General features: G+C 34.5%; 1 protein-coding gene and 1 pseudogene across 1 annotated transcript; both read right to left on the minus strand.

Moving 5' to 3' along the window:
* Positions 1–23,041: 23,041 nt before the first annotated feature.
* LOC145259636 (ribosome biogenesis protein BRX1 homolog) lies at positions 23,042–90,165 on the minus strand. The gene is made up of 10 exons (XM_080117293.1): positions 90,002–90,165; positions 85,448–85,559; positions 73,174–73,217; positions 67,978–68,048; positions 59,063–59,112; positions 55,223–55,296; positions 47,451–47,501; positions 41,761–41,896; positions 40,659–40,753; positions 23,042–23,257 (listed from the first exon to the last, which is right to left on the minus strand). The coding sequence occupies exons 1-10, from the start codon at positions 90,113–90,115 to the stop codon at positions 23,099–23,101; spliced, it is 906 nt and encodes a 301-aa protein (XP_079973419.1). The 5' UTR covers positions 90,116–90,165; the 3' UTR covers positions 23,042–23,098.
* On the minus strand, positions 54,891–55,118 carry LOC145264367 (U2 spliceosomal RNA; annotated as a pseudogene).
* Positions 90,166–144,179: the final 54,014 nt, after the last annotated feature.

Below are 144,179 nucleotides of genomic sequence, written 5' to 3' on the forward strand. Positions count from 1 at the left end.
ATACGTATATAACTCCACAGTTAAACGATTTGTACCCAATCCGGATGCAATTAATAGTATAACTCGATATTCTTTTGCTTTCTTTTCCATATAAATACAATGATCCTATTGTTGGCATTGGTTTCCCCGATATCTTTCGAATTGCAATTCTTTCTAGAAAGACATCGGGTACTTACTGGATGAATCCCGTGTGCCAACATCAAAACTGAAAGTGTTTCTGTGGAACGAACCGGATTCGAATCTGGCACACCCAGCTTGTCAGTCCGTGTCGTTAACCACTTAGCCACCGTCACTTCAGTATTCATTTATTGCAAAAAGTTTATATATATATATATATATATATATATATATATATATATATATATATATATATATATAGAGAGAGAGAGAGAGAGAGAGAGAGATAGATAGATAGATAGATAGAGAGACAGACAGACAGACAGACAGACAGACAGAGAGAATAAATGACAAAAAGTTATATTCCAAAATTCATCATGTTGACATCTTATAATTTATTCCTTTAATTCATTTAATTCTTGACAGTATCTGTTTCGTAGCGCAAAATCAATCACTTAATTATTATATCAATCAGTGAATCTATTAGTCCCTTAACTCATCAGAAGAAATAGCAACAAAAGGAATAAATTATAAGATGGTCAACATCACGAATTTTGGAATATAACTTTTTGTCATTTATTCTCTATATTGCTCTGTAATTATATTGAGCTTCTTAAATAAGGACTGCTACATATTATAAGAAAATATATTTCTACATATATATATATATATATATATATATATATATATATATATATATATATATATTTGTTTAGCTAATCTCATGCATTCCATGAATATTATTATTTATTAATTTACAACCACGTGAGGAATCTGAGAAAATAAAATAAGGCGACAGTTATCGATCGCAGACACCAAATATCTCAATGCTAATAACCCTGAATATCCAGAATCAGTGTGTTCTATAAAAAAAAAACTAGCATGATCAAGTAGTTGACTACTATTTATTTGTCTGTCAAAAAAAAAACGTACACTTTATTCAATTAAGTGTGCTAATATATCACCATTATCTCCCCTTAGATAACTCTCCAAAAAAGAGAGTTCCCCAACTTTTGGAACTATAGTAAAAATAATAAAGAGAGGTAGCCATCTGTTGTTTTCGAAGAATAGGGTGTCAGTATCATTAAATAATATAGAATAAGTACCAATCAGACAGCTCATCGTATTTTTAAACAAAATTTATCCACGGTAAAAGCCTTAAATTATTTACCGAACGGCATTCAATGTCAAGCGAAGCCGCCATCTGGTCTTCGATTCCTCTCCAGAACACTTTAGTCTTTTCAAAGATCTGTAAGGAGCGATAACTCTTACTTTCTTTTTTTTAGAGTTATTCCCCCTTTTATCGCTATAACACTTCCCTTTTGAAATATGATGCTTGCAGGATGTTTGATGTGAGCTTATTTGTACAGTTGAAGTTGATTTGCACCTTCTTTGTGTCCTTCGGATTCGACCTTTTTCTCAGGTTTGCTTTGTTTACTGCATGTTGCTTGAACACTTTGAGGCAATTCAAATATGTTCGGTAAAATATTTAATGAAATGATTGTGTTGTTTAATTGTCTCTTTTGAAGCTATGAGTGACGAAGTTGATTTGCATGTCTGACCCAAAGAGATGATTTTACATCGACATCATAGATTTACTATGCGACGTTGTGTCCATTTTTTTCTCTACCATTGGGGTAGTTTTTGCCAATACAGGTTGTGCTGGTAGAAATATACGTGATGTTGCTCCATGATGGCGATTGAATTGGCTTTCCATCGTCCTGTTTCTCATGGGAAGATTATTTGGTGATGAACTAATAGCATGTATTGGTAAACCTATTTTTTCTGTTCATCAGTGTTTCAGCAGGAGACTTTCCATTTGGGCAATTTCGATTCGGGGTAGCTCTGTAGCTACGTAAAAAGATTTCTATGATCTCTCGAGTAGCTCCTTCCTCTTTTAGCTTCAAGAGTGCTCTCTTAAATGTGTAGACAAAGCGTTCTACTTTCCCATTGGATTGTGGATTGAAAGGTGGAGATCTGAGATGCTGAATACTGTTTTGTTTACAGAAGTCAGAAAATTCTGTTGAGGTAAATGCTGCACCATTATCAGAAACTAAGATTTCAAGAACGCCCAACCTGCTGAAAATTTCTTGTATTTTTTATAGTTTTATTTGAGTTAGTATAGTTTATCTGGGGGACTTCTGGCCACTTACTGTAAGCATCAACTAATATTAAGTAATGTTTCCATTAATTGGTCCTAAAAAGTCCATGTGCATTCGTGTTCAAGGCATTTCTGGGGTATGCCATGCATGCAATGCTGTTTTCCGAAAAGACTTCGCAACCAGTTGACATTTGGCACAACTTTTTACAAGTTCCTCTAACTGAAAGCCATATTTGGCCAATACACATAGCCACGTGCCAAGGCTTTCATCCGAATAATTTCCTGATGCCCATAGTGGAATTGTTGGGAACTCTGTTCTGGAGTTTGAATGGGGCAACAACACGTTCTCCAAAGAGAATTGTTCCATTGATCTCGGATAAAGAAGATCTTGTCTGAAAAAATGGTTAAAAAAAATGGTTGAAGTTGCTGGTGCAGAGACAACTTCAGGTTCCACAGGTATAACAGCAATGACTTTGTCTTCAACTTTTGATGAGAGGAGATGAGTATGGATAACGCACCTGTCTGGTCAATTTTGCTGCCTGATTGGTACTTTATAGAAAAGTCATAATCTAAAAGCATAGTTGCCTATATTTATGTAAGCGGTTTGCTGTATGAACTGGAGTTCCTTTCCTGAAACCAAAAATACTTATTAAGAGCTTGGGTTCTATGATCAGAGTAAAATGATGGCCATATAGCATAGAGTTCGTTTTCCCAACAACTCTTATGCTGGACGTGAAATTAAAATGATATCAAAACCGGCATTGAACTGAAAGTCCATTAATTTGTTGTTTATCTCAACAAGTATATATTTTCTCTGAGCTTCAAAATTTGCGTTGAAATTGGCAAAATTTGAATTCGATGTGGCTTTCTCGAAACGTCCTATCGTTTTTCTGTGGTTTTTACCTCTTGGCTGTGCAGTAATCATTCTGGAATTCTTGTAGTTTTATTTTACCACAGAATACGTCCTTGTACCCACGACTTGAACAATGTTGACATGTGTGTCTTTTAAATGGGCAATAAAACGAGCATAGTGCATCTCCCATGATCAACAAGGTGTTGGAGGCTTCTTTATATTTCCAGTCGGGGATTTCTCTACCGATTTGATGTTGTTTGAAACCGATGAGTTTTGTTGTTGGATCATTGTTGTGTCTCGTTTTAGATTTATTAGTCGTTGACATTCCGTGGTCAGAATTTGTACCGTCATTTTTTTGTCTTTATCAACCATAGACAACAGACATGTCCTGAAGATTGGAACCCTGCGATTAAAATGAGGCATTTGAATTCATCCTCTGTTATCGATTTCAGCCAACAATTTTCGCATTGTAGATTAACAATTCCAGCATATTTGACAAAATCGTTTGTAACATTTTCGTGCCCAGCTTGCGAAGTAGTAAATGTACTCTTCATGGATGCGAACTCATGTTGAAACGTATCCTTCCATCCTCCACACCAAGCAGTACAACTTTGTTTTAAATCCAGATTGAACGAAAAATCCGTTATTGTCTTTGCTACGGTGTCCAGAAAAATTGATTTTGGTGTTTCCATTAATTGTTTGTTAAATTGTGCGGCAAAGCTTAAATTAAATTGTTTTGAGCTTTTGAAAATTCAGCTTGTTTGTTTCGCAATATTTTATCCAATAAATGACGTAACCAATTCTGCTTTTTTCTTTTCTGTTTATACACAAAATTTCTTTTTTTCTGTTTGTTCGCAATTTTTTTTCGTGGAAAACGTTGTTTTTTCATGTGTTCACAAAAAGTGGTGGTGGAAAAAGTATCTTTATCTTTCGTGTGTTCACAAAGAAATTGTGCAAAAATATTTCTCCAAAGTTTTTTTTTTTTTTTTTTTTTAACCATGTACGATTTTTTTTTTTGTTTTTTTGTTTTTTTTTGTTTTGTTTTTTTCAACCATGTACGTTTTTTTTTTGTTTGTTTGTTTTGGAGATTCATTTTTTGTGTTCGGAGAATGAGATGTCAGGATCATTGAATAACATAGAACAAGTGAACCAGCTAATTGTATTATTAAACACAATTTATTCGCCGCAGAAAACTTAAATTATTTACAGAATGATATTCAATGTCGAACGAAGCCGCCATCTTGTCCTCGGTTCCTCTCCAGAACTCTTTAGTCTTTTTCAGAGATTTATAAGGGGCAATAACTCTTACTTTTTTATTTAGAGTTATTCCCTTTTTTATCGCTATCATTGACGTTTTCACTGTAACATGCATTCTGTTCTTCCTTCCAAAACAGTAATATTTCATATTGGCATATTTCAGCGGTGGGATAAAAACAAGTCAAAGAAAATGACACACACAAATAATATATATATATATATATATATAAATATAAACATATATATATATATATATATATATATATATATATTACAAAGGAGTCACCACTTATCAAGGTCTGGAGGCTACTCGAGGATAAGGGTTAATAAGTGTACAATGGTTAATGGGACAATATCGTAATAATTGCTAGTAGTGGAAATTTATAAATTGGATTACTTAAGGGGAACGGCTCATCAAGAACTTGTTTACATTGGACTTGAATACGACCATATTGTAGTCAGCTGGAAAGCAGGCAAAAGGAAGAGAGTTCCATAGGTGTACAGTTCTAAGAAAGAAACTTCGTTCATGGAATCTACGATTAGGTTTAGGCACAGATAAAGAGCGGGGGAAATTATTGATAGTGTTTTCAGCTAGAAGAGTGTTTCTCGTGAAACTTTGGCGAGGAGAGATCATAGATTGGAGCTCAGTTACACACAAAAGAAAAAATAAAAGAAACATTATGTATGCACCACGTAGAGCTACAGAAAACAAGTAAGTTTTTCTTTCGTGTTTTGTAAAAAAAACAAAATTGAGAAAACCATATGAATTTATTATCGTCTGCTAATTAAATATTATAAAAGAGACAACTATGTGTTGGATATCCACAAACCTAATGGAAGCATTCGGTTTTGTTTAGTAGCGTTGTAACTGTGGTTAAATAATTAAGTGTTAACTATTTCTATAATTGCCCTGATTGATTGCTAACTATGCTGCATTTCCATCTAACAATTTCTGAAGTTAAATTCGACACAGTACTGTCAAAACTCACTACTCCAAATTCGACACACTGATGTCAAATGCTAGATACTGAAAACCTCTACACACCGATGTCAAAACTCGCTACTCCAAAACTCCAAATACAGGCAAAACTTGCTGCTCCAACGTCGAAATCCAAATCAAGTGAGTTTGAAAAATCAGGCTTTTTATTTAAACCGGAAGTATTTCATATAAGTTGACAAGATCGTAGCATATAATTTTGTTTCTTCTTTACCTCGTTCTTTTTGTCTATACTAGACACTACAGACAACACAAAATAGGTTCGTACCAATTTTTAAGACATTTAATCATAGTAACCTTTATTTTTCGGTCAAAAATATCCCAGCAGAAAAACAGATTGATCACATTCGATTATTGTCAGAAAAAGGAGGTATGGCATTCGAAAAATGAAGTCGACAAAAATAACCCAGAAGTTATTTGGCAAGATGACAACCACAAGTAAATTTCCGCATTTATCGTTTTTATCTGCATCAATACAACAAAAGAGAATCGGAGAATTGTATGACTTTTTAGCCAGATGCAAATTATAAGCAATAAAATACAAATTCCGAGATGCCCAGAGGAAACGACTTGTAGAGCATGTCATATCTGGAATGTTGAATCCAGAACTTCAAAAACAACTTCTAACAAAGGTGAAGATTTGACACGGCGTGAAACTATGAACTGTTGCAAGACACATGAAGCGTCCACAAACTACATAAGACAACTTGCTGAAAACAAAGACAAAAAATAGATACAGTTAAATACAAGCATTCTAAATGGTGCAGAAGTTCCCATCAGAATGGAAAATGCCCAGAATAGGGTAATGTATGTTTAGCTTGTGGAAGAAAAAATTATTGGATCAAAGTCTGCACCAAAAGAAATAAGAAAGCAGCAAGACACCTGCAAAAGCTCACAACATGGAAGTCAACAGTAAACAATGATGTCAAGAAGTAGAAAGGAATCAGCACCAAAAACGCATCTCGTGCTTTCTGTAAATATCAGAGGGACAATGAATGGATATTTGAAAAGTTCGAGTAAATGTCTTTCGACACCATCCAGAAACAAATTGACTGTCAAACAGAAATCTTCGCAATCTCCTAGGCAACCACTTTCTGACAGCTAAAGTTTACACAGGCATAGCACAGAAAAGACCCGGTCAAAGGTCATTCCTGGTCACGGAAGCGTCAGTATGACACGAAGAAGACCATAGTGTTCACCCGTACATAAGTATAGTTCTAGGTGGTTCTGATTTGAGCACCCACGTTGGTCCAATAGCGTGGTTTCGATTAATTCTACGATAATGTTGTGGCGTGAGATTCCTGTGGTTCTTGCCTCGACGGCGACTCGCAGGTAAAGAACAAAAATAAAGAGAAATATAAAAAAATCTCAAAAAGCCCAAACAATTCAACTCAAAATCTCCAGAGAAAAATCGCGCTGCGAGTCGGATGCATCGCAACCCTCTCTTGCTTGCTGCTTGCTGAAAGAGATTAGTTCAATTTGGTATTACTCATTTGCAAGCTTATCATAAGTTCTGTAAGCGACGAATAACTAACTCCAAACGCAAGTTCGGGATTTTGTTTTGAATGAATTAATTATTAAATAATTTTGATTGCAGGAAAATGTTATTTTTACAATTATAAACAAAAGAAAAGGGAAAAAAATTACGCAATGTCTTTCTTTTTCACCAGCAGTCTGATTGAACAGTGGATCAAACGTGACCTTTTTTCGATAACCGATTTTCTGTTCTCTATTTATCGGACAGTCAATGAATGAGGGTGTATGACGCGGGTGGTGACAGACTCGACTTTCGACTCAAACCAGGGTTTTCTGCTCTCGATTCACGACCAACGAAAATTGTTTCTGCGTCTCCTTTTATAGCAGGTGAGGTTTAGTGAATCCCTTTGTATTACACCATACTCGCCCTAATTGGCTAATTCGCCACAAAGGGACCCTGCACTCATCCCCGGTGGGCTTTCCTGAGGCCACAGTCCTAGTTGATGGTGGGTCAGCTGATGGTCTACTTGTGATGCATGTGTGATATTCTGCATAACCTCCTGTTCGGCTTCCCCTAACCCAACTGAAACTCGTTAAAAAACATGATGACAGTACAATCTAAAAATAAGCTTAAACCAGGCTTAGGGTCAAACAAATTCAACTTGCCTCCTCCCTTGAGGCTTGCATTCACAAATATCCGTGGGCTTAGAACTAATTTAGCTGATGTTGAAGCATTTCTCCTAACAAATACCCTGGATATCTTAGCACTAAGTGAGACTAACCTACACTCCTCCATCCCCTCTAACTACTTTAACATGCCTGGATATCTCCCATTCTGCCGTAAGGACTCTGACAGACATATGCACGGACTTATTAAATTATCGCCCTATTAGCCTCCTCCCACTTTTTGCCAAAATATTTGAGACCTTAATTAACCATGCTCTAGTCCAGCACCTTACAGATGCTAAACTTCTGACCGACCATCAATATGGATTTAGACAAGCCCGTTCCACGGCAGACATCCTCACTGTAATCTCTGAACGCATATACCATTCACTGGACAAAGCGGGAGAGGGCAGAGCGGTAGCTCTAGATATATCTAAGGCTTTTGACAGGGTATGGCATGAGGGTCTCCTCAGGAAGATTAGATCTTACGGTATCACTGGTAGAATACTTAACATAATTAAATCCTTCTTAGATAAGAGAAAAATCCAGGTTGTCCTCGACGGTCGTACGTCTAAACAATATAATATAAATGCCGGAGTGCCCCAGGGATCTATCCTTGGTCCTCTGCTGTTCCTGATATTCATAAATGACCTCCCCGATAAAATTGCCTCTGAGATGGGTATATATGCTGATGACACCACACTCTATAGCAGGCACGACAGGAAAACAAATGAACATATATCTAAAGTAATGGCAGAAACACTAGAGGATGACCTCAAATCAGTAGTGGAATGGGGACAAAAATGGATGGTAACGTTCAATGCCACCAAGACAAAACTGTTTTCATTCAATAATTACAGGAAACCTTCTCTACCACCTATAGCAATGGCCAACAACTCTTTAGCTGAGAGTACGTCTTTCAAGCTCCTTGGCCTAACGTTCACAGGAAACATGAGCTGGAACAATTACATCGAGGGCATTGCCAGGGCCGCTGCGAGGAAGGTGGGCTCTCTCTACCGTGCTAGAAAACTTCTAACACCCGAAAGTATCCTGTACCTCTATAAGGCCACTATTCGCCCATGTATGGAGTATTGCTGTCATATTTGGGCCGGTGCATCGGCTACTAGTGTCTCGCTCCTTGACAGAGTTCAAAAGAGAGTCGCAAATCTGATAGGCCCTGAACTGGCATCTAAGCTTCAGCCTCTGTCCCATCGTCGAAACGTTGCATCCCTCTGCCTGTTCTACAAGTATTATAATGGTGAATACTCTGAAGAACTGCAAGCACTTGTGCCCCCACGACGTGAACACCCTCGACAGACCCGACAAGCTGCAAAATCCCACCCCCACACTGTAGAGATCCCTAGATGTAAAAGATCGTTCTACTCCAGTAGTTTCTTCCCCAGAACTGCTAGACTTTGGAATTCCATTCCAGGTCACTGCTTCCCCAACTGTACTGACATGCATAAGTTCAAGTGCAACGTGAACCAACATCTCGCTGCCCTAATCCCTACATAGTGCCCCAGTAGATGTTTCCCCTGATAGTAGCCCCCTACACCAAAGTGGCAATGTGCCTTGTTTGGGGTGAAAATGTAATAAAAAAAAAAAAAAAAACCTGGGCATATTAATTAGGTGATTCCTCAACAAATTTTCCATTATCTGTTTTCTCACGCGGCCAAAATTAAGGCGTTCACATCAAATCGAAGGCAAAACATTACCCGACATCATGTAACGATTCTCTTCGCAAAACAACATTATTATTAATGTTCCTGAAATTATTTTTTTCTTCCTGTATTTTGCATCAACCAGCAAGGCCACCACTAATACCTGGGATCGCTCACATAAATAAAAGCTCTATTCTGCTCGAATTCGCCTCCTTCTAAGGCAATTTTCGACCATCATAAGTGGCTCGGTCACGCAGGAGCAGATACAATACGCTTCCTTTACGTACCTTCTGAAAGATTATGTTTCTGAATTTTTGAGATGAGGATTGATTATTGATATTATTTGGATTCAATTCACAATTGTATTTTCGGCAAGAATCCGTGACACAGTGGTTAGAGTACTTGGAAAATTAATTGTAAAAGTGATATTCTCCTGAAGGTTAAAAGCTCAATTGTGTGGGTGACTGAAAAATTCAATTGCGAATTACTTAGAACCTCTATCCAGTCATGGTTGACGGAACAAGAGCATGCTACCCCCATGAAGTAAATTAAGGGTTCCGCTCGAAATTCTGTCTAAATTCGGATTTATCAAAATACGGTATTCACTCAAGGGAGAATGGAAGACGCTTAGCAACTGTTAATTTATAAACTTAGCTTATCATAGTCGTTATCTTAACGACGTATTGATGACATATTTATGTCACAATAACAATCCTTCTGGATAAACATTTACAGAATCATGGGTGTCTTGAGCCGCAGGAAAATTTGGAAGCAAGTAATTAGACAAGACTGCACATGTTGGAATTTCAAGATAGTTGACCCATTTAAGTGTGAGAACTGGAGAGTGAGCATGAGAAATATTAGAAAACATTTGACTCTTAAACAAGAAGAAGAAGAAGAAGAAGAAGAAGAAGAAGAAGAAGAACTGAATATTTTTCTTATCATTTTGTTTTTGTTGGGAATGGGGCATCCTAGCAGATGCCAAGTATTTACCCACTATTTCAAACACTCCAACCAAGAGATCTTTTTTAAAGATTCTAACTGTTCCTTTAAGTGCAATTGTTTTCATTTTTCTTCCACTTGGTTCACTGAATATATTCACCAGATATATTTCTGAATTCTTTTTCATGAGTTATTTACCAAAGTTTTTTTTGGAAAAAAATGCAGCTTTTAATGTTTGCTAATATAACAGAAATATTTGATTTGATGGATGTGAAAGGTGGAGTGTTGCTACCACATATGGGGAGTTGCTGCTCATAGTGCTATTTCTTATCTTGAATGAATATAGCAATCTTCTGAGAGATGATCTATTCTCGTCCTTTCACACAGAAGTGACGTTGTTAATTTTTATTTTCTTTTTTTCCATGGTAGATACTCGATTTAGCTTCAAGCTATAGTTACACACTGTAAAACATTCCTTTATTCCTCGTCTTTTCTGTATAGATATTTTCCTCCCGACGCGACCCATTCTGATTTTTTTTTCCTGGCCGTGCGTTACTTATTTGGGTACTGCGACCCACAACATAGCCAGTTTATCATTAGGTTCAGATTCTTGACCAGGCCTTGGAGTAACCGCTTCTAACCTCAGTGTGTTTGTTCCTTGCATGTTTTGGCTTAGATTCCTTTCTGCGGTCGCTCCCACATCATGTCTAGCGAGTGGTGCTTTCTTCGACCCAACGGGGAATCCACCATGATAGTCCTTCCAACGGTCGATGTGATGCAACTGGGTTTTTCGCTACTCGTTCGGACTATTTGGTCTTGACTTGACTTCTTCACTATTTTCGACCACATAGATTTCTCTATCCTGTTTATCAGGCCTTTGTGACATGTACACGTGCCCTGTTTCAATGGCTGTTTTCCTGTGGACGTGGTATCTCCATTTTTGTGTTGTTTCCCAGCAACAGAGATACCCCTTTCATTGGCAATTTTTCGACCACTCCAACTTCAATTGTTTTGGCCGCTAAATCCACTGCTAGCTGGATTGGGCATACTGGTACCATTAGAGTGCCTCCTTTAACTGCTTTGATGACCACCTGTTTTCATGATCTCCTCAGTTTTTCTTTAACATCAGGGACTGAGATGACCTCGTATCTCTCAACACAGTAAGGGGTATTTTTTGTGCTTCCTGAACTGAATGGGGCCTTTTCTGGTGAACGGTCCAAGTGTGTTGCTTCTCCGACCCGTTACCACAGCTTCTTGCAGCTTAACCTCCATTGTTTCGGGTCCATGACCTGTCCGGTACCTGGATGCTCTATGTCCCAATTTTCCGCATCTATAACATGTCCTCTGGTCGCTTCGCTCCTGTGGTGTTTGATTCTCTGCGCTTATCTAGTTTTCTTCTCCACCTCTATGGTGGATCTTGATGGGTAATCCCCTTGACTTGTGGTGTTGGATTTGGCCTTCTCGCACTTGTGTGTGATCATGTACTCATCCGCTAGCGCTGCCAACTTGTAGCCCGTTTTCACCTTTTTGTTACTCATACCCATAACTCCTCCGGCATTCCATTCAGGATTTCTTCCATTAGGATGAATTGCTTGATCTTTTCTGGATTGTTTTCGGTTTCTTTCACAACGAGTCATTTTCCAAGTAGACACTCCTTATCCTTTGTGAATTCCACATAGAATTTGGTTTCCATTCTCCACTGGTTTCTGAATCCTTGTCGATAAGCTTCAGTTCTGCAGGCTAGCCCTTTTAACTTCTTCATAGTCCGAGCAGTCCTCCACCATCAGTGTCACATACACTTTCTGTGCCCTTCCAGTTAACACTGTCTGCAGCAACATAGCCCAATATTTTTTTGGCCACTACAAGTGAGGTAAATATTCGTCGATATTTTCCTCTATGAACTTCGGTACTAATCTGATCTGCTTTGTTAGGTCTAATTGCTTGCAGTTCACTTCCCATTCGGACCTGTTAAGTTTTAGTTCTTGAAGCCTTGTCTCCTGCTGTGTTTGTGCTGATTCGACTTTTGCCTGGATTCGAATTTTCTCGAGCTTTAACTGTTTGGCTGTTAGGCTCACTGCTTCAACTGGAAGCTCATCAAGTATTTCCTCCTCAAACACTTGCTCGTCCACCATGCGTTCCGCTATTGTTCTCATTATTGCTTCCTTTCTAATTGATTTTCAAACATTCAGCTCCAACCGTTCACCGACTTTCAATAGTTCGCCTTTCCTCATCACTTGCATCTTCATCAAGGAAGATTCATTAAGAAAATCTTCTAGTCCCTCCATTTTTTTCCTACTTTTGCTTCGCCTCATAAAGTCCAGTGGAGTATGACTCAACGGGGAAAATCGATAGCATTATTATTATTTCATTCACAAGCACCCATATTATGTAGTATCCCGGACGATTGCCCCATATTACATCCTTGGTCTGGGTTTAAATGCAACGTAATAACGTTAACTCCAGCACACAGACTTAGGGGTAATGCATGCATCCGACTTAGGGAAGGGTAAGGGGATGGCTACTCGGCTTGTTCCCTGAATCCAGTTGACTGTAAGCAATTTTAACCGTCTATCGAATTTTCACGAGTCTCTAATCAAAACAGTGAGGAGGGAAGCATGCAAAGAGGAGGCAAAAAAAAAAATTCAATGTGAAATAGTAAGGAGGTCGGAGGCAGAAATATAGTTTATATATTCTTTTTTATATATGGGTTTTGTTTATCTTTTTTTATGTATAAAAATAAATAAACAAACAAACAAACAAATAAAATAAATAAACAAACAAACAAAAATAACCCAGGATTGAAAGTGGCAAGTCATTAATTCCAGAGGAAAAGGTGGGGATTAGTTTCGAGATGGGGTCAAGAGTTCGTTTAATGGTCCATCCGCACGATAAACTCCGGTTGCCTACCTGCTGGAATGCAATAACACAAAAGTCTTTTTGATGGGGGATAGACGAGGAGAAATTCACAAACCTGTTTCTCATGCGAATCCAAATCGATGATCCTTATTTCCATTTCAGGGTAATATGTTACTGCATATAAAATTTCCTTTTTTTCCTTTTTTTAAAGTTTCATTTTCTTCTCCGTTCTTTTTCTTTTCAGAGCTAAAAATAAAAAGAGAAACATTCGTCGCTGTTGATGTCTAACTCAGATTCAACCGTATAATGTTTTTTCCTCTTTAAGGTATCACTCGCTTCATTGTCTCTGATTCTATGAGCCAAGAAAAAAAAATCACCTTCTCTTGCTGACTCGCGAACCCTGATTGCCTCTCTTTCTTTCTTTTTATCCCTCTCCCCGCTACTCGGCTGCTGCTTGTGTTCCCTACAACCTCGGCATGGCCTTACATTGATTCTAAAAATAACTTGACCCCAGCAGCGTCGTGGTCATTTGGTTTCCTTCTGCCATGGGCTTACGTCCACTGCTTGACTTACTGTCATTCTGGCATCTCAGTTTTTTTCCCCCCGGCCTTCTTCAGGCCTCAGACCGTGACAGTAAGAACTCGTCTTACTATCAACACAGCAAAGAAACTCTACTTTCTTTCTCTATGTATCTAAAGTCAAACGGAATTTCCATGAACAAAATTTCTATCTGAGAACTTCTCACCTATGAAACATGTCACCATCGGAATTTTTCTGTACAGACTGCAATCTGGTTGGTTTCAAGTTCAATGTCAACAATTATCTACCGTGTCGTCCAATGAATTGTTCATAGTTTTCAATACTTTCATAGTACTGTTCAATCACCAAATTGAAAATCTCACTAATCGTTATCCTCAAGTGGCTTTTGGCCTTGATAAGTGGTATCTCATTAGTACAATTAAATGTTACTCCTTCTTGTTTCCTTTAAAATGCTTTACAATTAATGCATTATCAGCAAAAAGGAGAACCAAAAATCATTCAGACAAAATATTGCAGTTTAGAATGTAAAAAATGCATTACTAATAAAAATGACAATCTATGCAATAAATTTAATCAGTTTTTTTTAATTAATTTCATAAATTTGAAATGTTTCATGCTGCAATTGTATTTAATCTTAATTTTTATTTTTATTTTACAGATTTTTTTTTTGTTAATTATGCATTTGAAAGTTGTTAGTACCAGTTTTATTTTGAATAATTACAATAAGGAAAATAAGTATTACATCCGCTGCTGATTTTCTGAGGATATGAATAATAAGTAAACAAGTGAAGCTGAAGGCTGCTTTCAACATTGCTTGAAGACAACATTGTATTTAGGTGTTATACTTAAAATTAGTTAACCTATATTTATAATACTCAAGTAAGTTTTAAAAACGGTGAACTAAATGTGGGAGCCTTTCCTAGTCTCACACAAAAACACGCGTTCACATATCAAGCCATATTTCTTGTCATATACATACGCGTACACAAACATACGCGCACATGTCCACACAAGTAGATATATTCACGTTCGCGTACATACACTCACATTCACGTATATATACACACATGCCAAAGTAAGCACATGCACGCACAGATGGACAACGTCACTTCCCTTTCAAAGGAAATCCATACACGCGCAAAAGACCAGCGGAAACAATTATAAAAGCAAGAGCAATAAGCAGCATCTTTCCTTTTCAGACCAGTTTCCGAGCTGGGCGGTCTATGGACCGACAGCATGCCTTTTCGGCAGGCGCAAGCAGGAGCGTGCCTCACCCCACTTGCTACCATGTGGGGCAAAAAACTAATAAACAGTACGTACACTTTATACGCTTTCTCTCTCCATGAACTGGATTGACATTCTCACTCTTTCTCTCTATATATATACAACTTGTCCCTGAGAATACCTTCCAATTTCTACTACATTACTCACTCTTCCCACGCGCGAACAAACGATAGTGATCGTACATACACCTTACACATTTTCTATCTCCATGGCCTGGATTGACTTTTTCTCATTCTCCCTCTACAATAGACTTTCCTTCTCACCAGTAAACAGCAAGAGACGAACGCAGACATGAACACGTGTTGTAACCTTTTCTTTCACTTGTTTCTTTACAAAATAAATCCTAGTTCGTTTAATTCAAGTAAACGCGTTGTTCATTCCTTCCTCAAAGCAATTCATTTTTCCTTTCCCAATTCAAATCATTTTTCATATTTTGTACGACTGGTGGATGTATAATATATCAGTATATATCCATAAGTCATCAATCTCTTGCTGATTTCCTGAGAATAGAAATGATAAGAACACAAGCAAATTAGAGGACCACTTGCAACATACTAATTTATTTAATGCTGAATCTGATGATTTTGGTAAAGATTTTTATGTTTCTTTATATCTTCAATATTTATTTGTATGTGTTTGGTTTGATTGTTTTGTGGGAGAATATTTTATTTTCGCTTTTTTTTTTGTGTGTTACAGAACATTATTGAGTTTTACAAAAGGAAAGGAAAAACAAAAACATCAATGTCTAGCGTGTTTTTGGTCAGGAAGCTGATATCTTAAGCATGATCTGGTAGTACGTACAAATGAGAAGTAGGGGAGATCCTAAATGAAAATGTTGGAAGCTCGGGCAAATGCTTCAGAGATTAACTCTTTCAGTTGACAAGGGAGAACATCGCCCAACCAATGTAGAAAGATGCATGTGTAACACACTTTGTTTAAAGAAAGTAAAGTGTTTACCATAGTTGAGGGCGACCTAAAAGTCCCCTGTTCATTCGCTACTATACCTAGATGCGGAAGAGTGTCACTCTTTTTCCAAAATTATTCCATTAAATTTTTTTTTTTTAATTCTTTTTCACCCCCAAACAAGGCCTATTGCGATTTGGAACGTCAACGGGCACTATTTGGGACTATATCTAACTGGGATCTGTGGGGAGTTGAGCAGCGAGAAATTTGTTCACATTATATTTAAACTTCTTCAGGTTAGTCAGGGAAACAAGAAACAGGAAGGAAATTCCAAATTCTAGTAGTCTAAGGAGGGGAAAAACTATTAGATTAGAAGACTTTTCAGCATCTAGGGACCTCAACAATGAAGAGGTGGGACTTTGCTGCATGTCAGATTCGTCAGAAGAGGACAGGGGCTAGCTCAGTGGAGTATTTCTTAATTAGTATGGCAGTGATAAGATCAGGCGTAATCTTAGAGTTGTCTATTTTTTTTTAACATCATATCATGGACATGAGAAAGGGTGATTTTCAGATCTACAAGTGTGGCTTCTGTTCACAAAGGGAAATTTGAGAAGGAGTGGTTTGAGGTGTCTAAGGTGGAGTTGGAGGTAAACCACTGAGTAAGCAGGTCAGCTTTCTCAATTGCTGTGCTAGAAACCTCATGGTTGTTGAATAGTGAAGGTATTGTTGATTGTCTATTATTGATTGCACTATTATAAATTTTCCAGACATCATGAGATCCAATTTTATGAAACTCAATGTTTCCTGATCACTTCAGTATGTCTTCTCTTGGCTGCAGTTATTTCACTCATACAATTATTTCTAGTTTCTTTAAATATTTGTACTTGACTTGTTGTAGACGAATCAGCAAAACGTATGCTGCCTTTGTGCAAGTTGAAGTGAACCATTGGGAAGAGTGGAGCTTGATATGGTACTTCCATGTGGGAACATATGCTTCAATGCCTACTTTGCGCCATTCAATTGTCTCATTGGCACACAGTTCAGCAGTTCAGCAGGAAGAGAAAAAATATTAGTCGATAGGGCATCTCTGATGTGTTCTCTGAAGGCTTCCTAATCAGCATTTTCGGAGCATCTTGTCATTTTTAACAATGGCTGCTCAGCTTGAGAAGTGTGAAGAAGCTATGTATGTATAAGAAGCTGCTACCAGTGGCGTCTGTGTAACTCAAAAAACCACAACAACTATTGTAGTGGACATTAAATCCCCAAATACATGTACTTGGGCGTTAGTATGTCGGGAGAGTGTAGCATCTTGACTGTCAAAGACATGGCTGATTAGGGTACAGTCCTGATTCAAGTGATAACAGTAGAGAAAATATAAGTAACTAACACAGTGTTGTAAGGTTTAGTCATCTGCTTCAAGACTGTGCTGTCTAGTAATAGAGAGAGTTAAAAATATAGATTCCAAGTCCTTAAATATATCTGTTTGAGTCCTTACAACAGAGAGAAAGGTTAGAGAGAATTGAGGAGTGTAAATTACATAATGTATGTAAAACATGTTTAGACAGAGTAGTTTCCCTTGAAATAAGGGAAACCAACTCACATCCGGGTCTTTCTTAACATGCAGTGTAAGGATGCCATTATTATAGTAGCAATAGTAAGTAGTTAATGAGTGAAATAAAGCAAATTTATAAATTACCTTCCTCTTGTTTGTTCATTACAAATTGGCTACAAGGATTCAAACAAAGAACGAAATATGGCTACCTTTGGTTGGTTAGAATCGTTTTATAGTTCAAGTGAACATTTTTTTGAAGCAAACGATATTCCGGGTGATACAGTTCATGTGAAGAATAGGCAAGTTATTCTTTTATCAGTTTGTGGGAGAAAGGTGTAAAAACAAATGTCAAGTTTATTAGCTCCTGGGAAACCGAATAAATTTGAGGAACTTGTCAGACCAATGAAAAACTACTTCAGCCCGAAGCTGTCTGTATACATTTAGAGAACAAAATTTTATACAAGAAACCGTCAACCAAGTGAGTCGATCACAGATTATGTGGCAGAGTTAAGAAGCATGTGTGAAGATTGTCGTTTTTGGAACATTTTTAGATGAAATGCTATGGAATAAACTCATAGTAAGAGTAAACGATGACAACATTCAGAGGAGACTACACAGTGGACAACATGGAATCTGCTTCCAAACATTTACAAGACATTCAAACAAACAAAATAAAACGGAAGTAAACAAAATTTTTGCACCACTATGTGAACAGACTGAAAAAATAAAACAGAAACCCAAATCGGAGGAATGGTTGGAAGAACAGTGTGCCCATTGTACAGTAATACACAGAACAAGTAAGTGCTCTTTTAGATATGTCACATGTCACTACTGCAAGAGACGAGGACACATAACACATAAATGTTTTAAATTAAACGTGAAAAAGAAACCTGCCGATATCGTACAAAAAGAAAACAAATTCGGAGAAGGCAAATAGAAGTGGGAGGTATGGACTCGGATAATTCTGAGGAAGTTTATATCATAAATAGAATCAGAGTGCCACCGGAAAAAATGGACCCCTATTATGTAGATATCAATATTTGTTTGGGTTGGTGTCTGGTTTGAACATGTCTTTTGCTTTGGATGTCATTTCACTTGATTATTTTAGTTTGAGGGTACAGTGGGTCGGGTGAAGTGGATCAATTTGATATCAAATATGCATACACAAGTAAATTATTAGCCAAGTTTTGTCTAGATGGTTGTGGCTTCCGGAAGGTCCACTGAAGATAACTGCAGGGTTCCTCTTCATGTACGACATGACACTACAACCATCCTGATATTATACAACTGATGATAGTGCAGCCGCTTTTAGGGTTTCGGTATTGTTAGTAAAAAAGAGCAGCCAGACAAACTGTCAAACTTGTACCGTCAATATGTCAGACAAGAGCAGTCCAGACTAGGTGCATGGACATGATTGGCAAGCAAGCGTCACCAAGTAACCTAGTTTAAGAGAGATGGGAGAAAGAAAGCTATACGAGGTAGAAAGGTATTAAGGACAATGTTCGGTGTCCTAGTCAGGAAACATGACCAAGCACCGGATGTTTCTGATGAGTTCCTGATTATATCTCTGCGCCTGGCTAATAGGCAAAGAAGAGGTGTGAAAGTTAGACAATAGGCAGAACGTACACACTCCTTAAATAATTTAGGTTTGCAAACCAGATAATTTGTTTGAGTCACCACTTACCCTTGATCCTCAACTTATAACGCTGTTTATCAAGAGCGCTGTTCTAATGGCAAACTTTGTAGGCATAAAACCCCAGGTTGGCTTATATCATTATCAACAGTTTCTTTTGTTGTTTGTCATGTCACTTTTTCCAACTCCATAGCGTTTGATTTGGTTGTTTTGCTTTTTGGCATATCAATATTTTTGCTTTTTGGCATATCAATATTTTTGTACGTATTTGATACAAAATTCGATCGTTTTTGTAAAAGTTTTATGCCTTAAGTTCTTTTCGAGTTATTTAATGTCAAAGCCAATTATTTTGGTAAAAGATTTTTATGCTTAAAGTTCTTTATATCTTCAAATATTTATTTATAGTGTTTGGTTTGATTGTTTTATCAAATATCAACCCTTTGTAAATTATTTAATGTCGAATCTGTTCATTTCGGTAAAAGTATTTATGCTTCACATACTTTATAGAGTTTGGTTTGGTTGTTTTGTAGAGAAAAATTATTCTTTCTTTTTTTAGCTTTGCTGAACATGAAACTGAGAGAGGACCTTCTAGTACTACACAGAATAATATGTTAGCCTGCAGCTCTTACTGTAGCAGCCCATTATTTCGGCACTTATCTTTGATTAGTATGAAGGGCCAAAATTATTTTTTGCACGGTGTTTCATAATAGATGACTTGTCAGATAACAATTAGATTACAGTGTTAATCTTGACAAGAATCGAACTAAGTGCAGGTCGAAGTGACATGAAGTTTGGAAAAATGAGCCAGTCCTCACAAACGATGATGAGAAGAGATGACCTGAAGTTAGGTATGAGGTTAAAAAGGTCAAGTAAAACAAAGAGACATCAGTTGACATGACATCACGGATATCAGGATTAACAGGGAAACAAAGATTGCAAATCAGTTTATCCATGGAACAGATCATCAATAATGCTGTAATAACTGAAAAGAAAAAAAACTGTCTGGAGTGATTTCCATACAACAAAAAAAAAAAAAAAAAAAAATGCTAAACATGTAATCCCCCCCCCCACTATCTCTGTTCACTTAATAAGATAGTAAACTAATTAATCAAGGTATACTTTGATAAAGTGGATTTGTGTTTAGTTTCAGCAGCCACATAATTCTTCTTCCCTTATTTTGCCCTCACATTCTACGAGCAATGTTTTTGTCAAGCGGGAAGAACTGTTTTCTGGGTCAGACTATCCATCTCACACTTACCATTGACCGGTTTTTGACCTTTTTTTTTCCTTTCTAGCTCCTTACATCAAGTGGCTTCATGTGTTGTCTGGAAAAAAAAATTGCTAATAGTGAAATGACTCCCAAGATCTCTGTTCACTTAATAAGATAGTAAACTAATTAAGAGAATACTAGCCTTGCTCTCATGCATGAGCTAAGTCTCTCTCAAATAAACCTAAAACTCCCAACAAACACCTTAGTCGCCTTTTCTAAAAACGTATGAAAATACATTACAACTATACCTATCACTGTTGCAGTTTTAACTGAAAAAAATTTTAAAAAATGAAACATTCGTTGATTTTTTATTATATTTCTATAGTTATATTGTAAAATTGTATATTTTGTTGTTCTGGCATATTTCTTGCATGCACTGTTCTACCCAGATTTATGTAGCAACAAGTGTTTGGGATACAATGCACCTGTTTGATTTTTCTCATTTCTGCACAGCCAACTTAATTGATGCCTTATATAACTACTTCTAGTCAAGACATCGCTGTAAATAGACGTTTATTTTCTCATCAGTTGCAACTAGAAGAAAAGTGAAATGAGTCTGGCACTATGCCGGTCGAACCAACTTTTATTATCTTTTTATGTTGACAATTAAAGTTGATTTAATTGTAGGGAAAATGTTGGTACTTTGTTTACTGGAACGTGGTGACCTTTTTTTTTTTGTTCTTCTTTGTTTCAAGCAAGTACAGTCAGATTAATAAAGACTAGCAGAATCCATGGAAATTCCACAGTAGTTGCTTACTTATCTGACATCATCTGAAAGTCTTTACTTTATTCTTATTTATCCCACCCTCATCTTTTAAAATAACATTTTTAAAGTTGAATTTATTTATTATCAATTAATCAACAACTTGTTATAAAAACTAAAATTACTGTTAAGGTAATGTTTTAATCTATTTATAAAATTATTTGATGCAAATAGTTTCCAAAATGTTCAATCTTTTTTATAAGGATTGAATAACAATTTTAAGGCTAGAAATAACTATCTAGTCAACAGTTTTATTATTATTTTAAAATTTCAAAGGGTCAAAAATACTTTTATTAAACTATTAACAAAAAAAAACTTTAATTGCTGGCTGAAAAAAAAAAAGGGGGATTAAACTGAAATGCATTGTTGTATTCCATTTTGTGAAAATTTTTAAAAAATAAAATTAAAGAAAAATTCATTTTATATTCTATTTTTGAATTCCATAAATGTTTTATGAATCGTAAATAAAAATAATGTGCAAGTCATACAAAGGGGCATAACACAATATAACTTGAGTGTTTTTTATTCTTATTAGTCACTTATAGGCTCCAAAACTACTACCAAATTAAAATTGGCAAGTCAGATGTATCATGCAATAACAGCAATAGTAATGTAAGAATTACATGTTTCATGCGATAAAAAATCCCGTATCTGCTATGACGGAAGTGCTTCATGCCATAAACAATGATACATCTGCTTTGAGCGAGAAGCTTCATTCCATAAAAAATGATACATCTACTACGACGGAGGTGCTTCATCCCATAAACAATGCTACATCTGCTGGACGAAGGTGCTTTATGTTATAAACAATGATACATCTGCTACGACAGATGCTCCATGCCATAAAAAATGATACATCTGCTATGATAGAGGTGCTTCATGCTATAAAAAGTAATACATCTATGACATAGGTGCTTCATGCCATAATCAATGGTACATCTGCTACGACTGAAATGCTTCATCTCATAAACAAGGAGACATCTGCTACAACATAGGTGTTTCATGCCATAAATAATGATACATCCGCTCCAACGGAGGTGCTCCATGCTATAAATAACGATACATCCGCTATGAAAGAGGTGCTTCCTGCCATAAAAAAAATAATACATCTCTTACAATGGAGTGCTTAATGCCAAAAACGATACAGAAGCACTTCATGCCATAAAAAATGCTACACCTGATACAACTGAGATGCTTCATGCCCTAAACAAGATACATCCGCTATGACAGAAGTGGTTCATGTCATAAACTCACCATTTACTACAGTAGTTCTGGAACTTATTAGACGAACGATATGTTCAATAACAGATGAACATTCATACCATAAAATCTCTATTAGTACTACTTTATTTGCCTTACCATGAGGGCAATGTTAGACACTTTTGACACAAAGGGTTGCTACTCTGAATTGGAAGAAAAATAAAAATTGCTCCAGTGTAAAAGAATGCTTTTCAATTTTCACAAGAACAGAAAAGATGAAACTTAGTATCAAAGCAGGTACTACACTTTTGAAAACTTGATAATACCACTTATTGTGGTATTCACTTAGTGTCGGGCATCCCACCTTCCACTGATGGGGAATATCAATTTATATGCACTCTCCGTTCAACATGTATATCTCAGTTGAGGGTGATGACATACAGCACTTAGTATTTCCACCCATCTTGTATAGGCCACGCTCAATGTTGCTTAACATTGTTAATCTAATGGGAACTGTTGGGCATTTGTGATTATAGCTTATACTACACTTTGATCTTGGTCAAATGGCCAAGAACTTTGTTTTATACTTTCAAAATGTTAGCGTATTTCTCTCTTCATCTTTTTCAAATTAACCGAAATATACTTGGGTTACATAAATGCTTTAAAGCGAGTCAGGTCACATGGATTAGACAGTTTTTTTTGTTTTTTTTTTTTATAAAAATAAAAATAAAAAATGAGTTAACTAGTTACCCTTTTGCAGTAAATGTTAAAAGTACATACACCTTCCTCCCACCACCTCCACTTTTTAAAGACAAGTTTGATATTTCGCAACAGCCAATTTTGCTAACAAAAACAGCTGGCTTCATAGAAATTTTTTTTTTTTTTAATATGCATCTATAAAAAAAATCTCTTTAAATCTTAGATAATATTTACAACCAAACAAAAAGAAAAAAACACACACACACACCACTTCTGAAGAGAAGATTAAAAATCAAAAGGTTTTTATTCCAAAATGATTGCGTATAATTCATGATTCTTCAACGTCTTCTGCTCCAATGGTGACAAAGACGTCGTTGGTTTGGTCAAGTTTATAGGATTCTTTCAGCTTACGATCTTCACGGCCAATCTTTGCACTGACACGCCCCATGTATTTAGTTGCATATTTCTTACGAAGGAAACTCCGATACTAAAGAAGAGAGAAAAAAGAAAGCATTTCTTTAATGTTATAAAAAAATAAACAAAAGAAAATGAATGAGAAGAAAAAAAACAAAACAAAAAAAACCTAATATTTAGAAATAATGATAAATTATATAAAGGTCTTTTTTTCTTTTTCTTTTTTTTTTTTTTGTATTTTACTTCAGTAAGTTTTAAGATATCAAGGGGCTCCCTCCTGGAGCTGATACTTGATTCTGTTATGATTCAAGTTTATATCCGAGGGCTCTTTAAAGAATAGATGCTGTTCCCTTTATGGCTGCTATTTGTATCTCGTTACAGCTTGGTCTTCCAGTGATTGCTTCTAAGTATTTATGAAGATTCTTTTTTATTAAGCCAGTTGCTCCTATCACAACCGGTCTGTGTGTATGTTATGTTTTCGTAATGTTACTTATTTCATCAGGGACAAATTTACTTATCACCATGTCCCGTGTTTATATGTAACTTCTCGTTTTGCTGCGATGTTATTTTATTTATTCTTTATTTTTCCTTTCCTCTTCTCCTTTGTGCCTAAATCTCCAATATACAACCCTTAGCATTCTTCTAGTTATTTTTAATTCACAATACATTTTTTATCCTTTCTCGTTGACATTCTTATGATGAGACTTGGTCATAGTAGTGAGTTTTTCAAGCAAGCTCTTTCTATTCTAGCAATTTTCCTGATCATTTTTCAAACTATGGAGGTTTTGGTGGAAAAGGTAATTGTGTTTACATAGTTTTACCAATTCTTTTTTTTTTTTTTTGACAATTTGATTATTTTCTGGATCTTGCTCTGAGTTTAGGTTGTGGTAGTTCTTTATTGAATTTTTTTGGAGAGCAGCATTTTGTAATTTGATTGCTATTTTGCATTCTTTATTAAACCACGAGAAGTTGTTTGTTTGATGGAGAGGTTTTTGGTATTGTTTCATTTGCTATTGGGATTGAAGTTTCTATGAAGTGTTTCATTAGTCTGACCTTTTTGGGTTATGAACCAATCTTATATTACATAATGATTTAAATTATTGCCAGTCAGCCTTGTTTATTTTCCAGTAGCATCTTTTGTTATTATCACTGATGGATTGAGTGATTTTTATTGATATGAAAGAAGTCACTGCCACAAATACCATTATGGATCTTCCATGTAGCTTGCGGGAGGGGTCAGTTATAATAATATCAATAGCAAAATATGAGCCAGCATATAAATTGAAATCTGTTTGAGATTTATCGTTTAAGATATAAAGTTTATTGTTGATAATTTTTTGTAGGTCCTTACCTTTTTATTCATTTTCAAACATCCCCATATGTTATGATTGTTAAAGTCATCTTGTAATGAGTACGGTTTAGGGATTTGTTTATCAATTTGTTAATTTTAATATAGTTAATGACTTAGTGTGGTGGAATATATATTAAGCAAATGTTTGCTTTATGTAATGTTGCTGTGATAGCAATTGTTTAAAGGTCACTGTTTACGGTTATTTGGTATATGTCTTTCCAAACTAAAATTGATAGCTTTGTGCCCATTATTGTGTATGTCGTAAGATGCATATTTTCTTCTATTTAATTAGTTGATGTCTTTGAGAAATGTTTCTTGTAGGCATATAATTTTGGGTTTATATCTGTCAATTAGTATCAGCAGTTCTTTGTAATTGGCTCTAATTCCTCTGTAGTTTCATTGTAGGATTGTCTTATTTAAAAATTTTATTGAGTTCAGATTTGTTTTCCCTTGTGTTTATATTGTTTGACTCTTCAGTTTGTTCATTTTTGTTAACCGTTAATATCTGATCTTTGTTCTGTATCCATTTCTTCAAATCTGTTTTGAGTTGTGGTTCTTAGTCTGGAAGTTGGCTGCGTGTTTTCATTGGGTTTTGATTTTTCCATTTCTTCTACTTTTGGTTTGTCTTTTATTTGATCTTTTGTTTTAACTGTTGTTTGAGGTTCTGGTGTTAGATTGAGACTTTTTATCTTTTTTTTTTTTGACAATGATCTATGAGTGTTCTCTGGTTTTGATGTATCTGTTTATTGATTTGGATTTTTTATAGTTCAATTTGATTTTTAGTATGTACCCCCCTCCTTTATTTTTATGGTTTTGTTTTTTTGGAGAAAGTGTTGAATACTTTGCTAATTTGTTGTTTTCTTTTGGTAAGATTTGATCTTCAGAAGGTTTGTTTTGGAGTTTAGATAGAGATTGATATTTTTTGTATCTTTTTTTGATTTCTGTCAGGTGGGAAACCCAATCGGATTGACAGGTCGGGGCTACACAAAGCAGTATACTCCAACTAAGAGACCCTGAGCATCCGTTACTAAATTTATTCACCACCCAAAACTGAAGTGAATCAGAGTTTGTGTTCTTTACTTAATGATTAATCAGTGCCTTCTATTTTCTACTTGTAGTTGGAGTGTTTTGTAATTTCTCTGCATTATATTTTGCAGGAGAATTACTCTTTTGTATCTTTTCCAATTTGTTGTGTTTTCAGTCGTTTAGTCATTGGGGCTTAACCTGATAACTGATTGATTGGATTGGGTCTCTCTGACTCCTGTCTAGCCAAAGTGTTGTTAGGTGGAAGTGTTTAACTCTGATCACCAAGATTCCATCCCAAGGCATCGAGGGTTGCTACCCATGACCAACAGGTGCCCCCCCCCATTAAGGGACTTTTACTTTCTGTAGAGAGAGGGAGGGAAGTCAGCATATTCTGATGTCCTACCAGCAGGCAAGGAATGAGGTAAGTTAGGTATATTGTGTGACAATGCTCAGAATTAATGAAAGGACTGTGGTGCTCAGACATTGTACTTGCTTATCAGAAAGTCAGCTCAATCTAATCAGAGTGATAACTAAGGCCATGACAACGGCATATTCTTTTCATTGTTTTGACTCTCAAGTATATATCCGACACAGACACAATCAACCGAGAACCACATCACTATACATAAAAACATATAAGATATCAATGGATATATACCTGAGAATCAAAACAAGGAAAAGAATATGCTGTTGTCATGGCCCTAGTGATAATCAAGCAGTCCAAAAAGAAATAACAAACAGATCAAAAATTGAGGTGAATTTTCCAAATCTTGGGGAAGAGAAGAGCAGGGATTATGAACTCCATTAATTTCCTAATCTAGTGAGCCAATGTGTTCATTCAAACACACTAAAAATATAAAAACAGAATCATACAACTTTTCTACTTTCTACTACACATGAATTGTTTTATGTATGCCAAAATATTAACATTTTCAGAGAGAGAGGGAAGACAAAAAAAGACAGGAAGAAAAAGGTAGAAAAAAAAACAGGAAAACAAAAATAAAATAAAATGTGGAAAAAAAATTCAGAGATAAAATTCTCACAATTTGGCATTTTCTGGTTAAAAAAAAGAAAAAAGAAAGTGGAATTCTGCCTTTTCTGATTACAGAAAAGTGGAGAATTAACATCGTTGTTGACTGTCTTGTAAGAAAATCTTTTTTTCAACTATATTTATCAGAGAAGTAACATTTAATTTTAAATGAAATTAAACAAAACAGCAAAATGTCATATTCAACAAAATCTTTATAAATGCTTATAAAAATATTTAACAAGTAAAGAAAATCCATTTTTTACTAATGGATCCCCTCTTATTAAAGCCAAAAGCCACTCGAGGATAAAAATGAGACTTTTCACTTGGATGATGGAACATTACTAAAAATGATTGAGAGCTATGTTTAATTCACTAGACACTTTTTTTGGCATATGATTTAGTGATAACGCAACATGCGTCGATTTGGTAACACATCTTGATTTGGCCCCAATACAACAGTAAGAAAAGACTAAAGATCATTTCCCACTAGATTATGAAATCAATTTTACAGTCTGTCGAAGCAAGAAATGGTGTTTTGAACTGCATCAACCCAGATGTGATGGCAGTATTTTATCTCAAAGCATATCTAACTCTCATACAGGTAGAAAATCAGAAGTCAAGTATTTTCTAGAATGATCCAACCATTTTCCCAACGGTGTTAATCATGGATTTGATGGAAGTCTTCCATTTTAGCCCTGGGATTAAAGTCAGTTCTCAGAGCTGGTTTAACCAAGGGTTATAAAAAAGATGTAAATCAATTCAAAAATTTTTTAACTAAAAAAATGACCAAGTCTCACCCAAGATAATGTTTTTGAATTTTAAAAATGCAGATTGATAATTTGTATTATCTGGACTACTATTTGCAAGGACATGTGGCAGATGAAAATGCCAAGTAAAAATCACCAAGTTTTCTGGAGGTTGAAAGTTCAATATTCAGTGATGATAGCAAGAATAGAATTAAGAATCAGAGCAAACTACTTCCATGGATTAATTAAAAGGTTCTGTTCAAAATTCCCAAGTCTTACAATATGCACCTGATGAAAATCGAATATTACATTGGTGAAAATATTGCAAGAGTAACATCCTACACAACAGTTGTCCAATGATAGTATCAAATTTTCTAATACAAAAGGCACTGACAGTTTTTGCCGACTAGGAATTAACACTTACCATTAAAATGACTCCACCACCTTCCTGTTCTTATTTAAGATACTAGTGTACATCAAACTATATAAGACTCATATCTCTGCCATCTTGTATGACAGTGAGACATAGATCTGAAACACTTCTGATCTGCAACATCTTGCCATAATCAGGTGGATGCACTATTGGAAACTGCAACAGTATTGAATTAAAATCTTGGCAGGATTATAGATGCCTTATACACAGTATCTCAAGCGATTTGGTCATGTATAGCACCTCTTACATCAAATTTAGGACACACCTTGGTATATCAAGCCATATAAACTATGAACGACCTGACTTGAATGTGTACAGAGTAATTTCACTGCATTTAACATAACGGATATAAACCCTTTGCATTGAGAGCAAGCTGATGTCTGGTATTATCCACTTTAGATCCAGACCCGCTTGCAGCACCTTAAATACCAAAATTGTATGATGATCTGAACAGATGATTATGCAAATATACCATTCCATTAAACATGCTGAAATGAAGTTATTAATGGAAGACTCGCCAACATTCCTTGTTGAATGACACTTTTAGAGGTTTCCTTCCAATAAATGTAAAATAATGAATATTTATCAACATTTTAAAGATTTCATTGAATCTGTTTAACAATAATCTTCTAATGAAAGATGATAGCACTAAAAATAAAATTCACTTCTCACTATTTAAAATCCCAACAATAAAAAATAATCACACCTATCAACATTTAAATAATAATTACGCATTTAGAGAAATAAAAAAAAATACAAAATTAAATCAAAAAGTTTTCATTATCAAACATAAAATTGTGATTAACAAAAGATATGAACTTAATTGGATTATTGTAAGAAAATTTGTTTTATCAACTAATTTATGCATGTAAGATGTTTTTAGAGGTATCAAACTTTAAATTGACAAATATTTACTTTAATTGCAGATTTGGCAACTATTGGTTATTTTGAGTTCAGCTTGGTTTGACAATTCATCATGCAGAGACTGACACTCGAGAAGTGTTTGTAAATTGTAAATGATACAATCAATTTACTGAGAGAAACATTTGATGAATATAAAAAAAAAAAAAAAATTGACCTGTCAACTGGCTACCTTGTTTGTGCAATTTAACTCCATTAGATTTTCTTTATGTATATGTAAAGTCTCATTTCTATGCTGATAAACCAGACAATTTAGAAGACAACATTTGATGCGTTATTGCTGAAATACAACTTAATTTAATGCATAGAAGTTTGTGAAAATTGGACTTCTAGATTATGCCATATATGTGCTAGCCATGGGACCATATGCTCGAAAAATGCTAAAAATTAATCTTTGGAAAAATCCACTTTTTGTATAATAAAAATATTCTACAATTTATCTCAATTTAAAGTTCACTGCTTCTAAACACAAACAAAAAAATGAAACAATATACATACACATATGTATAAAAGATGAAAATATAATAGAAAAATATATATTGATGCATATAGATTTATTGATCAATTTGAAACAAAGGAAAACAATACCATGTGTAAGAGTTACAAATGCTCTTTATGCAAGGCATTAATGCTTCTCATCAGAAGAGGAGGGATGTGCTAGGTAACAAGATATGGGTGTGATGCCTAGCAATAGGCATATTTGAAGGTCTTGTATAAAGGGTAAATATTAGTGAGGGGACAGAGTTATCCAGGGGATGGATAAATATATATATATTATAAAATTGCATAGGTTTTGCTCTTAATGCTCAGATTTGTAAGAAATTAAATTAATATTTTCTGTCAAGTATTTATTTATGGTAACCAGGATTTTTTTAAGTTTTAAAAAGTTCTGTAGGTGAGAGTTAAGTTTGAAAACACTTTTCTTGGTCGACCAGTCTTGCCTAAGTTTGAAACATCAGTCTGTCACCCTTATGTTTTTAATAGCAGATTGTTAGCAGGGGGGAGAGGAAAACTATGTTCCTAACTTAAAGAAAAAGAATTTTTTTTTTATTGTTAATTCACACCAAACAAGACACCGTGCTACTAAATCAGAAAAGACAAAGTGCTACTATTGGTGGGACCAAATTTGCAGGGATACTATTTAGGGAGTTGAGCAGAGAGAATTTTTATTGTTTTCATTTTCACCTCGAACAAGGCACAGTGCCACTTTGATGTAGGGACTACTATCGAGGGACATAAGTTGCAGGGATACTATGTAGGGAGTTGAGCAGCGAGATATCTGTTCACATTACACTTGAACTTCTGAATGTTAGTACAGTTGGGGAAGCAGGAATTCAGAAGGGAGTTTCAAAGTCTAGCAGTTCTGGAGAAGAAACTATTAGAGTAGAAGGTTTTCTTACATCTAGGGATTTCCGCTGTGTAGGGGGTGAGATTTTGCTGCTTGTCGGGTGTATTTACGTTGAGGGGGTACAAGGGCTTGTAGCTCATTAGAGCATTCACCATTAAAATACTTGTAGAAAAGGCAGAGGGATGCAACACTACGTCGATGGGACAGAGGTTGAAACTTAGATGACAGTTCAGGACCTATCAGGTTGGCAACTCTCTTCTGAACCCTGTCCAAGAGCAATATACTAGTAGCAGATGCGATGCACCAACCCAAATGTGATGATAATACCCCATACATGAGCGAATGGTGGCCTTGTAGAGATACAGAATACGTTCAGGTGTAGCAGACATTTTTTTTTTTTTTTTTTTTTACACAGTGATCACCACTTATCAAGGCCCGGAAGCCACTCAGGGATAAGGGTTATTGCAAGTACATTACGTCAGTGTGGAGATTTGATGAAGTGTTTATTTAAGGGGGTGGTTCATTAGGAATTTGTTAACATTGGACTTGAAGACATCCAAGTTGTAGTCCGGTGGGAAGCAGGCAGACGGAACAGAGTTCCACAGGTGTGCAGTTCTAAGAAAGAAGCTTTGTTCATGGAATCCACGTTTTTATTTAGGCACAGATAAAGAGTGGGGGAAATTTTTCACAGTGGATTCAGCTAGACGGGTGTTTTTCGTGAAAGATTGGCGAGGGGGAACCAGAGATTGGAGTTCAGACGAGCACCTGCCATGGAAATAACGATAAAACAAGGATAGGCTCGCAACGTCTCTTCTGTGGGAAAGAGGTTGCAGGGTAGAGAAAAGGGCATCCCCCACTAAGCCACGAAGTCTATTTTGTACTCTGTCAAGGCAGGATAGGCTGTTTTTTGCAGCTCCTGCCCAGATATGGTAACAGTATTCCATCCTTGGACGTACATGGCTTTTATATAGATAGAGAATTGCATCAGTAGTGAGATATCTTCTGGAGCGGTAGAAGGATCCCACCATTTTCCAGCGACCTTGGCAACAGACTTGATGTACGTTTTCCATTTCAGATCAGGAGTAAAGATCAAACCCAGAAGCTTGTCAAAACACGGGGCCTCACCCAGACGAAAGCCATCCATCACAATTGATGCCAGATGGGGATCAGAGCGTTGATGATGTAAGGATAGGAGTTTGGTTTTGGATGCATTAAAAGGTAACCAGCCACATCTTCCCCCACTGAACCACGCGCTCAAGATCAGAGGAGAGAGAATCAGAGAGAACTTTGTCATTTACAGCCTTTGATGTGTTGCCGTAGATGGTCATGTCATCAGCATAGATGTCAATGAATGATTTAAGTATGTGTTTAGGGAGGTCATTGATGTAGATCAGGAAGAGAGTTGGGCCTAGGATTGACCCCTGAGGGACTCCAGCATTTATATTGCAGGCCTCCGATTTTTGTCCATCTACCACTACTCTTATGAGCCTATCGGAGAGAAATGATTTAATGATTGAGAAAACATTTCCAGTTATACCGTAGCTGGAAATCTTGTGAAGTAGACCCTTATGCCATACCTTGTCGAAGGCCTTTGATATGTCAAGAGCAATTGCCCTCGAAAGGAAGCCTTCGTCAAGAGATTCACTAATCCTGTGGGATATAACCGTCAGCACATCTGCGGTAGATCTTGCAGAGCGGAAACCATATTGTGTGTCACTAAGAAAGTTATTCCTGCTGAGGTGGTTGACGATTTCTCTAATATGGATTCCAGCAACTTACTCATAACACCCAGGAGACTTATTGGTCTGTACTGAGAGGGAGATGACTTATCACCTGAATTCTTAAATACAGGGCAAACTGATGAGGTCTTCCAGGGAGTTGGAAAGCACTTCTCCTTAAGGCAGCGCTTAAATAGTTTCGTAAGTATGGGAGCAAGTTCTGGTTGAAGCTTTTTTAACACTATAATTGGGATGCCATCAGGGCCAGTTGCTTTACTGGAATCTAGGTTCTTGATAGCTTGGCGACCTCATGCACGGATATTTGTATGTTACCTAGCTTGTTCTGTGTTATAGGAGGAAATATGGGGAGTTGATGGTCTTCGTTGCATAGGGTAGAATTAGCTGTAAAGTTCTTTGCAAATAGTTTGGCCTTGTCTGACGCTGACGAGATGACCTCTGGTCCATTGATAATGGTTGGGATAGAACGCACACTTCTGTTCAGGATCCTATTTGTTATTTGCCAAAACTGGTGGGAACCAAGCTGCTGATCAGCTACCTTGGATTTAACAGACTGGGCATATAGTTCTCTTGCATTTTTTATTACTCTTTTACAGTGGTTGCTGGCAGTCCTGAAAGCAGCTTTAGTCTCAGTGCATCTATTACGTTGGTAGCTATGGAAAAAGTGATTTCTGTGCGCGATAGCAGCAGCACATTCTGGGGAGATCCATGGCTGGCTGTTAGGTTTTTGTTGGAATTTTTTAGATGGTATGAATTGGTCTATGCCTACAATTAACCATTCGGTCAGATCTGATACTATAGAGGACACTTCCTTTTTAAACATGGAGTGCAGAGGTAAATCAGATATGAATGTACGGAAGCTATCCCAGTCAACCATAGAGTATTGGTATACAGTATGGTGGAGGGGTACGTTTGGGGGCTTCTTACATTTCGTTTTTATCTTAACTGATACGACGGAGTGGTCGGAGGATCCTAGAGGAGAATGAACGGAACATGAACATAGCTCAGGGAAAGTTAAGAGAAAAAGGTCTAGGAGGCTTGCATATTGACCGGGTGTATCGGGCACACGGGTGGGTTCACGAACAATCTGAGTGAGGTCATAAGCAATGGCAAAATCATGACAAAACCTCCCCTCATCATCTGTCTTATTTGAATGGGTCAGCCATTCCACGTTATGGACGTTGAAGTCACCACAGATGTGGATGTTAGCCGAGGGATGTGAAGACAGTATGTGGTCTATTTTCTCAGATATGCTCTTAAAGATAGTAATTCCGCTGTTGTGGGGCCTATAGAGGGCAAATATAAATGCAGTGGTGTTAGCAAGTGCAACCCTGAAGCACATATAGAGTAAATTAGGATCTTCTCTAGAGATATCCCTGCCACACGGGAAGCCATCCTTAATGTAGGCACATATTCCATGCCCATGGCGATCTTGGGTGTCAGATTTAGCTGTTAAATCTGGGTGTCAGATTTAGCTGTTTACATTACACTTGAATTTCTGCGTGTTAGCCTAGTTAGGGAAACAGGGGCCCAGGAGGGAATTCCAAAACCTAGCAGTTCAAGGGAAGAACCTATTTGAGTAGGTTTTACGGCATCTAGGGATCTCTACAGGATAAGGCTGCTTGTCGAATTTGTCAGGGGGGTTTCTTTTAAAAGGGTACTAGTGCTTTGAGGTTATCTGTGCAGTTTCCATTAAAATACTCGTAAAACAGACATGAGAATGCCACATTTCAGTGATGGGACAGAAGTTGTAGTTTGGTCGACAATGCGAGACCTATTTTGTTGGTGTCTCTTTTTTTTTATTTTTACCCAATCAGGAGCGAGAGACTAGTGGTAAATATACCAGCCCAGATGTGACAACGATACTCCATGCATGGGCAAATAGGATACTCTCAGGTGTGAGTAACCTAGTACGTTAGAAAGAACCCACCTTTCTCGCAGCAGCCTTGGCAATTACCTCAATGTATTTGTTCCAATTCATGTTGTCTGTGAATATAAAGTCTAGGAGCTTGAGAGAAATACTTTCAGGTAGTGTATCATTAGCCATGGCAATCAATGGTTGAGAAGGTTTCTTCTAATTATTAGAAATAAGCTTAGTCTTCGCAGCATTGAACATTACCATCCAATTTCGTTCCCATTCCACTAGAGCCTGGAGATTTTTCACTAGAGTCTTAGCCATTTTCTTAGATATATGTTCATTTGTTTTCCTCTTGAGTTTGTTATAGAGTGTAGTGTCATCAGCAAATATACCATCTCAGAGATAATTTTATCAGGGAGATTGTTTATGAATATCAGGAATAAAAAAGGTCCGAGGATTGACCATTGTGTGGCACACCCACATTTATGTTATTTAGATGTACGACCATCAAGAACAATCTGGACTTTCCTCTAATTTATTATTTGGTTATGTTAAGTATACGCCAAGTAATATAATAAGATTTTATTTTCATGGGAAGACCATCATGCTAAAACCTGTCAAAGCCTTAGATATGTCTAGAGCTACTGATCTAGCCTCTCCTATCTTATTCAGTGCGTAGTATATACGTTCAGAGACTACATTCAGGATATCTGCAATAGAACTAAATTCATACTTTCAGTCAGAAAGAAGTTTATTATCTATGAGGTGGCAAACTAGTGCTTGATTGTTTAAGAATTCAAAGATTTTGGTGAAGAGAGGGAAGAGGCTTATGGGGTGATAATTTAGTGGATCAGTTCTTTTGCTAGAATTCTTGAAAACTAGTACAACGGAAGCAATTTAATAAGGCATTTGTTGAAGAGTTTAGAGAGAACTATAGCAACCTTAGAGGAGTATTTTTTTAAATAGTATAACAGGGATAAGATTGGGCTCACATGCCTTTGAGGAGTCTATGTTTTTTATGGCATCATGAACACGGAAAGGGGTGATTTTCAGATCATCGTGTGTTTGCAAAGGGAAATTTGGGAAGGGGTTTGTTGGGTCTTAAGTGGAGTTGGAGGCAAACTGTTGGGCAAGCAGATTTGCCTTTTCGGTTGCTGTGCAGACAATCTCAAGGTTGTTGGATAGCGGGGGAATTGTTGATTGCCCATTATTTACTACACCATTATAAATTTTCCGGAAATCGTTAGATCATAATTTTGGTGACTCGATGCATTTTCTGGTGACTTCAGAGTGTCTTACTTCTTTACTGTGTTTGAAAGTTAAAGACAAATTTTGATGCAATATTTGAATATATCTCATATAGAGATACTGTATCTATCTCATAGAAATCCAGTTAGCCAGAGATAAGCTAGTTTGAAAGTCAATTTCTAAAATTTGACAAAGACATGCCAGCATATAAAATACACATTAAACGGAATTTCTTTTCTTTTTTTATGGAAACTGCTCCATATAAAGGCGTGAAGCCACTTGAAAAAGGAGCAAATATAAACGAAAGATTATTATCACAAAAACAGTAGATGCCTATTAATCATCATCTTGAGAAGACCAGTAGGGGGAAAACATTTAGAAGAAAGTTACAAAAACCTGCAGTTCTTGGAAAAATGTTACAAGAATGGGAAGCTGTATTGTAATGAGGTAAAAACAGTGATTAAAAATAATTATAGCAATAATTATATATATATATATATATATGAGACTGGACTCGGTTTTAGAGAAAAATGTTGTTTGTGTAATTAATAATTATAAACATCTGATTTTTCATAAATAAATGCTCGTGTTGAATTTTTATAAAACTGCAATATGCATTTTAGGATGTGAATATCAAATTCACTAATTCATGCCACACCCAAACATTTTAATTTCAAATGCATACCATCTGCGATTTAAATCCTGTAACATAAAACCATTTCAACTGCAATTTTTTTCAAATTAAAAACAAACAAAACACAGAACACAATAGGCACCCGACAAAGTCATTTTTTTTTTTTTTGCTTTGAAAGCAGGATTTTGATTTCTGATTACATGGGGTGGGAGGCATGTTTTGAATGAAGATCTGACACTCGCAATACAGCTGACTCATTCTCACTTCAGAAAGTTTGTTACTTGAAACAAACATTTTATTCATAACTTTGCTCTAAGAGGAAATGATTTTGTCTTTTCACTTACAATTCAGAAATAGAACGCAACTGATTGATAAATCAAGTTGTAAAATACAAATGCAAAATATTTAAGGAAATACAACAATATGGTGAAACAGAAGGATATCTTAAAAGCAAAACAATCACTAAATGTTAAAAAAAAAAAACCCAATAAATAAGAGTCAATACAATGGCTTTTCTCAAAACCAATATGCAAATTAGTTAACCTTGTGATTGATATCATATATACAAGCACAATATATAAAAGATGGTGTGTCAAATGTTTAATGTTGAATTAAACTAAAATTATAGCATTTTAACTTTTTGCATTATTAATTGAAGTTACATTATATATCTTTTTAATAAAAATATGATGAAGATTCACTCCCCCTCCTCCCCCTACAATATTCATAATAGCAATACACATGAAAAAATTGAAATAGCTTGAAATATTTCAATATTGGTATGCATAGAAAGAGCTTGATGAGCTAAGAAAGAATCTTTTTAAATTTTTAAAATCTGATTAAAATTAAGGAAGTTATGGCTATTTTTGTGCCTCACACGTTTGGATATTTTTCCCTCTTTAAGACCATATACGTTTCGTCACATTTTTTACACTACTTTTTCAGTAAAAATGTCATATCTTTGTTAAAACACAAGACTAAGAAATGAAATTTACCATATAAGTGTATTTTTGTACAAGGAATCAGAATATGCAACTGAAAATCTCCCAAAGTTTATGGTTTCCAAATAATCTGCAGTAAATGTGCATAAATATGCAGCAATTCCTTAAAAATGCTATGTATCCATAAACAGAAAAGAACTTGGAGAACTCAAATTGTAATGTGCTTTGTGTACAAAAAACTTAAATCTAAACATAAGACCATTTAAAAATGAATATATTGCAATATTTCTTTGGTATTATTGTAGATTAACACCTTCTGTTTAACCCCACTCAACTCCTTCTGACCACCCCTCCAAAATGTGATTCTACCTTTTTAGGAAATTATGTATAAAATGCCATGAAAAACTTTAATGAAAGATAAACAAATTATTTTAGAATTGAATGTAAAATAATTTCCTAATATAGGTCATTCTAGCATTTTAGGGCAGTTAACTGTTTTTTTTTTCTATGGGAAAATATGCATCTTTTTTTTTTTTTTTTTTTTTAAGATGATTATGTGTAGTTTTAAGAGGGTTTCTATGCAATGAGAATATGGGGAGGGTTGCCATTCAGACTTTGAATTAATTGTAGGGGCTAAGGAAAATTATGTGTGAACATACTGAAAACTTGACAGAGACATAGCGAACAAAAACAATATTAGAAGGGGGAGCGGTTAGTTTCACAAAATTTTAATGTAAAATAATTTACCATTTCCTGGCCATTCTAGCATTTTAGGACAGTTAACCAATTTATTTTTATGTGTATTTTTCTTTAAGGAAGGATCTATTTTTTTATTTGTTTGTTTTAGATGCTTGTATGTGGCTTACAGAGGTATTTTATTAGGGGGGGGGGCTTGCCACTCGAACTTAGTGTTATTGTTAGGGTTAAAGAGTGTTTTAGGAATATGAACCGTTACTTCATTTTTGTTTTGTTGTCCTAACTGCAAAATGCCGTTTCCATTTCAAATAAATATTTTACAGAAAGTTATACATATATATATATATATATATATTTATGTGTGTGTGTGTGTATTCGACAGGTTAATAAATCAGCAAATGTTATATTTAGTTTTAATTTAATAAGAAACTGCGTTGCGAAATTTCAAAGAAAATTCCATAAATTTGTTGATTTCTATTTTCGAGGTTGAAGGTGTTAATTCCATAGGCCGTTTATACTACGCTGGATCAGGTTGTAAAAATATCTTTCGCTTAATAAGTAGAAAAAAAAAAAATAACGAAATAAAAAGCTTCCTAATTGTAGTTTGATGTGTTTTCTTTTAAAATTTCAAGAATATTGATATAGATTTTGAGGGTTTGTATTACTATACACATAGATTCGAAAAAGTTGTCAAAAAAAAAAATATATAACAAATAAATGTTATCAAAAGCAAGTTACTTTTCTACCTAACTGGATAATTTTTTAGTGTTTTTATTTAATGTAACATGTTTATTCAGCTTGAAAACAGTGTTTACCGATGTTTTGGAAAATTTAAAATGGCGCCCGACTCTTGAAACGGTAAGTTTGTGGAAAAGAGTCAAAAATAAAAAAGTAGACAAAATACTGCTAGAAACTCGCTCAATATATGTTACCGTGACATAGGCTGACATATATTCGGTGAGTTTTTAGCAGTATTTTGTATATTTTTTTTTATTTTTAACTCCTTTTCTCAAACTTACTGTGTCAAAGAGAGTCGGGCCGGGCGCCATTTTTAATTTTCCAATACATCGGTAAACACTGTATGTTTTTCGAGCTGAATAAACATGTTACATTAAATAAAAACACTAGAAAATTATCCAGTTAGGTAGAAAAGTAACTTATCTTGCCTTTGATAACATTTATTTGTTATATATTTTTTTTTTGACAACTTTTTCGAATCTATGTATAAACGAGATTTTGATACTTATTTTGATTTTGAAAAAAAAACATTTGTGGCTGTTCGCAGTAAAACATTGTTTTAATTCGCTGTTCAAAACTAATTTAAAGAATAAAAGTGCATGCAAGCTATATATCTACAAAAGTTTATTTTGTTTTTTTAACCATGTTTTTAAATTTGACGAGAAATGTGAGAAATTGCAACAGATTCATAATGCCGAATTGGTTGGGATTGTTGTTATTATACATTCTGAAAACCGAAGAGTTCTAAACTAATGTTATTCTGATAACAAAATAGTTCTAATTAAACATAAGATTTATAACATTTATATTCATATTTTCATGTTTTTTCTTAATTCGTTCTTGAATAAAAATTAAAGAACGCGTGCTTGTTTACAACTGTGCTATCGCTGATTCTACAGGCTGGAGCTGCTGCTGTTGCTTCTAGTAATACTAACTTCATTTGACCAAATTTGAGAAATAGAAACAATTTTTTTTTCGGGTAGGTCCTTTTAAATTATCAATTACCGCGGTCCTACTCAACATAAAATAATACTTTTAATTGATAAAGATAGTAAAAAGATTGATTTACTTACTACTGGGTGTCCGAAGAATTTTTTTTTCAAAATGTTCGATACTCGTCATATTAGTCTTATTTTTAACACGACAAAAAAAGAAATGGTCAAAAATATTTCGGACACTTGACAGATTAACATCTCTACTGATTGGTTCCCAAATTTCATGACGAAATTCTTCATACAATCACGGTACGGACCTTTAGAAAACAGGGGGGGGGGGGTCATTACAAAACCTTACCGAAAACGCCATTTTATGACGTTCACATTTTTATCACTTTATTTGCTTAAAACTCTTAAAATATATAATGTACATTCATATTTATTAATTCATTTGAAAGTATTCATTTCCGAACAAAACAGTAGTAATTTGAAGACTTGAAGTGCTTTGGTTTAAAAAATATGGCTATTTTAGTAGAACTACCTTGAAATCTGTGATTATCCAAAGCGTTTTTTCGTCCGTGTGTATTACTATTCATAATAGATAGTTATTTAATATTTCTTTCAGTTTCATATTTGTGCTGGTCTGAGACGATGGTAACATGAGTAACAAACATTTAGTATACTGCATTCCAAAGGAGGAGGTAATGCCTGGAGGATGGTATCAGGATAATACATCAAATACCACACTACTCCCTACCCCCAAATTTAGTGGTAATGTTTGGGAGGATGATCTCAAAAGAGAACAGATACTATACTATCCCATTCCCCCTAACTGAGCATTGACTAATAATACATTTCTTTGAAATAAGCTGAGCATGCAGGGTCCCCCTCCACGAGTGAAAAATTTACTTTCACCATGTCTAATGTTTGTGCAAATTTTTTTTTTTAAATCCAAGGCATGGTTGAGAAAAGTACAAACAGACAAACAGGAGTGAATTACTAGGTCCAATCCCTCTTTTGTTGGGGGACTAATAAGAAAGTAAACCGAATAAAGCATCGTACAATTTAATAGAAGTATTAGTATAGTGTCGGTTTCACAGATACGAAATCTTCATTAGTAGTAGACATTGAATAAAAATGAAAGAAAAGCTTACATATTTATTGCTTTAATAGAAAAAGTTTTTATATTTACAATAATTTTGGATGTAATCAATAGTTTGAGATAAAAATGATTTAAATAAATGGATTCTGTGCAACATCAGATATGGTTTAACATATTTTACAAACTGGCATGTGTTGGACAGCTTTTAGAAACTCATTTTCAAACTAATTTATCTCTGGCCAAGTCTTTATTTATCTCCCTTTTTCTCAAGTCTATCCTTATCACTTCCTCCCACGTTTCCTAGCTGCACACATCTCCATAAACTGATTAAATATTAAAAACTATGTATATCTACTTAAAAAATTAAATAAAACAATTTTATATAAATATCATGTATGTAGAATTTATATTCAAAGAATAAATTTGGTATTTTTTATTAAAAAAAAAAAAAAAAAAAAAAGACCATTTTTGTATTTTAGTTTAGAATACCTATTAGAATACTGGAGATTAAATTTTTTTAAGAAGAACCCCCTCCCCCTAAAAAAAAACACAAGGAGCAAACCTAAAAAATTTGTAAAAATTAATGAATTTTAACAATTTTGCTTACTAATTGCAATAAATTAAAATAATTGTAAAAAATAAAAATCCATTGTATTTGAGAAGCAGCCAAGTTTTTGGGTATACCAAAAAACCCAACCAAATAAGTTATAATTTATTTTTGTTATACTTACTTGATTAGGCGATCGATAATGTGGGTTCACGTAGAGAGTAGGGCCACCTAAACTTCCTTCAAATATACGGACAGGATTTAGCACAAATCTTGGGCCTGTTAATAAAAAATAAGCTTTGATAAATTCTTATTTCTTACGACTACTTTTTCAAACTAGGAAAACTAAAGTTCTTTCATTAGCAATGTTTCCAGCATCAATTATCAAAAAAAAAAAAAAAAAAAAAAAAAAAAGATCTAGAGCAGCAATTCAACTAGGGTTCAACAGAATGCTAACATTTTGCAAGAATAAATGAGACTTTAACTTCATATGTGTAATATTAATTATCACACAATATATTTTTTGGCTACTGCAATATAGAGGTGATTTGTTTTTATTTGTATAACATAGCTGAACTAATTTGTTCAGTCGTAAATAAATGAATATAACAGCATAAATAAAGTGCACGGCTTTGTACGTATTAGTTCAATTTCTGAGTCGATGCCAGATACCTCCAGAGTGCAGCTGTCCATTGTTTACATTCAGTATGCCGCCATTTAAAATTAACAATAAATATTTTTTTAATCATCTACATCAGAGTTCAGGTTATATTAGGTCCAATATAATAATCGATAGCCACAGCCAAAGTTGCCTTCAAGAGACTTAGCAATCATGACCAACAAAATATTAAAATAGACATGAAATTCAGAATACTCTGAACGTATATATAGTCTATTTTTATATATATATACAGTTGTGAGTGCTCCATAATCACCAACAGCATGAGGAAGAGACTAGAGGCAACTGAAACTTGGTTCCTGAGGAGAATTTTGAAGATATTACAGAGAGAAAAGAAAACAAATCAAAAGGTATTAGAAATGGCAAACACAGCACAGTCTCTAATAAAAGAAAACAGCACGAAAAAAAAAAAAAAAAAAACAAGGTTTGTGGGTTATGTCTACAGATATTAAGCGTTAATATAGGAGGAATTCTGGACAAAAACCGTAAAATGTTTTTTCCACTTTATTTTATCTTCTTTTTAATCATCTGTTCCAATAATTGCAAGAACATCCACGAAACTAAAAACTGTTCAAAATCTTCAAACACGTTTTTGAAATATACAAACCAATTTCAACAAGAGATGCCAATTCATCTGTTATTGAATAATTTCTAAACCAAATACGATTATCCAAGATGGAGAATGAGAAGACATGATCGATGAAAGGTTGACTTTTTGGATGTTGATTCGGAGTTCCAAAAATCTGTATATTCGAAAACAAAATCAATAATTAATGCATAAGAAAATGAAAGTCATATTATAATTCATAGTAGTGCGATACGTGGAAAATCTATAACTGGAAAAAAATAAATAAAAAGCAAGATTTTTAATTTAAGTTAGGTGTGTGTATCAATTTTTAAAATATTTCTATATACAGAATTCACTCCTAAACTAACAAGCCGAGCATGTGGGGTCCCCCTCCAGTAGTGAAAAATTTACTTTCAACATGATTAATATTTGTGCAAAATTTCAAAATAATTCAAAGAGAAAAGTAAAAAAAAAAAAAAAAAAAAAAAAAAAAATTTGCTTTCATAACTAATGTGTGTACAAAATTTTTTTAAAATCCAAGCGGTGGCTACTGAGAGAAGTGCGAACAAACGATTTGGGACAATTTTATCGTTATAATGCCTCCTAGGTCCAATACCTTTTTTGTCAGGAGACCAATTAACTAATCACTATGAATTTGGGAACATAGCTGCTAGACATAAGGGTGAGTAATGTTGGCTATATTTATGTAAAAGGAGTTAAAATGAGGGTAAAAAACACTTGTGAAAACTCGTATAGCTCTGATTTTTTGTGAAATTTAATAATAGGGATTAGATATCTATCAATAAAATTTGCCCAATTTTGAGTTTCTTTGAAATATTTCAAATGGATTTAGGAGTCATAAGATTGGCACAATGTTCCGTCTAAATTCAAATATTTTAGAGTTATACATAGACAATATTTAGAGGACATAATGTTGATGTAAAACTATTCTGTTTGGGAGAATGCATTTTACCGTTCCCAGGACATGTTATGTTTTAATTTTTGTGTTTTAATGTTCTAATCTTTTTGTTTTTATGGGGATGGAGCATCTTACCAGATGCCAGACATCTGGCATCAATTGAAATGGATGGCTATTGTCTTGGGGAGGCTCCATGTTTTGACAAGCTTCTGGGTTTGACCTTTACTCCTGATCTGAAATGGAACATGTACATCAAGTCTGTTGCTAAGGTCGCTGGGAAGATGCTCGAAGATATCTCACTTCTACCACTCCAGAAGATATCTCACTACTGATACAATTCTCTATCTGTATAAAAGCCAAGTACGTCCAAGGATGGAGTACTGCTGCCACATCTGGGCACAAGCTGCTAAAAAAATAGCCTATCCTGCTTTGACAGAGTACAAAATAGACTTTGCGGCTTAGTGGGGGATGCCCTTTTCTCTTCCCTGCAACCTCTCTCCCACAAAAGAGACGTTGCGAGCCTGTCTTTGTTTTATCGTTATTTCCATGGCAAGTGCTCATCTGAGCTCCAATCTCCCCCCTCCTCGCCAATCTTTCACAATAAATACCCGTCTAGCTAAAACCACGGTCATTAATTTTCCCCACTCTTTATCTGTGCCTAAATCAAAGCGTAGATTCCATGAGCAAAGCTTCTTAGAAATGCACGACTGAGGAACTCTGTTCCGGTTGCCTGTTTCCCACCTGACTACAACTTGGATATCCAACATAAACAAATTCCTGATGAATAGGCCCCTTAAGTAAGACACTTTACCAAATCTCCAATACTAACGATTATTATGATACTATCCCATTACTGTACACGTAATAACCCTTATCCCCGAGTTGCTTCTGGGCCTTGATAAGTGGTGACCTCCATGTAAAAAAAAAAAAAAAAAATCACCCATTATTTCAGTCACTCCAACCAAGAGATCTTTTTAAAATTCTAATCGTTCCTTTAAGTGCAATTGCTTACATTTTTTTTTGCACTTGGTTCATTGGGTATATTCGACAGGTTGTTTTTGAAATTCTTTTTCAAAAGTCTGATTGCTCCTATAATTACTGAAATATGAACATGCATAGGCGGTGATTGTCACTCTTGTGCCAGTGAAGGATTGCTATTCGATTCCACAGCAAAGAATTCTCAAGTTAAAGCCACAAATCCAGTTTATAAACAAATTACAGATGTCTATTTCATTTTGAAGATTACAAGTGCTACTCGTTTTCTTGGGTTAAATAACAGTCTTGCAAAATGACATATTTTCTTCTAGTCAGTTAAAACACCAGTCCAACCTGACACAACCCGTTGCTTCAGAAAACCACCGAAAACCAACTACCTCATTGAATGTCCAACTCCAATCGATTGCCTCACTCCCAACTTCTCTTTCCAAAAATCTTAGATGCTAGCCTTTGTCAGTAGTCATCATTCGACTAACCAGAAATTATCTACTGGAGATAATGGTAAGACAATGTCTACGCAAGGGGGTTTATCTGGAGCCCATTTACTTTTTTTTCAAATAAGTCGATCTCAGTATAATTCCTTGTTTAATGAGGTATTTATCAGAGAGGCGGTAGCACTCTCTATATAGGGATGGCCCGTACACGCCTATATACGCCTACAAAACAAAACTATCCAAATCTCAACTAAAATCAACTTATAAGTTTCAAAAAGCACATTCTTACAGAGAAGTGTCTTACGAATCCAGCGAGTGTCAGAACGTCGGTTAAAATGTCAAAAGAGAGCAAAAAAAAAAAGGGTACAAAAATGGCCAATTGTTCTTCTTTCTTCTTTCTTTTGAGACGATGTATCTCGGTGTACGAACGGTCTCTGACAACAGTTCAAGGATCAATCGACTGCTCTTTACACGGAGAAGTGCAGTGACCCATCGCTTTTTAGCTAACTCCATAATTAAATAAGATTACGTGTAATAACAAGTTTTAAACACTATATACCCAATGTAGACAGACCACTTCGAACACGGAACTTCTCTCAAAAGGGACAGCTCCAAATAATACACCGGATGCTCACAGACGTTCCAGTTTGCCAGTGGCCTATATTTCTTGGACGCTGAATATTTGAGGTGAACGTTAAGGTTTTTTCTTTAAACAGTAACCCACCAGCGTTAATGAAACCACGAAATCTTTATCTCAGTTGATCAAAATTGTTATAAGAGTAACCTATCAGCAAGTACGACGTCAAAAAACAATGTTATAAAAACAAATAATTCTTCAGATTTTGGACTGTAAAATATGTACAAAATGTCAATGCTGTGACCAGGATTCGAACCTAAGTTAGCACTGCCACAACGTGGGGTCCTAACCTCTAGACGATCACGGCTAACACTGACGTCTGTCGCTCTTGGCAGAAAGACACATGACTACTGTCAAACTATTGAAAAATAAGGAGGAAACTTGAAATTCTCACGCATGCGCAAAAATACACTATAGCAACCATTGTTAAATACAGCTGAATCTCTTCGCTCACTAAGAAAAGTAGATCAGACCAGTTCTTCTAAGAACTCACCAAACGCCAAAGGAAATAAGTTAAATTAACCGCAAAAGAAACTGCAAGAAAGTCAAGAAAAATTTAATAGTGAAGGTATGAACATTTTAGAACTTTATAATACTCTAACTGTTTTATCAGAGAGGCGGTAGCACTCTCTATGTAATATAGAACCGATGGAGGACCAAGAGGCAACTCCTAAGGCCCGAAACCCAAAGACCTAAAACCCAGCAGGAAGCGACCTGCTACTAATGGAGGCGGCAATGAGCCGCCTCCTAAAAAAGACAATACTATCATGAATGTAAGTTTAAAAATAAGACTAAGTAAAAATACTAATTAACAAGAATAAAAAAGCATTGGAAATGCAAAAGGATATAGGGATGGTATGCCAAAAAGTATACAAACAAGATAGCTATGAATGGCTAGACACATGGAAATAGAATTGCATCCAAAGTATACAACTGTAATGATGGCATGGAATGAAGATTGGAGAAAAGCTATAGGGCTATACTTTGGATACAATTCTATTTCCATGTGCCTAGCCATTCATAGCTATCTTGTTTGTATACTTTTTGGCATACCATCCCTATATCCTTTTGCATTTCCAATGCTTTTTTATTCTTGTTAATTAGTATTTTTACTTACAGTCTTATTTTTAAATTTACATTCATGATAGTATTGTCTTTTTTAGGAGGCGGCTCATTGCCGCCTCCATTAGTAGCAGGTCGCTTCCTGCTGGGTTTTAGGCCTTATTTTATTTCAAATAAAGAAACCATCTCTTGGGTAACTGGATTCCAACTAGATATATTTTCAATTCACTCTCCCCGACTTCCTTTAATCAAATCTCACCTGTACCCATTCGAATGCACTACTAAAACATGCATCCCAGCACCTGTCTATAAAAATGAGTAATGAAAAATTCTTTTCCTTTCATTTCCATTACAAAACCATAAGTATTTCATAATTTTCTCTTAACATGACATGGCTGTAATGATTACTGCTGAGAAGATGGTTTTCTTTAAAGAAAGAAAAAAAAAATAATGAACACATATAGAGAGAGAGACAGAAGTAAACGGGCAGTCAAGGTACACATAAATCATGCATTAACTAAAATTTAAAAAAAGATTTTATTTGAACGAAGAAACTTTTGACTGCTCAGTTACTTTCAACCCTGTTTAAAAGACTTTTGCAAGAATCAGTGTAACCATTCCAGAAAACTGAATTGGAATCTAAACTATGTGGTTTATAGATTTAGAGAGAAGTGTAGGGAATGAGGAGTACTCTTGACTCATGGTATTGTGTTAGACTGAGAGAAGTACTCTGATCTGCTGATCTTTTCTAGACTATCAAGGAGGCTTGTATATTTGTTCCAGTTTTGGTTAGGATCAATTAAAAAAAACAACAAAAAAAAAAACACTTGAGTGACCTGAAAATATGGATGACCAAAAGTTTGGGAAGGGAGAGCCTGATAGCAACTATAACAAAAGAAAAAAGTGACTATGCAAAAAGACAATAACCTTTTTTCTTCAAAAAGATAAAATGCAGACTTGCCGCTTCTCAAAAACGTACCTGTTCCAAATGGCATCAGATTAATAAGTATAACATCAAAAATTAAAAACGTTTTTTTGAATGTTGAGCTTATATTTCAGCTATGTTGATTAAAAAAAAAAAATCAGTATTTTACAGACAGATTGGATTAAATCTTACAGAAAATGTTAATGTTTTGGTTTTCCCTTTTTTCGAAAAGGAGATTTGCAACCAACATGTTTATGGCAAGACCATATTCTAAAATTTTTTCTTCATCTGCATTCCTATCAAGATATACATTTCCTCCACACACATTTTCAAAATCACCAAGAGTCTTTTCAATAGGATCACTAAAATTAGAAAGCATTTTCTTTCATCAACCTTATGAGTTACTTGAATCAACATGCCATAAAACTTATCTTTTGCATCTTCACTAAAGCCTGATTATTAAAACAGATATGGAAAATTTTATCACCAACAAATAATTAGGATCCACTCACAAGATCAACTTCAATCACTTTCTCTGCAATAAAAACATCAATCTCACCTGTTCCCATTTCATTTCCAGTCTAATACAGCTTACATCTTGCATTCTTCATAATCATTAGAGCAGATTTACCTCTCCAATGAATTTCTTGAACACAACACAGGTCAAGAAACTAACAATTTCAATAGACCATCCAACATTTTAAAGAAACGTTTCAAAATAAACTTATTATCCACAAATATGAAGCTGTTACTTACTTGTATGAAAAGTTCTTTTATAATTTGCCAATGAGGTTCTTTATCAAATGTCTTTACATTGAAAGGAAAAAAAGAAAAAAGAAAATTATTATTTTTACAACAAATTATGAAAAATAAAATGTTTGAAAGAGAGTGAGGATACCTACACTAATAAGCAATCTATATTTAAGTATCATATATTGCATATGTATGTATTGTTTTTTCTATTTATTTTTCATTGTGCAGAAGAGGCGAGACAGTTTCTGATATTAGGCAAACTCACTCTCCAATTCACACGGTTGAGCAATTTTTAAATTCCACTCTGTGCAGTTTTATCCAATCACATTGACGTAAGTTTTTGGCTGACCAACCTTCCTGTGATTAAGTGCATTGATGCTTCTGCAATGGTTTATCAAGGAGGATGAACCTTCCACATAACCATACCAGCATGTGTTTGAGTGAAAGTATTTCAGAAATCAAATATCAAATTCTTACTTGAAAAATTGCTAGAACAATTTTGTTAAAAAGTTATTTTAGTGATCATTCTTATTTCACTTAGTAATACGAGTGTACACTCTTTTTCAAAAATTATAAGGGGAAAAAATTTATCCTTTGCTAGTCTTTGCACTAAAATTCATATCAAATAACATCTAAATCAGAGAAGTTAAAAGACAAAAACATGTTTCGAACTTTAAAGAAAATATTTCATAGAAATAGATGAGTGCAGGTGTCTATAATCATTTCCCTTAATACCTTAAATAAGTCTGGTAGTTTGTTCATTCACATACCTCCCTCTCAGCATTTCCTGGTCGTAAAATAGGCTTAAATATGATATTTTGATGCAGATTTAATATTTATTATTACATTATATTGGACCCAATATATAGTATGATTGAAAAGGTTAAAAAAAAAATGTTTTAAATGACTTGTGTGTCACTATCGATAATCAAAATCAAAATGTTTAGCATACGATTTACTTTTTCTTTGACGTTAATGCCTGAGCTATGAAGACATTTTTGCTGCATAACTAAAAATGAAAACATGAACCAATAGCTATTACGTTATGCATGCATAGTTATAATGCCATTGTTCAACCTTCACCCAACAAATTCTATTTCTTTAATTTTCACACTTTTGCACAGATTTTCCCTGGCTAAAACCCAATTATGAAGTTTTGCATAGGTTTGAATACCCTATGTATTAAGTTTCATGTCTGTAGACCAAAAACTGACAGGAGTTTGGTAGGCAAAAGTTTTTAAACAAATATATGTACACATACATAAATATATATAAAAAGATGCAGCGGGCAGCGCAACTCATAGCTTCTCTATATCTCACTCCCTATCGCAAATTGTTACTTTTCCAACCCGTTTCCCTGATCAGGAAGAACAACACACATCACTCTTAGATCTGTTTTTGACCACAGTTCCTGATGATTGTATAACGAAAGCCGACAGCCCACTTGGGAACGCTGATCATGCAGTGATAATGGTTGAAATCGCCCTAAACTCTAGACCCAAAACTGAAGAGCCAGTGCTCAAAACAATGAGATATTATAAAAAGGCTGACTGGGAAGCCATCAGAGATCTTATCAGAGACGCCCCATCGGGAAATATTTTTTCTCTTCCTGCTGAACAGTGTGCAAACGAGACCACTGAATAGTTCAAAACTGCAATCGAAGCGCATGTTCCCATGCGGAAATTCTTTAGCAAGCCCCACTCTCCCCAATGGTTTACTTCGACTTGCGCAACTGCCATTGCTCAAAGGCAGCATGCATTCTGCAGGTGTAACCGACATAAGTCCAGTTCAAACAGACAGAAATACATAGAAGCTAGAAGTAACGTTAAGAAAGAAATAGCGACAGCTAAGAGGGAATTTACAGAAACCACTAAAAAACGTATCGAAGTACAAAAACTAGGAACTTGTGACTTCTGGAAAATCTACAACAGTGTAGTAAACAATGGGCAATCAACAATTCCCCCACTAACCAATAATCACGAGGTTGTTTGCTCAGCAACCGACAAGGCTAACATGCTTGCCAGTCGGTTTGCCTCAGACTCCACACTGGACCCTTCTAACCACCCCCTACCTCAATTTCCTATGCGGACAGACGCCACGCTAGACAATCTGAAAATCACCCCTGCTCAGGTGCATGCTATCATAAAAAAACCTTGACACTTCAAAAGCATGTGGACCCGATCTCATCCCAGCTGTGCTATTAAAAAAGTGCTCAGCCGAAGTAGCTCCAGTTCTCTCCAAACTCTTCAACAAATGCCTTAATGAATCTTGCTTTGCGGGCTGTTGGAAAACTGCTTCTGTGGTACCAGTATTCAAGAATTTTGGCGAAAGAACTGACCCATTAAATTATCGCCCTATTAGCCTCTTCCCACTTTTTGTCAAAATATTTGAGACCTTAATTAACCGTGCTCTAGTCCAGCACCTTACAGATGCTAAACTTCTGACCGACCAACAATATGGATTTAGACAAGCCCGTTCCACAGCAGACATCTTAACTGTAATCTCTGAACGCATATACCATTCACTGGACAAAGCGGGAGAGCGCAGAGCGGTAGCTCTTGATATATCTAAGGCTTTTGACAGGGTATGGCATGAGGGTCTCCTCAGGAAGATTAGATCATACGGTATCACTGGTATAATACTTAACATAATTAAATCCTTCTTAGATAAGAGAAAAATCCAGGTTGTCATCGACGGTCGTACATCTAAACAATATGATATAAATGCGGGAGTGCCCCAGGGATCTATCCTTGGACCTCTACTGTTCCTGATATTCATAAATGACATCCCCGACAAAATTGCCTCTGAGATGGGTATATATGCTGATGACACCACACTCTATAGTAGGCACGACAGGAAAACAAATGAACATATATCTAAAGTAATGGCAGAAACACTAGAGGATGACCTCCAATCAGTAGTGGAATGGGGACAAAAATGGATGGTCACGTTCAATGCCGCCAAGACTAAACTGGTTTCATTCAATAATTACAAGAAACCTTCTCTACCACGTATAGCAATGGCCAACGACTCTTTATCTGAGAGTACGTCTTTCTAGCTCCTTGGCCTAACGTTCACAGGAAACATGAGTTGGAACAATTACATCGAGGGCACTGCCAGGGCCGCTGCAAGGAAGGTGGGCTCTCTCTACCATGCTAGAAAACTACTAACACCCGAAAGTATCCTGTACCTCTATAAGGCAACCATTCGCCCATGTATGGAGTATTGCTGTCATATTTGGGCTGGTGCATCGGCTACTAGTCTCTCGCTCCTTGACAGGGCTCAAAAGAGAGTCGCAAATCTGATAGGCCCTAAACTGGCATCTAAGCTTCAGCCTCTGTCCCATCGACGAAATGTTGCACCCCTCTGCCTGTTCTACAAGTATTTTAATGGTGAATGCTCTGATGAACTGCAAGCACTTGTGCCCCCACGACGTGAACACCCTCGACAGACCCGACAAGCTGCAAAATCCCACCCCCACACTGTAGAGATCCCTAGATGTAAAAGATCTTTCTACTCCGATAGTTTCTTCCCCAGAACCGCTAGACTTTGGAATTATATTCCAGGTCACCGCTTCCCCAACTGTACTGACATGCAGAAGTTCAAGTGCAACGTGAACCAACATCTTGCTGCCCAAATCCCTACATAGTACCCCAGTAGTTGTTTCCCCTGATAGTAGCCCCCTACATCAAAGTGGCAATGTGCCTTGTTTGGGGTGAAAATGTAATAAAAAAAAAAAAAAAAAAAAAAAAAGAAAAAAAAAAAAAGAGGTTTGTGTTTACTATAACCTTTTTATTCAAATATTATGCAAGTATGAATCATGTAGAACATCTGCATGAATTACACGTAATAGTTAACTCTAGATGATCATCCCATAAGATAACTGAAAAAACTAATAGGAAATTAATTAAAATGAATGTTTAAAAGAATATGAAAATTAGCTAGATCTTTTACAGATGAATGCAATTCCACAGCCCATATATATATATATATATATATATATATATATATATATAAAACAAAGTTGTATTTTCTTTTTAAATAAAAAAAAAAGAAAGAAAAAGGTTTTTAATACGAATATCAATACAAAAAACAAATACTTTTTGTTTTACATAAGCATTAATATGTCGCTACACATTCATTGAGCACTTTTCTATTAACCTTGTTAAAACTTCATTGGTTGCTTTAACTCTGGAAAATATTAACCTGGATATAGATGTATTTTATATTGAAATAAATAAACAAACAAATAAATAAATAAGAGAAAACGAGGAATAAATGAATTAATAAAAAATGAGAAATAAAATAAATATATAAGGAATATGCTACACGAATAGAAAAACCAGCCATGAAGTCTTAAAATAGAGAAGCAGCGCTGACGAAGGTATAATATTACTTCAGATCAAAGCAAACACAGACAACCGTCTGGTTAAAATTAAACCAGTACCTCACCCGCTGTGATTGCCTGACCAGGCCGAATCGTACTTCCCTCCTCTTCCCCTATTTACCATACCTCCCTCCAAAGACATCTACTGTCCACATTCATAAACTATACACACCCCTCTTTTCTTTCAAAGTATAATCCACCCCAGAATATTTCTTTATATACAAAACAAATTAAACTGTGATTCTCAGTTTCCTTCTTTAGTCTGATAAGGTGGGTCTCTTTAAATAGGGACTCTACTGAAACATGTATACACATTTGTAACCAATAATGTTTGTATAACAAACAGACTATATATATATATATATATATATATATATTAGAATTTTCAGAATGTCAGAGATGATATAAATATTTTCAAAGTCCAGCAACATTGCAGCTCACAAGCTATCCAGTTTGTTGGCTATCATGGAGTGTGTGAGCTGCAACGTTTGACTGTGGATATAATTTATAGTGTACCATATATAAATATATCTCATTCACACATAAATACATAGTGGTTAACGGATTTTTAACTTTAATAAATTCTTTATTTTTTATGGTACTTTAATGGAATTTAAACATAATATGAAGACAAGGTTTGCAAAAATGTACAAAAATAAAAGTATTTATAAAAAAAACATCCTTTAAATGGTTTCCATTTTCAAAACATCCATAACAAACTGGAGATCAATTTATTTCTTTGACTTCATTTCTGTAGAGTTTCAGGTTTGTTGATGCAACTTTTTTGAGATACTCCTACAGGAAAAAGTTGCTCACAGACTAAAAGTTGAAACTATTATATACATTTAAAATGTGGAAACTAATGGAATTATTCATTATCTCTGTGAGTGTTCTAATTTAGTTGACTTATTTACAAAAAAACAAAACAAAAAAAAACAAAACAAAAGCGTCCATTGAGTTTTGGAGATAGTCACTTATCTTCGGATACCTTCATGCAGAAAGATAGTTAAAAAAAAAACAAAAAAACTTTACTCTACCACTAACTCTAAGTGGAAAACCACCTCTTCGACTTAGAGTTAGTGGTAAGTATTTAAAAAAAAAAAAAATACTTTCAGCACAAAGTTACCAAAAGATAAGCGACCATCTTCATAAATCAACTGCCACTTTGTTTTTCATGTGTCAATAAGTCAACAGAAATAAATTCAGTGATAATACATCTTCATACTTTAAAAGTGTATGGGTCTGTAAATAACTAAATTTTAATGTCTTTAGTAGAAGTTATTTGTTTTTGTTTAAGATTTCTCAATTGTTAACTATTCTATACTTTTATTAAATAAAAGTAGAAGAATGATTGGAGAAATAAAATTCTTAACTGCATTTCATACTTTCACCAGTATCAGATTGGAATGTTGCTGCAAATATTAAATATGAAAATCTGAACAGCTTTTAAGGTTTAGTAAAACTGAAAGTAAAGATTTTGTTAGCAGATGGAAAAAATGTTATTTGAAATATTCTTAAGACAGGAATGTTTGCTAGTTATGCATGGCCACATTTAACACGGTTGGGTGAATGTACTTTTCTATTCACAATTTAATTTAGTTTCTTTTTATGGAATGTGTTATTTTATTAACATATAGAGGATGGAGAGGAAAAGAGGAAGGGAAGGAAAGGGGAAAATGTGATGTAGGGGGAAAGAGCAGGGGATATAGGGCAAAGAGTGAGGGAAGGGGGGACAGAGGGGAAGGACAGGAAGGGGGGACAAAACAGAGGGGAAGGACAGGAAGGGGGGACAAAACAGAGGGGAAGGACAGGAAGGGGGGACAAAACAGAGGGGAAGGAAAGGAAGGGGGGACAAAACAGAGGGGAAGGAAAGGAAGGGGGAACAAAACAGAGGGGAAGGAAAGGAAGGGGGGACAAAACAGAGGGGAAGGAAAGGAAGGGGGGACAAAACAGAGGGGAAGGAAAGGAAGGGGGGACAAAACAGAGGGGAAGGAAAGGAAGGGGGGACAAAACAGAGGGGAAGGAAAGGAAGGGGGGACAAAACAGAGGGGAAGGAAAGGAAGGGGACAAAACAGAGGGGAAGGAAAAGAAGGGGACAAAACAGAGGGGAAGGAAAAGAAGGGGACAAAACAGAGGGGAAGGAAAGGAGGGGGACAAAACAGAGGGGAAGGAAAGGAAGGGGGACAAAACAGAGGGGAAGGAAAAGATGGGGACAAAACAGAGGGGAACGAAAAGATGGGGACAAAACAGAGGGGAACGAAAAGATGGGGACAAAACAGAGGGGAAGGAAAAGATGGGGACAAAACAGAGGGGAACGAAAAGATGGGGACAAAACAGAGGGGAACGAAAAGATGGGGACAAAACAGAGGGGAAAGGAAGGAGGTGGGGGGGTCAAAACAGATGAAAGGAAGGAGGGGGGGGGGAGAAGGGGGACAAAACAAATAAAAAAGATTAAAAAAATAAGTGAGAAAAAAAAATTTGTGATATTTGAATACTAGGCCATCGGGTCCCGAAAAAAAAAAAAAAAAAAAAAAAAAAAAGTTAGGTCCCTTTATCCTGAGTTTTGTTTTATAATAATGGAACGTAACTCTTGCATCTACAATACTATGCAATTTCAAAACAATGTATTTCGATTTTATTTTCAATATTTAAAAAAAATATTTTAATGGTTTTTTATTAATACTTTAATAATTTAACAGTATTTATTTCAATCTTACTTTTTAATATTTTGACACAAATTTTTACTGGAAATAGAAAATAAAATTTTCAAGGATTTTTCAAAATAATAATAGAAATAAAGCCTTTCATAGCAAAAGTTAAAATTCAAGGACTTTTCAAGTTTGTGTGAGCCCTGAGCTCCCCAGAAAGGGACACTCTGAATTAAGAAAAACATAAAACATGCCACAGTCTAAAAAAATTATTTAGTGAATGAATGTATTTCTTGCAGGATATTTGTGTCAACAGCTGGCTATTATTCTTGTCGTTAAGGCCACCTCAAAGATGTACGTTCAACAAAAAAAGTATAAAATATTTTGAGACACCAAGTATACACATTAGTTGGGCATAATACTTCATGGTTGTAATTGTACCTATTTACTATGCCTCCCCACGGGACAGAGTTAGACACCAGGGTCGTTTTTTAACGTGGAGAAAAGGTACAAAAATAAAAATTGTCTCAGTCGTGAAGGATTTCTCCTCCACCGAAAGAGAACAAGAAAATGAAGTGCAGCATCTGAAGAACAGATACTACACTTTGATCTTGACCAAAAGGCCAAGAAAATCATGGTTGTAATTGTAACCTAAAAATTAGACACTAATATAATTCTAGTAAATATGCATAGGGTTCGATATAGATTTTCCATATAATATACAAAGGAACAATTCTTACCTCATCAAAAGAAAGCAATGGACGAGATCCTTTTAAACAGTTTCCAGTTAACTTTAATTCACACATTGTATGTACTGCAAAAAAAAAAAAAAAAAAAAAAAAAAAAAAAAATGTTAAAAATGCAAGAAAACAAAAAATTATATATATATTGCTATGTTGTAATATTTTTATAGTTATTTTTTTGTAGTGATAATTTTATTGGTATCGATTAGCTCCCCTGGAGCCTAGCAGAGTTTTATCCAACTACATATGTGCCTTTAATAAGCTTGCAGACATTTTTTTCATATTGGCACTATTATTGAAGGTTCACGCATGAAACCCTAGTTGCCTCCGACTACAATGCACTTGCGCCATTCTAACAATTTTTGGAAAGCCCCATGAAAGTCCTCTTGTGTGAGCGTGTCAATGATCCTCGTCACAGCCTCTTTCATCTTAATTGTCTCATGACGACAATCTCTTTAGAAGTAGATCCACTTTCATTACAGATCACTGGCACATCAAGAACTGCGGAATCTGAACTGATCAGCTCGACCATCTCCTTACTGGCATGACAACGTCTTTCTCTTTGATTTCCTCTGAGCTCAGTTGAAACAAACTTTGCACAAATCTTCTGCATCTTAAGTTCCTTGCAAATAATTGTGTGCACAGTTCCCACACTAGCATCAAACTGTGCACTTATTGTCTCTATAGACACACAACGATCTTTATACATGAAATTTTTATTTGGCCAAAGTGACTTCCTTACTCCTCCCACACCTTTCATCATCCCCTACAGATTCTCTGCCTTCCTTGAATCTCTTATGCCACTCAAAAATTGATGCTTAATTCATGCAGATGGTCCAAAAGTAGTCTGAAGTATTTCTGACGTTTCTGAGGCATTTTTTTACAAGTTTAAAACAGAATTTTATTGCATATCATTCTTCTAAATTGTCTTCATGTCCAGATTGCATTTTGAAATTCACCAGCTGTGATAATCAAGCTTTAGTAGGGTGTATTCCAATTTCTGCAGTAGCTGTTCATTTGAATCTGAAATCATAGAAATTGGTTAGTCATCTCATAAGATGTATAGCAATAACACTGAATTTTGAAGCCCACAACAAATTTAAATGTCTGTACAAAAAAGTCTGGAAATTTATTTAAGGCACCTTGTACACACACACACAGAAATATATACATATTTTTTATTTGTTTATTTCATAGATAAAATAGTTTTCCACATGTCTCACTATATTCCAACTCATAAGCTTGCTTACTATGGCAAGATTTGAACCCACAATCACAGAGCCCCCAGCTGAGGGTGTTAACTGCCACGCCATGAAGTGCTTGATGGAAATTATGTGCTAGTTTATTTGCTAATCATGTTGTAATGTTTTTGTTTATACATTTTTAGTAATGATTTTATCATGACATAACTTGATAAACAATAAACTATTATAATTTCAGTCATTTCATGGCATAGCAGTTAATGCATCCAACTGCAGGCTTTGTGATTATGGGTTCAAATTCTGGCATAGTTAACCATGCTAATAAGCCATAGTAACGTGAAACACGTGCCAGTGGATAATTATTGTATCTATAATATATAGGCTTAAGCCTGAAGAATCCTAGAGTGGATGAAACACGGACTATTCAGTGTAGCTTAATGGCCATACATATTTTATAACTTACTATAATATGTATATATATATATGTATGTGTAATTCCTATTCCAACAGTAGTAGCAAAAAAACAATCTCCCTAAAATATTCAATGTTTGAGTTGAAATAATACTGATTTATCAATTCTATCAAAAATCCAATCTCAATTGATTACCAATCAGAAAAGATGACTACAGAAACCGAGCACCTGCTGGTGTTAGCTACTTGAGAGAGAATCTAAGCACAACTGTCATTGCGAGGCTCAAATTGTCAAACGAATCTTTCTCAGTCCATAAAACTACATTTACAGAGACATTGCAGATAAGTAAACCTAGCTGTAGCTTAGCTACAGGCATCACAGCAAACACAATTAGTCATCGACTACTAAATATAATGATAGCTTATACAATCTCACAAACTCTTGTCTATACCCATACAGACAAAAGCAACACTTTCTTTGACCCCTTTAACTTAATTTTTTAACCGTTCTATTATATCGAGTTGATAAAATTATGTATAAGTAGATTTTCTCATTACTTTTGACTATGTCCTATCCTTTATGAAAGATATAAATAACAGAATATGTGTTACATGGAAAAGGGCTGTTCCCTTTCCATGTAAATAAGAATATTAGATAAGTGAAAATGAGATTAAGATAAGCCTAGAATCGAACCCTGTAGGCAAAGTTAAGAAATGGAATGTTAGAAATTTAGTCTGTTGTTAAATTCTATTAGAATAGTTAAATATTGTTTATATCGGAAAAAAGAGTGGATTATCCATTCTTTTAGAAATCGGAATATTAAAAATGTCAGCTAAAAGAATGAGCAATGCAAATTAAAAATATCTTATTAAAAAATAGGTTAGAGTTATATGTTAAGGATTCTTTTGTTTGCCAAAAGTGTGTTTGGACAAACATATGTAAAGCCACGTGAAAATTAGTCACGTTTGTAAACACACTTGACGTCATAAGCGAAGGAGATTTCTCAATATAGGGATCTAAGGGTTCGAAGTTACAGGTCAGTGAGTCAGTTGGTTAGCCAAGAGTTGAGAGAATCAGTTAGAGAGGAGAGTCCCTTAGAGGCGAAGGGTAGAAGATTAGACTATGTAGATCCAAGCTGAATTCCTGACGTCATCGACCGGCCGATCAGATGAATAAAGAAGTCATCATTATGTTTGTAACTGTTGTCTTGTGTTATTCTTCATCACGAACGAAAGATAATTGCGTTTATCATCTTATAATGAACATTGTGTAATCCTTCGAAGATTATGTATCTCCCCTCCTCTGTGTTAAGAACTTGTTTCATATATCACCAAGTCTGTATTAATACGAAACTTGAAAGAATTGTTACAGTAGTCGTCATGATATAATATATATAAATGTTATTATCATTCTGTGTTATAAGAACTGTTAATACGAAGTCTCCAAAAGAAATATAAGAACTGTATGTCTTCCATAAGAATTGTCATCACCATTAGTATACCCCGTTATATATGTCCACGTCATCCTTAAAAATGAGTCCCCTGCCACACAACATATGAATTAAGCCAGATTTTAAAAAAAACATCAAATCATAAAAAGATTTTATTTTCTTCTGCCTATATACAATGTTATAAGTGGAGACATTTATCTTTTTCTTATAACTCATCCACAAAAAGTTTTTAAGTTATTCTCTGTTGAATTATGTCTCTTGAACATTGGCCAGAAATGGTCACCACTGATAAGGTTTGTTTTAAAAAAATATGGGATGAATGTGCATAACTTTTGTACTATATTTTTTTTAACCTAACAAGCAAGTCCATAAACTATTTCATGCCATTTTGTTTATTTTCTTTTTAAAAACAGTTTGAAGTATTGAAGTTAAACTATCAGGCGTGGAGGCCACTCGAGGATAAGAGTTAATAAGTGTATGGTAGTCAATGGGACAATATCGTAATAATCATTAGTAGTGGAAATTTGGTAAATTGAATTATTTAATTGTATTCCAAGTAAAAACCTTTTCATATACTTATGGATCATGCAAAAAATAAGTATCCTTAGGAAAAATTATTTAATAGAATTTTAATAAAAAAAATAAATAAAAATCAGTTCTTGTAGTTTTGACTCAAATCTGATCTATTAAAATTCCAGGAATGGAAAAAAAAAAAAAAAAAAATGAACTGCCAGTTCCAATCATATAGAAAGATTATAAACTTAATAACTTACCATTCTCAACAAGGAATTTTGCAGATGGCCCTTCACTGACATTTGATATCCTGGAAGAAAATTAAAGAAAAATATTAGTGATGTCATAATAAGTAATGAATATGACAAACTTGTATCTGTAAACCACTTCTGAGTTATTGGACACGTGAACACAAAATTTTATAAGCGTGTACCTATAAATAGCAATACACATGGCCATTAAAACGCTTTGGATAATCACAGATTTCAAGGGGTTTCTGCTACAATAGTCATATTTTAAAAACCAAAGCACTTTAAATCTTCAAAATACCACTGTTTTGTTCGGAAATGAATATACTTTCAAATGAATTAGTAACATACATTATATATTTTTAGAGTTTTAAGCAAATAAATTGATAAAAATGTGAATATCATAAAACAGCATTTTTGGTAAGATTTTGTAATGACCCTCCCTGATTTGTAAACACTCGTACCGTGTTTCTGCTAAGAATTTTTTAATGAAATTTGGAAATTATCCAAAAGAGATGTCATTTTTAACAATTTTGAGTGTCCGAAATTCATTTGACACCTCTTTTTTTGTTGTGTTAAAAAAAAGATTTCAAAATGATGAGTATTGAAAACTTTGAAAAAAAAAATTTCTTCGGACACTCACTATTAAATAAACAATCTTTTTACTATGTTTATTTGTTAAAAAGATGATTGGACAGTGTTTTCTCTAGTGATACGTAGCAATTTAAAAACATAATATCCGAAAAAATCGTTATGAATTTGAATTAAGACTTCTGTAGTATTAGTGATAGTAGTGGCGGCAGCAGCAGCAGCAGCGATAACATGGTGTAAACAGCCGTTTTGTTTTTGTTATTTTTTATTCCAAATAGATTTTTTTTTTTTTAATTGAAAATCTGGTTATAAAAGAAATTCTTACATGTTTAGTTAGAGCTATTTTGTTATCATCCATACAAATATTTTTAAAAATTGGGTAGTAGTAAATTTTAAAATATTTTAACAAACGAAAATGTGAACTATCATTGTTTTGGTTCACGTGTACGAACGGTAACACACTTCTAATTTTCGTCCCTTAAAAAATGTTTTCAGTGAATTATTATCGAATGGAAACTAATCTACCCGATTATTAAAAAAAAAAAAAAAAATAATCGATATTTAAATATTTGTAGGAGGTGCTCAGTTAAAAAATAAAAACGGTAGGAAAAGACATGAAATGTAATTAAAAATCAAAATAACATTAATTCAAAATTTTTTACAATTTGTCAGCTTTAGCAAAAACTGGTTTCTTTTTTATATTTAAATAAAATTAAACTATTTGATATTTTTCCAAGCATCATGTTTTCTGTTAGAGGGACGTCACTTTTTTTAAATAACATTTATTTTTGTCTGTTTGTCATAATTCTTGTAAAGTTTCACAACAGGTATCAAACACCCTCTTAAAAAAAAAAAAAAAACTCGCTTAATTCTATGTCTAATCCTAGGTATGAGTGGCAAGCCTCCTCCTAAAACCTTTAGCCTTAACAATAATGCTAAGTACAAGTGGCAGAGCTCCCCACTAAACTAACTTCCTCTGTGAGCTCATATAAGTAGCAATACACATGAAAAAATTGAAATAGCTTAAAATATTTCAATATTGGGATACATAGAAAGAGCTGGATGAGATAAGAACAAATCTTTTTAAATTTTAAAAATCTGATTAAAATTAAGGAAGTTATGACTATTTTTGTGCCTTGTACGTTTGAATATTTTCCCTCTTTAAGACCATATGCGTTTCGTCACATTTTTTACACTACTTTTTCAGTAAAACTGTGATATCTTTGTTAAAACAAGATTAAGCAACGAAATTTACCATATAAGTGTACTTTTTGTAACAGGAATCAGAATATATGACTGAAAATCTCCCAAAGTTCATGGTTTCCAAATAATCTGCAGAAATGTGCATAAATATGCTGCAATTCCTTAAAAATGTCATGTATCCATAAACAGAAAAGAAGTTGGAGAACTCAAAGTTGAATTGTAATGTGCTTTATGTACAAAAAACTTTAATCTAAACATAGGACCATTTAAAAATGAATATATTGCAATATTCCTTTGGTATTATTGTAGATTAACACCTGTTTAACCCCACCCAACCCCTTCTGACCACCTCTCCAAAATGTGATTCTACCTTTTTAGGCAATTATGTATGAAATGCCATGAAAAACTTTAATGAAAGATAAACAAATTTTAGAATTTAATGTAAAATAATTCCCCATTACAGGTCATTCTAGTGTTTTAAGGCAGTTAACTGTTTTTTTTTTTATGGGAGATAAATCCTGTATGCTTTTTGTTTTATTTTTTTTTAAGAGGATTATGTGTGGTTTTAAGAGGGTTTCTATGCAATGAGAATATGGGGAGGGTTGCCATTCGGACTTTGAATTAATTGTAGGGCTAATGAAAATTATGTGAACATACTGAAGACTTGACAGAAACAAAAACAACAAAACAATATTAGAGGGGGAGGGGCGGTTAGTTTCACAAAAATTCAATGTAAAATAATTCACCATTTCCAGGCCATTCTACCATTTTAGGACAGTTGACCAATTTATTTTTCATGTGCATTTTTTTATAATGAAGGATCTATTGTTTGCTTATTTATTTTAGATGCTTGTATGTGGCTTACAGAGGTATTTTGTTGGTGGGGGCTTGCCACTCGAACTTAGTGTTATTGTTAGAGTTAAAGAGTGTTTTAGAAAGTTATATATATAATATATATATATTGTGTGTGTGTACTTAACAGGTAAATAAGTCAGCAAATGTTATATTTAATTTTAATTTAATAAAAATCTGCGTTACGAAATTTCGAAGAAAATTCCATAAATTTGTTGATTTCTATTTTCGAGGTTGAAGGTGTTTATTCCATAGGCTGTTTATACTACATTGGAGCAAGTGGTAAAAATACCTTTCGTTTAATAAGTAGAAAATAAATAACGGGGTTTGTATTACTGTACACATAGATTCGAAAAAGTTATCAAAAAGCAAATACATAACAAATGTTATCAAAGGCAAGATAAGTTACTTTTCTACCTAACTGGATATGTTTTTAGTGTTTTTATTTAATGTAACATGTTTATTCAGCTCGAAAAACATGCAGTGCTTACCAATGTATTGGAAAGTTAAAAATGGCGGCCGACTATCTCTTTCACACGCTAAGTTTGGGAAAATGAGTTAAAAATAAAAAACTAGACAAAATACTGTTAAAATCTTGCCGAATATATATCCGCCTATGTCACGGTAACATATATTGTGCGAGTTTCTAACAGTATTTTGCCTGTTTTTTTATTTATAACTCATTTTCCCAAACTTACCGCCTCAAACAGAGTCAGTCGACATTTTAAATTTTCGAATACATCGGTAAACACTTTTTCGAGCTGAATAAACATGTTACATTAAATATAAACACTAAAAACATATCTAGTTAGGTAGAAAAGTAACTTATCTTGCCTTTGATAACATTTATTTGTTATATATTTGTTTTTTGATAACTTTTTCGAATCTATGTGTATAGTAATACAAACAAGATTTTCATACGTCTTTTGATTTTGAAAAAACATTTGTGGCTGTTCGCAGTAAAACATTGTTTTAATTCGCTGTTCAAAACTAATGCAATGAATAAAAGTGCATGCAAGCTATATATCTACAAAAGTTTATTTTGTTTTTTTTAACCATGTTTTTAAATTTGACCAGAAATGTGAGAAATTATAATGGATTCATAATGCCAAATTGGTTGTTATTATATATTCTGAAAACCGAATAGTTCTAAACTAATGTTATTCTGATAACAAAATAGCCCTAATGAAACATATCAGAACATTTATATTCATATTTTCATGTTTTTCATAATTCGTTCGTGAATAAAAATGAAAGAATGCGTGTTGTTTATACTGTGCTATGACTACAGCTGCTGCTACTAATACTAAGTTTATTTGACAAAACTCGAGAAATAGAAACATTGTTTTTCGGGTAGGTCTTTTTAAATTATTATCAATTACCGCGGTCCTACTCAACATAGAATAATACTTTTAATTGATAAAGATAGTAAAAAGAATGATTTACTTACTAGTGGGTGTCCGATGAAATTTTTTTTCAAAATGTTCGATACTCGTCTTATTTTTAATACGACAAAAAAAGAAATGGTCAAAAATATCGGACACTTGACAGTATTAAGATTAACACCTCTTCTGTTTTTTTCCTAAATTTCATGATGAAATTCTTCATACAATCATGGTACGGGCCTTTAGAAAACAGGGAGGGTCATTACAAATTCTTACCGAAAACGCCATTTTATGACGTTCACATTTTTATCACTTTATTTGCTTAAAACTCTTAAAATATATAATGTTCGTTCATATTTATTAATTCATTTGAAAGTATATTCATTTCCGAACAAAACAGTAATAATTTGAAGACTTGAAGTGCTTTGGTTTGAAAAATATGGCTATTTTAGTAGAACTACCTTGAAATCTGTGATTACCCAAAGCGTTTTTTCGTCCGTGTGTATTACTAATATAAGCGTTAAAAAAAAAAAAAAAAAAAAGCATAAAAAACGTTTAAAGAAAGTGCACATGATTAATCTCCCATAAAAAAATAAATTGGTCAACTGTCCTAAAACACTAGGATCGTCTTGAAATGGTGAATTATTTTACATTTATGTGAAACCAACCCCCACTCTAAATTCTAAAATTGTTTTCTATTGTTTCTATCAACTCTTCAGGATGTTCATACATAATTTTCCTTAGCCCTATCATTAACCCAAAGTCAGAGTGGCAACCTCTCCACCTTCTCATAATTGCACAAAGACCCTATTAAAACCATGCATAATCGCCTTTTAGAAAAAAACAAAACAAAAAAAAACAAAAAAAAAAAACAAAAAAAAAACACCCAGGATTTATCTATCATAGGAAAAAGGGGTGGAGGGTAACTGCCCTAAAACGCTTGAATGATTCAAAATGGGAAATCATTTTACATTAAATTCTAAAATAATTTTTTTTTTATCTTTTATTAAAGTTTTTCAAGTTGTTCACATGCAATTGTCTATAAAGGTAAAATCACATATTTTGGAGAGGTGGTCAGATGGGGAGGGATAACAGAAGGTATTAATCTACAATAATACCAAAGAAATATTGCAATATATTCATTTTTAACCAATCCTAAATTTCGATTTCAGTTTTTGGCACATAAAATGCATTACAATTCGACTTTGAGTTCTCTAACTTCTTTTCTTTTAATGAATACATGGCATTTTTAAGCAATCGCAGCATATTTATGTGAATTTACTGCAGATTATTTGGAAACCATTCATTTCTGGAGATTTTCAGTAGCATATTCAGATTCCTTGCACAAAAAGTACACTTATATGGTAAATTTCATTGCTTAGTCTTGTGTTTTAACAAAGATATAGCATTTTTACTGAAAAAGTAGTGCAAAAAAATGTGACAAAATGCATATGGTCTTAAAGAGGGGAAAATATCCAAACGTGCAAGGCATAAAAATAGTCATAACTTCCTTCATTTTAATTGGATTTAAAAATTTAAAAAGATTCTTTCTTAGCTTATAAAGCTCTTTCTATATATACCAATATTGAAATATTTTAAGCCATTTAAATTTTTTCATGTGTATTGCTACTATAAATGGTTTATATCACTTGTTTGAATTTTGTTTTTATGAAAAATATCCAACATGTCAGATCAAAGGATTTGTTGAAAGTGCTACATTGTCCCAGCATGTAAGTTATCTTAAGGATAAATCAATTATGCTAATATGATCATGTGGGATGTTCATATTTCTGGATAAACCATTACAGAAGCACAAAGAACAACCAAGGAAAACTTTCAAGTGTTTGAACAAAACAATACTAATAAATAAATTATTATTTTTATGAAGAAATTTGTCATCTGCAGACAATTGACTGGCCGTCTTCCAGCTGCATCCGTAACCATGCTGGAAGATGCCCACATGATGTGAGAACTTGGGTCAAAATTTGAATAAATACTGACAAAACTGCATAGAGTAGAATTTAAAGACTGCTGACTTGCTGAACCATAATAAGTGGAGATTAAGCTTGCTTAATATCAGACAATGTTTAACTCCTGAACAAAGGAAAAGTGACATTAACTGAATAGAATAAAGATATCAGTTTCGTATATATATTTGAAATTTTCAAAACAACTATTCTCATTATAAAAGTATGTCTTTGCCTGCTTTATTATATTATCATTTGAATCTTACTTATTAAAGGGTTCAAGTGTGTGTATATGTCTTGAACCCATCCTGGACCAAGTACTCCTACTAGTAGACATGTTTAGATATTATATCGATAGTTTTACTTGTATGAAAAGAAAAGCCAAATGAATCTGAACAAATTTACCATTTGCCAAGAATCATTCGTTTATATAGAAAATAGCCTTTTCTGTTAATGATTGATTTATCTCCCCTTGACTAATTGCAGTTTGGAGAAGAGAACGATTACGAATTGGATTGGTATTAACCAATTAGCTTAATGCTGAAAAGACATCAGAATAGAACAACCAGACAGGAATGTATGATGGGAAATCAACAATTACTCCCCCCCCAACTTGCATTTAGCAGACATGATTGTATAATTACGTGAGATTTTCTAAAGCACATTTTTACCAGCCAGTGCCCACAATTTCATACATTTGTTAATTATGAATGAGGTTTCTTCACCTTTCTGTTGAATAATCTGAACATAAGTTTTAGTTAAAGACTGACCAGATGTAAGTTTTGAGGTAATACGACCAGAGCTTTTTGGGTTCTATTTTGTAAGTTTTATTTATAGATTCTGTTCATAGATTTTGCAGAATCTGATCAGAAATAAACGTAAAATTATTCCATGAAGGATATGTTCAGCAAACAAAATTATTTTGATGCCATTTATCTTGTTCCTTCCTTAGTATATGTTTTAAAAAAAAAAACAAGTATAATTTTTGAACATCAAATTCGCAAAATTTGGCTTAAAAAAAAAAGTCAATTTGGCAACCCTGGAGAAGAATAGGAGAATGATTTTGCTTTTGTAGTCTTGTTTTTAAGCATCATTATAATATGATTGTTTTAATTGTGTGAAAAAGGAATATGTAGTAATTTCAATGTGCAGCAGTTCTTCAGCGAAGAAAGAAGTCAGCAAAGGGTTATATAAAAAAGGGAACATTCAAAAGAAACGGGGAAAAAAGAACATTGTATGAAGGAGTAAATTAAAGATTGTCTCCTTCAATGTAATTTTATTATTTGTATTAAACTGTGCAGCACGATGTTACTTTCTGAGTATTTATTAGTACTTATTAATTTATCTCATTTAGATTAGTTACAATGGACACTATTTTCATAGAAATGTTAATAAACTCATATTTGCTGCATGTTTTCTGTACAAAATTAATTTTTTATGCTATTTAGAACTATTTATCTCCATATATAATATTTTGAATGCAGAACTTCCCCTCTGGATCAAAGTACCGTAGGTTCGCAACAACAGATGCTACATAAAAATTCAATACATCTACCTTGACAACCACTATCTTCTGTAGCTTCCAGTCACCATTTCTGCCATATTCACTCATGATAATAAAATGCTACATTACATCCAATGAGCAACACCATCATAATCACCACAATTATTATTTTTCTTCCTCAATATTAAATGCGCCCACCGCTACTAGTTGAGACAGGGCCAAATTTTATATTTTCCTCCGATATTGTGCTTGCATCGCCATTAACTGGTTATTACATGCATACACATAATATAATCTTTCCATTTCCCCCCGATTCAAAAATAATAAATTCTCCCTTCTCAAATTCTGCTCATTTTGATTGGCTGATACCTGATATATTCCGGAATCCACTTCTATATTAAATAAAAAAAAAATGCTCCAGAAATTATACAATATGGCGTTGCTCTCTATAGAAGAAAATTTTGCTAAAAAAAAAAAAAAACAAACTAAATTAGATATTAACTGCTTGTCGTTGCTTTTTACATATTACAATCATGCTGAAAAAAAAATAAACATTAACCGATTCACGTCGCTAAAAAAAAAAAAAAATTAAATTAAACATTAACCGATTGTCGTTGCTATCTACAGATTACAATCATGCTAAAAAAGAAAAAAAAAAGAAAAATTTAACATATTAACCAATTAGCGTTGCTCTATACCTTGTTTTTTTTTTTTGTGGGCAAATTTTTACATTAGCTCCACCTGCACAATTTTTTTTAATATATCTTTTCTAGGTTTTCGAATATGCTGATTACAAAAATCCCAATTAAATTTGGCAGAGACAAGTACTTTTTGATGGTTGGGAGTGTCTATTCCGAAAGCCGTTCTAAAAATGCGAAGGTTGAGGGTGTCTATTCCAAAAACCGTTCTTAACATGACGTTGGGAATTGGCTACCAATAACAATCGTACTGTAATTTTTTAGGGGGGTTAATGGGTCCTGCTTGTTAAAACATATTTGTTGATTAAATATATTTCATTTCGTGGAATTTCCACGTGCCCTGCTAGTTTGTCAATATTTTAGCATGATGTGGCATTGTGTTTTTCAGCCTGGATAAGAAAAGATCCTGCTTAATATTTTGAACTGCACATTCTGATACAGAGGTCACCAAACTTGCACCATTTGAAGAATTTGTCACTAGTAAAAAAGATTGGCATTATTAGATAAAATCCTAATCCGTGATAGAGATGGGGTGCACCATGTAATCCCTGGGCTCATCTATAATTCTCTGAATCCTCTTACCATCTGTTAGACCAACATAGCCATTACGGAACTGTGAACATTTCTAGAATATTCACAGAAGTTAATACAAGCAAAGTTTGACACGAACAAAAGAAAATATAATAAAGAAATAAAAATGTTGCAAATCTGCTTTAACATTACTTACCACATATATAAATCTTTCTTTTTACGAGCCTCAAAAAATATACATTTATCACAATTTCTCATCTCACAAATCTGCAAGAGACAAATATGAAAGAAAACTTAATTCAAATTGAAAGTAAATAAAAAAAAAAACATTAAATGAAACAGATTTTCAACAGGCATCGATTTTTTTTTTTTTAATTCAAGAAAGTATAAGTCAGGTACGTTTATGTTTGTATTTACAGGATTCACTTGTAAACTAATGAAAAAAATCATTATGAATTGCAGGACACAGCTGCTAAGCATAAAAGGTCGAAATGCAGGCTGTATTTATCTTTATGAAAGAGCATGAAAATTTAAATACTTCATTTTTTAGACACCAATTGATAAATATTCTTTGAATTTCAATTTCTTTGGAGTAGAGGGTTTTTAAGGGTCATGAAATAGACACAACCTCCCATTTAGAGATGACTATGAATGTGAAAGAAGTTTTGTAAGAATATATTTGAGGGAAATGTTATCAGTTCTACCCTGTTGTGACATTCCGGTATGCAGCAGATTACCCAACAGATGCAGGGAGGATGGAAGGACTGAAAATTAAACACCAGTTCCTAATGCAGATACTGGTCCTTGTCTAGAATCCCCCTATATTAAAAATAACTAAAAAAAAAAAAAACTCTGTATGATGTATGTACTTGTGATAAAACAAAAATATATTCCAAAAACCAAGTAAATTGATCAAGTCATATTTTTAAATGAAATAAAATTTTATTTCACCTGCTATTTTGTTGAAAAATGTTTCAATAAACAAAGGAGATAACCCAACAATAATTCATACTTATTAGATTTATGTTGTAATGTCCATGAATTCAGATTAGTTGCTTAAAAATGATTTTCTTTATAATACTAGTAAACCGACCAGCGTTTCCCAGTCGTAAAATATGCTTAAATAAGATTTTAATTCATGTAGATTTCGTATTTATTGTTTAGATCCAATACTCTATTGATTATTATATTGTACCCAATATATAGAACTTCAAAAGTTAAGTTTTTTTTAAATAAATGACTTAGATGCCATCAGCTAGAACTGAAACCAAAACATAGCTCTCTGTACCATTTTTATGCATATAAAAACAATGCTGCAAAATGTATATTTACACATGCATAGAAGAGCACTGCAAGTCAACTTATGCCTGTCAAGTGCCAATTTAAAAAATTTTGGACCCCTTAGCTGTTCTTTTTACCAGCTAAAGAACAAATTAAATTTGTTCCACATGTCGAAATACTCTATATAGTAGAACCCCGTGATACGGCATTAAAAATTAGTAACAAAATACAGTACAGTATATAATCAAATAACATTATAAATAACACCATAAGGAGAAGTTTGATAAAGACCATTCCTCAGACAGACATACAAGGCCATATATATATATAGGCTAATCATTTACTTTAAACATACCCAGTTTGTATATACCAATCATAATGGATTAAAAATAAAACTTTCTCAAAGTATTTTATAATGAAAAAAATCTTTTATATAAATTTAGAAAAAAGTCTAAGCTCAATGAATGCCTTTTTATTGGTTCGAGAGTATATATAGTGTAGATTATAATCTTTGTAACTGAGAAAACTTGGCATTTGGAACTTGGAGAATTATTATACTGCTATATATATATATATATAAACTATTTGATCACTTTAGGTGAGTTTTGGAATATATTTTATTTCATAATGGTTTAAAATGTATATCTCACAGATTTTTTTTTTTAATATTGGGAAGATTTTAGACAAAGGCCAGTGTCTGCATTACAAGCCGGTTGCTTTTGGTCATTCCACCTGTGCATCTGTTGAATAATCTGTAAAAGACAGAAATGTCACAACTGATGATACTTCCCTCAAATAAATTCTCATGACACCGTTTTCCCTTCCATAGTCAATATCACCCAATCAAGATTTACTGAATTTCAATGGAAATTACTCGAGACCACTTGCTACCACTTGAAACCAGCAGCAGCAGCAGCAGCTAACAAAAACAAAAGATGATTATTCCTATTTACTTGCCTCCTCACGTGGACAGAGTTAGACACAAGGTCGATTTTTAATGTAGGGAAAATCCAGCTTCTCAAAAAGAGGCATTCTGGATAAGAATAAAAATTGTCTCAATCTAGAAGGATTTCTCGTCCATTGACTGAGGACAGAAAAAGTGAAGTGCTGCATCAGAACAGACACTACACCTTGTTCCTAGCCAAAATGAAACCTATTGCAAAGACAAGAGATATTTACTGACCTTAGTCTTGAAAAGACCAAAGCTATGGGTAGGAGGAAAACAGTCAGTAGGGAGAAACTTTCTTAAGACTGAAATTCTTTAAAAGAAGCTACTGTAATAGGAAGCAGTATTACGATGAAGTATCAAAACATGGAATTGATGAAGACCACAAGACCACCAAAACAAGCTGAAATAAAAGAAGCAGGGAATATATAAATCTGAACATATGCCCTAATAGTATCTAGAAAAAAAAAAAGAATTTAGACTAGCAACATCACGTCAGTGAGAGAGTGAGAGAGAGAGGTGGCAGAGAAGGGTGAAGGTCAATCAAATTACAAATATGTTCTTGCACCTTATCAAGAACACTCAGATAGGACAAAGATTTACCAGCCCAAATATGATGACAACATTCCATATTTGCAAATCAACTATCAGACCATGTATGTTGTCAAATTTTTCTTGAAAATATTTTAAACTTAAGCCTTAAATTTTAGTCATTTTTTAGAATGAAAAATAATGTAATGGATTTTGATCAAAAGTGGAAGAAAGGGTTTATTGTTTCTATTCTTTAGAAGAGGGCATAAAAGTGGTGCAAAATGTGTTGGGGGGGATGGTATGGTTATTCTTCTGATATATACATATATCATACTAGTAGGCCGACCCAGTATAGTCTGGTCATAAAATATGTACAAATATATTTTAATTCATGCAAATTTCATATTTATTAGAGTCAATTTTCAATTGATTATTATAGTGATCCAATATATAGTAATGATTTCAAAAGTTATAAAAACAAAAAAATATGACTTGGGTGCCACTGCCATTAGCTAGAATTAAAACCAAAATGTTTAGCGCCCAAACTTTAATCGTTAGTTAGTACTCCAGTTTAATTACCATTGGAGCTATTAACAGATGGATGAGAAATGTTAAAAATTAAGCGACTTTAATATTTTTTTTTCCACATGTGCTTTATTTGATTTACTCCTGCTAAACGTAACTTTTTTTTTTTCAATTTTGACCCCTTTATGTATAAATCTGTATATATATATATATATATATATATATATATATATATATATAGTCATCCACATACAGTACTGTTTCGCTGTTTCACAGCTCATCAGTGCGGCTAGACAGGCAACCACCTCAAGCCAGGATTGAAACCCGACTGTCTGTATGGCAGTCAAGGCTCCTAACCATTACGCTATTGGCGGCCGCTGAACGAGTAGTGAATTTAACGATGTTTTGACATCGTCCGAAATACTGTCGCTCGATTTGTTTACACAAAGAGCGTCGCTTATACGCTAATGGTAATTCGTGTATCACTTCTCAATATGCTCAACTCAAGGTGAAGAGCATTATAGTCATCCACATACAGTACTGTTTCGCTGTTTCACAGCTCATCAGTGCGGCTAGACAGGCAACCACCTCAAGCCAGGATTGAAACCCGACTGTCTGTATGGCAGTCAAGGCTCCTAACCATTACGCTATTGGCGGCCGCTGAACGAGTAGTGAATTTAACGATGTTTTGACATCGTCCGAAATACTGTCGCTCGATTTGTTTACACAAAGAGCGTCGCTTATACACTAATGGTAATTCGTGTATCACTTCTCAATATGCTCAACTCAAGGTGAGGAGCATTATAGATATATATATATATATCATAAAAGTGAACTTGTATGTGTAACGGTCTATATCAAACCACTATCTATTTTTGGTCTACACACATGAAACTCGATATATAAGGAATTCGAACCTGTCGAAACAAATTCGATTTGGTTTTTAACCAGTAAAAATAGTTGCTAAGGGATCAAAAGTTTAAAAATTGGAACTTGTTAAGTCTAAGTCAACTTACATAAATCCTCTATACATGCATATTCACTAGGTTAATACTTAATGTTTTGATATGCAGGTTTCCTTAGTCCACATGGTAGTCAATATCGCTGGAGCATTGTGTTTTGATTTTGATTCTAGCTGATGGCACACAAGTCATATTTTTTGTTTAACTTTTGAAACAACTATATATTAGGTACAATATAATAATCAATAGAGAATTGGCTGTACAATAATAAATACGAAATCTGCATGAATTCAAATATCATTTAAGTGTATTTTATGACCGGACAATGCCAGGCAGCCTGCTAGTATGTGTGTGTGTGTGTGTGTGTGTGTACTAGCTGTATTGACCTCGGTACTGATCAAGTGGTAATTTATATAAGTAAAAATAATTGAAAATGTAGTCCTATGTACATTTAGGTGATTACATGTAAACCTTTTTAGTAAAATTTGTTATGGTGTAAAAGTAAGATTAGAGGAAGAGAGGGGGGCTTACAAATTCATGTCTCTTTTTATACTATGAATGCATAAATAAACTCTAGTTGAATCAGAAGTTGCCATAGACAGTTTTATAGTCTATGATCATATACAAAGGTCTAACTTCTCCCCCAAATGATCATTCAATACTTGTTAAAAGAGAATTTTTTAATCCAATTTTAAATTTAATTTCTATAGATAAATATTTAAATGCAACTAATTATCCTGAGTATATATTTTTTTTTTGATGTAGACTATCAATATCAACATAAAATAAATTTGGATAAAAATGCTGACTGAAAGCAATACAAGTTCCATGTTTTGTTTTCATCAAATTCATTCCCCTCCCTTCTACTTCCTCTTCATATTGCAACGTATGCCAAACATAGGCTCACTATCATATAGATCAAAGAGCACTTAAAATCTTGCAACAATGTTTGATCATTGTTATATTAATATTTATAAAAATAATTGAAGTTTCTTGCAACAAAATATGAACTTCTTTTCAAAAGAATTGATAGTTTAAAACAAAAATTTGCCAGTTAAAAATGGCCTCCATTCATTAAGAAAATTGTGTAACTTTTTTTTATGTTCATTTTTTCTCAGTTAGAAATCTAAAATATGTTAATAATTACCTCATTTACAACTCTGAAGTCATCTTTATGGTCCATTTTGGGTTCTGAAAATAAGAAATTTGTGATAATTAGGAAAATATTAATATTATAACCATAAAGCAAAATTATATTTGGATGGCATTTCAGTTTATTTTTTGCAAAGGTGTCAAGGGAGACAATTCTATTTCACATAGATAACTACACAAATTTACTGTTTTATTAATTACTAGCGGGGGTACCCGGCGTTGCCCGGGTGTTTGGAGGTGTGTGTGTGTGTGTGTGTGTGTTGGGGGGGGGGGTTTAGATCAAAACAACAGTTAAAAAAAAAAAAAAAAAAAAAAAAAAGGTTGGCCGGATGTTTGGAGGTGTAAAAGAAAAAAAAAGTTTTAGTAGGAAGGTAGGATTGAACCCCGAAACCTTGACGCGAAGGTGGAAAAAAAAACGCCGAGACCTAAGCATCTCGGCTACGAGAGGAGAGAAAGTGATGAGTGTCTTAAGTTAACATTTATTAAGTAAAATTGACAGGTGTGAAAAAGTTGCGTGATGTTTGACCTAGTTTTACACTGCAAGCCAGTTTGTTTCCCCACCCCATCATTCGCTTTTTTTTTATACTGAAAAGCGTAACGAAGATGCAGCAATTGAAAAATATCTCAAAAATAGTGCGTAAAAGTCGGGCAAATTAAAGATAGCCGCGACCCCCATTCTTAAGTCGTAGACATTATGATTTAGACAGGATATAAAAAGTTTTAAAGAGTTAACCGACCGAGAAGCTCAGCGAAAAAAGCCTTTGGCGGGCATACACAGACACACACTAACACATATTTTTGCTTTTATATATATATATATATATATATATTAGTTTCATCTTATTTTTAGTGATACATATTTATTGGCCTTGTTTAAAAGCATAATTTGAAGTACAAGTTAAATATTGGATTTTAAACAAAATACATGATATCCAACAGATTTTTATATTTTCTATCGAAATTAAAACAGCTATATTGTAAAGTGAACAATATCATATTTAAAACTGAGGCTTTTATTAAAATGTGCATGTGTGTGTAAGCATAAATATATTAGGTTGGTGCAAAAATAATGTCGTTTTTATATACATAATTAAACATCAAAAAATAACACTTTTTGCACCAACCTAGTATACAAAATCAATAAGAAAAGTGTATATGTTTATATCTTTTCTTTCCTATTTGGTGACATGTAGGAATACAAAAGTATGTCTTTTGAAAAAAAGTGTTTTTAAAAGAACATAATTTTTGTATACTTTTGGTCTTTGTTGGTGTAATAAAGAGAATGTGTGCACAGGGTGAGGGGAGGTAGCAGGAAAATAAGGTATAGCCAACGAGAGGTGGTTGGTAATTTGGCTACAATAGTGGGCACATATAAACACACACACACACACACATATATATATATATACACGCACACACATACATGATGATTGCAACGTCATCAGATGAGTGCCACGCCCTCAGTCCTGCCAGCGACTTGCACACAAGCAGACATGATACTGAAGACGATCATAGACATATATACACACACACACACAAATACATATATATATATATATATATATATATATATATACATACACACACAAATACATATATACATACCTCTCTCTCTCTATATATATATATATATATATACACACATATATATATACACACACACACAGATATACATATGTACACATATAAACATACATACACACATACATACATACATATGTACACACATCCATATAATGATGGCAGATCAGTTATTACATGCACGCGTCACAACTTTTCCATCGCCACAGGATTTTTTTTTTCTTTTTTTTTTTTTCGACAAATGTCAGAGAGTATCTATACAAAGATGTTATTACAGAGTTTTAGCTTTGTACAACAGTTAAGTCTCTCTCTCGGTTCAAAATGTTGAGAACAAGCAAGAGCAAGATAGCCAGCAACAAGTCAAACTGCAGACCAGCTTAATGCGAGTACTGGTGTTCAGCTTTATGGTTTTTTAATCAGAGATTTGCTTCTCCTAGAGGGGTTGGCTCCACCACGGCTTACAGGAGACCTCTCCACCCCACATACAAATAAACACATGCACACACACATACATGCATACATTCATATACATGCACACAAACATACATGTAGAATATACATGAAGGAGCGTTCCAAACGTCATAAATCCTCAGTGATCAGGATGACGACGACGATGGGTACGATTAAATGAATTTAACATGAATAAAAAAGAAAAACAATCCAATACACACAATTTGTAGAAGAGAAGTCACTCAAAGTGTTTGTGCAATTTTACCAATGAATAGACATAGAAATCAGACGAAAACAAAATCCAACTGGTCAGCGTTTAAAACGGCTGGACTTTTTTTAAGTAAAATGTTTTTTATAAGACTCACACTCTTGCTGTAGACAATGATGATGATAAAATTTCATACATTATTTTACAAATGAATAGAATTAGAAATCAGACAAAAAACAAAATCCAACAGGTCGGCTGGACTTTTTTTTTTATACATGCTGATGATGATTGCAACGTCTTGTCAGACGAGTGACATTTCTTCAGACACTTAAAAGTCCATGAGCCCAAAAATTACTTTTTTTTTTTTTTTTTTTTTTTAAGTCCTACCGGCGAATTCACATGCTCAAGCCGACATGACATGAAGATGGTCATTGGTATACATACATATATACATACACACATATCTATAAACATATAAACAATACGTAATATACATACATACAATATACACACACAAATATGCACATATACATTTAACTACATATACATCATACATATGCATCCATACACATATATACAAATACATACACACACAAACATATATATACATATAAACACAAACATATATATACATATAAACACAAACATATACACACATACATATATACATACATATGTATGTAAACATATATACATACACAAACAGATACATATAATGATGACAGATCAATTGTTATATGCTTCCAGCATTTCAAGCCTACACGCGTCACAACTTTTCCATCGCCACAGGACTATTTTTATAAACAAATGCCTGAGGGAGTATCTATACAAAGATGATGTTACAGAGTTTTAGCTTTGTACGACAGTTAAGTCTCTCTCTCTCAGTTCAAAATGTTGAGATCCAGCAACAAGCAAGAGCAAGATAGCCAGCAACAAGTCAAACTGCAGACCAGCTTAATGCAGGTACTGGTCTCCCGCTTTGTTTTTTTTTTTAAATCAGAGAGGGATTGCCTTCACCACGGCTTACAGGAGCCCTCTTCACCCCCACATACACATGGAAATAAACACATACATACATGCATACACACAGAATGCATGCAAACATACATATGCATGTACACACACATGCAACCATACACACATACGGGTTATTCCAGCCCAATTCATCCAGCCCCGACACACCCCCTCTTGGATTTTTTTCATATTTACACCATACAAACTTTGGGTTAAAACTAAGAGAAATCTGCAATTTCAGCCCAGTTGGATTTGAGGAACATATTTTTTTTCACAGTCGGTTTCGCCCTGGAAATCAAAAATTGCTATCTCATGACGTAGAATTTTCGACCCCCAGCGTTTTACAAAATTTGCATTTTTGTTGCAAAAAATAAAGCTCTGGAGCTAAATATTCACACAGATAAGGTTTTGAGGGCAAGGAATCCAGAAATCATGGTTAGAAAGATGGCAAATGAGAGGAAGTACCTTATTTTTACCATTTTAGGTGGTACCGCAGCACTTTTTTAGAGCTTGTTTGGGGCGATATTTTGTTGAGAAAAAAACATAACTGTGGTGCTTTGCCAGACTTCTCCTTTGGATTTTTAAAGTGACTTTGGGTTGGAAATTACAAAAATCAAATAAAACCTTTCGGCATATTTGACATTTCAAGACACTAAAGCCTCAAAATTGGCATTTTTATAAAAAGTTAAGGACTTTTTGGTGAATTTGGCAACAATCTAATCTTAAGCTATCATCAATATCTAGAGCTGAAAAAGGACTTGGATCGACCCATTAGAGCCCATTTTCATGATAGAATGTCAAATTACATCATATAAAAGGATATGCACCCCTACTTCAGTCAAAATGGACAAAAAATAGTCGAAAATAAAAGATTTTTGACACACATATGGACATTTGGACAGCAATTTTAATTATGTACAAGTTTTGGACATTTGAGTTTTTCAAAAAAACAACTTTTGGCCATTATCTTTTGATTTGCAGATAGCAACAGCTTAAAATTTAGAGGAAAGATGTAAGGTAACATTCAGATATGAATGAAGTCACATTTTCATTTGAAGCATAACATTCTGCTCATTATCATGCTGACCCTCTCTTTTCTTTTCTCTTTTATGATCTAATTGAAAATGTGCAGTAGAATAGCACTGATCATGATAACAGTATTCTTTAATTTGTATGTGTTGATGAATTGTGACTAGGGGTAGTGTAGAGTCGACTCAGTTTACCAAAAAGTCAGTGGGAATAAGATATTGTGCTTTTTATTTATACCTTCAGGCACACATCATACAATCGTGCCGTGCAGTTCATAATTTTTGGACAGTTGGATCATGGTTTCTAAACCATTAAATCAGCAAATCCTTTCAATCAATGCATTTAAGCTGTTCAGAATCATGTCCACCTGAGTAATCAAGTTTGAGTGTCAGAGCAAATTCCTCTATGATATGATACCCGAATAATGTCCTATGCTTCTTTTTTCAAATGTTGATTTAAATGTTCTTTTTCTTGTTCAGTTTCACTCAAAAGACACTACATTGACTTCTGATTGTTTCATGTTGATTCAAATCGGTATACTTTTTCTTGATCAGTTTCACTCAAAATGGCATTACTTTAGTTGTGAAGTAGAGAATTCATGCTATGATTTTTTGCTGTTATGTTTTTGATTGATCAATTTTGTTCTGTTTCTGGTGATACATTTTCAACACAGTTTGTTCAGAGTTATTACCTGAGCGTGATGTTAAATACTGTCAAAGACAAACAGGGAAGTCAACATTTGTGGCTCTCAAAAACATGATATATATTTGTAAAGGGTAATCTTCAGCATAGAAACACTTTTACATGAAACCCTTTTTGATAAATGGGTGTGTCTCTTTAGCTAGTTATGATAGTCTCATAGTTATATTTCATCGCTGCTATGATTAATTTTCTTCTCTTTCAGGCTATTTACTTGTTGCATTGATCTAATAATGCATTCTTTGGTGTGAACTTCTAAGTTTGTCAATAATCCAAGTTTGTTTCCTGTCACTTTTTTATGGTTTCTTACTAAATTATTACCTCAAGGCATAATAATGGTTAAAATAGAATTTCTTATACCCCAGAATTGCAGTTCTGTAGCACCTTGAAATACATACAGTTGAATTTCACACTTTAGAAATTCTTTTTTCATTATCAAATTTGAATGGTCAGAAACTAAGAAGATAGATATTACTTTTTGCAAATTTCATTTCTTTGATTACAGTGCCTTTGTTTCTGATCAAGAATGTGCTACTGTTACATTATTTGTGTATTATACTGTCTGTAAATCTCTTAATGTTGCAGTTGAGTATTGCATATTCTGCTCATTGTGAATTATTATAATTTTTATTATCAGATTGTAATAATTATTCCAGAGCAATAAATTAAGAATGTCTTCTGAATCAAGGAAACGAGAGGGAGGATATACATCATCCATGACAAGTGCTCCTCAATGTTCGTTTGGATTACTAATGAAGAGTGCATGTCACCACAATCTGAAGCCATTTTCAACACCAATAACTGCATTAGAGCATGATGTAGGAACTGTGCTCAAATTAAGAGCTGGTGTCACACTCACTGATGAAACTGTTGCTAACATTTGCAGGTATCACGAACCTCATTTGGGGCATTACTTTGAGAAAAAATATACAAAGTGCTGCAACATCTTTTTGAAGCACAAAAAGAAGATAGAGGGTGATCGTGCTATCAAGTTAGACATGGCTGAGATGCTAAAGCAGAAGGGCTACCATGTTGTTCCTGGCTGGAAGCTTTGCCGTCACTGTGAAGCAGCTGCCAAGAAGTTAGAAGATCCAAGTGAAACAGAAGAAAGTGACAATCAAGACCTTGAAAATGAGTCACAAATTGAGCAAAAGAGAGAGAAACTGAATGACATTCTAATGATGTTTGATATATCCCCTATAAAAACCGGTAGAATGCAGAAGCACACAAAAATCAATATTGTCAGAGAGAAATTAGAAAGAAGCTATGAAATGCAAGTAGAGGCAGCTGCCAAAGTCCTTAACATCTCTAGCCCTGAATTAGGAAGCCCTATTAGCAGCCAAACGAGTCAAATGGATTTAGTGGCAAAGGCAAAGGATGATGATCGTTGGATGCAATGAAGGCCAAACTTGAGAATAAAGAAATGAAAACCAGTGAGAGGATCCAGTTGATGACTTTAGCTCCGGAAAGTTGGTCTCGAAAAAAGGTGTCTGAATATTTCAATGTCTCTGAATATATAGTACGTGAAAGCACGGCAACTGAAAAAGGATCGAGGTATTCTTTCATTGCCACAGAAGAAGGGGAGAGGTCTCTCAAAAGAGGTTATTAATTGTGTCTTGGCTTTCTATGAGGACGATGAATTTTCATGGTTAATGCCTCGAGCGAAAGATTTTGTGAGCATCGGTAACAAAGTTCATGTCCAGAAATGGCTGCTATTATGCAATCTTAAGGAGCTTTATGTAGTTTACAAAGAAAGCTATCCTGAACACAAAATAGGTCTTTCAAAGTTCTGTGAGCTCCGTCCAAAATGGTGTGTCACCATCTTGACATCAGGTTCTCATTCAGTTTGTGTTTGTACCCACCATCAAAACGGCAAATTGCTTGTTGACTGCTTTGTTTTAACTGTCAAGACTCAGCTCAGAAGGAAAGCTGAAGAATCCAGAGATGAGAGTGCTGCTAATCTACCAACTGAAAGTCCCAATTTTAATATCACTTACAAAGATTTGATGGCCTTGGTAGTTTGCGACACCGATAGTCTTGAATGTATGGTCCACCGTTGTCCTAAATGCCCAGGTTTCCCTGCTCTAGAGAAGTATATCAGAGATAAATTTACTGAATTGGAAATTGACAGTGAGATGTCATATAATCGGTGGGAGAGTGTGGATAGGACAATGCTATGGACACAGATGGCTGATGTAGATGACTTCATAGAGATATTGGTATACAATGTTGATAATCTAACGACCCATTCCTTCACAGCAAAGCGCCAAGCTCAGTATCTAAAAAAGAGAAGAAATAACTGAGACCGAATGTATCCTTCTCCTGGACTTTGCGGAAAATTATCACTACGTGGTGCAAGATGAGATCCAGGGATATCACTAGAACAAAGACCAGTGTACCATGCATCCAGTGGTAATTTATTACAAAGATAACAATGGAAAACTTCAACAGATCTCATTATGCATCATTTCAGATGACCTTGAGCATGACACCTGTTTTGTGCATGAACTACAAAGAATGGTGATGTTGTACATCAAAGAGAAATTTCCCTGGATCAAGAGTGTAGAGTACTTCAGCGATGGCTGCGCTGGCCAATATAAAAACTTCAAAGCATTTCTTAACCTTTGCCATCACTCATCAGATTTTGGAATTGATGCAACTTGGGCATTTTTTGCAACTAGCCATGGCAAATCACCCTGTGATGGAATTGGTGGGGCTGTCAAACGCAAAGTTCTCCGTGCCAGCTTGCAAAGGCCAATAAAAGACCAAATACTCACCTTTCATGCTGTTGCAGATTTTTGCAGATCATCGATCACTGGTATCATGTTTCTAAAGATCGGCAAAGAAGACATGGTTTCAGTTTGAGAGAAACTTCAAATGAGATATAAACTGGGAGATACTATGCCTGGTACAAGGAGCTGTCACTATTTCAAACCAGCTTCTCAGTTTAATATTCAGGGCAAGCAATTGAGTGCTGACACAACGATCTTTATCGATCATTCTTTCCTGGACATGCCTGTGCCATTAGATGAAACTCTGGAGTTGCTCAAATGCAATGACTACATTACTTGCATTTTTGATGGATATTGGTGGTTAGCATTGATTGAGAGTGACAACAGGGAAGAGAAAGATCTTACTTGCAACTTCCTGCATCCACATGGACCATCACATAAATTCCACTAGCCAACTAATAGGGATCGAGGCTATATTCCACTGAGCAAGGTCGTTATGAGAGTGCAGACCCCAAGTATTTCAGTGAATGGTAGAACATATTTCATCACCGAGGAGGAGAAAAATAAGACTCAGGACTATTTTGACAGATTAAGTCGATAGTTGGAGTTATAACAAATGTCTGTTTTATATTTGTTTGACAGTTTTTCTTACGATAAACTAGATTATGCATAAGTCTTTTATTTTCGACTATTTTTTGTCCATATCCTTTTATATGATATAATTTGACATTCTATCATGAAAATGGGCTCTAATGGGTCGATCCAAGTCCTTTTTCAGCTCTAGATATTGATCATAGCTTAAGATTAGATTGTTGCCAAATTCACCAAAAAGTCCTTAACTTTTTATAAAAATGCCAATTTTGAGGCTTTAGTGTCTGGAAATGTCAAATATGCCGAAAGGTTTTATTTGATTTTTGTAATTTCCAACCCAAAGTCACTTTAAAAATCCAAAGGAGAAGTCTGGCAAAGCACCACAGTTATGTTTTTTTCTCAACAAAATATCGCCCCAAACAAGCTCTAAAAAAGTGCTGCGGTACCACCTAAAATGGTAAAAATAAGGTACTTCCTCTCATTTGCCATCTTTCTAACCATGATTTCTGGATTCCTTGCCCTCAAAACCTTATCTGTGTGAATATTTAGCTCCAGAGCTTTATTCTTTGCAACAAAAATGCAAATTTTGTAAAACGCTGGGGGTCGAAAATTCTACGTCATGAGATAGCAATTTTTGATTTCCAGGGCGAAACCGACTGTGAAAAAAAATATGTTCCTCAAATCCAACTGGGCTGAAATTGCAGATTTCTCTTAGTTTTAACCCAAAGTTTGTATGGTGTAAATATGAAAAAAATCCAAGAGGGGGTGTGTCGGGGCTGGATGAATTGGGCTGGAATAACCCATACGCATGTATACACACATAGAGGCAAACATATAAGCATGTACTTACATATGCATACACACACATACACATACATGTAAAATGCATACAATACAAAAAAATCCAAGTTAGTGACCAGACCAGAAAAAATTTTGTTTTATAGGGATCATAAAATGTAGCTAACCTGGACTTGTGGAGTGAGAGGTGGGTGGGGGTGGTGCTCTATGAAAGAAATTATGATATGGAGGAAGATAAACCTGAGAGAAAATGGAAATGAAATGTAAGATTGCTAATGAGAAAAAAAACAATTTTTGTTTAAAAATTTTTTTTCTTGATTTAATGATCTTCATGCAAACTTGGCTTCTAACAGATGCTAACGTAACTTGCCGAAAAACGAAAACACAAAGTTTCAGGAGATTGAGTTGTAAACTGAATAAGTACCCCAAAAATAAATCAACTGGGACATAGGTAAATTATATAAGTTTGTATGTTTTTAAAAAAACATCCAATTGCAATGTTTCCATTTACTTGCCTCAATATACGAAGGCAAAATTAGTTGGTTTTTAATATGGAGTAAAATCCAACTCAAAGAAGAAACACTGGATTGGGATAAAAATAAAAATTGTTTCAAACTAAATGAATTTCTCCTTCACCAACCAAGGACAGAAAAGGTGAAATGTAGTATCATTTCCCTTATTTTGTCTTTTAATCTGCACATTCACATGAGTGAAGTTTTAAACAACAGGAGAGGGGTGGGGGGATTGCCGTTTTCTGAATCTGCGTCCATCCATCTAAACTTACTGTCGCCTTTTTTTTTTTTTTTTTACTCTGAAGCGGTATTTTTTTTTTTTAGCTCCTTATATCAAACGGCTTATCTGGAGTGATTTCCATAAAAACAGATACTTTGCCCCTAAGTTGAAACTGGTTTATTGCTTAAAGCCATTTTATTTATTTAATCAGTAATATAGTAGTAAAACTTTTTTTCTGCAGTTGCTAAACTCATTTGATTTATTGCACCTCATGGTTTTTTGTAAATCGGGCAAGGAAAAGTTAATGTTGTTCCATATTTAATGAATACAAAGAACAACATTTAATTTTTTTGTCAAAGTTCCACTTAAAAAATAAACAGTTCCAGTGCCATTCACCAAAGACACATTAATTTACAGAAACAAAATGCCACCAAATCAATAAAGTTTATTTGCCATATATTAAACTAGCAAGGCTATCCAGCATTGCCTCAGATCGTGGATAAGAAAATAACACTTAAAAATGTAAGAAATCAATATCTCAAAGATTTCAGTATGTACCCATTCAGTTTCGGAAATGACTAATCTGGTTTACAATTTTAAAGTCAAACAGTGAAAAAAATGTAAAACCAAAAATACTAAGCATACAAAAGGTTAAAGCTAATAAATTTCTTAGCAAAAAATAAATAAACATAAAAAATTAAAAAAGTGGTGGAAGGCAGATAATCTCCTGTAAAACTTTAGAGTTATCTCCCTTTGTCCACCAATTTTTTTTTTTTCACACATACAAAATTACAGTGAAAAAAAAAAACCCCAAAAGATTCCAAGATTATGAAACCATCTATGAACCCAGTAACTTTTCTCCTTTTTCCAAGATTGCCACCAACATGCTTGACAAAGGTCGAAGGCTACATTGACTGAAACGTTGCACAAATAACTCAAAATGAGAACAATAGTCCAATCAAAGCAAGTAATACAAACAATCAGCCCCCATCTTAAAACTTCAGAACTCAATTAGTCATAATTCAAAAACCAAAACACTAATTCCTCGAAATCCCACCATTTTGTTCAGAATTGAATATCCTTTCACATGTTTTAATAAATAATAATCTACACAATATATTTTCAGAGTTTTTAGGAAAAACTTGATAAAAATGTTAATGCTATGAAATGGCCATTTTGTGATCCCATGATGCTTAGAAACTTAGTACAAGTCCCCTATGAGAAATTTCATCATGAAATCTGGAAAAAAAATTTACAAAAATAAAATAAAATGATAAACCAATTTACAATAAAAAAAAATTCAAAATTTATTTTTCAAAATGAGATTTTTGTAACGAGATTTTATGTATGTAAAGTTTGTTAAAAAATTCAAATAAAGTTTATAATGTAATTGAAAAAAAAACAAAACAAAACAAAAAAAGTCTTTTTTTAAATAAAACTAACTTTTATTATAAAAGTTAGGTAAACATTAATGGGGAAAAACAGTTCATAAATATTTAAAAAAATGAAAAAAAAAAGTCCATTAAGTTCAAATAAAGACTGAATTAAAAAAAAAAAAAAAAAAAAAAAGGGTTCATTCTATACAGTTTTGGTTTGGTCATCTGTAGCTAAAAATATGTTGGACGTCACTTCCGCCAAATGGTTTTGTAAACAAAGGAAGACGAAAGGTGAATTTTACCAAAAATTGATTAACAACTTTAAAATCTAAGATTATTTTATATTAAATTTATTTATATTTTTTCTATTTCTGCCAAATTTTTCAATGTGTTCATATGTAATTGCCTAAAAATGTGAGAATCACATATTTTAGGGAAGCAGGTAGGGATTATTAAGCATGTGTTAATTCACATTAATACCAAAGAAATCTTGCAATGTATTCACTTTTAAACAGTCCTAGTGTTAGAATTCTTGCGCATAAAATGCATTACAATTCAACTTTGAGTTAATGGATATATGAAATTTTTATGGTATTGCTGCATATTTATGTGCATTTACTGCAGATTACTTGGAAACCATTAATTTCTAGAAATTTTCAGTGCCATATTCAGATTCCTTGCACAAAAGTACCCTTATATGACAAATTTCATTGCTTAATGTTTTGTTTTAACAAAGATATAGCATTTTTACTGAAAAAATAGTGTTAAAAATGTGATGAAACACCTAAGGTCTTAAAGAGGGAAAAATGTCCAAATGTGCAAGGAATAAAAATAGTTATAATTTCCTTATTTTTAGTTAAGATTTTTAAAATTTAAAAAGATTCTTAGATCATCAAGCTCTTATATCACTAAGACATCTTAAGCAATTTCAATTTTTTTTTTATGTATATTAATAGAAAAAAAAAACTTTTTTAAGTGTTATTTAACATTGTGACCAGAATGCAATTTTACAAAACTTGGAACGTGTCAAAATGAAAAAAATAAACAATATTCTTTTACCTCGCTTTGTATGTGGCATCAATCTTGTCATATCGTTCATTAAATGTCGAGCTTGAGCTAAAATTCCTCTTGTGGAAAACACCAGCACCCTCCGTTTGTTGATCCATTTTTTCTAAAAATAAATAAAAATTTTATGAGTAAATTTGAATCTAAAAGTTTTTATTTGATTTGCTTTATGGCATATCAACCTCAATAATGTCATTCTGTTTGGTAAAAAAAAATTTGATTTTGCTAGCATTCTTTGTTCAGGCAGAGTTTGAGTACTGTCAATCAGAGGTACTAAAATGAGGTTGTTTCTCCTGCATCATACATTTAAAAAAATTATCATGTTATACACACCATAGGAACTACTATCATAATGTGTGTGTGTGTGTGGGGGGGGGCTGGTGTTGCCCAGGCATAAAAAAAAAAAAAAGAAAATGAGACTTAGGTGCCATCCTATGATGTTATTAAATAAAATGCTGTGGTGTTGACGCAAATTTGCAAAAAGTTTGTAAGCGAACACACAGATCAGACCACGACGGCACAGACATTATGACGTTGCACATGTATGATTAACAAACTAACATGCTCATTAAAAATTAGAAGGCGATTTAAAGTCTTTAAAGGCAGATAAAAAATAATTTCAATAATATTTTCAAGTTAAATTCAAGCTTTAGGTTTTATTTTGGTGGACGTACACAAGTTGAGACAGAGGCACCCCATTGCAAAATCATGGCCACCGAGATATAGTGGTGGCAAAATATGCATCAGCTCCGATGTTGCACGCAGTATGTTCGGGAGAGCATTTATTAATCAGAAAAGAAAGGAAAGAAGTTTGGCATACTTTTTTTTTTTATTATTATTATTTTCGCTTGTACAGTTTAATTAAGACATTAAAAAATGAAAATATCGAGAAAAAAAAAAAAAAAAGGTTGTAGTGTATGTATCCGTTTTGGACTGAAGATCTCAAAAAAAAAAATTTCATTTAATTTGATCGTGTAGTTTTTTTGGTTTTTTTTACAGCAGAAAAACACGTTTTTATGAGTGCATTGAAGTCAACCATTATGGAAATTTTTAACACGCCATGGAGAGATAATTCCAGTTAAAGCGCCGAGACTCCCTCCCCATCTTTATTACTAGTTTTTCTTCCTAAAAATCGAACCTTTTGCTTGGTATCATAAATTGTGGTTAACCATTACGGATAGGGTCCTCACGTCCCGCCTTGTTCTGAGTTTGGGGAAAAATTGTCTAACGTGAGCAGTGTCGAGGCGAAAAATTACTCCTTCAATAAAGTGCAGAGTTGTTAACTTAAGAAAAAAAAAAAAAAAAAAAACAGTTCAAATAATTAGACTTTTTTACCCCCTAATAAATTCCACAAATAATTAGAATTTTTGGTATACCAAAGTTTTTTTTAATTCAACAGTTCAAATAATTAGAAAACAAAAAAAACTTCTGTCATATCATGCACCCTCAGTTGTATTTTCTTTTCTTACGACACTGACTTTCATCTATCTCCACAATTATTCCAGGGCCCCTTAATTTTGTTGGGGTTGCTAATAATTTCTTCATGTGAAGGGTACCTCCAATAATAATTTTCGTTCCTTTTTACTTCTGTCATTTGTCTTTGACAAATGATGCACATAGGTCCTCCTTTTCGTAAGATGTTATTTTCTCGTAAGAAAATTTTCGCCTCATTGTAACAACATTTGCTCATGCTTTTCAAATCCATGCTGAAGGGGTTTTAGGGTTAGGGTAATTTTCTGCCTTGACACCACTTACGTCAGACGACTTTCCCCCAAACTCAGAACAAGGCGAGATATCGAGACCCTATCCATACAGGTTAACCTAAATTGTTTTCTCGCTGTAAAAGAAAAATTATTTGATGAAATTGAGTGAAATTTTTTTTCGGAGAACTTCATTCTTTTTATGTCTTGATTAAACTGTACAAGTACCTTGGCTTGAACTTCACTTTTTGGATTATTTTATTCAGCATAGTATGAACACCCCCAACCACACCATCTTAAGAACGGCTTTCGAGGTTGGGCGGGGATTATTCCGAAAGCCGTTCTTTACATGGAGAGGTTGGGGTGTTTATAATACGCTGGAGCATGGGGTTTGTATTACTGTACACAGATTCGAAAAAGTTTCAAAAAACAAATAAATGTTATCAAAGGTAAGATAAGTTACTTTTCTACCTAACTAGATAATTTTTTTAGTGTTTTTATGTCACATTTTATTCAGCTCGAAAAATATACAGTGTTTACCGATGTATTGGAAAATTCAAAATGGCGCCCGCCCGACTCTCTTTAATATGGTAAGTTTGGGAAAAGGTGTTATAAATAAAAAACTAGACAAAATACTGTTAGAAATCACTCAATATATGTTACCGTGACATAGGTTGACATGTATTCGGTGGGTTTTTAACAGTATTTTGTCTAGTTTTTTATATCTATGCTATCGGGATCAGTAGAGAAATGAAATGGTCTCATGTCGATGAGGCCATGGGTACTCCTTGGGCGTTGAATTCCATGGCGACCAGCATAAAAAAAAACAAGCGTTGCTCCCTTCCTGCCGCATGCGCAAGTAACATTTTTTTTTATTTACTGACATAGTAACTAAACGATTATTTGTCACATTATTTATTTATTTGGAAAAAAAGTTTTACTCTAATTTATTAATAATGTCCTACTTTTACAGACACTTGTTTTTTAAATTTTTTTCTAAATGACGACTTTTATCGACTTTTTTTTAATAGCATTTGCAGATGGGTAAAAACAAAAAAATAACTAAACCATTTACTGATAATTTCTCACTTTTACAAATATTTTTAACGAATAAATGTTATCAAAGTAAAGATACTGAGAAACTGTCAGTTTAGTTATTTTTTCGTTTTTTACCCATCCGCAAATGCTATTAAAAAAAAAAAAAGTCGATAAAAAGTCGCCATTTAAAAGAAATTAAAAAAACAAATGTCAGCATATCCATCCGCAAATGCTATTAAAAAAAAGATAAAAGTCGTCATTTAAAAATGTTACGTGCGCATGCGCCAGGAAGGGAGCAAAACGCTTGTTTTTTTTTATGCTGGTCGCCATGGAACTCAACGCTCAAGGAGTACCAGGCCATGTATAGAGAGGCTTATTTATATATATATATATATATATATATATATATATATATATATATATATATATATATATATATTATATATATAAGGGGGTTTGTATTACTGTACACAGATTCGAAAAAGTTGTCAAAAAACATATATAACAAATAAATGTTATCAAAGGCAAGATAAGTTACTTTTCTACCTAACTGGATATATTTTTTGTGTTTTTATTCAATGTAACATGTTTATTCAGCTCGAAAAACATGCAGTTGCAGTGTTTACCGATGTATTGGAAAATTCAAAATAGCGGCCGACTCTCTCTCGGAGAGGGTAAGTTTGGGAAAAGGTATTAGAAATAATAAACTAGACAAAATACTGTTTGAAATTCGCTCAATATATGTTACCGTGATATAAGTTGACATATATTCGGTTGTTTTTTAATAGTATTTTGTCTAGTTTATTATTTATAACATCTTTTCCCAAACTTACCGTGTTAAAGAGACAGTCGGGCGCCATTTTGAATTTTCCAATACATCGGTAAACACTGCATGTTTTTCGAGCTGAATAAATATGTTACATTGAATAAAAACACAAAAAATATATCCAGTTAGGTAGAAAAGTAACTTATCTTGCCTTTGATAACATTTATTATATATTTGTTTTTTTGACAACTTTTTCGAATCTATGTGTACACCCCCACCCCCAAAAAAGCACGGTCCGTAAACTGCGCAAGCAACCAAAACAAAAGACAATAATTCAATTGGGTTTGTTACTACACAGATTCGAAAAATTTGTCAAAAAACAAATAAATGTTACCAAAGGCAAGATAAGTTACTTTTCTATCTAACTGGATAATTTTCTAGTGATTTTATTTAATGTAACATGTTTATTCAGCTCGAAAAAAAATGTGTTTACCGATGTATTGGAAAATTTAAAATGGCGCCCGACTCTCTTTGATACGGTAAGCTTGGGAAAACTAGACAAAATACTGTTAGAAACTCGCTCAATATATGTTACCGTAACATAGGCGGACATATATTCGGTGGGTTTCTAACAGTATTTTGCATATTTTTTATTTTATTTTTAACTCCTTTTCCCAAACTTGCGGTGCCAAAGAGAGAGTCGGTCACCATTTAAAATTTTCCAATACATCGGTAAACACTATGTTTTTCGAGCTGAATAAACATGTTACAGTGAATAAAAACACGGAAATTATATCCAGTTTGGTAGAAAAGTAACTTATCTTGGCTTTGATAACATTTACTTATTATATATTTGTTTTTTGACAACTTTTTCGAATCTATGTGTACAGTAATACAAACCCAATTTTTAAAAAGAGTCTGTTTTTTTTTTTTTCTTAGCATATTTGAATTTGATTTGCCATTATTTACGAACACGTGGTCCAAGTATAAACGAGTCACGAAAAGCAATAAAAGAGCATATCACAGATTTTCAAAACATTTTACCCTTTTTGCAGGAGGTTCATCCGACTTTATAACAGGTGGTAAAACAACGACATTTTCTGTTTCTTCCTCATTTGGAGTTGCCATTTTAGCACGTGCAAGTTTTCTTTTCGCCATGTTGGATTAACAAAACTGATAGCTCTGAATGATTGAAGATTTCAGTTAGTTGCGTACACAATTATGAGCAAATCTTTCTAAACAAAATTCACTTTATATAAGATATACAGCATGATTTTAAAATATTTTTATAAATAAAGTTGATTTCATTTAAATAATCAGTATGACCTCAAAACGTTAATTGTATATTATGTTTTTTGTTTTTTTTTTACGAAAATAAGAGTTGTACTTATGGTTTTTGTTTATTTTTAGTGTGTATGATTTGGAGGTTCCCTCGAAAAATTAATTTTCATCAGCTAATTTTGCAACAAGTATTTGGGGGTTTTGTTCGCGCTGGACATCCATAAAAACAACATTTACTTTAATTTAATTGAAATTTATAGAAATTAAGCGGTTTGCTCCGCCAGACGCTGCTATATCTGGCATACGTTGAGATAAACGTCGGGGATGTAGAAATGAAAAAAAGGATTAAAAAAAAAAAAACGGGTTTGTATTACTGTACACATAGATTCGAAAAAGTTGTCAAAAAAAACAAATATATAACAAATAAATGTTATCAAAGGCAAGATAAGTTACTTTTCTACCAAACTGGATATATTTTTCGTGTTTTTATTCAATGTAACGTTTATTCAGCTCGAAAAACATGCAGTGTTTACCGATGTATTGGAAAATTCAAAATGGCGCCTCCCGCCTCGCCTCACTCCCTCTCTAACACGGTAAGTTTGGGAAAAGATGCTATGAATAAAAAACTAGAAAAATACTATTAAAAACCCGCCGAATATATGTCAAGCTATGTCACGGTAACATATTGAGCGAGTTTTTAACAGTATTTTATCCAGTTTTTTATTTATAACACCTTTTCCCAAACTTACCGTGTTTAAAGAGGGAGTCAGACGCCATCTTGAATTTTCCAATATAGTGGTAAACGCTGTATGTTTTTCGAGCTGAATAAACATGTTACATTGAATAAAAACACGAAAAATATATCCAGTTTGGTAGAAAAGTAACTTATATTGCCTTTGATAACATTTATTTGTTATATATTTGTTTTTTGACAACTTTTTCGAATCTATGTGTACAGTAATACAAACCAAAAAAAAACATACAACAAATAAATGTTATCGAAGACAAAATAAGTTACTCTTCTACCTACCATAATAAGTTTATGTGTTTAACATATTTTAAAGTGTTTTATTTATTTAGTTAGTTCAAAAGAAACCGCATGCATGGCCACTCTGTTAAGTTACAGCGGAAAAAAATATGCCATGAGCATTGCACGAGAACCTTTGGTAATCGCGCAAAAATCGAAAATTAAACAAAATACTAGTAAAAACACACCCATATCACCAGTATTTATTTATTATTGCATTTTCACCCCAAACAACGCCCACTTTGGTGTAGGGGGCTGCTATCTGCTACATAATTTGCACGGGTTCTATGTGAAAAGTTAAGCGGCAAGATGTCTGTTTACATTACACTTGAACTTCTGCGTGTCAGTACAGTCAAGGAAGCAAGAACCTGGAAGGGAATTCCAAAGTCTAGCTGTTCTAGGAAAGAAACGAGTAGAAAGCTTTCTGACATCTAGGCATTTCTATTGTGTAAGAGTGGGATTTGCTGCTTGTCGGGTTTGTCGGGAGTATTTATGTCAAGGGGGTACAAGGGCTTGTAGTTCTTCAGAGCGCCTACCATTAAAATACTTGTAAAACAGACAAAGGGATGCAACATTTCATCGATGGGGCAGAGGCTGAAGCCTAGCTGACGGTGGGGGATTTATTAGGTTGACGATTCTTTTGAACTCTGTCTAAGAGGAAGAGACTAGTAGCAAATGCACCTGCCCAAATGTGGTAATAATATTCCATACATGAGCGAATGATAGTCTTGTAGAGGTACAGGATACTCTCAGGCATAAGTAAATTTCTAGCATGGTAGAGAGAGCCCACCTTCTTTGCAACATCCTTGGCAATGCCCTCAGTGTATCTGTTCCAACTCATGTTCCCTGTGAACGTTAAGCCAAAGAGTTGGAATGAAGTACTTTCAGGTAATGTATCATTAGCTATAGCTATTGGTGGTTGAGAAGGTTTCGTGTAGTTATTAAAGGAAAGAAGCTTAGTCTTGGCAGCATTGAATGTAACACTCCATTTTTATCCCGATTCTACTACAGACTAGTGTTTCCCCTCTCCTGCTTGTTAATGAGCGTAGTGTCATCAGCAAATATACCCATCTCAAACAATCTTATCTGGGAGGTCATTTAAGCTTAGTCTTGGCAGCATTGAATGTTACCAGCTATTTTTTCCCCATTCTACTACAGACTGAAGGGCTTCCTCTAGGGTTTCCACTATTACCTTGGATATGTTTTCATTTTTTTCCCCTCTTGTGTCTGTTATAGAGTGTGGTGTCATCAGTAAATATACCTATCTCAGAGATAATTTTATCAGGGAAGTCATTTATGAATATCAGGAATAATAAAGGTTCAAGGATTAATCCCTAACGTACACCCGCATTTATATCATATAGTTTTGATGTATGACCATTGAGGACAACCTAAATTCTCTTATTTAAGAAGGATTTAATTATGTTAAGTATTCTTCCAGTAATACCATATGATCTGATTTTCCTGAGAAGACCATCATGCCATACCTTGTCAAAGGCCTTATATATATCCAGGGCTGCTCAAGCCTCTCCTGCCTTATCCAGTGCATGGTATATATGGTCATAGATTACAGTTAGGATATCTGTAGTAGAACGGGCTTGCCTAAACCTATACTGTTGGTCAGAAGTTTAGCAGCTGTGAGATAGTATACTAAAGCTTGACTAATTATGGGCTCATTATATTTTAAGTTTCGAATTTTGAGTGATTATCGAAGATTTTCATGCAATACACATGGCAATTATGATTGTTTTTTGTGTTAACTGAAACAAAAAATGATTTAAAATATGTTAACACACACACACACATCCATCCATCCATAGCCTTGAGCCCCTAAGGGGCATAGGCCATCTACAACTTTGTAGATGCTTTTGTAGCAATTGAGTTCTTTTTTTTTTTTTTGTTCTTTTGAGGGTGCTGGCCCCACGCCCAACTTTCCCAGAAGGTACATACAGTGCCTAGCCTTCCCAAATGGTCACCCATCTAGTACTGGCCAGGTTCAATGTTGCTTAACTTCGGTGATCTGCCGAGAACTGGTGTGTCAACATGATTGTGCCATACTACACACACACACAAAACATATCCGGTTAGGTAAAAGAATAACTTATCTTGCCTTTGGTAACATTTTTTTGCTTTCTGAGCCCTTTTTTGTTCTGTTAACTATGATACAATATATCCCAAAATTATGTATACGTGATAAAAATAGTTACGGTAAAGATTGTGTATGAATTTCAGTTCCGGTTGCTGCTTTGAAGACAGTGTCAAGGCAGAAAAGCTTCCCCATTAAAATTTCCCATTAGGAAACGCTTTTCATACGGAATATTGCATTTTTTGATTACAAATATTTTTCTTATAATTGAAAATATAAGAAGTTTTATTTTTAGCAAATACTCAAACGAATTGGTCTGTTTTTTAGAAGTTTGTATTTTTGATAAAACATGTTATAATAAAAATAAGTTTTTCTTTGCACAAGTGCAATATGGCATAATAAAGCAAATTATTTGTTTTCAGTTCAATTTATTTGTCAAAAAATGAAACAATTGTGCTTCAATTTCCATGTAGGGTGTTATATTCCTAAATACTTAGGAAATAAAGACAAACGTGAGTTACACCGAGTGGTATGTGTAATGGGGTTTATTTATAATACAGAAACGTAAGGCTGCTCGCCTAAGGTAAATAGAAGTACATAGTAACAAGTATGGGGAAGAAAGTCTGATAATCAACACGTAAGACTATCCGTCTTACTGCGACTGCTTGTCTGCCGCTGTCTGCCAAACAGTCCAATATATATATACAGTTTGTAACCGGTGTATAGCCAGTTATGTTCCTTCACAACACCTCCCCCTGAAGCTGAAATCTTCCTGATTTTAGCTTAAATACCTCTTCCTTTTAGGGTCAGGGCTTAATCTCCTGGTAACTTTTCTCTTTCTTGCGCTTTTCCTTCTGGTCAGCGTTACCCGGGGTAAAGGTTTCTGTCCAGCCCGTATGGTCGGTTCAGGCGAAATATTCATTGTTTGCGGTACACACGCTGGTTTTGGTATATCAAAAATATCGCACAATGTTTCCATTGGTGTCTCTTCCACATTTGGAGACAGTCTGGGACGTATTTGATTTCTGTGTCTTTTGCAGACAAAACTTAATCCTTGGATGGTATAGACCATGCTCCCAATCCTTTTTTTGATAATACCTTCAACCCACTGATTTCGTCCATTTTGAAAATTTTTGAAATATACATTTTCACCTGGGGAGAAGCACTTGGTATTAAGGTTTTCTTTTTTGAAAACTTTCTTTTTCTCTGGTAGCAGCCTATCGAAGACAGATCTTATCTTTCTTGCAAACATTAGCTCAGCCGGGGAAGAATTGACATTATTATTAGGATTTGGTGTCACCCTGTAAATTGCTAAAAATGTTTGAATACATTGTTCGTCTGTGTCCGTAGTAAGATTTTTCTTAAGTGCCCTTTTAAACGTATCTACAAATTTTTCGGCCAACCCATTCGATCGTGGATGGTACACAGGTGTTGTCATATGTAGAATATTTAGTGAGTCACAGAATTCTTTGAATTCATGAGCAGTAAATGCTGTTCCATTATCGCTCACTAAGGTTTTTGGCACTCCAAAACGGCTAAAAATTTCATTAAGCGCACTCACAGTGTTTTTTGCTGTTGGATGTCTAAACTTAAATATTTCTGGCCATTTTGAAAAAGAATCTACAATAATCAAGTAAAAATAACCATTTATAGGTCCCGCATAATCAATATGCAGACGTGACCAGGGTAGGTCCGTCTTTGGCCATGGCGTCGTTTTTACTGGAGGATCTCGAGCTGCTAATTGACATCCTCTGCATGTCTTGACACATTTTTCAACTTCCTTGTCCATACCAGGCCAGTACACATATCCTCTCATAAGGGATTTCATTCTCGAAATGCCCGGATGACCTGTATGAAATTCCTTCAGAATTTTCCTCTGTAACGTTAGTGGAATTACGATCCTCTCACCATACATGAGCACATCTTCACAGATGGAAAAAGGCGTTGTTTGATCTACCTTTTTATTTTTTTTTATCCATCCCAATTGATTTTTCATTTTCTTAATGAAAATGTCATTTACTGCCTCTTTTTTTATTTTTTCGAAAGTTACCGGAAGTTCACGTATCATATTACACATTGAACTTGTACATTCACTTTCGTCTTTAAGCGCAGCAATTACCGTTTCTTCGAAACTTTCGCTTCTTTTAGGGATCAACCGTGATAATGCATCTGCGTGTCCTAACTTTTTTGAGGATACATGTTCCATCTTAAACTGATAGTTTAAGAGGGTTACAGCCCATCGCTGTAATCGATTCGCAGTATGTGTGGGAATGCCTTTCTTTGATCCAAATATGGTAAGTAGGGGTTTATGGTCGGTTTGTAAAATAAAAGATCGTCCATGGAGAAATCGATTGTACTTTGTAATTCCAAATATTATCGACAGCGCCTCTTTTTCAATTTGGCTGTAATTTTTCTCCGCTGCAACCAACGTTCTTGAAGCATGGGCGATAGCTTTTGTCCTACCATCCTCATACTTGTGAAGTAATACAGCGCCAACACCGTAATCACTGGCGTCCGTTGCTAGTATTAGTTCCTTTTCTGGATTGAAATGTGCCAATGCTAAGTCTGACAGTAGACATCTTTTGATATTTTGGAAAGCAGATTCACATTCCTTATTCCAGTTCCATTTAACACCCTTTTTCAGTAACTCGTTAAGAGGAGCTCTTAAATTATGTATGTTAGGGATGTAAATTGCATAGTATTGAACTAATCCCAAAAACGATTTTAATTTTGTCACTGAATCTGGAGCAGGCATCTTTTCAATTGCTTCAGTCCTTTGTGGATCCGGTCTTCGACCCTCTTTGTCGATTATTTGACCTAGATATTTAATTTTTTTCATAAAAAAATCGCATTTTTCTGGGCTCAATTTAAAACCAAATTCCTGTATTCTTTTGAATACTTCTTTTACATGCTTCTTATGATCTTGCAAATTTTCACTTTTAATTAGGATATCGTCAAGGTAGGCCATTGAAAATTCCAACCCTGCCAGCATCGTGTCCATAATTTGCTGGAAAATAGCAGGAGCAACCTTTAATCCAAAAGGAAGCCTCTTTAGCTTAAAAATGCCCTTATGAGTATTTATGCCTAAGTATTTGGAGCATTCATCGCTGATCTTAATTTGCAAGTAAGCATCTGAGAGGTCTATCTTAGAAAAAATTTTTCCTCCGTTAAGCTTAGAGAACAGATCTTCTGCGGACGGAAGGGGATAATTATGGTCCAATAGACAGTCATTTAAACCCGTTGAAAAATCTCCACAGACCCTTATTCTGTTATTTTTTTTCTTTACATACACGGTTGGACTTGCCCAATCTGTGTGGTTAACTTTTTCAATGACTTCCAGTTGTTGAAGTCTATCCAACTCTTTTTCGATTGCGTCCATCGCTGAAAAAGGCACATTCCTTTTAGGTTTGAATACTGGAGTGGCATTTTTCTTTAATTCAAATTTTGCCTCTGTCTTAATACAGAGTCCTAGTCCTTCGGCAAAAACATTGGGAAATTCAGTTTTCAAATCCTTCAGGAAGTCTTCCCTTTGGTTTGCTTTTTCTGCAGTTAAAACGTTACAAAACGAATTTATGGGTTTCTCCCATAAATTAAACAGGACAATCCAATCTACCCCAAACAGGCATGTATTCTTTCCTGGTACGACGTACACTTTGGATTTATGAGTCTGGTTAGCGAATGTCACTTTGCATTTTAATTCTCCCTTGAACTCTAATCTTTTGCCGCACACACTTCTCGCCGTCTTTCTGGTTTTCGTTAATTCAGGTCGACCTATCCTTTTCCATATATCTTCATTTATAATACTAATATCTGCACCGCTATCCAGAAGCAATGTAACCAGATGTCCATTTATCCGAACATCAACATATTTCCGTCTTTCGCAGCTTTTTTCTTTATTCATGCGAAGCGTATTTACATTATCGGTCCCTTGTCTTTTCTTCTGGGCACAGTATGTTCCCTTGTGACCTCTGAGACCACATTCATAACATATTTTGTTCCTAAACCAGCAGGTCTTATTGTTGTGTCTTAAACTACCACAACATTTACACTTTAGCTTTGGGTCTTTGTATCCTTTAAGGATCCTGTGTTCTTGGAACCTGGACTTTCTTGTGGTCCCTTGCCTTTTTACTTGCTGCACCTTAAAAATATTTTTCTCTTCAATGCGAGTGTTGTCTTTCTTTATGTTAATCAGACGTTGACACTCTTCAGTGACTTTTTGCAATGTTATGTTAGGATCCGCCTCCATAATTGTTAGGATCCGTGAACGTATATCTTTGTCCCTTGGTGCTGTGAGACCTTGTACAAAGATTAAACATTTAAATTGGTCTGCGGAAATTTCATTCAATTTAAATGATTCGCATAAACAGTTCACAGTGCAAGCATATTCTAGATAGTCTTCAGCTTCTGCCTTCTGAATGTTCAAACATTTGTATCTAGAGTGAAATAGGCTATCCCTTTTATCAAATATTTTCGACAAGGTACTAATTGTTTCCTCGAACGAAACCTCCTCCGGTTTTTTTGGTAGAATTAGATTTGCATACTTGGTGTTTTCATCAGTACCCAGTTTTTGTAGTAGCAGGGTAACTTTTTCCTCATCGGTCCAGTCTAAACATCTTTTCGTAAAAATTGTTTCGTATCTTCTGTAGTATGCAGGGAAAGTAACACCAGTATCCGGGGAGTAACGAAATTCCGTTAGTGAATTTGAAATACCCTCGGCAGAAAAATTAGTCTTCTTCCCGGTCGACGTTAGAATTAGCTTTTCTAAATTCTTTTGCTGTGTCGACATTTGTCGTTGTAGTATGTTTGTTTGTTCTTGTTGTGCCTCTAAAGTGTTTTGTGTTCTTTCTTGTTGTTGTTGCAGCTGTTGCTGTAGCTGTTGTTGTTGAATTTGTTGTTGTTGTTGTTGTTGCGCTAAAAATTGTTGAGTCATTTTTGTCTGTTCCTGGATGCTAAGGGCTAGAGCCTTAGTTAACTCTGCTAATTGTTCCATGTTAGCTTCTAGTACAAAAATGTCTTTTCGAATTCTACACAATAATTCCAAAGAAAAATCGTAAATTTACGTATATCGTAAATTAGTAGCAATATGCAGACACAACACGTTTCAACAAAGTTCATCCATAGTAATTCAACAGGCTTTGTAAAATAATTCTTTTTTTTTTTTTTTTTTTTTTTTCTTTTTTTTTTTTCAACAACGTAAGTTCATACACAAAATATTTCTTACTTCCCACGACAAATAGTTCCAATTATTTATATAAAGGCAATAACAAACAATTAATTTTCCAAAAAAAAAAAAAAATATATGGCTGCCGTTCCCACGTGGCATAAAATGGTACAATAGTCGTTGTATTTATATTTTTTCTTTCGAAACTCGTAATCCTTTAGTGTAGTTTCGAATTCAACTTGCGACCATTTTTTTTTTTTTTTTTTTTTACTTGTCAAAATAAATATAAATTCCACTTTACCTTGAACATGTTTCTATAATTTCTTGTGAGTTCTTTACGAAGAAAAATCCGTACTTTTCGCTACTTTAGGTAGGAAAAATTTTTAAATTCATTGACGCACGTGGTCAAAAATCCTTGTGTAGTTTGTTTTTTTCGTAAAACAAAAAATCCTTGCATTGTACACAGTCCTTGGTACGGTAATTTATCTCTGTTAAGAGAAAGAACATCCTTTCGTCGCCATTGTTATATTCCTAAATACTTAGGAAATAAAGACAAACGTGAGTTACACCGAGTGGTATGTGTAATGGGGTTTATTTATAATACAGAAACGTAAGGCTGCTCGCCTAAGGTAAATAGAAGTACATAGTAACAAGTATGGGGAAGAAAGTCTGATAATCAACACGTAAGACTATCCGTCTTACTGCGACTGCTTGTCTGCCGCTGTCTGCCGCTGTCTGCCAAACAGTCCAATATATATATACAGTTTGTAACCGGTGTATAGCCAGTTATGTTCCTTCACAACATAGGGAAAAGGTAGTAGAAATTTACACAGAAGAGAATACAGTAGCGAAGCACCTGTTCAATTTTACCTTCAATTGTTTACTAGTCTGGGTGCCCGGCGTTGCCCGGGTGTTTGTAGGTGTAGCAAAAACAAAAAAAAGTTTTAGTAGACAGACAAGCTCGAACCTGTGACGTGAAGGTGGAAAAGAAAGTGGAGGTGTGTGTAAGAAGGAAAATTGCAAATGCAAAAAAGAAAGAAAAAAGTGGTAGTAGACAGGCAGGCTTGAACTCATACCACGAAGGAGGAAAAGAAAGCGAAAAAAAAAGTGACGTATTAGCTGTTGCACCAATCGCCAAACCGGAAGTGATGTAGGTTTAAATTAAGGTTAGATGATTGAAAAGAAGGGATGACTTTCGAAAATAACGTCGAAAAAAGCGACCCCTCCCTGTAGAAAAGTGCCAAGTTGAGAGTGAAGGAATTAATGTTTTTAGCCAATTTTTCGATATTTGTCATCTGAAGGGTCAAGCTTCAAAATGATACTAATCTTATGAAAATCCGTCGCTTCTGTTGAAAGTTTTAGGCAGACATACAAACATAAATACATTCATACATACATACATTTAAACAGACAGATGAGATTTATATTATAGACTAGCAGGGGGGGGGTACCCGGCCTTGTCCGGGTGTTTGGAGGTGTGTGGGTTTTAGGCAAATCAAAACACTCGGGTGTTTGTGCCGGGGGTGAGGGTTTAAAATAAAAACAATGTTTTGGTAGGTAAGTATGAAGGATCGAACCTGAACCCTTGAGTCGAAGTTGGAAATTAAAGTGTGAAAAAAAAAAAGTGCGACGTTAACCACTGGCCCACCACGAAATAGTAACAGAAGCATGTTGAATTTATTTAAGTCTTACGAATAGGCAGGTGTCCATACTTAATGAGTTCAACTTTGACTGCGGGGCAGTATTTTATTTACTACGGGGCAGGATTTTTTTTTTTTTTGTTTCCCCTAGATGTTGTGGGGAAAATCAGCTCTCCATAAAAAGGGGATTGTCCAAATTGAAAGCAATTGTCTGATATAAAGAGAAACTCCACATTGATCAAAGCTGATTGCTTTCGGACGTTTCCGGCAATCGCAACCAGAAAAATGCCGCCATAATTAGTTTCGCTTTTATTATACAAAAAAAGCTTAATGCACATGCGGCGATCGAAAAATGTTGAATATTTATCTTTTCAAAGTCAAGCAAATTGAATAGACAGGCGACCCCCGTTGCTAACTCATAGATATTATCATTTAGATGTGATATAAAAAGTTTTAAGAAGGAATGAGCCGACCGAAATGTCCAGCGAAAAAAGCCTTTTACAGACATACACAAAAAGTGAACATACATGCATACATTTTCGCTTTTATATATATAGATTACTGTAGTTGGGAAGAATTCCACAGTTCAGGGATTCTGATTGAGAAAACAACTTTCTTTCGTTTCAATCGAAATTGACAGTGTAATAATTTCTTGTAGTGTCTGCATAGACCTTTTCCCGCAGAAGTTAATAATAGGTTCAGAGGTATTGGAAGTTCTATTTGGGAAAAGATATTCACTGAATTTATATAAGTTTTCATCAGGTTTGTAAAACGTATATTTTCAAATAATGACGTTTTAAATTAATTTTGAAAGTTTAATTTCTTAAAGAAAATATTCGTTTTCAAAAAAGGAAAAAAAAAAACCCCTCATATTTTCAAAGAATGATTGTTTCCATTAATTTCATGATTTTAATTTAATTCAATAAATGGTTTATTAATTTACTAGCGGGGGTACACGGCGTTACCCGGTTGTTTGGAGGTGTGTATTCAGCCTCCCCCCCCCCCCCAAAAATGTGTTAGTAGGCAGGCAGGCTCAAACCCGTGATGTGTGTTGCCCAGGTGTTTGAACAAAAAAAGGTATTAGTAGGGAGGGAGGCTTGAACCCTTGACGAACCCGAAGGCGGAAAAGAAAGTGAAAGAAAACAAGGCATTTTACCGCTACACTACACGGCCATAGGAAGTGAAAAGCATTAAAATTTAGCGATGACAATCAAACAGTTGACTTGCAGAAACGAATGCTGGCTGGAGGTCAGTTCAGCTTTCAACCATTTCATTTATTTGTTTGTTTCCCCACGATGTTGGGGAAAACCAACTTCCCACAAAAAGGAAGTGTCACAATGAATAGCAATTGTCTGATAGGAGGGGTTTCCCCCAGATTGATCAAAGCTGATTGCTTTATGGATGTCCTGGCATGAAAGGCCGGAAGATGCTTTCGCATTCGATTCAGTTTCGCTTTTATATGAAAAATACAAACAAACATGTGAGAGGGCAGAATAGCCGGGATTTTATAAAATAAATCTACAGACGATGTCCGTTCACAAATCGTAGATATTATAATCTAGGGAATATATAAAAAGTTCTAAAATATAGTAATCCTCCTCCCCCAAGGCCCCTGGCGAAAAAAGACTTTGCTGGACATACAAAAACTTTTGTCTTTAATATATATAGATGTTTTATTTTGTGTTACTTTAATGGATTTTTTTTTTCGTGCTTGATTCACCCAAAATGTTTCATTTAACGTGTATTTTAAGGAGCTTCAAAATCTGAGAAATTACTTCCTGTAGCGGTTATTACTCTATATCTTAAAGGCGTCAAAATTAGTAAAAAAATGATCATCGATCCAAAGAATGAAAGTGTTTTTGTGCAATGAACTGGATTCGAACTCAGCACACCAAGGTTGTCAGTTTGTGTCGTTAACCTTTACCGACCATCACTTCTCTGATGATGATGATGATGATGATGATGGTTGTTTGAGTCTGCATTATTTCATTTTCATAGTTTAGCATTATTGATTATAACAAACTAATTTGTAAAGGTATTAATAAATTACACACTCTTCAATAAGAATATATATACATGGATGCTGTGGCTTTGCAATACATAAGAACAAGCTGCCACACATAATAAACAGAATCGATTAAAAATGATGCAGACAAAACATGATATGATGTATTGTTTTTAACAATGCACACCTTGATATTAATAGCCTGAACTTGCACCACCTGTTTGTGCATCACATTAGAGTTGAATAACATGCAAAATTAGGAAAAGAAGATGAGAGAGAGAGAAAGGTACACACAGACAGACAGAGAGAGAAGGATATATTGAAAAGAAAAGAAGGAATAACACGGTATGATATAATTCTGTAATTTCTTCTTTTTTTAAAAATATTTCTACTATGTGGTGTTTTTGGATAAATTACACTGAAACGTTCGTATCAGCTTCCATGAGCAAAGTTTCTTTCCTAGAACTGTCCGCCTGTGGAACACAATACTGTGGTGCCATTATCCAGCTGACTACAGCGTGGTCGTTTTCAAGTCTAATGTTAACAAATTCTTGTTGAGTCGCTCTCTTAAATAATCAATTTCTGTCTGATTACCATTATCATTACCAATCATTACCGCATTATCTCACTATCCACCTGACTCCTTTAAACCTTATCCTCGAGTGACCTTTAACTCTTGATAAGTGCTGACACCTTAGTAAAAGAAAAAAGTTCAAAGTTAAGCAATGTTGAGCCTTGGTGCAAAAGATTTTTCCAATTTAGAATTTCATTTTGAAAGTGAAAACATTTTTAAAAGCTCTTCATCTATGACAATAATAACCTTTGTTTCTTTAACTTGGTTCCATTGATAAAGTTGATAAATGCCTCGTTTGTAAAATTCTTTCAGTTTTCGTGTGAAATGCAATTCTAACTAATGTAGTAGTTTGTTATTTGTGTTATTCCGTCGGTTATTGACATAGTTGAGCTGGAACTCCACTGCGCTCAAGCTGCAAACTTCCCACAGAGGTTCAGTCCACTAGACGATTGAGGTTAGGACTAGGGTAGTCTGATGTTGGTGGCTGATCAGGTATTTTTTCCAGCGAAATGTCCAGTTGTTTTTTGAAAGTGTCGAGGGACACTCTCCTAATATTTCTTATTGCGACTGGAATACAGTTGAATGATCTTATACCACCGTAGGTGAAGCTGTGATGGATGAGGGACTTGATTCTCTGTGTAGTCCCAGGTGTGGTTTTTATATAGCAGAGCTTCCTCGTGTGAAACGTCTCTCATGCTGAAGTCAAGTGACTGACCTCCGATCGTCTTAAAGAACTGTGGGTCGTGATGTCTAGTTCTCCGATAGATCTCCACATTAAATTCTGAATCCCTCTCTGTCGAATTCTCCTGAAAGCAAAAAGTGAAGCTCGCATATGCCAGAAAGAAGGAAGACAAATAAAAATTCTATTCTACTAAAAATTAATTTCATAAAATTTACAGTCTTTTTATAGATATATTGGTTCAGTTCTTAGCACATTTTTTAATTCACAATCTCTCCCTTCATAGATGGCACTTAGGCGGAATGGACAGGGGGGTGTGATCAAGCATTTGGGAGTGGTGTTATTATCTCGAGATTCCACGCAATCTCTCTCCAATCTGTCTAAAAAAAACTGCGCGCTTGTTTTTATATTCTGGGCCGGGTTGGGGTGCGGTGGTCCTATTCAACCAATTAGAGCCAGCTACGTATCTGGGGAAACCCCAGATACATTTGCATGTGTGCACTTCACGAATATTACCAGTTTTGTAATCTGGGACCAAAAATGACATCCGTTCACATGACCTCCGGGGTTAATCCCTGTCATTCAGAAAGCCATAGTCTGAAGGTGTTCTCCAGGCCAACAAGTACAATATCGTTTTTACTTTATTCTGATGTTTTCTGTTATTGGATTTTTAAACAACAAAATATATCTCTGGCTTTTCAAACAATAAAATATATATATTGATATATTTCAATTCAAGTATTTTCAATATCCGCTGTTGTCCAGGATTAATTTAAACAATTTTAGCATATTTACCGGCTCTTTCTCAAGTCTCGGAGGGGGGCGAGTCTCAACCTCCCCAATGGGGAGCAAATCGCTCCCTCAAGTCAGTCACGTTACACTCGTCGCTGGTGGGTTCTTTCTACTTGTGTTATGTTTGGGACCTTTCCTTCCAAGATTTTCCATACGTAGATGATAATATATCATTCACTTTGGCATCGTAGTGAATACAGCTGCAGCTCCTTCAGCCTCTCCCAGTAATTCATTTAGTCATATTTTGTTGATGAATGTTCTCTGGGCTGCTTCTGTGTTCGTTCTCTTTTCATGATGTTAATCTAAGGCCATCTAAATGGTTCTGTAATCCTCAAAATAAGTAATAATCTGAGGGAGCTAGGTCAAGAGAATATGCAGGATGGGGCAAGATTTTTAATCAAATTTTCGTAGGAAATCTTTGGTGCTCTGTGACGGTAACAAGCATTGATGGAAGATGATTCTTTTTCTGTTGACTAAAGAAGGTCGTCTTGGGTCAACATGGTTGAGGATATTGCAGAAAAATATGAACGATGATTTAATTATCTGAAAGAAAAAGTTATGAATTAATCATGGCTAAATGTTTATTTTATAACAATATGCATAAAATAAATTACAATGGTTGAAAATGACCCTTTCTACAAAACCGGCAAAAATTTTTGCACCTATGTGATATATGTTCAGAAATAGGTAATGATTAATTGTGAGACTTTAAAAATCATTTAGTACAATAGAGTAGCACTAGCACAAATTTTGTTCTTTTATGCTGAAGCCTTTCTTTTTTAACTTATAAATCGAATTATTTTTAAGTGGTTCAGTTCTTTATCCATTACTTCTCAAGCTTCTAAAGTGCTTGTCTTTTTGGTCTAAACATGAGAGGCACATTTTTTTTTATTCAAACGTAGCTTTTGACTCTTATGTACATTCCCAAACCTTAAGAAAAATGTTATGCTTCAATTATATTCTAAACAAAAACATTCATTTCAGACGCGCCTCTGTCATGTCAAAGAACCTACTGTTGGTTTTATATGCCTGGCCTTACTATTTGTGTGGTGATAATGGCTTGAATTTAAGTTTAAAATGAAAAGGTCAAGTATCATGGTGCAATTGTGCTTTAAGCAAAAACATTCATTTTGAACGCATCCCTCTCATATCAAAGAACCTACTGTTGATTTCGTGTTTTGGACCTTTCGGCTTCTGTGGTAATAAAACTTGTCAAATGCACTTGTGATGTTAGGCTGTGTAAAGTGTTAACTTTAGTCAAAATCACCTGTTTCTTATTTCATTGGATTATTTTAATTATTGATACTTATTGAACACATTCCGATACAAAACCTATCTAAGAACACTGCCAAGCAGATAAGAACCTTCGTGTGAAATTTGATAAAACTCAGCATAGGCGTTTTGGAGTCCATAAGGAACAAAGTCTCACACACACACACACACACAAAGTTCTTTTTATATGACAGTAAAGATTTTGTATTATTATTCATCGGACTACTGTTCTCATCTTGTGTGTGATTTTCACAACGTTTCGGTCGATGTAACCTCCGATCTTCTTCAGGTGTATGTTGTCAAACTCAGGAATGTTTCTGTCGAACTTGGGAATTTCAAGCAGAACCCTTTATTTACTTCACGGGGGTAGCATGCTCTTATTCCGTCAACCAGGACTGGATAGAGGTCCTAAGTAATTCGCAAATGTATTTTTTTTGGTTGTAAAGATTTTGTTCATAAATTATACATTAACATAGAATTTACCTAAAAATTTGACTAGTTGGCAATTCTTTTAATTATTTAGCATTGATTTACTGTGTTTTTTTTTCTATGTTAGTTTATTTACTATCTTCAAGTCAGACACTATGCAATTTAACATTTGTGTCTTCCATTTTTACAATTACTAATTTCCATTTGATTTCAGTAAATGCTTTTTCTGTTTTATCTACATCTCTATAGGAATAATCTCTTCACTTAGGTGACTCAACGACGCCCGGGAGTGCTAAAATACAACAACTATATTTTTCATTATTTTGGATTAATTTTCTTTCTAGATTTTTTTTTTTTTTTTTACAATGTGACAACTTTTAAAATAAGCAATTTTATAGAAATATATTGTCCATAACCGAAAAGAAATCTTATTTTGATTTTTGTAAAGTGGACTTAAAAGTCTACCGAGTCTGAGACTAGTGCTGAATTTATAACACTGCATAACGACCGGTGTTCCACTTTTTCTCAACCCGTCTCATCAGTCATTCCCATTCTCTACATGCCCCCCCCCGCCACCTTATGCCCCCCCCCACCGTATTGTGTTCACATGTTGAAACAGTTCTGTGTAGTTGTGAGTTGGTCCTACCTCGCATTTAGTTTTGGTGGTCGTGTTATACTCATGCTGCGTCGTGGGATCGGACTTGTTGGTTTGTGTTTTGGTTATCCACCTCCATATCTGTGTCATGTGTCGTCTGCCATCACTACATCATTATCCGTGTATCCATGTCCATCCTGTTCATAGCACCATGTAAAGTGGTCTTAAAAGTCTACTGAGTCCAAGACGAGCGCTGAATTTATAACACCAGATAACGACCGCTGTTTCACTTTTTCCTGACCGTTTGATTGGTCGTTCCCACTCTGTACACTTTTTGATTTCTTTGGACTGAGTGTATGTAGGAAATATCTTGTTCTAGGATTTTACAGTTTTGTGTTGCAGATTTATTATTCGTTAACAATATTCTGCTATATATTTAATGTTTATTCAAAATCTTGTAATTTCTATAGTAGACATTTTATTTTAGTGTCTATGAGATATAATGTGACTTATTAAATGTAAAGCATCTTATTTTAAAAATAAATATACCTAATAAATTAACAGTTATTTGAAATAGAAACATGTGATTGGTTGGCACAAAGAAATGGAAAGAGTGCAAGTGCCAAGGCAGTAATTTTTATGATATCGATACTTGTACAAATCTCATATAAGTCTAAAACATCTTTCTTTTTACTTGGATAAACATAATATAAAAACATCTATCTGATATATATAAAAGTGAACATGACTGTGTGTGTGTATGTGTGTCTGTGTGTCTGTGTACATTTTCCAACGCAATAACTCTGTCAATTTTCAGTCTACAGACTCGAAATTTGATATACAGGATACTGAGACTTGGGAAAATCTTCATAATCTGTTTTCGCCCAACGAAAAGTTCAACAATTTGACCTTTCAGAACTTTACCAAACTCCTCCGCCAATTTTAGGTCTAAACACTTGAAATTTTAGATATAGATTCGTTGGACATGGATCTAACTTAATAATTTAATTTGAGCCCAAAACAATAAATGTTAAGGGGTCATAATAGGGGTCAAAGTTTTAAAAAATTGACTGCTTTTTTCTTTTTTTTGCTCAACGTACACCTCATAACACCCGGGCAACGCCGGGCTGAAATGCTAGTATATCTATAAAAGTGAAAATGTCTGTGTGTCTGTCTGTCTGTGTACACTTCCCTACGCAATAACTCTGTCAATTTTCGGTCTACAGACTTGAGATTTGACATAAGGGCTACTGAGATTTGGGAATATCTTTTTAAGCAGTTTTCGGCCAGAAATTTTCCTGTTAAGGGGTCAAAGTTCAACGATTTGACCGTTGACAACTCTACCGAACTCCTCCGTCAATTTTGGGTCTAAGCACTTGAAATTTTAGATATAGATTACTTGGACATGGATCTAACTTAATAATTTAATTTGAGCCTAAAACATAAATGTTAAGGGGTCATAATTTGGGTCAAAGTTTTAAAAAAATTTACCTCTGCGGTCCTTACCAAATTACTCAGCCAATTTTTGGTCTCAACATTTGAATTTTTACAAAAAGTGTATTCAGACATAGGGCCAGCTTTTTAATCGTTTTTTTGCTGAAAATTTGGCTTCCAAGGGGTCAAAGTTCAAAAGATTTTACCTTTGCGGTCTCTAGCAAACTATTCAGCCAATTTTGGGTCTAAACATTTGAAATTTTACATAAAGGTTACTCAGACATGCAGTAATCTTTTTAATCAGTTTTGGGCGAAAATTTGTCTGGCAAGAGGTCAAAGTTTACAGATTTACCCTTTGCAGGCTCTACCAAACTCCTCTGCCAATTTTGGGTCTAAACACTTGAAATTTTAGATATAGGTTACTTGGACATGGGTCAAACATTTTAATTTGATTTGAGCCCAAAACAATAAATAGTAAAGGGTCAAAATTGGGGTCAAAATTTAGAAAATTTGACGTCTGCAGTTTCTACCAACTTTTCTCCATGGTAGTTAAGGAAGCCTATTATATAGAAATGCATTAATGTACATATTAACACTTTTTAATATATACATATTCATATAACGTTATGAACAGTAGATAGGGCCCGAGCAAAGCCAGGCAGAACTGCTAGTAATCTATATATCTATAAAAGAGAAAATGTCTGTGTGTGTGTGTGTCAGTCTGTGTACATTTCCCTACACAATAACTCTACTGAGATTTGGGAATATCTTTTTAAGCGGTTTCCAGCCAGAAATTTTCCTGTTAAGGGGTCAAAGTTCAACGATGTGACCCTTGGGAACTCTACCAAACTCCTCCATCAATTTTGGGTCTAAACACTTGAAATTTTAGATATAGATTACTTGGACATCGATCTAACTTTATAATTTGATTTGAACTCAAAACAATAATGTTAAGAGGTCAAAATTCGGGCCAAAGATAAAAAAAATTGACCTCTGCGGTCTCTACTAAATTACTCAACCAATTTGTATTCTAAACATTTGAAATTTTACATAAAGTGTATTCAGACAAACATTTTAATCGATTTTTGGCCGAAAATATGGTTGCCAAGGTTTTACCTTTGTGGTCTCTAGCAAACTATTCAGCCAATTTTGGATCTAAACATTTGAAATTTTACATAAAGGGTACTCAGACATGCAGCAAGCTTTTTAATCAGTTTTGGGCGAAAATTTGGCTGCCAAGAGGTCAAAGTTGACCTTTGCAGACTCTACCAAACTCTTCCACCAATTTTGGGTCTAAATACTTAAAATTTTAGATGTAGATTACCTGGACATGAGTTAAACTTTTTAATATATATGTGTGCATATATATATATATATATATATATATATATATATATATATATATATATATATGCACATAAAGTTATGAAAAGTACATAGGGCCTGACCAAAGTCAGGCTGAACTGCTAGTACAAATATGAATATGAAATGAAAAACAAGCTAAACACAGTAAAAAGAAAAACGAGAGATTTATCGGTTTCCTTCAGATTAAAGAACTTCCTCAGTTAATCTGAATGAAACCAGTAAATATCTCGTTTTTGATGATTTACTCCTGTGGTTTATTTTTAAAAAAATCTTTTTCATACATATTGCCTGCATGTGTATAAAATACACATACAAATAGATAAAGATATATACATATCTGATTTATATAAATAGGGATATTTCATTTTGTTTTGAGTCACAAACTATTTTCCTTTGATCTCAACAATGAACGCATTCGGCCTATCTCACATACAATACTGTGATATTTCCATCATGTAGAAAATCTTTTTAAAACGTCGTTATATGTGGATGTTGTTTTTATTCGTCATCAGTGGAGCTATGCAAATACAACTTTTTATTGTGTACAGAAAGGGAGACTAAGATGTTCGTTGGAGTTTTAGTTTTAAGTTTATTCTGGAGAGAAACAGTTTACACATGAGACAAAAAAGAGAGACTAATATTCCTTAAACTAGTTTACTATATTATTAAAGATAAATAGATGAACATAGTAATCTTAATGGGCCATTTCACTCTTGGTGATTATCAAAGTTTTCTTCTCAGTTATTACAATATCATTGACGATCTGTCTCACGCATATTCCATAGCCAAACTAAACTAAAATCTTTGTTATTTCATCACCCTCGATATCATCCCTGACGTCATGTGATATGATGACTCTACGCCACTTTTTTCCCCTCTACTTTTAACCTATTTGACTTCTTATACGACATTTCCTGGTCATCTTTTGTGGGGACTGGTTTATTTCCCAAATTCATTCCTCTTCCATTTGTACTTATGTTATGTTGTCGGTCCCGGGAAATGCCATGGGCGATTGTCAGTGTTAAAATATTTTGATAATAAAAAGGAATGTTTGAATAGCAGAAAGAATATTATCAAAGTGTATTAGGTATTTAAAGATAAAATATTTATGTTAAAAAGTGTCCCATGTATGTTAACTTGGTGAAAAGGAATACTAGTTTTCATAACTAGCATAAACAAAATTATATGACAAAGATGAAGTAATTGTTCTTTTTGTGCAACGTAGATTTATTCTTATTCGCGTGGCCAGAGAATTAAGAAAAGATAGTTTTGCGATACAGAAGAGAGAAAGTTCGGTATTCAATGTGTTAGCAAACAAACGAGGTTTGGACTTGACATCTGTGGAAGTCAAAGGGTGAAATAGCAAAAATGTAGACTTGGCCGAAGGGTGTCCCATTCTGATGAAGGGCCCCAGCATGAAAACAGACAACACCATAATTTATGGGAACACTTCAAAAGCCAGTAATGACCAAGATCTGTCTGATTCTCTCTTTTCTGATCTTTAGTAAATGGTGCAATGGAGAAAAGGATGGCTGGTTAATTTTAATACATTAAAAACTAAGGTTTTTGCTTTTACCCTCATTTTTTTTATGGATTTTCAACCCAAACAAGGCACAGTGCCACTTTGATGTAGGGGGCTACGATCTGGGACATAATTGCAGGGACACTATGTAGAGAGTATAGCAGCAAGATGACTGTTTAGATTACACTTGAACTTCTGCATGTCAGTACAGTCAGGAAAACAAGAACCGAGAAGTGAATTCGAAAGTCAAGCAGTTCTGGGGAAGAAACTGTTAGAGTAGAAGACTTTCTGGCATCTGAGGATCTCCACTGTATAGGGGTGGAATTTTGCTGCTTTCGGGTTTGTTGGGGGTATTTATGTCAAGGAGGTACAAAGGCTTGTAGTTTGTCAAAGCATCTACCGTTAAAATACTTGTAGAACAGGCAGAAGGATGCAACACTTCGTCGATGGGACAGAGGTTGAAGCTTAGCTGACAGTTCAGGACCTATCAGGTTGGCGACTCTCTTCTGAACCCTGTCCAGGAGTGAGAGGCTAGTAGCAGATGCACTAGCCCAAATGTGACAACAATACTTCATACATAGGTGAATGGTGGCCTTGTAGAGGTACAGGATACTTTTAGGCGTAAGTAACTTCCTAGCACGGTAGAGAGAACCCACCTTCTTCACAGCAGCCTTGGCAATGTCCTTGATGTATCTGTTCCAACTCATGTTCCCTGTGGACGTTAATCCAAGGAGTTTGAACAAAGTACTTTCAGGTACTGTATCATTAACCATAACTATTGGTGGTTGATAAGGTTTCTTGTAATTATTAAAGGAAACAAGCTGAGTCTTGGAAGCATTGAACGTTACCATCCATTTCTGATCCGATTCCACTACAGATTGGAGGTCTTCCTGTTTTTGCCATTTCCTTAGATATGTGTTCATTTGTTTTCTCCTCGTGCCTGTTATAGACCGTGGTGTCATCAACAAATATTTTCATCTCAAAGACAATTTTATCAGGGAGGTCATTTATGAATATCAGGAACAATAAATGTCCCAGGATAGACCCCTGATGTACTCTCGCATTTATATCATATTGTTTAGATGTACGACTGTCGAGGACAAAATCGATTTTTCTCTTATCAAGAAGGATTTAATTACATTATGTACTCTTCCAGTGATACCATCTAATTTTCTTTAGAAGACCAGAAGTGTCGGAAATGTAACCGTCTGTGATAGGGAATGAAATATAGAGAAGCTATATGCTGTGCTACCAGCTACGTTTGTGTAAGTAGAGAATCCAAGCCAGTTACTGTGGTAGACATTGACGTCACCAAATACATGTACTTGTGAGCTAGTATCGAGGGAGAGTGCTATATCTATACTGCCAGAGACTTTGTTTATTAGGGTACAGTCGTGGGTTGAAGGGGAGCGGTAGAGAAAATACAAGTAGCTAATATTATGTTGCATGTTTAGTCTGAAGCACATGCCTGGCCATCTGATTCTACTTTTGTTTCTCTAGTCAGGGGGAGGGTGCTACGAATATAGATTCCAAGCCCATGCATATGTCTGTCTGAGTCCTTACGGCAGAGTGGGAGATAACCAAGCATGTTAAAGTGGTTAGAAGAAATGGAGGAGTATAGGTTAGTTCCACTTAATGCTAAAATATTCGGGGTGTTTACTAGGAGAAATGATTCAACATCACCTAAATTAGATATTCATAAATACAAGCCTCAAGGGAGGAGGCAGGTTGGTTTTCTATGAGTTTGCGCCTGGCTTAAACATAATTTTTGCTTGAACTGTCATTTCATTTTATTTAATTTAAAAGTTTCAGTTAGGATGAGTGAGTGAGGGGTGCTGGACAAGTGGTTGTGCAGAATATCAGACATGTAATACAAGTAGACCATCAGCTGACTCCTCGTCTCCAGGATTGTGGCCTCAGGAAAGCCCACCGGAGATGAGTGCAGGGTCCCTTTCCTTGTGCGACATGGCACTACAATCATCCTGATACAGTGCCGTGTTTAGGAACATTGCGCCTCCCTCACCCCCGCAGAATGCACTCTGCGACCTGTACCGTCCCTACCGGCACAATTCATCTTGCGCACCCGCCGCACCCCCCCCCCCTTCAACATACTGAACCCAAAATGAATGGTACTTTAAACAGAATAACATGCTCTTGAAAGAATGCAGATATTCCGTAATCATGAAAAAAAAAAAAAAAAAACTGAGAACTCGAAGAACTGGTGTTTTGCAGCTAACCTTTTTAAAAACATTAGCTATTTTTTAGTATTTCGCAGCTATTTTTATAGCCATTTAGTGGTGTTTGGTCTTTCAATCTCTTACCAGTTTTTTAAAGGGATTTTCAAAAAATTTCAACCCAAATTTTAAAACTATTTTGCTACAGAAAGTTTGATATACTGTCCAAAATTAGAGTTTAGGAGGTTATTTCAAAAAGTGTTGGTATGGAGGGGAGGGAGAGAAAAAACGAATTAAATCAAAACAACATTAAAAGTAACCAAGTCATTTTGAAATGTCTCGATCTAGGAGAAAGTCATTAAACACTAAAAAGCCTTTACATCCCCAGATAGATTCAAACTTGATAACTTATAAAAAAATACGTTAATTTTTTTTGTTGTTAATTTATCTCATACTTTTAGCGTGTTATCTGGTTAAAGTAGTGCTGCATTAGGCGTGTCAAAATAAAAAAATAGCATTTTTAGCCCCCCCCTCAGTTTAAACGTTTAGAAAAATATTAAAATGGAAAAAAAAAATTTATAACCAATTCAATTTAAAGAAAAGAGATTAAACTTTAAAACAAAACGAAGAAAAGCCCCCCAAAATCACTATTAAGTATTTTAAAATTGAAATTACAAACGTAAATATTACAAATTCAAATTTGTCGCCATTTTGCATTTATTTTTTTTCCGTAAACAAGCAAAGAAAGGTTAATAATTTGAAATAACCGTCGATAAATGACATTATATTTTTAAATAGTTACTTCAATCACTAATAAGAGAGGCTGTAATAATTATTTACTTACCAAGCCGTAATTATACGTAGTAAATATCAAGTTAAATGTGAGGTGTCATGATGCTTACTTTCTTTAAGATATGTCCCTTGAAAATATGGTAGGTCGCAAGCAATAAAATTTGTTTTAGGTGAATAAGAATTTCGCTTCTGTATTTAAATATTTAAAAAGGCACAACTATAATGGAAACGTTTACATTCATATATGAATGCATGTGTTTTTTGTTGTTTTTTTATCTTAATTATTTTGGTGCAAGTCTATAAATGGTCCACAAGTAATCTTTTTTACTATAAAAATCTGCAAAAAATCTTTATAATGTACGTACTTGTCACTGCATGAAAATGTCATATTCCAAAAATCACATAAATCGATCAAGTAGTTTTTTTTTATTTAAGAAAATCAAATATTATGAGACATTTTATCGAAGAAAAACTTAACGCCATCTTGTTTTTGAATGATATACTGCTAGCGACACCTATTGGGAGTGTTTGGAATATAAGATCGGCAAGGAGCAGACAATCGACTTTCCACACTATAGAAAAAAAAAAACTTAGAAAATTAAGACATTTATAAGTTTTTGAGGAATTTGAACACGAAAATAACGTTTAAAATTCCAGCAAACGAGTAGTTTCCAATATATGAAGAAATGTTAGCTTAAAGAAAGTGGGGGATCACTTTTCTATAATAATTTAATGTATAATGATCACCCACTTTATGGCCACCACCAGTGTAAAACTTGAATTTACGCCGCTGAAATACACATTTGCCGAATTTTTGTTGGAGGAGCGTCAACGTGTGAGTGCTCAATTTACGTAAAATTCTTCATATTGGAAACTACTCATTTGCTGGAATTTTAAACGTTATTTTCGTTTTCAAATTCCTCAAAAACTTATAAATGTCTTAATTTTTCAAGTTTTTTTTCCTATAGTGTGGAAAGTCGATTGTCTGCCCCTTGCCGATCTTATATTCCAAACACTCCCAATAGGTGTCGCTAGCAGTGTATCATTCAAAAACAAGATGGCGTTAAGTTTTTCTTCGATAAAATGTCTCATAATATTTGATTTTCTTAAATTAAAAAAAAAAACTACTTGATCGATTTATGTGATTTTTGGAATATGACATTTTCATGCAGTGACAAGTACGTACATTATAAAGATTTTTTGCAGATTTTTATAATAAAAAAGATTACTTGTGGACCATTTATAGACTTGCACTATTATTTTCGTATGTATTTTTTAGCATGTGCGAGCCACCATACCAGTTTATTTTGATATTTTCGCTTATAAAAAAAGATTCGATGAGCAAACACTTACAAATTTTATTATAAATGTTTTTCAATCTATTCCCTTTGAGCTTAAAAAACATACTAGCGAACACTGAAATTAAAAAAAAAATGTTTTTCTCCTCATTTTGGATCTGTTTTAGTGAAATAATACAATAATTTGATAGGGAAATAAACAAGTTTAAAAAGAAAAAATGATGAAAACCGCACAAAAATCGGTTAAAAACTCGATTTTTAATAGATTTTTTAATTTTGAATAAAAATCAATACGAAACCATGTTTTTTTTATGTAATGAAATACATTACCACCATTTTGGATCGGTCATTAACACAGTTTCAATTTCTATTTTTTAATGAAAATTTTTTAAAAAATATAAGTTTTACATGAAATTTTTATTTCATCATTCCTCTTTATGATGCACTAAAGATAAATATATTTTTCATTCATTTGTTTTAATTAATCAAAAGATTACATCATGGTGGGTCAAAAACAGGCGATTTTTTGGACACGCCTACTGTTGCATGAAACCCTCTGTAATATGATTGTTAGATAATGTGATTACTTCACAAATCAATTAAGAACAAGAATCAAACTAATGTCACAATGTAATTTAGAGCGATGGGAAAACAGAAAAAGAAAGAAAAATATCATAAATGAAAACTATTTGTCGATTGAAATAAAAATAATTTTACCATTTATTAATAGTAAACATAAAACTCACTTATATGTTAAATAATAAAAAGGCCCATACTCGTAGAAGTAAAAAGTTTTTTTTACGGACGTTCATTTGTATTCTCTTTGATAGCAAATCAACACACGCATATTTTTTTAACGAACAAGAGCTTCCGGCTTCGTATGTGTCAAAGATGTTCATTGGTTCATTTACTCAAGTAAATTTCTTTCATTTCTCATTGAGCATTTCTTTTCGTGCATGCTGAAGCAACAAATTCAATCGAAAGAAAGCTTTGGTCAGTGTCGAAAAAATTAACAGTAAACTGTTTTAACCAAAATTGAAAATGGAATCGAAGAAAATTTATTTACCTACCATCTTTATATTTAAAATTTCACTTTTCTGGTTTTTACTGTGGCGAACTGCTGCACTAAATTCTCCGTGTCAATTTCCCGGCTTAGTTCATGTTCAATGCTTATAACAGATAAGCCAGACAATATTTCCTGAGACATTGAGTTCCGAAGAAAGTTTTTAATTAGTTTCAGTTTAGATAAACTACGTTCACAGGATGCCACTGTAACTGGCAATATAGTTACAATTCTGAGTGCAACAGCTAGGTTGGGATATAAATCGACAAGTGTGTGTTTCATTATATAATTTATACATTCAATGGCGGAAAATGTAATGCACTTTTTATTGTCCATGAGATTGACGAAATTGATAATTTCTCTCTCAAGTTTCTCACAGTCAATATCACCTTCTCCAACACCTTCTGCCAAAGCAGCACAACAGGACGGTAACATGTCTGATGTTATTGCCGATTTCATGTTACTTGCGCCACACAAAAACCCGTACTTTGTTTTGAAATCGTTCATATTTTTAAAACGTTCCTGGAGACTTCGTGAAATTGTATCTAGGAGTGGATAGAAAAATTCTCGGCGAAACACTTCTTCACCAGTCTGATGATCTGACTCATCTGACGATTCGTAGCTGAAAAGACATATTTTCTTTCTTCTCTTTGGTTCCGGATAGGCACGATCTACTTCAAGTTCATCAGCTAATACATTTGCTTTCCCTTCAGCTATTGCTACTCCTCCATGTCTGTACTGTGAAACAAATGACATGCCAGCCTCGATGTGAGAAATTTAGTCATCGATGCATATTGAAGGACTCTGTAGCACTTTGCTTATTATGTTTATTTGAAAAAGCAAGTCATACCACGTAATCAAACAAACCAAGAAACGCCAGCTCCTGACTTCAATGGCTAAAGCTTGACATTCCGTGCTAATAAATCCATCTCGATTATCCAAAGACACTCTTTCTAACTCTTCAATCGCTTCCAAAATTTCTGCTGTCTGAAAACGTAATGATTTTACAGCTTCTACTTTTGCTTCCCATCTTGTGTCAGGAAGGCTTTTAACTGTAAAGTGGGCCACGTGTTTCTTCAGAATAACCCATCGCTTCATTGACGCGGCAAACAAATTATAGATACGTTGCAGATAGCCAAAGAAAGAAATGGATGTAATTGACGACCTTGCAGCATCAGCAATTACTAGATTAAGTCGATGACTGGCGCATGGCATGTATGCAGCTTTTTTATTTACTTCCAAGAAGCGTGCCTGCATTCTATGGTTTTTCCTCGCATGTTAGATCCGCCATCGTAACCCTGGCCACGGCAGTCTTATGTGGCAACGCCATATTTGGACAGGAAGTTGATAATGCTGTCAAAAAGGCCTTTTCCAGTTGTATCATACACATCAAGAAACTCAACGAAGTGTTAAAAAATTTCCGCTCCAAATCCTTCTTTAAATGCAACTTCTCGAAGAACAATACTTAGTTGGTCTGTGTGACTGATATCGGGTGTGCAATCTAGTATTATGCTATAATGTTTTGATGCAAGAACTTTGGAAATGATTTTGTCCCGTATTGACTTAGCAAGAAGGTCGATAAGTTCGTTCTGAGCGCGGTTGCTCAGATAATGATCACTCAGTTCATGACTCTTAGCGCGTCTAACATGTTCAGACAAGACAAGGTCAAATTTTGCTATTAGCTCCACCTCTCCAATAAAATTTCCATTTCTGGTGTCACCAAACTTTTCATTTCTGCCACGCAAAGCACAATTTCTCTCAGCCAAAAATTGAATTATATTGAGTAAACGAAATAAAACTGCTCTCCAATATGTCTGTTCTTCCTGAATCAGTTTACTAGATTGTAAGTCAATAGAGTTGCCTGACCGTTTATCATGCCACACCATCACGCACTCCTTATGATGAGTTGATTGTTCAGGTGTCTTCAGAGTTTTTGACAGACGGCTCCACAGGTTACCAAATCCTTGGAACGAAGACAGCCCCCCCCCACGACTTTTGCTTTCACTACTGAACAAACGGCAGGCAAAACAGAAAACTCGATCTGTAGACTTCGAGTAAACAAGACAAGAACGTCTAACAGTTTCATTATTTTTTAGTGTCAAATAATAGTTCTTTTCAGAAAACATCCGCGATGGGTTTTCCTGGTTTAATGGGAAATCATAATCTGTCAGCTGAACGGGACCCTTCGAACCCAAATTAATACGCTGTGGTTCATTTAATTCTTTCCAATCAGCAGGATCATCAGAAACACGACAAGGCGCATAACTTGGATCAGTACGCTTGAATGCTGACTGGGTGGGCCATTGCTCATCTAGCACTCCACTTTTAGACTCAAAATCAGAAACGGATTGTGTGTCAACGCCAGGATTATTATGTATATGTAACTGCGAGACGTTTGAAGAGAAAAATTAAAATATCTTGTGAGTCTTTTCAATAACATTTGCAACTTTCTGTATTTTCAACTTTCTTTTCTGGGATCCGCTGAATTCGTGAGCACGTTTCATTTTAGATTAGACTCAATATTTAATAATAATTAAAATAATATCAAGCAAAACAAATAATCCACTACCGGAAATGGAAACAAGTATGTGATCTTTGATTAACGCTGTTTTGTTAAATACTGTTACTGATATAACAGGTAACAAAGTGTCTGTGTACCGTCACTAATGTTACAGGCCAAGTGAATTGAATCCAAGCTTGAGGTAAAAAAAAACAAAACATTAGTAATAATGCGTATAAAAAAAACTGTATGTAGGAATTGCCGTTAATTTGCAAATAGGGTTTCAAACAGCAATGTATATGTATCTAAAAATTTTCATTGAAAATTCAAATAAACAGTTCAATAAAAAATATATTCGTATTAGGCAAAAGGACGTCTATTGCCAGGGCAGGGCAATATATATATATTTTAAATTTCTTTAAAATAAAATAAAAAAGAAAATTGAAATCCACTTACGGTTATTTTAAAGCCAAAATTTCTTTTTCAGTTTTTTTTTGTCTTTTTTAGTTTGAAAAGTAAACTTGATCAGAAAAATGTAAAATATAGTAGCATATTATAATCACGGGTTACGGAAAAAACGAAGACTTCTAATGAAAAATTAAAGTAAATAAAATCACGCATGCGTAGAAGAATCCAATGAGCCAAAATATTTAAAACCATAAAAGAAATAAGCATTAAGAAATAAAAAAAATCTAAATTTAAAAAAAACAAACAAACAAACAAGCACTTAACAAAAAATTCGATTTCTGCAAGAACGTCAAAATGACTCAAGTGAAAAAAAAGATTAACCAACCCTTCACCCATTTCACTTTGAAAGATTCCAGCAAATTTGATAGACTGACAGGAATAAGTAATGGGTGGGAGTTGCTTTGAAGTTGTATATATTAGTGGCCGTCGATTCTATCTCTTATCACATTCTTTTTTTATGGCTGTTGCTTATTTATTTATTTTATTGCGTTTGGTCGAGTTTTGTGGGCATAAACTAATACAGCGGTGCCGCTAAATTTTCTTAAGCGATTTAGTATATCCTGAAACTTTGACATTTATTTTTCTTATGTTGAAACAGATATATATAATCTATTTCTTTTTGAAACTCATTTTTAAAAAATGGACGGGGTTTCGAAAGGGCTCTTCAAATATATGTATATATATATATACATATAAATATACATATACATGTATATACACACGCATATATATACATACATATACATATAAATATATACATGTATATTTATATACTTATACATATATATACTTATATATATATATACATGCATATGTACATATCTATCTATCTATCTATCAATATATATATATATATATATATATATATTATTTGATAACGAAAGACGAGTTGATACATTTCAACGTACAAATATGATAATTATTTTCAAGTTAGTCCTTTTTTCATCGCAATAGTTCTGCGATGCTAAAAAGGGCCTTACGGCATCCAGGAGCCTTGTGGCTCACAAAGACCTTGCGTCCCCCTCCGCAATTGCGGGATCTGCGGGGGCACTAAGCACGGCCCTGTCCTGATATTATACAGCTGTTAATGGAGCAGCCGCTTTAAGCGCTACCAAAGAGTTAGGCCTCATGTACTATCAGTCGGAAACAGCAGCCAGGAACTGTCAATCTGGTATCCTCAGCCCAACCAACTGTACCGGCATATATGGCACCCAAACAACCCCACAGTGTCCAGCTTAGGGGGATGGGATGTGGCGGGAGTGGGGAAAATGGCGTTCATTGCCCTAGTCAGGAAAAGGTCGATCACTGGGTGATTCTCTCGAATCCCTGTGATAGCACCTCTGAGCCTGGTTAATATGCAAAAAAGGACTATGAAAACCGGGCGATAGACAGAGCCTATCTACTCCTTAAGCAGTTTAGGTTTGCCAACTGGGAATTTGTTTGAATCACCAGCTCTAGTAAAGTTGTGATCCGGGACTGAAGAGGCTTCCTTCCCCTAGGCTAAGCTTCAGAGTTTTCCTTCTCCTAGATGGATGACCTGGGAAGATGTACGGGTCTATCAGCACCGAGAGTGTTCGTCCCAAGCCTCGGTACTAAACCAGGTATTTCTGCGACTCCGCATGGGTAGTTAATGTTAATCAGTTTCACTATGCTGCATTTGACAGAAAGATTTCCGAGTTCAACAGAAAGATTCCTGAGTTCAACAAGATACAGCCGGAGAGAGTTGGAGGCTACATTGAATGAAGTGTTGTGAAAATAATGCTCAAGTAGAGAAATTCAGAAACTTATTAAGCTGGGTTCAAATTGAGAGTAACCCACTTAAAAAAGATAATTTTCAAATTATCTTAGCCCATATTCTCCATGATGATGATGATGATGATGATGATGAAGACAATGATGGTTGTTTGAGTCTGCGTTATTTCATTTTCATAGTTAAGCATTATTGATTATAACATAAACTAATTTGTACAAGTATTAATAAATTACACACTCTTCAATAAGAATATATATCTCAACAAAAATAACCTTCTTAGTGACACTCAATATGGTTTCCGTTCTGCTAGTTCTACAGCAGATGTGCTCACAGTTATATCTCATAGGACTGGCAAATCTCTCAACGGAGGCCACCTTTCTAGGGCAATTGCTCTTGACATATCTAAGGCCTTTGATAGGGTATGGCATAAAGGTTTACTTCATAAGATCTCTAGCTATTGTATAGCTGGAAATGTCTTCTCAATTATTAAATCATTTCTTTCTGATAGGTTCTTAAGAGTAGTAATTGAGGGGCAAAAATCAGAAGCTCACAGTATTAATGCTGGTGTCCCTCAGGGGTCCATCCTGGGCCCAACTCTTTTCCTGGTCTGCATTAATGATCTTCCAAATCACATCCTTACATCATTTGTAGACATTTATGCTGACGACACTACCATTTATGGTAGCACATCTAAGACAGTAAACGACCAAGTTCTCTCCAATTCTCTCTCCTCTGATCTTGAGCACGTAGTACAATGGGGAAAGGAGTGGCTGGTTACTTTTAATGCATCTAAAACCAAGCTTCTCTCTTTACATCATCAACATTCTGATCCACATCTGGCATCAATTGAAATGAATGGCTCTCGTCTCCAGGAGGCCTCAAGTTTTTACAAGCTTCTGGGCTTGACCTTTACTCCTGATCTTAAATGGAACACGTACATCAAATCTGTTGCCAAGGCCGCTGGAAAAATGGTGGGATCTTTCTATCGATCCGGTAAATATCTCACTGCTGATGCTATTCTCTATCTATATAAGAGCCAGGTACGTCCAAGGATGGAATATTGTTGCCACATCTGGGCAGGAGCTGCTAGAAAGGACTTGTCCCGCCTTGATAGAGTTCAAAATAGACTTCATAGCCTCGTAGGAGATATTCTTTTCTCTTCCTTGCAACCTCTATCTCACAGAAGAGATGTTGCGAGTTTGTCTCTGATGTATCGTTATTTTCATGGAAAGTGTTCAACTGAGCTTCAATCTATGGTCCCCCCTCGCTAAACTTTCACAAGAAACACTCGTCTAGCTGTACACACTATCAATAATTCCCCTCACTCTTTATCTGTGCCTAAACCTAAACGTAGATTCCATGAACAAATCTTCTTTCTTAGAACTGCACGCCTGTGGAATTGTCTTCCGTTTTCCTGCTTTCCGGCTGACTACAATATGGTTGTGTTCAAGTCTAACGTAAATAAGTTCTTGATGAACCGTTCTATATAAGTTATCAAATTTACCAAATTTTCATTACTAATGATTACTATATTGTCCAATGTCTACTGTACACTCTTTAACCCTTATCCTTGAGTGGCCTCTTGGTCTTGATAAGTGGTGATGCCTATGTAAAAAAAAATATATATATACATGGATGCCGCGGTTTTGCAATACATAAGAACGAGCTGCCACACATAATAAGCAGAATCGATTAAAAATGATGTAGACAAAACATGGTATGATGTATTGTTTTTAACAATGCACACCTTGGTATTAATAGCCTGAACTTGCACCACCTGTTTGTGCATCACATTAGAGTTGAATAACATGCGAAATTAGGAAAAGAAGATGAGAGAGAGAAAGATAGACACAGACAGAGGAAGCGAGAGAGAAGGGGTAGGATATATTGAAAAGAAACGAAGGAACAACATGGTATGATGTTATTGCGGAATTTCTTCTTTTTTTTAAATATTTCTAATATGTGGTGTTTTTTTGCTAAATTACACCGAAACGTTCTTATCAACTTCCATGAGCAAAGTTTCTTTCCTAGAGCTGTCCGTCTGTGGAACACAATACTGTGATGCCATTATCTAGCTGACCACAGCATGGTCGTTTTCAAGTCTAATGTAAACAAATTCTTGTTGAATTTCCCTCTTAAATAATCAACTTTTGCCTAATCACCACCATCATTACCAATTATTATGGTATTGTTTCATCGTCCACCTTTATCCTTGAGTGACCTTTGGATCTTAATAAGATAAGCCTCTTTAATGAACACTATCTATCCGTTATCTGTAGTGGTCAACTTCTGGGTGGTTGAATGGTGATCTCTTACAAATCCAGAATCTAAGATTTTCTTGTCAGGAGTGAAAAGATTCAAAGAGACGGGAAGGGGCGGCAGGTAGAGCCTCTGAGCATGATATGAATCACTTGTCCTGAGAGCTGGCGGTTAGTTGAGCAATGTGCCTCTCTGAGCAAGATGGGCCCTGGGAGTTCTTAACAGTAGGGTGGTATTGTTGGGACTTACATTTTAATTTGGTCAGACAAATATTTCCTTTTATAAGTCAGCTATCCAACCTAGGAAAACAAGTACCATTTTAACATCCAAATAAAAGGTATTAATTGTTTTAAAAATAAGATTAGGGGTTTTGTTTGGAAGCAGACATTCTTTGTTGCAGCATTGGTTTGAATAATAACTTTGAACCGGCACAACGAGCGAACGATCAAGGCTTGTGCAGTGAACACACGCACACATGTATGTTAGTACAGTCAGGGAAGCAATAAACAGAGAGAGAATTCAAAGTCTGACAGTTCAGACAAGAAACTATTATAGCAGAAGGTTTTTTGAGATCTGGAGACCTCTACAGTGAAAGAGTGGGATTTTGCTGCTTTTCATATTAGTTGAGGTATTTACACAAAGAGAGAGAGAGAGAGAGAGAGAGCGAGAGAAAGAGAGAGAGAGAGAGAGAGAGAGAGAGAGAGAGAGAGAGAGAGAGAGAGAGAGAGAGAGAGTTATAGTAAATTCTATTCGGTTAGGAAGAAAGTTCTTCTGGAATTTTGAATTTTGATTTCAGATGATGTATTTTCAAATAAGTTTTCATTATAATTCCTTTACTTAACATATCATCTTAAAGAGCGTTTTCTGCTCTATCTAATCATTTAAAATTACTATCGTTTTAAAACAATTGCTTTCTTTTCAGAACGTTGGATACAGATTGAAAATAAGAAAATTAGCACAATTTTCTTATTTCCATTCAAGCTGCTGTGATATCAATGAAGCATTAAGCCCAGGAACCACTAAACATACAGCACGATGTTCGTTTAAAGCATTGCGTGGTGGCAACGAGAATTTTAAAGAAGATGAACATAGTGGTCAGCCATCAATTAAGAGCCTTAGTCGAAGCCAATCCATGCACAACTGTACAGTAATTCTCTTCTCTTTTACGCAACAAGAACGATCCGTTTCTTGACCGGGTTGTGACTTGTGATGAAAAGTGGGTACGTTACAACAATCAACAATGCTAAGCTCAGAGGTTAGATGCCAACGAAGCTTCACGACACTTCCCGAAGCCAGAGTTGCACCAAAAGAAGGTCATGCTGACTGTTTGGTAGTTTGCAACCCGTCTCATACATTACAGTACTTTGAAATCAATAAAAACCATTGCAGCGAAGAAGTACTGTCAACAAATAGATGAAATGCATTAGAAGCTTTAATAACAACAGCCAGCATTAGTCAACATAAGCCCAATTCTCCTCCATGTTGCTAAACCAACTTTGCAAAAGTTAAACGAATTGAGTTACGAAAGTCTGCCTCATCCGCCATACTTTCCAGACCTCTCACCTACCGACTACCACTTTTTCAAGCATCTCGATAACTTTCTGAGTGAAAAATGCTTCCAAAACCTAAGCGATATCAAAAACGCATTCAGCGACTTCATCGCTACCAGAATGCAAGATTTTTACGTTACTGGCATTAATAAACTTGTTTTGTGTTGGCAAAAATCTGTTCATTCTGATGCTGCTTCTTTTGATCAATAAATATTTGCTAATCTGAGATATGTTTATCTTAATTTAAAAGTTAAAAAACTGCAAGAACTTTCTTGTCAACCTGATATTAAAGCACTTGCATAAGGATGCAACATTGCAGCAGCGGCAAAGGGATCTGTTATATTTTAAACTATTTCTTGGATTCTGTCGGATGGAGAGAGCCTAGTGGAAGGTTCCATGCATGGGCGAATGGTTACTTTGTAGAGATATAGAAGACTATCAGGTGTGAGTATTTTTCTAGTGTAGGAGAGCGAGCCATCACTTCCATTTTTTGCAGCAGCCTTAGCAATGTCTTCTATGTATTTGTTCCAATTCATGTTCGGCAAGATAGATGCCGCTGTTGTGTAACAATTCAATTGAATCTAATTGAATCGTAAATCGTTTTGGACGACTGCTTTGTAGCAGAAACATCGTCATTTGGTGTCATGTTATTTATATGTTCTGTCTTCCTTTTTTTTATATGTCAATTGCTTCGTCTTTACAGACGTCAGCCATCCGAATGCTCCCCACCAACCTCAGCATAGTTTTCAGGTTAATCGTCAGTGACACCCAAACCACGTCCATCGGCCCGAAGATGATAGCATTTGACTTGCACAGTCAGCCACACATACGGCAGACAAAGTTGTGTGTTGAAACTTGTTTCACTTCTGTCTCCATTTTTCTGCTTCCTCAGCTATTGGCATGTTTTTTTTTGTGTTAATGTAAGCCGCTTTTGAGAGGAGCACGTGATTAAAAGCCTCAAATTTCCAACTGTTCAATTCTATGGGCAAAACTGACCAATTGCCTTTCGAAGGTTTCTCTTGAGTTCAGCATGATCGATTCTTTCCCTCACAAAAAATATATATAATAATATCTCCGTGATCGTGACTATGTACGCCGTGGCTCTAACACGTGTCGGTGTGTGTTTTAATGGTATTTTTGTAATTGTCTCATCAAAACTCGCCGCATGTATCCTTTCCCGTTTCATTATATATACAAGTCTTATATACAGTTTATATAAATTTATACAGTCGGTGTGTATATACATGGTCGAGCTTCTTTTAAGGACCCTTAGTTGTATATCTATCTTAACAGTTCTTAACTGCGCGCATGCGTGTGTGTGTGTGTGAGCATATATACGCGATAAAGTTCACTCTACCTTTTTTGTTATCTTGTCTCTTCTGGGATACGATTCTTCCTATCACTGGTCGATGAGCTGTAAAAAGCATCTAAGACAAAAACACGATGCCGATTTTCTGGCAAGGATCTCTTTATTTCGTCTAACATCTATGAGTGAACCAAGGGACCCCTCACATTGTTGACTCAGACTTTCTTGCGTTTTTCTCTGACCTTTCTTGTCTCGAGACATTCGATTGGAGTCGAAGTTAGTAGACAGTCGGACTTCAGTTACTGAAGTCCGACTATCTACCAACTTCGACACCAATCGAATGTCTCTCTCTTCTGTTCTACTAAAAATCTCCAGGTGTGTTTTTTTTTATATGAGTGTATGTGTGGGGGATGGTAACCTCACTCCAATTATTTTTTCAGTGCTTTATTAAACTATATGATGATTATGCTATTTAATACATCATTTTTTACCCGAAATAAATTTATTAAGAAGTAAATTGGATTATTTTAATTCATTTTCCTAGAGTCTTTATTGATTTATTCTTGATTATTTTATTCTTATTTAACCTAACATTTAAGTTCAACTATTATATTTTAGTAGAAATTTTGAGACAAATATCTACAGCATAATTATAATGGCAATATATAAAGGTCGCGGCCATGGAGGAACGCAAGAAAAAAGATCTGTTTACACATAAAAAATAGTTTTATGTTTTTATTATAGACTAGCATGGCCCATTAACCGGTGTTGGCCAGTGAAAGCATGCAATCCCCTCCGTCTTGTAAAAAATTAAACTACGGTTGTCGTTGGTGGCCAATCTCCAACGTCCTAATGTTAAGAACGGCTTTCGGAATAGCCACCCTTAACCTCCTCATGTTACGAACATTGTATAGAATAGACATGCCCAACCTCGCCATGGTAAGAACAGCTTTCGGAATAGACACCCCATTTTATGAGGTGGGGGAGTGTCAAAGTATTTACCCCAAGCTTAACTTTGATACATGTTGTCCGCATACCCACTCGCAAAGACCATAAACCCAAAAAGAAATTGAGGTCGGGTAGTATCATGCGAAGAGAAGTAGACTTTTTATTGTGCGTGTGTAGAACAGTGAATTACAATGCATAATGCATGTCATTATATCTCGAAAACTACTTGTCTCCACTAAAGTTAAAGGAGATTATCTTATTCAACATAATCGTAAACCTATCGAAGTCGTCAGCCTAAAGGAAATTGTGTAGGTGAAACAAACCAAAAAGCAAAGAGAATCTAATTATTGAGCATTGTCGAAAATGAGCCCTGAAAAGAGAATAAAAAACAATTATAGTAAAAAACAAAAAAACGAAAAACAAAAACAAACAAATATATAACAGATAAGTCTATCCATAGGCAATGTAATGAAGGGGAAATTGTATTGTAGCGACGTAAATTATTTGACAGAAAAAAATTAAAAACTGGCGTAAATGAAGTCAGATACAAACTGAATCAAAATTAATGAAAATGAGAATTATTCTGGATGTAATTCAGGCTTTGAGTGTAAAAAATGTGTTTTATATAAAAAAGAAATAGTTTTTTATAATTTGTTAGTCTGTCAACAAACGAAGAATCTATAGTAGTATTAAATAAAAAAAACACAGAAAAATCGAATCCAAAAATCCCCCCCCCCAAAGCAAAGGAAAACAAAACTCCAAAAGAAGATAGGATCGTGTGAGTGTTTAGAAGACGCCCCAAAATCGAAAAATAATTATTGCTTTGTTTGACTATCACCCCAACCTAGGTGCCACTTTGATGTAGTGAGCTACTACAACTCTCTTTTTATTGAGAAATTCGTTCATAATTTTTATCTCATAAGCTTGGACGCTCGATCGAACAATATTTTTTATTCAATAAAAACATTAACAACAGAAAGCTGTCACGTTTTTTTTTTAATGTTAAAGACAAATGTTTTAAAAACGCTACTTTAACATGTATTGTTTAAAAAAAGAAGCTAAATAGTTTCAGTAGCTTATTTTGTAAATGTTTGCATCTATAGTTAGTCCGCAATATTTTCTTAAGAGCCGTACCGTACTATAACACTTACTATTAAATCAAAGAAAAAGGTGCCGCTGATTCTTGTGTAAATGTTTTTATGTAATGAAAGTATCGTTGGTTCGGTGGTTTTCTGTTAATACTCGGATGCATACAATACTTTGTATTCATTTACTAAGAGATAAGTTCATGTTATCATCGCATAATTTAGTACGCTGAAACAGTACATACTAAAAAGAAACCTGCAACGCAATTTTTTTTATTTTACTAATATGTAAATAATTTTAATTGAAATAATGCAAAGTGGCATAATTTACGACGCTTAAACAACGGCATTAGCAATAAACATTATCAGAAGTTGTGCTAACTGATTTGTACCAACGTTACGAGTATTTATTGGTATAACTTTAAACTAAATGTTATGGTAAGTTGTTGTAAACATTTGTCTGTAACATCGCGGAAAAGCAACGATAGGGAATTATAATTGATCTAAAACAATGCATGCCGATAATGTGTGTGTAGCAAAAGGTGAGTGTATAACTACGTTATGAATATAAAATGAATATGGAGATTGAGCGGGCATGTTGAATAAGATTTGACGTGTTCGTTTTTCGTATGAATGTGTGTATTCCTGGATAATAGAATTATAGTGTCTCAGCCAATGAGAATAGCCAGAGTGTTAGTGGGGAGGAATCATTATTTAGAATAGTGAAGAGTAAATTTAGTTGTATGTGTATGAGTGTTTTATCCAGTTAATAAGGGTGTCCGCACACTAGGGTTGTAATGTTTGAATTACCCGGTGTTGACTGGGAGCGGTGAGAGGAGAAAATATGAACTACTTCGCCGGAAGGTTTTAGCGGTCGTGATGATGTAGCACGTAAGAAGTAAGATAGAATTTTATTATAACGAATATATATGTATATAACGGTGTTCGAAAGTTACATAAGATGGTGGGTAATTGTTTAGACACAATGCATTTGTATGTGGCATTTGTTATTGCAAACCTACCGTAATTTGGTCTAGAGGGGAATTTCTGAAATCATTTTTTTACATAGTAGATAGATTACTAAGAAATCATGTCCATTAAGTATCCACTTCTTATTATGCATATAAAATTGAGAAAATCATGCTTGAAAACTGTCAACATTATGTGAATAAGCGAAAAAAAAAAAGAAAGGAAAAAGATGGCGACCGGATATGACCTGATGTCGTGTGATTTAGCTGACTTATATAATACTGACACTTTCCAAGCCCATTTTTTTTCAATTTTAGATGCATTGTATTAACTGGATTTTTTAATGAAAATGATTCCTCATTTCGTAATATATAACAAAAATCAACAGATTGCGTTCTTCAATGGTCACAATCTTTATAGATTGCAATAATAATAATAATAATAATAATAATAATAATAATAATAATAATAATAATGATAATAATAATAATTCCTCTACCTATATTCCTCTCTTCTACCTGAATCCCTCTAAAAAATAGAAAAGAATTACGTACCCTCAACGCGCGTTATAGATTTACCCCCCCATATGTAACACGGTGTAACTGTAATTTAATTTAATATTATCATCCTAACTTTTGTACTATTAAATAAAAAGAAACTTCAAATAAACTGCTAATATTAAAAAAAAAAAATTACATCATACGAAAATAATGAAAATGCGAGACTAAAATCATATTTATGTTAGCGATGCTTTAATACAACGTTTTTATGCAATGATCATTTTGAAGCCGTAAACATACCTATGTCTAAAAAAATCTATCAAAAATCAACTAATGGTCAAATTTTCATGACATTTTCGATACTTATTCATTTTTAAATTACCTTACATATTAAAAGTAGATTTTGTTAATATATAAGGGGAAATATTTGTTTAGGTGTTCTGTCCCTCCCTGCTATTTTCCATGTTATGAAAACAAAACAAAATAAATCTAGGCCCATGAAAATTGCAACATTTTTTAAAGCTGAAGAATTTAAATAATTAAATAAATAGTTTTTTTTACATGTATATAAAACCCCATTATTTATTTCACTTCCCTTCAAGTTGTACATACAAAATGGGCATAAACTCAATATTATTATGTTAAACAAATATTTTTTCGATATTTTTTTCGATAATATAATTATTTGAATTACAACAGAAAAACAGAATGCTAAAAAATTATTATATTTAAAATGATTTAAATGTTATTAAATTCCAATATTCCGCGATACGAAGTTTAAATATCATTTTTTATAACAGGTTTCCAATATTAAAAAATATATATTCACATAATATAATAATGTTAAAATCGGAATTCCGGCATCAGCCACAAAAATTCATTTTGATTTGATTGTTTTAATTGAAGTAGTAGCAATTTTATTTTACACCCTTTTCAAAATATATATGGAGGCCTCTAATTAACAGTCCCATTATTTACATAATTTTCGTTAACAGAGAACAGCATTAAAATTAATTCAATTCGATTAATTCGCGTTTGTGTAGTTCGTTAAAAGAAATATATTTTTTTATAAAAGGTAGGTCTTATATTATTTTTTATCCATTTTTTAAATTGTAAATGTTTATTTTATATTTCTGCATAAAAACGTATAAAATGCTTATAGAGTAACGTATAAATTTTGAATTGAAGTTTTTTTCTTGCAGTTACATTGATATCATTAACACGGACTAGTTTTTTTCGTAATATTGTTGGAATTTGTTTTTGTACCAATAATGGTGCATCCCTCCTGTTTACATTTATTATTGTTTATCTGGTTCTTATATATGATTTTTTGTATTTTGTATCCATTATGATTTTAGTTTCGTATATTTTGGGTTTGTACGAAACTCCCTTTAATTTGGAGAAAAGGGAAATGCTTGCTCTGTAATGACGTCACGAGCTCAGCGCGTATTTCGCGCTCTTTTGAAATTCTGCTGACGAAGAGAGTGAACATGTTGTTCATTGCCCGGCGCTGAAAATGGAATTTTGATGAGCCCTCCTTCAAAGAAGTAAACCCGGCAAGAAATTAATACCCGGCTGTGACGAGACAGACTTCTGGAAATTAACCACGTGGCTGCGGTTTTGCACATATTTATTTTACAAGGAGTGGAATTTAAAGAAAATACCTTTTACATTACAAGGTATTATGGAATTTCCTATCCGGACAAGCGACGAGGTCTTGCTCCTGTAATACATGTGTGTCTACGGTTTTCATGCAACATGGAGGAAAGGAAAATTCTAAAAGAACTTAAAAAAAAAGAAAAGAAAAGGCCACTTGCCTGACAGGCTTTCAATTGTGAGTACGCTCCTAAAATTAATTTCATATGCGAGTGTGATTAGGCGATACTACTATTTTGTACATTCTTGTTGTATTCGTTAATGGATACACACAACTTCTTTATAAGAACCAGCAGTGTTGTTATTTTTTCATTACATGTTACTTTTTTCATATTTTACCTTGGCGTTTAAGTTTAATGCCCGCAAAGGGAAAAAATTGCAACTTATTGTAAATAAAGTTTCTTCTTCGTTTCAAATCAAGACCTTTATATTTCATTCTTTACCCCCTCCCCCTCTTTTGTTTCATGCTTTTTTTTTCAGCTTAGTTACTTTAGCGTCGAATTTATCTGGAAGCAGGATAAATTCCGACAATATATGAGAAATTACTTTTTCGAATATTAATATTTTATATTTAATATACAAATATTTATAATAATATTGATCATTAAACTGTGTAAATCTTACAAACTAACAACATTATAACAAAAATTAACGGCCTTTAAAATTCATTAAGTCGTTTCTTCTGTTCCATACTTATTAAAAACTTCATATAATTAACACAAGCACTGACGTCGCTGATTTTGTGCTCTGTTCTTCAAAATTGGTTGGAGGTTCCTAAAAAACATTGTAGTGCCGGCGTCGGCTAGCACTACACAAAATAGTCGAAGGGTCAAGGAGAACGGAAATATCGAGGGGTGAAAGCACTTACCAGATCCCCAATGGATAGGTGTGGAGGGGACTGGCATGTCGGGGAGTCTTATTGCCACCCAAATCCCGGCGAAGACCAATGATCATTACCAGCGAGAAATCAACGGTAGGCGACTGTTACGATAAAGCCAATTTGTTTGCAAATGTTGTTGAAAGAGATGAGGATTACTAGAAATCTGGAGAGATTTGTTGTCACCTACCGGTTTTTATCAGTGAGCAACCTCTGATGATGACCTGTGTGAGAACTCCTAGTGAGTGAAATAATAATCGCATCGTGCACTTCCTATCCCCTTAAAGAAAAACCCACACATATATGCATTGCGCATTTAAATCCAAACTTTATTTTTAAGCGTAAATAAATATAAAAAAATTTTAAACATAAATATATGCAGAAAACAAACAAACAAATAAATAAACAAACGCACAAAAACAGCAATTTTAATTCATCTTTACTGGGTCTATATTTAATTGATTATTTATTTAGAATTACTTTTTGCCTTTCTTTCTTGTGACAAATCTCTCAGATCATTGACCTTTACCCTTTCTCTCTGTAAACACTGTCAGCGCGTAAATATATATATTTTTTACTACTTTTCCTGCTTGATTGCCGGGTTCATAATTAAATTACTTTTATTAATAAAATCCTGTTAACATTTGCGTATTATTTCTCGTATTTGATCCATTGTTCATTATGTTGGAAATATTAGGTTGGTGCAAAAATAATGTCGTTTTGACGTCTAACTTCAAAAGATCATAACTCCTTTCATAATGAACTTTATTAATCGAAATAAGAACCATTAGAATCGACACATTTTTGCCAACGAGAAACAAGTTTATTTATCCCATTAGCATAGAAATCAGAGCTCTGGAAGCGATGTATCGTCTCGGCTTTTGAAGTATTTTTCGCGCAGGAACTTGAAAAAGTAATAATCAGTGAGTGGGAGGTCCGGTGAATATGGCGGATGAGGCAGTCTCGTAGCCCAATTCATTCAGCTTCTGCAGGGTCAGTTGAGCAACATGCGGGTGAGCGTTGTCATGGATGTTAATTGGTCCCTTATATATATATATATATATATATATATATATATATATATATATATATATATATATACCAATCTCGGGCACATACGTTGGAACTTTTTTTTTTTTACACAGTATTTCGTTAATTTGTTTGCAGTACTTCTCCGCCATAATCCTTTCGCGCGGATTCAAGAAGCTGTGATGGATGAGACCAGCCGCAGACCACCAAACAGTCACCATAACATATTTTAGTGCAATTTCGGCTCGGGAAGTCTTGTGGGGCTTCTTCGGCATCCAACCACTGCGCCAAAAATCACTGGTTTTCATAGAGGATCCACTTCTCATCACACGTCACAATCCGCTCGAGAAATGAGTCGTTTTTGTTCCACAGAAGGAGCATAGAAGACACCTCAAAACGACGATTTTTTTTATTATCGTTCAATTCATACGGCACCCATTCATCCAACTTTTTTGACTTCCCTATTTGCTTTAAATGGCGAACGATTGTTGAGTAGTAGACCGGTGGTTTAACAGCAACTTCTCGTGTGGTTTTGCGAAGATCGGCTTCAATTAAGGTTTTACAATGCTCGTTATCAATCGCAGTCGGCCGGCCGCGACCGTCTTCATCCTCGAGGCTCTCGTCGCCATTGCGAAATTTCTTGAATTACCGTTGTGCCACACGTTCGTTAATGTTTCCTGGACCAAACGTATTATTGATATCACGAGCTGTCTCGGCAGCTTTTCGGCCTAGTTTGAACTGGAACAAGAAAATCGTACGAATTTGAATTTTGTCCATGCTGTCGAAAAGCCTACAAAAAAGCAAAAAAAAAGCAAAACAAAAAAAGAATGCAGAGATTGAGAACGAACTATAACTATAACGAATAACACGAGTCGATAGAGCGAAAAATGCGCTTCAAAATGATATATTACATGGCTATATATATCAATTAATTAATTAAAAAACCATATATAAAAGTAACATATGTGAGAAACCGATATTGTTTTTGCACCAACATAATATATACCTATAAAGATGAGTTTTGTCTCCCTCTGACATTGATATTAAAAGCCTTATTTTTTTTCTATTTAATAATTATTAAAACGAATTTTTTAATATACTCACTTATGGATACACGAGAGACTACATGAAGATTAACTATATTATTTGCATATTCTTTAAAAAAAAAAAAAACGAGCGTTAATTACTTATTCATTTTTTATGGTTTCTTATAAGATGATTGGTTTCATTTCACTATTACGCTGAATCCTATTTATGCATAATTGCGTAGAATTTAAGATGAAAACGTTCTAGCATGCAGAACTCTCTCTCTCTCTCTTTCTCTCTCTCTCTCTCTCTTTATATAAGTGACCTTGTCGATGTGTGTGAAAACATCTCTGTTAAACTCCTCTCTGAATATTTCGTCCACAAATTGAAAATTTGATAGATAGAGTATTTGAACCTAGTGTACACTTTCGATTTGGTTTTTAGCTGGCAAGAATTGCTGCTAAGGGGTCAAAATTGAAAACAAAACAGTTGACCTTGGCAGGATAAGTTGAATAAAACCTTACGCCTGATGTTTCTTTGCTTATGCTCAAAATTAAACATTCATAGCTCAAAGTCGCTTAATTTTGAACTTTTTGTATCCACCCGTCGGTAGATCGGACGGAGACACGCTGGAGAGAAACTAACGACTACGGTTAGAACGCTTAACGTTCTAGTTTCATTCTAGCGGATCGTACCCAAGTTACATTTTTTATAACTTTGTTAAATCATTACTGTATATTAGATGATAATCAATAGAGAATTAGTCCTATAATATTAAATAAGACATGTATATGAAGTAAAATATTATATTTATGCATATTTTACGACCGGGCAACGCCGAGCGGCTTATTAGTCGTAAATAAATATATTAAAATATCAATTAGATTAAATTAATTAATCCTCCTGGACTTTTCATTTCGTTTTTTAGTTCACGTGACATTAAAGTTAAAATATCGCATTTTATTAAAAAAAAATTTAATATATCCAAAACTTAATAATAATAATAATAATAATAATAATAATAATAATAATAATAATAATAATAATAATAATAATTGACATCGTATCCCCCACTTAAAATTACAAATTATGCAGCCAGTATTGCTTAAATAAACACAAACAAATTATTATTTATTTAATCTATAGCAGAAAACAAAATGTGAATAGTTTTTTAATATAAGACGTAGTCATAATGTGATGAAACTAAAAGATATAAGTAAATACGCACCCATTAATTCCAGACGCCATTTAACATTTTTATTTGTAACAAAAAGTGAATATCGTACAGTATATAGTTCTGAAAAATTATCGGACCAGATAGAATATGTAATCTCTAAAAGCGATTGGGATTTTATTTTTATGTAAATAAAACGTTAAAAATTAAAGTACGCCTTTATTACTATTTCTTCAGTTCAATAACTACTGTTTTTTTTTTTGGGCACATAGACAAACCTTTATTTGGAGGCACACACATTGTGTTTATTTTTAATGCTGTGCCCTTCTTTTCCTCTTTTTGCTACGCAGTATCCTAATAACTTGTTTTGAGTTTGGAACCAGTTAAGGAAGATAAAGGGTTATTGTAGGAACCAGAGTTATTTCCCTTGACAATAACTGGCTCATACATGACTGAATGTTACGATCGCGTGATTTTAAAGCAATACCTCATTCTGTTTGACGACCAGTCGCATTCGCAAAAGTGTGTTGATCTTAAATTCATAAACTATTAAAACGTAATGCAATGTATTAGGTAATTCAATATGAAGGCATTCATTAATTTTGAACACAATCAGTGAAGGGGAACAAATTGTATGCCGTTAAAACCGCACTTCTCTTATACTCTAATGAACGGACATTTTATGAAGCGTATTAAAAGAAATGTGTGTGTATTCAAAAACAACTTTTATACATGGAGAAAATGACAAAATAAAAAAAAAACGGTATATATTTATTCAACATTAACAACATAATGGAACCGCTAAAAAAAGAAAACAAAAACAAAACAAAACAAAACAAAAAAACAATTTATATATGCCATCCAAAAGAAGCGTATCTACAGAAACAGTTCCGTTGCTAACAATACAATTCCGTACTCCTTATAACAGCGGTATTACATTAACACTAATCTTAGGTCTCTAAGAGGTTATAATCCTTGGGCTACTAAATCAGTTAATATATATATATATATATATATATATATATATATATATATATATATATATATATATATATATATATATATATATATATATATATGTATATATACAGTGATGATCATATTTATTGGCACGGTAAAATAAAAGTTAAATTTTGTCTAATAAATTCTAAAAAAGGGATTAAATTAAAGAAAATAACAAAGTATATTATGTATTTTTAACTGGCCTTTCCGATGCAGCAATCGGATTTTAGAAAAAATAAATAACAAAGGAACAACAACCATGATTGCAAAAAACCCTTGTTCAAAATTATTGGCACGATTTATTTAATAATCAATTGTATAGCCTTTGGCCTTGATTACCTTCCTCAGTCGCTTTTCATAGTTTACAACCAAGTTGTTGCACTCTTCAGTAGTAATTTTAGCACACTCTTCCTGACAATAATCCTCCAATTGAATAAGATTCTTAGGCTTCCTTTGCATTACCCTCAATTTTAATGTTCTCCATAAATTTTCAATTGGATTAAGGTCTGGGCTTTGTGATGGCCACTCCAAAACATTAATATGATTGTCCTCAACCCATTTCTTAGTCAGTTTAGCCGAATGCTTTGGGTCATTATCTTGCATGAACCACCAACGACGACCAAGTGAGAGCTCTTTAGCAGAGTCTTTCAGGTTTTCATCCAATATTTTAACATAATCTTCCTTTTTTATGCTACCTGTGACCTTAACAAGTCGCCCTGGTCCAGAGGCAGTAAAGGATCCCCAAAACATCAAACTGCCTCCACCGTGCTTCACTGTGGGTATGGTGTTCTTAGGCAGGAAAGCTTCGCCAGATTTTCTGTAAATATAAGACACTTTATTATGGCCAAATAACTCTATTTTCGTTTCGTCAGTCCATAGAACACGTTTCCAGAATGCAACATCTTTATCAATATGACGTTTTGCAAAGGCTAGCCTTGCTTTCAGGTGCATAGGCTTCAATAAGGGAGTCTTTCTCGGACGACATGCTTTTAAACCAGCTCTCTTCAAAACTCTACCAACTGTATGTCGAGATACATTCACTCCAGAGGTGCTCTGTTCATCAACAATCTCCCCAACAGAGATCCTTGGGTTTTGTTTTACTTGTCGAACAATTTTCCGTTCATCTCTTGGGGAAAGAATCCTTTTTCTCCCTCTACCCTCTAAACTCATAACGTGGCCTTGCGATTTGAACTTGTTTATTATGGCTCTAACAGTGGATTTGGGAAGGTTTAGCTTCTTTGAAATCTTATCATAGCCCTCCCCATTGGTATGGCATGCTACAACAAGCTTCCTGACGTCTCGCTGTGTTCCATGGCGATTGAAAATTATAATTTAGTCACTTATAATAGTTTAAATAAATCGCTATCTAAAAATTATCTGAAAAAAATTATTCACTGAATTAGCGTTAAACAAGCATAATATGGCTATAAAAAAGTTCAGAAAGCACGTAAACCGGAAATTGATTGATATTATACTGATACTAAAAGAAAAACAAAGCCGTGCCAATAATTTTGAACAAGGGTTTTTTGCAATTATGTTTGTTGTTCCTTTGTTATTTATTTTTTTCTAAAATCCGATTGCTGCATCGGAAAGGCCAGTTAAAAATACATAATATACTTTGTTATTTTCTTTAATTTAATCCCTTTTTTAGAATTTATTAGACAAAATTTAACTTTTATTTTACCGTGCCAATAAATATGATCATCACTGTATATACATTTATATATATGTATATATATACATATATATATGTATGTATATATATATGTATGTATGTATATATATATACATATGTATGTATGTATGTATATATATATATATATATATATATACGGGGAGCTGGAAAATGGCAAGTGCCCTTAACACAAGCCTAGGAAGAGGTTCAGAGACTGTACAAAGAATAATTTGAAAGTCTTACAAATCGACATCGACACATGGGAAGAACTTACTCTGCAAAGGCCGAAGTGGCGAAAGCTAGTACGTGAAAGTTGTGATGCTCTAGAGAAAAGAAAGCAGCCCCACAGCAATCTGAAGCGAGAGCTTCGCAAAGGTTTAATTAGTGGTCCTAACCATGACACACAGAGCTGGAAATGCCATATTTGCAAACGAGTGTTTTTGTCAAAAGCTGGCTACGTCAACCACCTTAAGGCGCACAACTCTCTTGTTTAGGTCAACTTTGCACCTATTAGTCCCAACCAAACGATCTGTTTAACATGCAGCAAAGTTTGCAAGTCTACTACTCGTTTGAGGTGACATGTGATTGTTCATAGGAATACCCTTCAACCTCCAAAAGAAGTCAACTCGATGGAAATTGCTCAATGTGTATGTCACATCTGCTTCAAGATGTGCAAATCTGCGGCGGGAGTACAGAGTCATCTGAGATGGCATGGGCGACAAGATTGTGAGAACTACATGTGACGGCGATCATCTGGAAAAATGCAGCAATCATCATCATCATCATCATCATCATCATCATCATCATCATCATCTATAGTAAAGAGTCTTGACTGTTCGGAATTGAATGCTCTACACTGCATATGAAAATAGACAATTTCATCGATTTCGATGACAGTAAAACATTGTCATTGAAATCGGTGAAATCGCCCATTTTTCAATCAAATCGATTGATTGTCTGCTCTAGTCGGGGACCCACCACAGTGCACCGGAAGGAAGCTTCACATGCCTCCCATCAGCGACTTAGTCCACAACTGTAATCTACATTTTCTACTGCATTGTATAAAACCTATTGCTGATTTTATAAAATAATTTTTATATAATGGCTTGAATTAAAGTTTAAAATGCAAAAGTCAAGTATCATGTTCAATTGTGCTTTAAATAGAAATATTCATTTCGAACGCACCCCTGTCTTATCAAAGAACCTACTGTTGGTTTAATATACTGGGCCCTTTTTGCTTGTGCGGTGATAAAACTTTTAAAAGCACTTGTGATGTTAGGTTAGGTATAAAGGTGTTAACTTTGATCAAAATCGAACTGTTCTTTTTAATTGGGTTTTTTTGATCATCAATTTTCAATACTTATTGGAGGCATTCCGATACAAAATCTATCTAAAAACATTTCCCGATGCGTAAAATACATTTGCGTGAAATTAAAAAAAAAAAAATCGGCCCAGCCGTTCTGAAGTACATAGGAAATGAACTTACACACATGCACGCGCACACGCGCACGCATACATACACACGCACGCATAGACACAGGCACAAAGTGGCTTATATATCTGTCTAATAAAAGGGAAGAAACCGAGTTATGTGTTCATCAACGTTTCGTCTTTATTTCGAGACTTCCTCTGGATGAAATAAAGACGAAACGTTGATGAACACATAACTCGGTTTATTCCTTTTTATTTCTCTATTTTGTCGGAATACTATTTCCACTATTCTCATCATATCTATGTCTATATCAATCTCTCTCCCTCCCCCTACTCTCTCTCTCTCTCTCTCTCTCTCTCTCTCTCTATATATATATATATATATATATATATATATATATATATATATATATATATGAAAGTATAAATAGACTTCGTAGCTTAGTGGGGGATGCCCTTTTCTCTTCCATGCAACCTCTCTCCCACAGAAGAGACGTTGCGAGCCTGTCGCTGTTTTAACATTATTTCCATGGGACGTGCTCGTCTGAGCTCCAATCTCTGCCCCCCCTCGCCAATCTTTCACGAAACACACCCGTTTAGCTGAAACCACTGTTAGTAATTTTCCCCACTCTTTATCTGTGCCTAAATCAAAACGTAGATTCCATGAACAAAGCTTCTTTCTTAGAAGTGCATGCCTGTGGAACTCTCTTCCGTTTGCCTCTCTCCCACCTGACTACAACTTGGATGTCTTCAAGTCCAACATAAACAAGTTCCTGATGAACTGCCCCCTTAAGTAAGACTTTATCAGATCTCCATTACTAACGATTACTACGATATTGTCCCATTGATTACTGTACACGCAATAACCCTTATCCTCGAGTGGCCTCCGGGTCTTGATAAGTGATGACTTCCATGTAAAAAAAAAGTAGGTAAGTTTGGAAGTTATAAGATGCAGTCTTGGGAAAACACTGTTGGATATGAGACTAGGTAAAAAGAGTAATGGTCATATTGAAAGGTAACAAAAAATTTTCAATTGTAAAATATTTATTTATTAACATTATGTGTCGAACTAGAATGGTAATGCGGTGTTGTTCTCAAATTTTCGAGGTATACCTCTTACCGCCTAAAGAACTTTTCTTTCTTTACTTGGATATCGTCTAACTTTCGGTCAAATAAAATGATTCCGCTGTTGTGTTAAAAAAGTTTTTCTTTCCTTGCTACGTTTTCCTTTACTGCTAATCTCCCCCCCTCTCTCTCTCTCTCTCTCTCTCTCTCTCTATATATATATATATATATATATATATATATATATATATATATAGCGTATATTTAGGCAACACTTTTCATTTAAACAGACAAAGCTTCTGTTTTGTAATATCTGTTTTTATTTTTTTCAATTTTTCGTATTATCTTTTTATATATACGTCCAAGTTATAGATGTATGGTCGAAGCATTTCTTTCTTCTAAAAGTTTCTGCGGTTTTTAACTTTCTTGAACTTAACTTTTCGTGTACTCATTTACACATCTTCAGGGATTTGTGTGAGCGGCTCGGTGGGAATTATGGGAAGATTTATTTAAATAGTAGTTGGGTTGCGAGCGATGGTGCAGTGAAAGTCAGTGGATCCGCTGGCGGTTGTGGGGGTGTGTTTTATGTAAATGATATCCTCCTCCTTGCTAATAACAACCAACAAACCATTAGACTTAAGGACTTTCTCAAATTTACTGTAGAATTAAATGTTAATAACAAAATTCCTTTCTACGACGTCCTTATTGACACTTCCAAAAACACTTTTAACACTTCCAACTACAAAAAAACCTACCTGCTATAATTCCTGCCTTTTAAATTCCAAGAGCGAATTCCCCTACCGCTACAAAATAGCCATTATCAAAAACCTTCTCATCCGAGCAAAACTTATCTCTTCTAGCAAAAAATACTACTCATTGAACTGAAAAATCTTAAATAAGTCCTTATCAACAACGGATTCCCAAATTATATTGTTGTCCAACACATAAACTCTACAACACCCCCACTAACAGTAATACACCACAACATCATAACTCTCATACAATCAACCTATTCTACTACGATCAAATGCATCCGGACTTTAAGTGAGAAGAAATCGCTATAAAAAACATCATCCATAAATACATCTCCCCCGTTGACCCAAAACTTAGTTATTAAAAACAATCCCTCCCCTCCTCTAAAACCACTTGAACGCACCAACGTCATCTACCAGTTTAAATGACCCTTGGGAGAATGTAACTCTTAAAACAACAACGCAACTAATAGTTACGTCGGACATACGACTACCACATTATCCCGTCACCTTACCTGCCATAATATTGAATCTAGTGCCATATTCCAACTTACATAAAAACATCATTGGCTCTCCTCGAATTTCAGAGATATTTAATCAATAACACAAAAGTACTACACCACAAAACAAATGTTAAAAAGCTAAAATTCCTATAAAAACGCAAAAACCTACCCTTAATCAGGTCGCATTCCGAAATAATATAACCCTTAACGCCCTCTGTTGTCCGAGGGCCGGGCCGCATACGTCGCTAACCTGGTTCACGGGAGCATACTTGTGATGTACTCTTGGCCGTGTTCATCGCTCCCGGCTCGCAGGATGCAACCCAGCAGGGCTACATTCTTACTTGTCTAGTGGGGGACCCCTCAAGGGTGACCAGACTCTCACTGGTAACTGGAAAATATCTCTCTGCTGCCCAGGGCACGCGAAATGTGCATGCCTCTAAGTCCGTGTGGCAATATTGTCGATTCCGGCCGTCACTCTGGCTTCGTGCAGTCTATCTCTTTCATCATGTGACGTCAGGGCACACCTGAAATAAACTGTATCCTCATTCAGGTCGGCAATCGAGAAACAAAGAAAAACTCTGGTTCATTTTCATAAAAACCAAACAAAATAATTATTCATAAATCATTTTACACTTGTTTAAAGTCGAGTTCTTTGATCCGAGCTTCATGATGCAGGTTGTATAACTTAAGTTCATCTAGTTAATTTCTCAGCTAAGAAAAAGAGCTTTTCAACTTAGCTCTTATGAGGGTTTCGCCCCGCCACGCTAGGCGGGGTGAGAGCGATGTGGAAGCCTCGATGCCAGCCAGTAAAAAGACCCAAATCTAAAAAGCCAATCGTTTTTATAAAACTGGCCTCTTCTCCACTCTGTCGTATTGAAGATTACTTTTCTTTTTTTTTCTCTGAACCTCTTTTTTTCTCTATCCCATTATCTTATTCTTTTTCTTCTCTCGTGAACTCCTTTCTCTATCCCCTTATTTTATCCTTTTCATTTTCTATTTTCTTGTGACTCTCTTCTTCCTCTTTTCATTTCTCTCCCTAGGTTCAATTTATTTATTTATCTGTCCAACTAACTTATCACTCGCTTGGTGGCCTGGTAGTTAAATACAACAGGTGAACCCAAATGACAACATCCCCCAGACACCAAAGTAGACCTTTTAAACCCAAGTCATTGTACCTGTCTCACTCAATTAGTAGTTAAAATTCATTTTTACCAAATCCAACTAGAAAAAACAATCTCTCGTTCCAACGAATCCTATTATCAGATTTTATATTTTCTTTTCACTGAAAAAGATACTATTTCTTTTCTGGTGGACAGAAATCTCATAAACATCTGTTTTTCCTCGACCAAGTGTCAGCATGCCCCCTCTAACCATACCTCATCCTCTCCCATCTTCATCTAGCTGAACAGGATACCTTGCACTGCCTAGGATCCCGTTACAATAATATAAATGCCTTGGATAATTTCCTTCCTCACAACCAACCCGTTCCTGCCATTGACACGAGAAGACATTGAAGAACATCAGAATCATGGTTTTAGGCTTGCTCACTATACTTTCTAAGATTTCTTTTTATTAGCGGGACTTCATATCTTAACTTATAGATCACCTCATAAAACCAAACTGTAAAAAAATACCTTAGCACAGAAGAAGTTCTCTTTTATTAAAAGGCAACAGAGCTAATGATTATAGGATTGATTTACGTGCTTTTTATTGCCTTGTCCTTTATTTACATTAACGCATGTTCATTCCTTAACTTAACAACTACTTTGTCAAAACAAAACAAAAATACCTCAACCTAGAAGGATTTCTCCTTCATCAAATATAAAATTTGAGGGGGTGGTGTACTTTCAACGAATTTGTTCTGGTTTTGCGTCATCTTTGTGCCATCTTTTCACGGAGCAACGTCAGTACACGGGTCCTGCTAGTGTTTAAATAAATCATGGTTTGGATGAGAAATAGACGCAGGTCGCATCTGTAATCTATAATAATTGGAGTACTGGATGAACGTGAGTGTTGTGAATGAAATAGATAGCAGCCTGGTTAGGGAACAAAACATTATCTATCATTATATATATTTACAAATTTATAATTGTATTAAAAACATTTTGTGTGAGAAAGTTGTTATCTTTATTGAAAATTTAAATGTTCCCGTTTGTAAAATGCTTAAAGTGAGAAGAATATAAATATTAGAAATACGTATTCGTTCAATTTTGTCTCTTTCCCTTTTTCATTGGACTGTAATTGTAGAAACAAGAGCATTGATAATTAATGGATTTTCAGTATGACATAATCGCGGTTTGGGGTGCGCTTATACTCCTTGCTGAGTGCTTGTTGTAATGGTTTTGTCATTTTCATTGAGTACCTACGAGCACATGTGTCTGCTTCAGCCAGAAAATCGTGTCTTTGTTAAAGAGCAGATTTTTATATTTGCAATAAGATAGTTTTGAGAGGCCCTAAGAGAATCCGTTTCAAATGCGCAGGAATCCTTCTCGTGTGGTAAAAAAA

Source organism: Euprymna scolopes, chromosome 3 (assembly GCF_053919585.1).
Source record: "Euprymna scolopes isolate OS-2025 chromosome 3, ASM5391958v1, whole genome shotgun sequence".
Taxonomy (NCBI): Eukaryota; Metazoa; Mollusca; class Cephalopoda; order Sepiida; family Sepiolidae; genus Euprymna; species Euprymna scolopes.

Bases quoted from the DNA above. Each gene is read 5' to 3' on its own strand.
- LOC145259636 (XM_080117293.1), bottom strand. From the start codon at position 90,115: ATGGCGAAAAGAAAACTTGCACGTGCTAAAATGGCAACTCCAAATGAG. The intron at 59,113-67,977 runs GTAAGTAATGTT...ATTTTCTTCCAG, and splicing joins AAGAAAGATTTATATATGTG to GATATCAAATGTCAGTGAAG. The intron at 40,754-41,760 runs GTTTGTATATTT...TTTTATTAACAG, and splicing joins GGCATCTCTTGTTGAAATTG to GCCCAAGATTTGTGCTAAAT.